This window comes from Ambystoma mexicanum, chromosome 2p (genome assembly GCF_040938575.1).
Source record: "Ambystoma mexicanum isolate Mex_15411 chromosome 2p, UKY_AmexF1_1, whole genome shotgun sequence".
NCBI lineage: Eukaryota > Metazoa > Chordata > Amphibia > Caudata > Ambystomatidae > Ambystoma > Ambystoma mexicanum.
In genome coordinates, this window is record NC_090923.1 from 694,335,490 (window position 1) to 694,479,668 (window position 144,179).

The following is a 144,179-nucleotide window of genomic DNA, read 5'->3' on the forward strand; positions in this document are numbered from 1 at the left end:
GAATGCTTCTGTATGAAACTTTTCTGGTCTGTGAAACATGTACTAAGTTGCTAATAATGCATTGGTTAGTATATATTTCTAGTAATACACACTACACGTAAATAGACTACCATGCATATAAATATGGGGCTTATACAAGGAGAGAAAAGTAACCAAACAAGAGGCAGTATCATTAGCAACTGTATAGAATGTACATGATAGTATTGATGCACAAAAATGATTGCTGTGTTGCAGGCCTGATTCTTCCCCTATATATGTACATTATAAGATGCAAACAATTTCTAAGAAAAGGAGTGTAAGAACATGTGAGAATATCAATATCTATAAATGTAATACCTTTTGAAAGCTAAGTTTGTGACTGTCAGTAAATAAAGCCACCTTGCCTAGATATGGCACTGAAGAAAAACAAAGGGCCTATACACGTCCTCTCACCTCTAGCCCAATGTCCGTGTTCTTTAAGGCCGACTAATCAACACAAGAAAAGGGAGGAACAGGCATGATAACATGCTCAACCTACCGCACCACAGCAATGCTGTGGCCATTATCTGCAGAGGCAGTCAGCGACAGGGTCGAATTGGGAGGAAGGTGTCTTAAATGAGTGTTGCTTTAAAAAGTGTTCCTTGCTCGCATGATAAACCTGTCAATCTCATTTTATACTGGTATGTCTGAAGCCGAATAAGATTGCGTTACTGTCATCTCCTGGGGCCTTTGTAGGTGGACATCACCCTCGGTAAAGATACCATGGATCACATGATTTATGTGGTGTTTTTGTGATCATGTTAGGCTGAGCTTGACACATGATGGCATCAATTACACGTGAGGTTGCACATTTGGTACCTTATACAATGCATAAAAGGCATTGAAATGCGTTACAGGGGCATTTGTGGCTGCACTTCATGTATGATGGTAGCAATCCGACATGTATGAGGCATTAGCTGACAATGAGTGGCATTACTGGACACTTGACAATACACTTAGTGCATAATAGTGGCAACTGGATATAGAAAGCTATTACTAATATATCATGAATGTACGTAGGCTGTAATGCTATACATTTTTCATTCAGTTTCATGGCAGCACCTGGGAGGGATGGGCATTACATGGCACATGATTACTAAATCTAACATGTTCAGCTATAATTGGTATAATGGCCTATGTTGGTTCTACTGGGTCTACCCCTGACATAGCAAGACACCCTTCATTGCATATCAAGGAGGCAGCCTAATAAAAATGTGGTTGTTATTAAAAAAAAAGTCTTACGTCTGCTTTAGTACAGGTTTGGTATTTAAATGTAAGCTTATATTATTTTTTGTTAACATTCATCAGTTCAGGTCATGTCACCTCATATGAGACCATTGTGGTCAGAGGTCGAATGGCATCACTTCCGGTAATGTCATCAGTGTGTCATGCCACTTTAGCTACCCTGGCCATTTTGGGCAGTCGACTTCCCTCTGCAGTCTCTATGCCACAGCCAAACAACACAGAGAAAATGAAAGCAAAGCCGAACTACTGGATGCAGTCAGGGGCTCAATGAACTGCAAGTGGTACAGGGACGCAGACAGAGGCTGGAAAATCATCTGCTGCCAAGCAACCTCGGACATCATGGAGAGAGGTGAGTTGCGTCTTAAGGTCCTTCCAAAAGTGTAAGATGGAGGGGGTCAGCCTTAATTTTATTAGCAACATGATCCAGAAAAAAGGGTGAATAACAGGAAATGGCCTGTTTTCTGTTTTTGTTTCCTCTTGCAGTTCTTTGCTTCCAACTTGGTGATGTTATTGCTACAGGTGGTGTGCCTGCCTCTGGTGATGGTGATTTGTTTGGCTAAGTAAAGTGGTGTTTTGGTTGTCACTGCTTTCTAGGTTTTTCAGGCAGTTTTGAATATCATGCGTGCTTGAAAGGTATCAATGTGATCGCTGCACATTGGGAAATTGCAAATCTGAAAAGATCGAATCGCAAAGTCCCATTGTGCAGTGATCACGTAGATCAATTTTCACCATCCTGCACCCGCCTACTACCGCCCCACTTACCTTTCTCGGTGGCACACACAGCAATGTGCCGCCTACACTCCTGTATTCCTGCAGCATCAGTTCGCTCCCACTAATGTGGGTCGGAGCTGATGCAGCAGGTTCCCGTTTTCTTTTTTCTTTTTTATCCCCCGCTTCCAATGGCATGATATGATATGATGTGGCATTTATAATGTGCATGTACACACATGTTTCTAGCCATGACAAGACAAGGAGGAGGAAACAAAGGGAGCACAGAATAATCATTTTACTAGGCCTTGTGTCATTCAGATTGAGCATATGCGGGGAAGAGGAAAGGCCAGAAGTGCCAGGGGGAGGGAAAGTGGGAAGTGCAGTTAACTCACAAGTGCAGCCAGCAGGTGGCTCATAAGTGCAGAGAGAAGGGATTGTAGGGTTGCAGATCCAGACCGTGTAAGCAGAGGATAGATCGAGGAAAATGAGAACAGAAGGGAGATTAGAGTCAAGAAAGGATAGCAAGTCTTCACGGGTGTTCGGGAGAGCAGTTTCCGTGCTTCTGGCAGCTCTGAAGCCAGACTGATGGTCATAGAGGCTACCAACAGATTCAGTATGAAGATTAAGCTGGGAGATGGTCAGCTTTTCCAAGATTTTGCCCAGGAAAGGAGTGATGGAGACTGGCGATAGTTAGCTGGAGAGGAACGATCGGCCAAGGGCTTCTTTAGAAGGGGGTGCACAAGAGAGTGCTTCAGGGGTGAGGGGAAAGTTCCAGTGGCAAAGGAGTGATTGCACAAATCGGCCAAGGCTGGAGCAAGGGTGTCAAAGTGCTCCTTTATTGTTCTGGATGAGCAGGGGAGAACCTGCTTTGACAAGACTTTCTAGAAACAATGTCAGGGCTGAACAGGGGAAAGAAGGAGAAAGGAGAAGGAGAGATGCCCTCAGATGGGCCAGGAGTGGTAGAGGAAGAGGAAGAGGAGTTAGAGGAAGAGAGGGTGGACAGGATTTCCTGAGTTTTAGTAGTGAAATGAGAGGCCAAGGCCACACAGTGGGCCTGGGAGGGAATAGGAGAGGAATAGAGACTGCAGTAGGTTTTACCAGTTTCTTGCAGATTTTGAAAAGTTCATCAAAGTTGTTAGATGCCGGAGAGATGCAGGCTTAGATGTAGGCGTTATTCTTAGAGAGGACAGAGAGTCTGTACTGCCTTTGGAGCAGTAGGCCAGTTTGTCAGGGAGTCTGCATTTAAGGGCGGTGGGGTCAGAATCATACCAAGAGTTTCACTTGGATTTGTGCTTCAAGCGGATTCTCATGACAGGGGCAAGGACATCCAGAGTGTTAGAGATAGAGAGATGAAGGTTAGAGAGCTCTGTGTCAGGGTGTGATTCAGTCAAAGATGCAGGGGGAGGAGAGAAAGTAGTGGTGAAAGCCACAACAAACACACGCTTCATGGGCCAGATGACCGAGAAGGTAGTTGGCAGTACTGGAGTCGGTTTGACCTGCGGGGTAAAGAGAGAGGTGGGAAGAAAGGAGAAAGTGATCAGTCCAAGAGAGAAGAGTAGTGAGAGGTTTAGAGAAGGGGAGGTCTGAGGAGATCAAAACATCCAGGGTGTGCCCTGCAGAGTGAGTTGGGCCAGAGGGAAGAATAGAGAGAGAGAGAGAGAGAGAGCCTTGCAGAGGTTGCAAAAGAGTCCTGAAGAAGGGCTGGGAGCATCCAGGTGGATGTACAAGTCTCTGAGGAGGAGAAGTTGAGAGGTAGATGCAAGAAGAGGTCAGCCCACGTAGATAGGAAGAGGGCAACCTGGCCAGGGCCCTGTAGATGGTGGCCACAGTGAGAGAAAGGCCAGGAGAGATAGAGTGCCTGCAGACCGGGCCTTCAAAAGGAGGAGTAGTGCTGCATTGGAATGATAGAAGCAGGGATCCACTCTGGGTAAAATAGGGCTACACCCCCACCGAAACAATTGGTTCTGGGTTTGGAGAGGATCTTGTAGCCATCGGGATGGAGAGTGTCAAAACACGTGACAGAGCTGGCCATGAACCACGTCTAGGTGAGACTGAGTACATCCAAATCAAGTTCTTTCAGGAGAGGAGAGATGTCAGACGAGTGTTTGACAGTTCCATGTCATTTCATCGCAGGATGTTTTTTCACAGGGTTTTTTACAGCAACATTTTTTTACAAATGAGCCCATATAATTTTTTAGGTTGCCACATTTGAAGGACTTCCGGGGAGGGGTACAGGCCAGAGGTACATCCTGCAGAAGTGCTGCAGCTGCCTGAGGATGGGTAGAGGAGGAAGCAACAGAAGGCAGGGTAGTCAGAGAGGGAGAAGAGAGTGCCAGAGGGGTTTCAGAGGGGGGAGGCAAAAGGGTGGCCCGAGAAGCAGCACAGGATGCCAAAGAGTGGCAGAGGAAGGAGGTGGCAGAAGAGCCAGAGAAGCTGTGGCATGGAAGCGGGGGCCACCCCCAAAGGCCATAATGCCAAACAAGGAGAGCGGTAGACACCCCTGCAACCTCTGCTCCCCATGTTCGGCATTAAGGGACTTGATTTCTTTTCACAAGCAGAACGCGCAGTAATTTCACATTTGGATTTTCTATGGTATATTGGGGGAATATCCTTGAAAGCATAGTTCGTGCAGCTCCATGAAGATGGGGGTAATGTGGTTGAATTGGGATGGTCTTGAGATGAGGCGTGCTTCACATATATAGGCAGGGTTAACTGCAGCAGTAGCTGGTAGAAGCAGCCACTGAAGTCGCCATCATTGTCATACTCTCACAGGTGGCATGATATGATATGATAGTTTATTAATATAGCACCTATACACAATGTGTTTCAAAGCGCATCAAGGCAAGGGAGGGAACAAGGGAAAAAACAATGACATTCTTACAGGCCATGAACAGTAAGGATGTGAAATTAACTATCGTATTCGGCCTGACGACATTTCAGATAGTGCAAGAGCTAAAACATAGATAGGGAAGGGAGTGGGAGAGTGGGAAGGAAATGGAAACAGACAGGCGACTACCCTACTAGGCCTGACGACATTTCTGGTAGAGCTGGAAAAAAAAAAGAGGTGAGGGAAAGGGGTGCAGAAAGGTAGGAGAGGAACAAAACAAGCGACTATCATATTAGGCCTGACAACATTTCAGATAGTGCTGGAGGGTGCAACATTCTGGCACTAGTCAGTTGTTTCCTCCATATCATATTAGGATTTATAGATATGACTGATCTAATCCCATGGCAAGGCTGTGGATAAACCTGCAATAGTACCTGCTCCCCATGGTGTGCAGCCATGTATGTGCTTGGGTTGGAGTTCCCTTCAGATGTAGCCAGCATATTACCCTTTGCCACAACTTTATGGTCACTCCTGTCACCAGCAATCAGGGCTCCCACCCAGAGGCAGCATTAGTATCCTAGGATATGTTGGCAATCACTCTTCCTCGAGAACTTAGCAGCTTCAGCTCCCTGCCCCACCTATTCTTGTGCCTCAAAGTGAAACAGTTATAGAAGCAAAGTGTTAACTCACCGATTCACTGGACCGGTAGCCCTGGTCGATGAGTGGGGTGGAGTCGGCAGCATAAGAATGATAATGCACGAAGGGATCGGGTACCAGAGAATCTAGAACGAGTTAGTCCTTGCAACATATTTTATTTGCAAATAAAAACTATGCCCACAATCATTAAAATGCTAAATATACTAAATGAACCAACTTGAAAAGAGCAAAGTTTATATTCACTGTTCATGTGGCTCTAAAACCACAGAGGATTCAGGCTCTCTGAATTCTCAGAGCCTTCTCCAGGTGATGAATCCTGAAAGTTAGTCAGCAGAGAACACAAGAGCAAGCCCTCATGCTGGTAGGTATTTCATTAGCACCCTGGAAGGGGGCGCTGGCCAATCAGGATGCTTGGAACTCAGGATAGATAGTATGGTACAAGCCTGTGTTTCGAGCAGCCTGGGTGCTCAACCCCCTTAGCACCCATATTGTTACCTACACGAGTGCTAAGAGTGAGTAAACATAGAAATTAAAAGAAATAGTTTCCCTACTCCATTTCATTATTATGATGTCACGGTCATCAACAGTGAAACCCGAGTTGGGGTAAAAACAGCGCCGCGGCATGCAGCAAGGTAAGGTTTTAAAAAAAAAAATATATATATATATATTTATATCAAGCAATTAGCACCTACGTAGAAAACTACACACGGCTTCTATCGGGCACTTAACTTGGGCGGTGGGCCGTTACAGACAGGGTCGGCCCACTGCCTTGGGCCATATCACCTCAGTAGAGTCTGTCCGAAGATGTATGATGCCCTGTGCAACAGAAGACCCACTGGGACCCGTTAATTTGCACGTGCGGACAGCCCTGTAAGGTAAGGCAGTCTTTGATCGTACAAGACATCATGGGGAGTGAAATCATATGTAGTGGATTACGAAGCATGTCCTTGATAGCAACGGACATTAGTAAAATGACTCGACATAAATTACAAGATGACAGGACATTTAAAGATGACATATTGGTGCGTTAGCAATGACAAACATAACAATGCCCACTCTGGTCCATAATCTTCTATATATGACCAATACAATCCAAATGATTACACCATTAAAAATCTAACTGTTATAATCTCAGTGAGATGAGTACAGACCTTCTGGTAAATTTTGAATCCTGGTTGGCCCAGCCTTGTATTCCTCCATTGTTGATAAAGTGAGTAGTAAGTATCAGTGTTTGGTAGTAATGAGTCCTTCTGTAGTCCTGTCCCTTGTTGGAGGAATGGTAGGGATATTTAAATGACCTCTCTTTGACTTAATGAACAATTTCATTTTCAGTCCTATAGCCCCTGACATTTAGAAATACATATGACTGTTTAAAATGTATTGGGTTTGGGGCAAGTCTATTCCGGATTTTTTGATTAAGGAAATATGTGCATACAATTTGATGTTAACTTTTGTACTTGTGTTCTTAAAAGGTTTCTTTTGGACCTTTGTGCTTTCTAAAATATTGTTGAATCATTGTATGCACTTTAATCTTGTAAATATGTGGGCACGGATTTATTGTATGAATGAAAAGGAATAGTACCTTGTTAATTTTCTCACTGAGCCCATTTTTCGGCATACATTTTGTCTTTCTCGAGTTTTCTATGGGCTATTAAGCTTTTCTTTTGTATAAAGCAGGCCTTTCAACTGAAACATTACCCTTCACCGTGCCTATCAATGAAACATTCACATGCAACAAAACAGTGCAGGGGATTTAGAGATGTGTTAAATATCCAGACCATTAATGTGCTGGAGGAATAGAGATGGGAATACTTTCTTTTCAGCACCCTCCTTATTCTCCTAGTCACAGCTGTGGAGGTGAACGTGGTCCTGTGAGCACTCAGCCAGAATGTCAGGGGCAGGGGAGGTGGAGGTGCTCAAGCTCAATTAGGGAAGGTGTTGCAAGCCCGGGTGTGTTCGAGAGAAACACCTTTAATAGTGCAACCTTTGCCCAAATATAGCACACAGCATAGCACCTGGAATGGTGCTTCACACTGTCAACAATGGACTCGTCCCGCATACGTGGCAGCATACTTTACCAGTAACTGGCGCCATCCCCACTATGCACAAGGGAGGTTTTCTGCCCCTAGTTCATTTAAAGCACACAATCTTGCACTGCACCTGGAATGGTGCTTCACACTGTCAGAAATGCGGATATGATATGATATGGCAATTATAACGTGCCTATACACAAGTCTTTCAAGGCGCAACGTGGCAGGGAGGGGGGACAAAGGGAAGACAGACAGCGATCTTACTAGGCCAGGTGTCATTCAGATCGTGCAAGTGTATGGGAAGAGGGGAAGGGAAAGTGCAAGGGGCAAGGGAGAGGGGAAAGTGCAGTAGAGGGGTAGTAGAATAATAAGATAAATAATAAAGGGCCAGCTGGTGGCAAGTGCAAGGTAAGTGCAGACAAGTGCTGGGAGGGGGGCTGTAGGGATACAGAGAGAGTCCCGCAGTGCAGTGGTTGCCAGGGAGGCAGTGCAAGGGGCAAGTGGCTGGGCCAGGGATCGAGATCAGTGAGAGTGGCCCAGTGCAGATTCAGTGCAGTTTCAATCAGAAATTTAGCAGGGGAGAGGGGGCGAGAAAGCAGAAGCAAACAGGAAGGTTTTGAGGTGCTTCCGGAACCGGAGATGGTTCTCCTCAACTTTCAGGGCGGCAGGAAGGCTGTTCCAGAGGGAGGCCCCTGCCGCGGAGAGAGATCCACCCCCAACTCGTTGCTTCGAGAAGCGGCTGACCCTTAGGGAGTTGGAGGCAGATGAGCGAAGAGCTTGAGAAGGAAGATATTTAGGAAGAGAGAGTTGAAGGTATTTCGGCCTCAGGCCCCAGAGGCCTTGTGGACAATGCAGAGGGTTTTGAACTTAATCCTTGCAGCCACTGGGAGCCAGTGCAGAGATTTCAGTCCTGGAGAGATACATCACGCATGCACGTGGCAGCATCCCTCAACCCAATAACTGGCGCCAACCCCACTACGCACAAGGGAGGTTTTCTGTCACTAGTTCATTTGAAGCACCCATTCTTGCACAGCACCCGGAATGGTGCTTCACACTGTCAGAAATGGGGACATCCCACATGCACGTGGCAGCATCCCTCAACCCAGTAACTGGCACCAATCCCAATAGGCCCAAGAGAAGTCTTCTGTCGCTAGTTCCTTGGAAGCTTTTTAGTAAGTAAGTAAACAGAACAAACATCCACATGATCCCTGATACTTCACCTTGCAGTGGATACCATCCAAAGGAGTCTGGAAAAAAACGTTCCAACAGAGAGACTCTGCAGTCTGCACTGCCACTGTCACCAAAAGGATTGCCTCATGTGACAACAGACAGTGAAATATGTATTCTGGAGTCGAAAAACCCAAAGGAAAAGACGCCCGTTGCACATTAAACAACAGACATGAGAGGCATAAAGAAAGCATATAGGACCTAACACGAGCATGAAGAATGGAGGACAGAAAGGGCGGGAAATTGCATGACAGTGTACCAAAGGCCTGGAAGGCACCAAGAGGCAACAAAGCTGCAAATCGGAGGCATGCAAGGCATGGTTATCCTAAAGGCAGTTTAGGTTTAAAAAGGATTGGAAGGCATATAAGGTATAACAACATACATTATATATAATAATTGAATGGAAGTTATGCGGTAGGAAAGGAAAAAAAGGCATTAAAGATTGTAATGGTTTAACATAACTAAAGGCTTCAAATTTGGCAAGTGCAATAAGTGACTCATCTTTAAATCGGAGGCCCGAGTGGCATAGCTCCTCAGCACCATGATGACATCACCAGCTGGGGAGCACGTGTAAGTGGATCTAGGTCACCTGGCCTAAGCCCCGACCACCTGGTGCCTTCCTGGTTGCCGCTCTTTTTCACCACTTAGCAAGCCCCACCCACCTGGTGCCTTCTGCTTGCTGCTCTTTTCACTACTTGAGCCCTACAGCCTCTTTTCCTTTGCAGCAAGGGGAGCACGTGTAAGTGGATCTAGGTCACCTGGCCTAAGCCCCGCCCACCTGGTGCCTTCCTGGTTGCCGCACTTTTTCCCCACTTAGCAACCCCCGCCCACCTGGTGCCTTCCTGCTTGCTACTCTTTTCCCTACTTAAGGAGCCCTCCAGCCTCTTTTCCTTTACAGCTGGGTAGCAGGTGTAAGTGGATGTAGGTCACTTGGCCTAAGCCCCGCCAACCTGGTGCCTTCTTGGTTGCCGCTCTTTTTCCCCACTTAGCAAGCCCCGCCCACCTGGTGCCTTCCTGCTTGCCGCTCTTTTCCCTACTTAAGGAACCCTCCAGCCTCTTTTCCTTTGCAGATGGGAAGCAGGTGTAAGAGGATCTAAGTCACCTGGCCTAAGCCCTGCCCACCTGGTGCCTTCCTGGTTGCAGCTTTTTTTCACCACTTAGCAAGTCCAGCCCACCTGGTGCCTTCCTGCTTGCTGCTCTTTTCACTACTTGAGCCCTCCAGTCTCTTTTCCTTTGCAGCTGGGGAGCAGGTGTAAGTGGATCTAGGTCACCTGGCCTAGGCCTCACCCACCTGGTGCCTCCCTGGTTGCCACTCTTCTTCACCACTTAGCATGCCCCACCCACCTGGTGCCTTCCTGCTTGCCGCTCTTTTTTACCACTTAGAAAGCCCCGCCCACCTGGTGCCTTCCTGCTTGCTGCTCTTTTCACTACTTGAGCCCTCCAGCCTCTTTTCCCTTGCAGCTGGGGAGCAGGTGTAAGTGGATCTAGGTCACCTGGCTTAAGCCCTGCCCACCTGGTGCCTACCTGGTTGCCACTCTTCTTCACCACTTACCAAGCCCCACCCACCTAGTGCCTTCCTGCTTGCCGCTCTTTTCCCTATTTAAGTAACCCTCCAGCCTCTTTTCCTTTGCAGCTGGGAAGCAGGTGTAAGTGGATCTAAGTCACCTGGCCTAAGCCCTGCCCACCTGGTGCCTTCCTGGTTGCCGCTCTTTTTCACCACTTAGCAAGTCCCGCCCACCTGGTGCCTTCCTGCTTGCTGCTCTTTTCCCTTCTTAAGGAGCCCTCCAGCCTCCTTTCCTTTCCAGCTGGGGAGCAGGTGTAAGTGGATCTAGGTCACCTGGTCTAAGCCCCGCCCACTAGGTGCCTTTCATGTTGCCGCTCTTTTTTACGACTTAGCAAGCCCCACCCACCTGGTGCCTTCCTGCTTGCCGCTCTTTTCCCTACTTAGAGAGCCCTCCAGCCTCTTTCCCTTTGCAGAAGGGGAGCAGGTGTAAGTGGATCTAGGTCACCTAGCCTAAGCCCCGCCCACCTGGTGCCTTCCTGGTTGCCGCTCTTTTTCACCATTAGCAAGCCCCGCCCACCTGGTGCCTTCCTGCTTGCTGCTCTTTTCCCTACTTAATGAGCCTTCCAGCCTCTTTTCTTTTGCAGCTGGGGAGCAAGTGTAAGTGGATCTAGGTCACCTGGCCTAAGCTCCGTCCACCTGGTGCCTTCCTGGTTGCCGCTTTTTTTCACCACTTAGCAAGCCCCGCCCACCTGGTGCCTTCCTGCTTGCCGCTCTTTTCCCTATTTAAGGAGCCCTCCAGCCTCTTTTCCTTTGCAGCTGAGGAGAGGTGTAAGTGGCTCTAGGCCACCTGGCCAAAGCCCCGCCCGCCTGGTGCCTTCCTGGTTGCTGCTCTTTTTCACCACTTAGCAAGTCCCACCCACCTGGTGCCTTGCTGCTTGCTGCTCTTTTCACTACTTGAGCCCTCCAGCCTCTTTTCCTTTGCAGCTGGGGAGGAGGTGTAAGTGGATCTAGGTCACCTGGCCTAAGCCCCACCCACCTGGTGCCTTCATGGTTGCCACTCTTCTTCACCACTTAGCAAGCCCCACCCACCTGGTGCCGTCCTGCTTGCCGCTCTTTTTTACCACTTAGCAAGCCCCGCCCACTTGATGCCTTCCTGCTTGCCGCTCTTTTCCCTACTTAATGAGCCTTCCAGTCTCTTTCCCTTTGCAGCTGGGGAGCAGGTGTAAGTGGATCTAGGTCACCTAGCCTAAGCCCCGCCCACCTGGTGTCTTCCTGGTTGCCACTCTTTTTCAACAATTAGCAAGCCCCGTCCACCTGGTGCCTTCCTGCCTGCTGCTCTTTTCCCTACCTAATAAGCCTTCCAGCCTCTTTTCTTTTGTAGTTGGGGAGCAACTGTAAGTGGATCTAGGTCACCTGGCTTAAGCTCTGTCCACCTGGTGCCTTCCTGGTTGCCGCTCTTTTTCATCACTTAGCAAGCCCCGCCCACCTGGTGCCTTCCTGCTTGTCGCTCTTTTCCCTATTTAAGGAGCCCTCCAGCCTCTTCTCCTTTGCAGCTGGGGAGAGGTGTAAGTGGATCTAGGCCACCTGGCCAAAGCCCCGCCCACCTGGTGCCTTCCTGGTTGCTGCTCTTTTTCACCACTTAGCAAGTCCCACCCACCTGGTGCCTTCCTGCTTGCCGCTCTTTTCCCTACTTAAGGAGCCCTCCAGCTTATTTTCCTTTGCAGCTGGGGAGCAGGTGTAAGTGGATTTAGGTCGCCTGGCCTATGCCCTGCCCACCTGGTGCCTTCCTGGTTGCCACTCTTTTTCCACCACTTAGCAAGCCCCACCCACCTGGTGCCTTCCTGCTTGCCATTCTTTTCACTACTTAAGGAGCCCTCCAGCCTATTTTCCTTTCCAGCTGGGGAGCAGGTCTAAGTGGATCTAGGTCACCTGGCCTAAGCACCACCCACCTTCTTAACCCTGCCTCTTCCTTCCTTCTCTTAAATCTTAGAGAAGTGTGTCTCTCGCCCGGGCGCCTAAAGCGAAGGGCAGTCAAAGAAAAGGGCAATTCCTGTTTGGATCTGTTCGGACCAGGAGGATCCAGGGTCCGACCCCCTGCTAAAACAGCAGTTAAGCATGCACCAACATGTGTTTACACCCTCTGTCCCCACAGATCATCCCCACCCTCTCTGGTCACCCCGTGTTGTTCCCCTTCCCCCCTTCCCGCACACAGGAGTCTGTCCTGATACATTCTGGTTTCACCATCACAGTCTTGTGGCAAATGCTGGATTTTACTTTTATGGACTTCATTGATTCACGGTGCATAACACTTTCTCAACTCTCATGCTGGACTTCCTTTGCATCTTGTATTTAGGGTGACCCTGAATCATGCTGTTCCCATCTTCATTGTGTATCCTGGCTTGCAACATTATGTGTTACTACTGACTTCTGCAATTGTATTCACTCTCTCCTCTTTCTTCTCCACTCTATTTGACAGCTTACTCTCTGTTCTCTCCTCGCCTCCCCTCTCCCTTTTCCTATCTCCTCCCCTCCTCCCCTTACCTAGCAAGCCCCACCCACCTGGTGCCTTCCTGTTTGCTGCTCTTTTCCTTACTTAAGGAGCCGTCCAGCCTCTTTTCCTTTGCAGCTGGGAAGTAGGTGTAAGTGGATTTAGGTCACCTGGACAAAGCCCCGCCCACTTGGTGCCTTCCTGGTTGCCGCTCTTTTTTACCACTAAGCAAGCCCCACCCACGTGGTGCATTCCTGCTTGCCGCTCTTTTACATACTTAAGGAGCCCTCCAGCCTCTTTCCCTTTGCAGCTGGGGAGCAGGTGTAAGTGGATCTAGGTCACCTAGTGTAAGCCCCGCCCACCTGGTGCCTTCCTGGTTGCCTCTCTTTTTCACCACTTAGCAAGCCCTGCCCACCTGGTGCCTTCCTGCTTGCCGCTCTTTTCCCTACTTAATGATCCTTCCAGCCTCTTTTCCTTTGCAGCTGGGGAGCAGGTGTAAGTGGATCTAGGTCACCTGGTCAAAGCCCCACCCACCTGGTGCCTTCCTGCTTGCCACTCTTTTCCCTACTAAAGGAGCCCTCCAGCTTATTTTCCTTTGCAGCTGGGAAGCAGGTGTAAGTGGATTTAGGTCACCTGGCCTAATCCCCACCCACCTGGTGCCTTCCTGGTTGCCACTCTTTTTCACCACTTAGCAAGCCCCGGCCACCTGGAGCCTTCCTGCTTGCCACTCTTTTCCTTACTTAAGGAGCCCTCCAGCCTCTTTTCCTTTCCAGCTGGGGAGCAGGCGTAAGTGGATCTAGGTCTCCTGGTCCAAGCCCCGCCCACCTGCTGCCTTCCTGGTTGCCACTCTTTTTCACCACTTAGCAAGCCCCGCCTACCTGATGCCTTCCTGCTTGCTGCTCTTTTCCCTAATTAGGGAGCCCTCCAGCCTCTTTCTCGTTGCAGCTGGGGAGCAGGTGTAAGTGGATCTTGGTCACCTAGCCTAAGCCCCGTCCACCTGGTGCCTTCCAGGTTGCTGCTCTTTTTCACCACTTAGCAAGCCCCGCCCACCTGGTGCCTTCATGCTTGCCGCTCTTTTCCCTACTTAATGAGCCTTCCAGCCTCTTTTATTTTGCAGCTGGGGTGCAAGTGTAAGTGGATCTAGGTCACCTGGTCTAAGCTCCGTCCACCTGGTGCCTTCCTGGTTGCCGCTCTTTTTCACCACTTTGCAAGCCCCGCCCACCTGGTGCCTTCCTGCTTGCCGCTCTTTTCCCTACTTAAGGAGCCCTCCAGCCTATTTTCCTTTGCAGCTGGGGAGCAGGTGTAAGTGGATCTAGGCCACCTGGCCAAAGCCCGGCCCACCTGGTGCCTTCCTGGTTGCCTCTCTTTTTCACCACTTAGCAAGCCCTGCCCACCTGGTGCCTTCCTGCTTGCCGCTCTATTCCCTACTTAATGAGCCTTCCAGCCTCTTTTCCTTTGCTCCTGGGGAGCAGGTGCAAGTGGATCTAGGTCACCTGGTCAAAGCCCCACCCACCTGGTGCCTTCCTGTTAGCCGCTCTTTTTCACCACTTTGCAAGCCCCACCCACCTGGTTCCTTCCTGCTTGCCGCTCTTTTCCCTACTTAAGGAGCCCTCCAGCTTATTTTCCTTTGCAGCTGGGGAGCAGGTGTAAGTGGATTTAGGTCACCTGGCCTAATCCCCACCCACCTGGTGCCTTCCTGGTTGCCACTCTTTTTCACCACTTAGCAAGCCCCGCCCACCTGGTGCCTTCCTGCTTGCCACTCTTTTCCTTACTTAAGGAGCCCTCCAGCCTCTTTTCCTTTCGAGCTGGGGAGCAGGCGTAAGTGGATCTAGGTCTCCTGGTCCAAGCCCCGCCCACCTGGTGCCTTCCTGTTAGCCGCTCTTTTTCACCACTTAGCAAGCCCCACCCACCTGGTTCCTTCCTGCTTGCCACTCTTTTCCCTACTTAAGGAGCCCTCCAGCTTATTTTCCTTTGCAGCTAGGGAGCAGGTGTAAGTGGATTTAGGTCACCTGGCCTAATCCCCACCCACCTGGTGCCTTCCTGGTTGCCATTCTTTTTCACCACTTAGCAAGCCCCGCCTACCTGGTGCCTTCCTGCTTGCTGCTCTTTTCCCTAATTAGGGAGCCCTCCAGCCTCTTTCTCTTTGCAGCTGGGGAGCAGGTGTAAGTGGATCTTGGTCACCTAGCCTAAGCCCCGCCCACCTGGTGCCTTCCAGGTTGCTGCTCTTTTTCACCACTTAGCAAGCCCCGCCCACCTGGTGCCTTCCTGCTTCCGCTCTTTTCCCTACTTAATGAGCCTTCCAGACTCTTTTCTTTTGCAGCTGGGGAGCAAGTGTAAGTGGATCTAGGTCACCTGGTCTAAGCTCTGTCCACCTGGTGCCTTCCTGGTTGCCACTCTTTTTCACCACTTAGCAAGCCCCGCCCACCTGGTGCCTTCCTGCTTGCCGCTCTTTTCCCTACTTAAGGAGCTGTCCAGCCTCTTTTCCTTTGCAGCTGGGGAGTAGGTGTAAGTGGATTTAGGTCACCTGGCCTAAGCCCCGCCCACCTGGTGCCTTCCTGGTTGCCACTCCTTTTCACCACTTAGCAAGCCCCACCCACCTGGTGCCTTCCTGCTTGCCTCTCTTTTCCCTACTTAACAAGCCCTCCAGCCTCTTTTCCTTTGCAGCTGGGGAGCAGGTGTAAGTGGATCTAGGTCACCTGGCCTAAGGCCCGCCCACCTGGTGCCTTCCTGCTTGATGCTCTTTTTCCTACTTTAGGAGCCCTCCAGCCGCTTTTCCTTTGCAGCTGGGGAGCAGGTGTAAGTGGATCTAGGTCACCTGGCCAAAGCCCCGCCCACCTAATGCATTCCTGGTTGCCGCTCTTTTTTTCCACTTAGCAAGCCCCACCCACCTGGTGCCTTCCTGCCGCTCTTTTCCCTACTTAAGGAGCCCTCCAGCCTCTTTTCCTTTGCAGCTGGGGAGTAGGTGTAAGTGGATCTAGGTCACCTGGCCTAAGCACCACCCACCTTCTTAGCCCTGCCTCTTCCTTCCTGCTCTTAACTCTTAGATCAAGGGCGTCTCTTGCCTGTGCTTCCAAAGCATAGGGCAGTCAAAGAAAAGGGCAATTCCTGTTTGGACCTGTTCAGACCAGGAGGATACAGGTTACGACCCCCTGCTAAGAGAGCAAGTAAGCATGCACCAACATGTGCTTACACCCTCTGTCCTCACAGGCCACCCCCACCCTCTCTGGTCACCCTGTGTTGTTCCCTTGTGCCCCCCCTTCCCGCACACAGGAGTCTGTCCTGATACGTTCTGGTTTCACCATCACAGTCTTGTGGCCAATGCTGGATTTTACTTTTATGGACTTCATTGATTCACGGTAAATCGCCCTTTCTCAACTCTCATGCTGGACTTCCTTTGCATCTTGTACTCATGCTGGTCCTGAATCATGCTGTTCCCATCTTCATTGTGTATCCATGCTTGCAAAATTCTGAGTTACTACTGACTTCTGAAATTGTATTTGCCCCCCCTCTTGCTTCTCCACTCTTTTTGACTGCTTACCCTGTTCTCTCCTCCACTCTCCCTTTTCCTATCTCCTCCCCTCATCCCCTTACTTCTTCTATGCACTTACTCTATCAGAATTGTCCCTGGACCTAGTATGATAGAAACCTCCTCTGTCGCTCCCCCATCCCCTTACTGACCCCCCCCCCCCCTCCAGCACTATCTGAAACGTTATCTGGCCTAGTACGAAAGTTGCTTGTTTTGTTCCTCCCCTCCCTTTCTGCACCCCTCTCCCTGACCTTTTCTTTTTTTCTGGCTCTACCAGAAATGTCGTCAGGCATAGTACGGTAGTCGCCTTTCTATTTCCTTCCCACTCTCCCCCTCCCTTTCTTATCTATGTCTTAGCTCTTGCACTATCTGAAATGTCATCAGTCCGAGTATGATAGTAAATTTCACATCCTTACTGTTCATGGCCTGTAAGAATGTAATTGTATTTTACCTTGTTCCCTCACTTGCCTTGAAGCGCTTTGAAACACATTGTATATAGGCCCTATATAATTAAAATATCATATCATATCATATCATAATTTAATACATCATCAATGACTTCACTGGAAATGGGTCTAGCCACATACCAAGCACAGTGGCTACTTTGGGTGCCTTGGTGGGTCACAGGACATAGTAAATAATGAATTTTTTTTATTTTATTTTTTCCTGCTGGCTGCTGTATCATTTCCTTTTTGTCACTGGTTTATTTGGGACAGGGTGCCAAAATATATCTGTTCCGAAGGCGCCCACAAAACCTTAAGAGGGTCTTGTCCTAAGTGACATGGGGCTTCTGCCTGCTTGTGTAACTTACTGGTGATGTCTCAGCCATTTATGATATGATATGAAATGTATAACGCACCCATACACAAGTGTTTCAAGGTGCTACGAGGCAAGGGAGGGGAAACAAAGGGAGGACAAATACAACAAACTTAATAGGCCTAGTGACATTGATATCGCTCTTTGCACAGGAGAGGGAAGGGGAAATGTTCCAGGGGAAGGGGAGGAAAGGTAAGTGCAGGACACAGGATGAAAAACAAGTAGTGCGGCCAACAGGTGGCAGTGCAAGGGTAAAGTGCAGACATCAAGTGCAGGTATATTCGAGCATTGCCCGAGTGCTTGTAATGAAAAGACTATATAGATCGGTTTTCTGTTTGCACACCCTCCTGGTACAGACACACATCACTTACCTTTATCCAATATTCAAAAGTTTGTAACAGTAACACTCAACAATCATCACAAACAGTAATAGTAAGAAATACAACTAAAAAGTTAATACAAATAAGGTGGCCAGAATGCATTCCCTGTCTGTAAGAACCTCACGATGATTACCAGTAAACTTGGAAGTTCAATAATTAATTGCGATTGGGTGGTTTGCTTCACAGCCAGCTCATACCATGGATAATGAACCGTTCTCCCGCGCAACCACATGCGATGCATTGGGACATAAGATCAGAAGTATGAGTTAACTGATAACAGGAACTTGTCACATATGGAGTGGAAGGGGTCAGGGCAATCAGTCCCAGCCCTATCTCTGTGTGTATCATTGTATATGGTAGACCTTATAATAAAGTCATTCTGACATGCTTCAAAAGTAGGAGACATAATATGGCCCTGATTCACAGAGCGGTTTGCCATTATAAAACACTTCAGTGAATTAGGCCCTATAGAGTTTTTCCAGCACAGGGCTGCACGTCGCTTCACCAGTACAAAGCCTAGTGAAATGAACCCAGATGTGGACACGCGCAGTCATTTCCGAAACAGAGGCATTACTCTCAGGAAACGCACTTATGGGGTCAGTTCCACCTCCCACTCCGCAAATAATCTACTAATCGACATCATAACACTTTTATAGTTTCAGAAGCACACACCATGTGCTGGCAAGAAGCGCTGCGATTGTTGCAGCGTGCCCACTGGTAAGAACATTCAGAAACTCATTGCAAGAGGCTACCCCGACATTGGTGTCGCTCTTGGAAGCCTTGTCCTCAGAGAAGCGCCCCGTTTATGTGTGCCGCGGCCGCGCATTAAGAGCCAGTGCACATTGTGACAGAATGCATAATACATATGCAATATTATGACCTCGATGAGATTTCATCTCGCAGCTCTGCAGCTGCACGAAGAGGAACGAACGCGCCACCGCCTTCCCTGCAAAATAGTGCCATATTTCAAACACATTATACACGCTGCCCCATATCTTTTATTTATGGGCCCAATATATTGGATCAAGTGTCCCGCATTAGATGTGAAATATGCCTTCCCACGTGGGCCTTATTTCATGAAATCACTAATATATTCTACACAATATGGCAATGTCTTTTGATAATAATTTAAAAGGGGGGACTCCGGCAGCACTCACCAGCCAGAGGGCCAGCAACCCACAGATTCTGCTCTGCTTATGTGAGGTATTTACACGTCTGCAGACTAACGGCAGGGGAAGGCAGGCCTTGCAGAAGAGGCCATGGCTGGGTGAAGTGGCACTCTGAGGTTCCAGCGACTGCCAGGACTTATGTGGCCAAACAAAGTGGGTACCATACCCGCTGCGGGTCCAGGAGGCATCATGCGGGACATCAGAGGGAGAATGACCCAGGGGAATGTAGAGAGCTCTGGAGGTCAGTGGTCTCTGAAAAGCCAAGGGTGACTGGGGAACACAGTTGACCTAAAGTCAGGACAGAGGTGCACCGATCTGATTGGCTTACTGGAGCTCTCCAAACAACCCTGTACCCATGAAAGTGGTTGGAATGTCAGGAAAGAGAGTAATTTCACTACAGGCCAGTTTCCCAGTGTAGGGGAAGTGTCAAATATAGCATACACCAACATGTATTTTTTTTTCTGAAACGGGGGGCATTTAGAGTGGTGAGAATTCCTAGGGAGATAAGGTTCAAAGCCTTTTGATAACACTGGACAAAACCTTGTTGTGAGAGACTGCATATTTTATTTTTTTCTTCTTTTTAAACTAGTGTATTCTATTAAATACAATGATAATTTGATAATTCCCCCACAGCCCAGGAGGGCACCCTGCATCTAAAAGTCTGTAGAAGAGTTAAACAGAGACAGAGAGAGAAAAATAAAAAATAAAAAAGGTCCCGTTCCCACACCAGCCTTCTACTTCATCCAAACGGGGATAACACTTAAATCTTCATGAAGCACCTTGCTAAGGAGATTACAGTGAATTCGTTTGAATGTTATAAATAAAAAAAAAATACTTATCTTATCCAGCGTCACATCAATCGAATCGTAACTAGCTTGATCTGGATCAAATCTTAGGAAATGCCCCCAAATGCTATCAAAAGGCTGCGTATTTTCATGGGAGGTCAATGTCAGCATCGGATTTGGCAGTGGGAAGTGGACATGTAGCCAGATATTACTTCACACACCTATCAGCATGCCAGTGATCACTGTGTGGCTCGTTTTGTGTACGTACGAATTGGTAGCAGCTGACCACACTGAGGTCACTGCCTGTTACCGAGCGAAGTGGCAACATTTATACCCTGCACAGCCTGATCTAAGCCATTATTGCCATTAGCATGCAAGAAAAATGACCGTGGTCTTAATTGTGTTGTTCTTGGTAAACCTGTATGTACAGAAATGTCAAACCTGGTTAAAATACATACAAAAATAAATATATATGGGCACTATGCTCAAGGAAGTTTTAAAATGATGCCTTTTTCTATTTTCATTATGACCTGGAAGAAGACACGGGGGCCGTCTTGTGGCCTCGCCTCAATTTCCACGGGGGTCCTTGCTACATCACTGTTTACACGCGCAGTCCTCTAGCGCAGTGGTGTTTTTGGTCGTTCGCTTGTGTTTGCGCGATCACAGCGCATGCTATGACATAATTGGAGGTTGCCATGGCACCTCCTGGATGCCCGGCAAACTCATTCTCCCGGTCATGTGACCAGCACAATGTCATGTGACCTATTGACCTGGAAGTGGCTATAAAAGGCCCAAACAGCAGTTTTTCATTGCGTCTCAGCTGTTCCTGTGAGTGGTTTTCAGTGTTTGTGTTCTCTTGATTCCAATGTGTGCGGCTTTTGACCTTAGCTCTGTCTATTGTATTGCATTTTGGATATTCCTTGATTTTTAGCTGCCTGTGTATTCTTTCTTTCTGGTTTTTGACTCTGGATTGATTTTTTCCTCTTGGATTGTTACTAGACTTCCCTCGTGTTGTGGCAACCTGGACTCCCTTCTGTCTTCAAGGGAACTTTGGACTTTGGATTTTTCTATCTGGATTACTTTCCTGGAACTTGCTGCTGGAACATTTAACTGTACTTTGCCATCCTGTGCTTTTCATCTCCTGGAGGGAGGTTTTTCCTGCTCCTGTTTTTTTTCCCTCCCTTCCTTCGTTCAACCCCTGGTGCCCAGTTAGGTAAGTTATTTACATGTCTTCATACTCGTTTTTTTTATGAATTATTCTGTCCTAACATTGTCCTATCCGTTCAAGCTGTCTGGGAATCCGGTGCTGCAGTTACAGTCCATCTGTGGCCCCAATAACTGGTCAGCCAGTTTCCTTGACTTCCCTGACTTTTTCTTGGGTACCAAGGTATTTAGTCCACTCGGGAGTCCACACCTTGACAAAGTTTTCTAGGCCATCAGCAATCTTGGAATGCAGGCTCTAACCAACTGTAAAAGGCTACAATCAAACGTTTCTTTGTGATTACAACACACTGGGAACTGAGCTAGGTAACATTGACAAACTGTCTCAAAAGAAGCCCCAGGTGTGCCTTCCATTTTGCCATTGTACAGGCTCTAATATGCTGCCAGACTCTGTAGTGTGCTAGGTGATCTTCACCCTCATTTTAGGCCCTCACCTTCAACTTGGGTAAACTAACCTGAGGTGATGGTAGCCCGCGGAACAATAAAGCAAGCTGGTGAAGACTCTTGGCCTGATTCATGGATTATTTGCACCGAAAAAACACAAGATGTGCGCCATTCTGCCGGCAAATCCCTGTTTAACAAATGGGGATTTGTGGGCAGAATGGCACACACATCCCGTTTGCTTTGGCACAAATAATCAATGAATCAGGCTGTTTAACGCTTCAAAGGATTGTACTTCTGCTGCCCTTGATGATAAATTTGGCCTATGGTGAGAACACAGATCAGTATGATACCACATCTATTCCGACATACTTAGAATTGTTTTAAAAAGCTATCAAAACATGGCTCTTTGACTACTAACAGCACATTGCTGCATCACACTCATACTGTCAGGACCATTTCAATGACACTCTACACGATTAATGCATTCAAAGAGTGACTCATTAATTCAACTGCCCACCACTTGCCCATGTCATCAAGTTTCAATCTCTGATTTTACCCAAGAAATGTACTTAATTTTTATGCTATGCTTACCTTCAAAATCCCTTTTGTACTGAATCCAATACAATTGTATATTGTTTTGAATCATTTTCATTTTACAGGAATTCACTTCTTCTACACATTTATTGTTCCCTGTCTTTCAATAAACCTTTTCCTTGCTATACAACAGCGGGACATCCATTGCACCATGCTCTTGTATTTCAGGGTAACAAATGTGGCGACAAAATATGTCTAATTATTCATGTTTGAACAAAAATATAAATATTTGTTTCTAGAGCTTTTAATTACTAACATTGTCTTATTTAATCTGATCACCCTTTTAGGTTCAAGCTTCTAAGCGTCGGACCCAAATGTCATCCTAAAATAACACCTTCTTCTGCATTCAAGTCTACAACCTGGTATTTCAATCATGCATGCATAATCTTAGATTTCTCACTTGGCTTCATTATATTATACCGTCATCCCAATGGTGGGGTTCTAAAATCAGTAAATATTGATAATTTACCTTAACATTCAGGAGCTAACTATTATAGTCACATTCCAATTCAATCATGTTTAACAGGAAAAGGTAATTATTCCTTTAAAAGATAATCTACCTTTAAAGTTAGGAAGGCCTATGGCAATCTCACAATTTAAGGACATCAATATTATTTGTTTGCAATGCATCCTGTCTCTTTTCCCCCTTTAATCTACTACCTGTGCCATCATTATAATGCAAACATGTACCTCTGCTCAGACAGCCTACAGGCAATACTATCCTCTGCTCTTTGGTGGCACAGGGCAAGTTCAAAGGTCACATGTGCATTCCTGACAACTGCTGGAACACAAAGTCCATGCAGGCAGTGGTGGGCTTTTAACTATCTGCATCCCTGATCTAAATCATAATCAGTGTATTCCTTAGCCAATCCGCTGGCACATGCATCTTTAAGTCCTCTGCTAGGAAGTTGAATACAGAAGGTATATAAGACAGGGGAGAATTTTGTTCACTAACCATCCTCAAGAAACAACAGTGGTCCCTTATTTTGGACCAAGGATTCTAAAGTAACCTCACTGGAACCAGGCCCCTGACACTGGTGGTGAAGTATTTACTGTTGGTGCAACCCAAGAATGAAAGAGTGGGAGTGCAGACTACTCATCTTGACCTGTAGTCCCTGAGTTGGTACTCCCAGCAACCACCAAATCAAGGAAGTGACCCCAGGCACTCCCTGCTTCTACACAATGCTTTGATGCTGGTTGTGGCACATTTGAGCCTTCCACCGATCTCATTCCGCTAAGTCTTCTAGCATCCACTACTCAACGCCACCACCTTTTTTCACTAGCTTCTCCAACCACTAATCTGACACTGCTGCAGTAGCCAAAGGCCATTTTAAGCGAGCTGAGCCTGCTCACTGACAAGGACCAGTTGTTGCATCTCAACCGCCATAGCCACTGAGATGTCTAGTGCGCCAACCATCACCTGCCATCTTCAGTGTCTTCAGTGTCTTCAGCATACAAGCCATCAGTGCTGCAGAAGAGCACTGCATCTTTTGAACCAGCATCACCTCTTATCACCTTAGAATGGACCTGGCAGCAAAAGCATCCAGACTCTTGGCCTGTCTCAACGCTGTGAGGGTACAGCAAAGAGGCCTTGTCCCCAGTCTACATTTAGGGTTACAGTGACTTTTAAGCATCACTTATCCACCTTATTCTAAAAGGAATGCATGTTTATTATTATGCACAATTCTCCTTTATTTAATAATGTTCTTATTATGAATCTGGGACTCCCAGTTCAATAGATTTTATACCCCATAGCTTCCCTCCCCTTTCGGGATAAGATACACAAAGGGTTGCAAGTAGGTCTATTTATTAACAACACAGAAAGAATGGCATCACATTAAAGATAAACAAATTGTTTCAAAGGCCTATGATGTGAAATAATCTACACACTAACCACTTCATTTTTCAATACTAAAGGTATGGTAAGAGAGACTTAGGAACACACACTTCACCATATGTATCAATGCATTTAATTCACCCTGAGCACACAGGCACCTTAGATTAAGTGCATGAGAGTCCAGGAGGATTCTTTCATTTTTGCAAAACAACAAATATCCCTGCCTATGCAACTCTTGTTACTTCCCCTTTATTCAAAACACCAACCCCCTTACTCGATAGACAGGTCAGAGTTTCAACTCAATTATAGCAAACTATTGGACCTGCGGGTATGTTAATGGCTTATAGAAAATAAAATGTATGTTGGCAAAATTCCCTTCAGTGATGTTTCTTTTGAATTAGCATGTAAAATGTATGTTTCTCCTGTTCAACGTGCACCTTGGACAACTGAAAGAAATGGACATTGAATAATCACGACCCCCTTTCTCTTTAGCAACTCTGCATTAATAACAATATTTTGCTTGCTGGTATAGCCAGGAATTATTTAATGATATTCTTTTTCTACGTATGCACCCAGTAAGATGACCTTTTCAACCCCCATTAATAGTACTTCTGTGCTAGACATCATGACCAGAGAAAAGATGAACCTCACTATATCTACACCATGGGACCTAATCTATACAATATACATTTTCCAGAAGCACATACACTTCTGAAATGTCTCTTAACTTCTCGAGATGCACAATCACTCTACGTATTCCTAGCCCTCAATATTAACAAAAAACAGGGCCATGATTTATTCTAATTCTCTTTTTAGTTTCTCTCCCCTCAGGATGTCTTCCCTTTTAGATGATACTCACATCAGGATTTCTTTTGGCTGAATCAGACACAGTTGGACACTCTCTCAAGGACTGTTTGAATTCTCCTCCTCCGGGAACGTCTGGGCATCAGCCAGTAAGGTAGGATGAGCTTTTCTCCACAGCCTGTCACTTCCACTTAAGAAGGCCTGGGACTTTAACTCCTGTTAGGCCTCAATTATAGTCTCTGCTTATAATCCATTAATGGGTCCAAAAGCAGAACAATGGAGTTTAACTTCTATATCTCTAGGTCACTTCCGCCACTTGTAATTGCATGCATAATATATCTCTGAGGCTGTTTGCTAAAACATGGTATTGCTGCTTATGTTATTTTATCTGGGATCTCTTGGCTACAATTCCAGACCTACTGCAGTGCTAGGCACACTAACCTTTGTAACGTGAAAGAATAACACACACAATGACAAGTTACACACATGGATTTTATAACAGCGCTCTTTGGCTTTTATCTGAATTTCTTAAAAATAGGATAGAGTCCAAATGTGGCTTATCAAAATGCAGTTGGAAAGTCTTAGTACAGAATAAAACATCTGCATGCAAGAGAATAAAGTCATGCACCACTTAGATTCAGCTTTTGCAATCACAGGAAAGAAATAACAAGACAAATACATGTAATTTCACATTTTACAGTGGAGAGAAAACATTCTATATTTTTAAGATTATTCAGCATTATTTGCAATTTACGGTTTGTGGATACATGATACATATTATAAATATATTCACTGTCATCTCAAGCGAGGAAAACACACTTTGATGCCCCTCTGCATGTGTTTGCTCCCACATCAGCATTTGGCAGGAGAACCACAGTTGGCTTTTGCAGTCCCTTGGAAAACCCTTAACACCTTACAAAAAACAAACTTTGCATTAGAAACATAAATGCATTGCAAACAGATTAGCACCTCCCAACTCTGAATAGTGCTTGTCTAATTACCTATTTTATTTATCTTTATTGTTTTTACTAATACTCACCGAGCTCAGAGAGAGAAAATTCAGCTTGCATAGGAAATGCCTTTGGTCAGAACTACTGTCTTTCTCCCACAAAGCTGACAATTTGGGCTTGTGCAGAGCAGACTTGCCCTTCCTTCCTCCAGAATCAGGCTGCAATCCCTCAGCAGACAAACAAAAAGTCCCCAAATCCCTTGAATGTTCTCCTTCTCCCACAAACCTCCTTGATGTGCCCTCTTTCTGTCGGCATCCACCCCTTTTTTTGCTCTACCTCTTCCTTTTGTGGCATTTTTTCTTCTGTCCCACTTTGCTAATACCTCCATAAAGAAAGTATATGCTTTCACAGCTATATGTACCTCCCACTGTGATATCACCCATCCACCAAACACCTCCACTAGTTTGGCCAGGCCCCTGTGAGTTTCCAGAACCCTTTTGCTTCTTGACAATCGCCTTTGTACAGCGTTGATTTTCCAGGCCCACAGGCATGTAGCATTTTCAATGAAGCATTTTCCAAAATGGCTTCCTCTGTTTCCTGCACAAAGAGTTTTTACAAAATGCATTCTGCTGTCTGCCACATACACTGCAGTTCAGCTTCAACTTTTAAATTTTCTGCATGTCTTTCTCAACCCTTCACAGTGTAAATGACACCTTTTCACCCATAGCCTGCAGTTTGGCCTTCTGATACTAATAGTTTAGTCTGTTAAGGTTATTGGTAAATGGATTAATAATTAGTCAGATTAAATGTTAATCAATACACAACCATACCATGCTATACTATGCTACATCACAACTCCTTTTCTTGGTTTGTATGGTTTTCATCAGTGTCTCACATCTGCGCCAAGCCGCACTAAGCTACACCCCTAGTCTGCAACGACAGCATGATTTGTGGACTGGCATGCACCTTCTATAGGAGTATAGGGTACAGCTAAAACTCTTGCCTGGTTGAAAATAACACTAATTATTCCTAGTCTCTCAGTGTCTTTCCATGAGTATGTGCCCACTTTGTGGGTTTTATCTTTTATAGAACAGAAAACCCCACCTTGTTGAGATGTGTATACTTTTCCCAATCTAACTGGTCAATGTATGTGATTGGACAATGTCCCAAGGTGAAATTATGGTAGACATACCCCTCCACAGTCATTGGGTATGTTAATAAAGAGGGCAGTCTGAAGGGAGTAACTTGTAAACCCAGTTGCTTTCCCATTTAATGTGATGCCATCTCAGGGATTGCTTGCGTGGAATATTGCCAGATTTAAAATTTGTAATTTCCACACTTATGACCACTTTAATAATAGACTCATCATATTTCTCTCGCTGACAAAAATACATTGGTGCTCATTTTATCATTATAGCACACATTATTTCTGAGTTATAGATTTATCTTTTAAAATCACATCTACGTTATATTCAAAATATTTTCCCACCGGGCTCGTCCCTACGGATGATAGAATATATGATGCACTAGCTTGCTCCCTTTCTTTGCAACAAAATGCACATGCACCTAATTTGCATATTAAAACTAAATTTGAAAAACACTTTTGTTTCTGATCCATCCAATAGAGGACATTCAGCTGAATGTGTTGACACATAAATGAGTTCTCTAAGAGGTTTAGTTCCAGAGATACAGGCAATATAATCAATTCAATGTGTATTTAAAGGGCATTTTTCTTCATACAAAAATATGGCATTACAATTACATTTCTTCTGCTTAGATACAAAAACTATAAACACGGTCATTTTCTATTGAGTGAGGGCTGGAAATCTGCTCTTGTTGATTCAGGCCTGGCTCATATGGTGTTTATGGCTCATGGCCTGGCTGATGGAAAGAGCCTTTGTAACTTGCATATCAATGGTTTTATGGTGTTACTTATGTCTCCTCCTGATAAGTTTCCAGACGTGCAGACCTGCAAAGTGTTACATTATTTTGTTCAGCACTCTCCATGATTGAAAATTTCCCGATCTGCCCAAAATAGACGTGGCAGAACCACAGTGCCATATTTTGAATATTTGCCCATGTTCTTCTGGCAAAACACAGTTGGGCTACTCATTCTGGGCAAGTTCTGAATTACCAACATGGCCGCTGCCTAAGGCATGCACCGGAGTGCCTGCCCTGCCTCACCATCCTCTGCAGTGATTGGTCTTCCCTCCTTTCATCTTCAACCAATCACTGGAGCCGGCAGGCGAACACTGGCCCCCTCAAAGGCCCACACCAAGGCCCCTGTCTGGCTCTGTCCAGAACTGGAGGGAGCCCCTATCCATGCTGTCATGCCAGCAACTTTTCTCAGTCTACCTGCTCAACAAACAAACATTCAGCCACCCCTGCATTTGGAGACCTTGAAAAATCTGCTCCTACATTGCACCAGTAAGCACCCTAGTTTGTCCTGTCCTGGACTACAACACTCTACCTGGTTGCTTGCTGGGCCTTCTCCTCTAGCCTAACTGAAACTGTAACTTCCTTCCCACTTGATATGTGTACCCACCTTATATTCACATATTACAAGGTTTCCCTGCATCTTATTGCCTTACTTAAAAATGTTCTTTAATTTTGCTTTCCAATCTGTGCATCCTCCATTTTGTGCTGTATATAGTGCTTTTTGGTCATTTCGAATTTAGGCATGCTTTCCAATCCGTGCATCCTCCATTTTGTGCTGTATATGGTGCTTTTTCATGATTTCAAATGTAGGTGTGCTTTTCAATCTGTGCATTCAATCTGTGATTGTCTTCCATTGCACATCCCCTCCTACTGTGCTTACCTGGCTGTTAGGCCACTTGGTGAGCTCTCTGGCACTGTGCAGCTCCCATGCCTATCTCTTTCTCTCCTCCACTACTTCCATGGCACTCTCTATTTCCCCTATCTATGCTGTCTGCTATTCTATCACCTATGCTTTTTCCCTCACAAAATTTGGAAGAAAAAAGCTGAAAAACCCTCCCAAACTCCAATCCAGGCCTACCTATTTCTGACACCTATTTCAATACTACTTCCATGCAGACTATTAGGGACATTCCATTCTCTGTCCCCTCCCCTGATCTATGGACACCCCATCTGGTCTCTACTATTTCCCCTTTCTCCTCATCACCCATTAATGGTTGCACTAGGTGGGAAGTACTCCTGGCATACTTCTCATATTCTAGGTGTATCATCAGTGTCTACCACAATGGCACTATCATGGACCATGGTTCTCAACCTACTCTTCCCTTTTTGACTGGTGCTTGCCTTCTCTCATAAATGTCCTCCCTTCTACTGCCACTCCTTTTTCCCCTCCTCTCAGCTCTCCACCACCTCCGATGGGAGTACCACCCCCATATACACCCCCGGAAAACCACCAAAAGTTATAACCAGCTTCACCTAGCTATTCTGAATGCTCACTCTGCTGTCAATCATTCCTCTGGCATCTGTCTCCTTCTTGAAGACTTTGACCTAGACGTCCTTGCTCTTACCAAAGTGTGGTTCAATGCCAGTCCTGTCACTGCTCTTGACACTCTCAATCCTGAGGGCTACAAAATTCCCTCCAAACCCAGACCCAACAGGCCTGGAGGTAGAGTGGCCCTGATCTTCCCCGAGTGGGTCCCTGCCTCCATCATACCTACTCAATTATTCTCCTCTTTTGAATGCCTCGTCTGCAATCTTGGTGTCCCATCTACTCTCCCTCACACACTTGTCACTAACTACAGGCCTCCTGGCCCTATTTCTTTCTTCCTCTCTGAATGGGCTGACCTTGCCTCCTGCCTCTCAACCTCTTTGCCCAAATTCCTCCACCTTGGTGACATCCACCTCGACTCCCTTGAATCCTCCACCTCTCAGTTCCATGTCCTCTGTGACCCTCTCTCTCTCTTTCTATTCTCCCTTTCTCCCTTCTGGCACAAACCACTCTGCTGGTCAGACCCTGGACACCCTCATTTCTGGCGATATCCCTATCTCTAATCTGGTCACCACCCTCCTCTCTTGGTCTGACCACTCTATCCTCTCATGCCACCTGCTACCCCTGGGCCCTCTATCCGAGCCACACCCAGCATGTCCAGACTCCTTCACCGCCATCCGACCAATGAAGTAAGTTTCAGTCTCTGCTTTTGCCTCCACCTTCACCCCAATCACCCCTGACTTCCCTCTGACTCTGTACTTGCCAACCTGCACCTCTCCATCTCTGACACCGTTGAAATCCTTGCCCCTGTCATGAGGATCCACCTAAAATCTGCCTCCAAGACCAACAGCTAGTACGACTCTGATCTAACATCTCTGAAATGCAAGTGCAGAATTGCTGAACAGAAGTGGCAAACCTTGGACTTACCCTCTGACAAACTGGCCTGCCGCCTGCTCCAAAGGTATTATCGCTTGCGTATCTGCTCCAAAAAGTGGGCCCACATCCAGGCCTGCACCTCAGGAGCCACTAAAACCGCAGCACATTTTTCAAAATCGGCAAGGAACTCGCCAATCCAGCTGCAGTCTCCACCTCTTGCCTCCCTTCCCAGGCTCTTTGCACCACTTTGACCTCCCATTTAACATGAAAAAAAACTCCCATCCCTATTCCCGTGCCTCACCCCCTGCCTCACTTGGCTCCTCTCCTTCCACCCCCCCTCACTTTCCTCCCTCCTTCCCATAGCACCAGATGAGGTCTCTAAACTGCTCCACTCCTTGAAAGTCTCCTCCAAACAAGTGCTCCCCTGATTCTCCAGATCCATTAAGGACAACATCTCCTTTCTTGCCCATGCTCTTGCTGACTTCCGCAACCAATCCATCGCCAATGGCTCTTTCCCTCTTTCACTCAAGCACTCCCTTGCGCACCCACTCTTAAAAAAGCCATCTGATGACTCCTCCTTCCCTGCTAACTAGTGCCCTATCTCGACTACCCCTTCCTTGGCAAACTCTTGGAGAAGCTTGTCCTCCACCAACTGACCCTCCACACTTACCTTGTTGATTGCCTTCATGACCATCAATCTGGATTCCGGGCATCCAGAGGCATGGAAACTGCTCTACTGAACACCCGTGAAACCATGCTTGCTAACCTCGACTTCAACTCTCTCACAATCCTCACTCTCCTTGATTTCTCCTCTCCCTTTGACACAGTCAACCATTCCATCCTCATAAATCGACTCTGTGATACCCTCAGCATCACTGACCGGGCACTGGATTGGCTGACCTCTTTTTCACTAACTGCCCTTCCCAGCTGCAACTGGGCCCTTTCTCCGCCACCACGCCCCTCTTGCTCACCTGATCTCCTCCTTCTCCCCTCATTTCCAGGGTTATGCCAGTGACATACAGCTCTCCTTCAAACTTCCCTCTAATTCCTCCACTTCCTCCTCTCTGATCCCTGACTGTCTGTCTGCCATTCAGGCATGGAGTTCAGATAATGATCTCTGTCATAATACCAGTAAGATGGAGATCCTTCTTATCACAGCACTAGAGAAGAGGTCAGTTCTGGGAAATGGGCCATATCATGGACAGGTGCATGACGTTGCTGTGGTGTCTGGTCTTGGGAAACATTTATATTGGGAACTGCTGTCCCAGCAGGTCTTCATCTCTGGTCTTTGTGTTGTTGCTTTTTTGAATGGATAATGTGGGATTTCCTCCCTTGGGATACTCTTGAGCTAACTGTGATCTTAAATCAGGTCTAGTTGGGTTTCTACTGTGCTCGCTTACTTGAGGATCAGTTCCTGGTGGAGGGAACACACCCGTGACACTGGGTTAAACACACATTAAGATAGGAAACCTTCCACTTGCAGAGAGCTCTAAGGCCAGCTCACAGCCCATCCTTTCAGACTGAGGGCTAGTCCAAAGAAGACTAGCCCTTGTTATCAGACTCAGCCACTCTCCATGGTTTACAAAGCTGTATTACTTGTACAGAAGGGGATCCCCTCCGTTTCTCAATGGTCAATACCATGCTTCAGCCACCCATAGGCAAATATTTCTTATCCAGATTTCTACAATTTTATATTTTTTAAATGGTTATGTACATTTGAAGATTTTAAACATACCACATATGCACTCGAATCCTCTTCCCAAAATCACTATACATATTAATCTCAACTTAAATAACCACCCCACTTATTTACCTGAACATCCTTGGAAAATGGTTTTTTCCAAGGGTTACAGGTATAAACTATGAAAGGACTGCCATGTCCACCAAACAGTTTATGGTCATTTTCCCCCACACACAGTCCACCTGCAGGAACATGCTTCTGGGATTGGGAAGCAAACGCAAGCATGATTTAGTTCCTCAGCATTGCCTCTTACCACGTTCCCTGAGCAAAAGCTGTAATTCCCCCTTGGCCTTGGCAAACAACAGAAAAACATGTTCAGCTTTCAATTATTTAAATGTTGGAAGTTTCCTACTTCTCATTAATCCCTGGCAGCTTCCTTAAACCACATTGATTCTGCCGTAGAAGGCTACAATGTGCACCAATTAAGAAAAACACAAACACGAAGAAAGAAAAAAGGAAAGTACACTAAGAAAAGGGAAATTGCTCGACCCAGACTTAAAAATAGTAACATATAAACAGATAAGCAAAACAGTAACAGCAAAAAATACATGGTGCACTACATTAAAGTTTGCAATACGTATTTCCAAAAATGTATACTTCTTTCTTGGAGTGTATCTGTAAATCAATTCGAAATTATAGCCAAACGCATTTTTCATAACTGCCATTCAATGCCCCAGAATTACTGCAGGGTAACACGTGGGGTGACAACAGTGTTAAATATTATTTTTGAAATCCACAAGAATATATTCTGACAAACCAAGCCCAGTTAGTACCTCTTCCTCCTTTCATTTGCTTTCAAAGATCTTTCTCATGTGGTCTTTCTTAAGGCTCTTCAATAAGCCCCCCGTTGTCCATCCTGTATATTAATATACTGGCATAGTTAATTCACATGGCAATGATAGTCATGTTCATGTACACAGACAATACTAAATTGATTTTTCTCTGAGTAAATGCTGAGTTCTTGTTAGGCAGAATTGCATGCAGTACCCTCTTGGACCACCACATACAATTAGGACTACAGGTGTAAGTCAAACCAATCTTTGGTATAAGTCTGTACCACACAGTTGTTGGTAGCGAGCTGAGCAGCCAGGCTTATCTCAAGAGTGAATGTGAGCAGTACGAGACGTTACACAGAAGTCTTTCTATCACGGTGGTTCAAGTAGAAACTTATACTCAAGCTTTCTTGGTAAAACACTTATTAATTTATTACACAATCATTTAGAAAACATTACACTAGAAAAGGGAACCTTAATATTATAAACCAATACACTTCAATATGAATCTCCAAGACTTTTAGACAGTTGGAGCTCCCCTGAAATAGGAGTCAAATGGCAGTTTAGATACTTAGAAATGAGCAAAAGGGACAAGGTAAGTAGAATAGATTACATATACTTATTCGACAATGCAAATAGTTTCAGTTCACCAGAAGAGTTCAATTCAAGTCAACACGGCTAGGCTAAATTCAATAGGCTAGTGTTCTGAATAGGAAAGTGCAGTTCTGGTATTGAATGATAACGTCTTTGCGAAAGTTCTCAGAAGTAGTTTAGATGAAAAAGAATAATTTGTTTAGGCCTGCAAGTTTGGAAAGTTACACAAACTTTCACCGCAAGAGTGGTGTTCTCTCAATCGGGTTGGCACAGTACCTTAGCATGAAGAAACAAATGCAGCTGAAGTTGTTGGTTTCTGGCAGTTACTGCAGATCTCACTCTTCCTGAGCCTCCGTAATGGAGACAAGAGGGAGGACGTCGGGGGGGACGTCAGGGGATGTGGGAGGACTCTTGGACGGCACAGGATCGTAAAAAAAGTAAACAAGATGGAGTCACTTCAGTTCCAGTAGCTGTAGATTAAAGCACACAAGCTGGTGTCCCTCTCCGTGGTTAATCCTAACCAGCTTTGAGAATGGTATCCAGGTGGCTTACAAGTTGATTGGTCCCACCAACTCAAAGGAAGAAGTCGTCCTTGAAGGGGCTTTTCTGTCGAGATGAACTTCGGTCCTGCAGCAGGGCTTCACCAGGCAAACCAACGGTCCAGTTGCAGCAGCCGTCCTCTTCCAGCTCGTCTTCGGTTCTTTCGTTGCAGTGGTCAACTTTGCCCTGCAGTCCAAGAGATTCACGTTTTAAACAGTTTTCTCCCTTTCATTCCAGCTTAGCTGTCACTCACCTAGCAGGGTGGCTGTCCGTGCCGGACAGTCAGCCAGCCAATCATGCCAGAGTGCATTTGGGTCTCTGAGGAGACTAAGCACAGGGAGTCTCGGGCACCTTCCTCACTTCCCTCACTTCCTGCCCACCCCAGACACTCAGACACCAGAGGCGGTCTTCAGTCCTGAAGCCTGGCAAAGGCATATCAACTAAGGGACCAGACCTGGTTTGTTGCGCAGAGACAAACACTAGAAGGACTTTTCCAAAAAGAAATGGCGAAAAAAGAAGACCGGTACCTGTTTAAACAAAGAGGCTTAAGGTGCCATTTTGAAAAACAAGGCTCCCGTGATTGTTAGCTACCGGTTGTCGCGGTCGGGAAAATTCATGGTAGTTTGCTGTAAAACCACTGCCACCAGCCTTTTCAATAGGAAAGGGTAGCATCTGACTTTTACATGAGTAGTTAGACACAGGGGATACTATGTAACCCCTCCAGCACTACATTGGAAGATGGTGTGTGCTGGGTCTATACATTTGGAAAGGCTAGTAAAGTCAATTTCACTTTACATTTCCCGGGAAACAGTAGTTTATCCCAAAAATGGTATTTAAACCTTTGGGAAATCGAAAGAGACATATCTGTGTCACTGCAGTGAGGGTGCTGTGTGACACACATGAAAAGATGGCTATGGAGTTATCTTAAAACCCCATCACCAAAAGAAATAAACACAGAAAACAAACAGAATTAAAAAATACAGAGTCCCAAAGTTCAACAAAAGAGCTTGGGATCTCTAAGGCAGGGAGCAATTAGCAAATTTTGTGAATTCTCCCTAACAGTTCTCCGCATTTGAAAAGCTACATGGAGCAGTGTGGCCAGTCGAAGGACCCAAACTGCTTGTCCTTAAATGTTCAGAAAACAGAAATATTAATTTGTTCTAGTAAGGCTCCTCACCCCTAACCATTAAGCCCTCAATATACTCTGTCACCAAAAAAGGAGATCAGTTATGGAATGACAATTAGTACCCAGTGAGGGTCAATGAGATTGTAAAATGCAAGCTCATTGGCCCGAGAAGGCTCTGAGCTCCGCGCGGTCCGGAGTTCCCCCTGTGTCTGGCCACCATGGAAATGGAGAAGGGACTATGTTTAATCCCTTCTCCCTGTTCCATGGCGGCCATGTATTTGTTGACTTATTTTTTTCAATGTACTTCAATGGCCGCCATGTAAGGGGAGAAAGTGCTACACATAATCCCTTCTCCCCTTCTATGGTGGCCATTTTCTTTGTTTACTATGGCTGCTACGGAAAGAGAAATAGGACTATGTTTTCTGTCTGTGGAGGCCGTTTTAAAAAACTTTTTAAACTCTTTTTTTCGGATGTGAATCGCAACACGTCTCGCAGCCGTGAAAAAAATACATTAGTACCCTGGTCTAATGGGCCGTGGTACTAATGACAATATGCCCCTCGACTGCAGGCCATTACAGCATAAGGTTATGACCCCGCTTTGGCCTGTAACTATGGGCCCCGGCGGCATTACCTTATGCGGTAATGGCTGCAGTCGAGAGGAATATTGTCTAATTATTGGACCTCTTCGTTGGTTAATGCCCTATGCCATCCAAGACAGTGTGCTATCAAGGCATTTGTTTGAATACACATCTCTCTATGGCCACATAGATCAGCTAACTTACCAGCAGCTGCTTTCTTGAATTGAAAAGCATTAATAGGGCTCTGGACATCTTTGATTTCCTGCAAAGATCCAATTGAGGAATGCGTTTGTGGCCAGCCGCTTAGTCCATCTCAGTCTTCCTAAAAAATCATCAGTAAAGCTCTAATGCTTTAAGAATGCAGAGGGTCAGGATCCTCCTCCGATTGAATGGTTGTCACCACAAATCCCAAATTCAGGTATTAACAGTGGTTTGTCCATTTTTTGTGCAGTTGGAAACACTATGGAACGCTTTGCCACTCCGACTTCGACTACTTGAAGACCATCTTGATTCTAGGAAAAAAGCTGAAAACATTTCTCCTTCCTAGATAATGACATTCGGTCTTCGTGAACAAGCCTTGCAGCAGTGTGATGTTGAAGAATTCGGCACCTCGATGCCCCTTTGGTGGCGAGATGCTGTATACATTGAAACTTAATTTGACATTGCATTGCATTTAATTACTTCATGGGAAGTGCATCTGATTTACCACAGGTGGCAATTTTGCTGCAGAAATTCAATGGTTGTTCGATGTTAAATGGGGATTTACTTCACCTCTGACACCGGTATTTGGCTTTACCTGAAACCCTTGATAAAGTGTCAATACGACAATGACTACCATTTGAACGCCACATTTTCCTATATTGCCAAATTCGCATTTTTTTTTCAACCCACAACATTTTCAAATTACACACATATTGTTGCAACCCGGATGTTCACACCATACAAATTCCCTTTTAGATAAAAAACAAATACAAAAAAAACATTGTTCCATAGTACAGCTGCTGCCCATTGATCAAACTTCCGTTTTCTTTACCAGGGCACCCACACATTAACAAGAGAGAAAGCACAGCTAACATTCCTGGATGTGTTTTCTTTATTCTCATGCCTTTTCTTGATCTGGCTGAGCTGGGCCTGTCATTCATTTATCATAATATGCCTGCTTGTGTCTGGGATCTGGGAGCGCATGCCACCCTGACGGGCCCTTGAAGGGCATGTCATCTTGAAATGTTAAAAATAAATGCAACTTTATGTCTCTCCTTGTTTAAGGGATAGACGTAGCAGGTTTAACAGCTGCGGTACCAGTTACCGAAACATTCACACAAGAGTCAGAAATCACGGTTCAAGGCACTGCTATTTCTACCTGTACCTATTCCACAGAGGCGTATCTTGAACATTTCTATCTGCATGCATGTAAAAGTGCATCCTGTTTCTGAATGGAATGCGCTTCTGAAAAATAAAAAAAAATGCCCATTCAGCCCTGTAGTTTGTGTGCTTGTTTTGGGAGGTGGACATGAAAATGTGTGCAGCTATAATCGTATATTCAGGTGTTCTCTGTGAATCGGATGCAACATATTTTGATGCAAGTGAAGGATGTGTAACAGAACAGTCTCTTCATGTGCATCCGAACATGTTTTGTGAATCGGTTCATGATTTTTGATTTGAGCACATGTTGGTGCCCCAAAGCACCACCATATGTTGCAAAGCCATTGCTACAGAGAAAAGAGAGAGAACAAGGGTGTTGGAAAGCAGGTATCAGATTGGTATGGCTACCTGCACTGCTTGTGGCATCAAATTCCTTACGAACTCTATTGTTTGTGCTTCACAGCCATATATGCCGATTACAGCTTGTTTTACAAAATGTGGGCCAATCAGGAGTTCAAATCATGTAATGACAGTTGTGCTGCACAGTGATCACACTGGCTTCATTTTCTGCTGCTCTGACTGTGGAGCTTTCTGTCTTCTCAGATTCGACCTCACACAGCCAACTGCTGTTCTCTATCCCACATGGATTTGGCCACGTGCATTTCCTGGGGTCTCCCTTGGATCCAGCTTGCGCCTCTAACCCTCCTCCCCACTCCTTCCCTGCACTCTATATGTTGGCACTTCAGTCTATAATCTTCTCCCCCAGATCCGTCTTTATGCAGGTCTAGTCCCTCACTGAATTGAGAAGCCAGTGCCTGCTTGTTAGATGGCATCTCTCTGCTCTCCCTGTGCCCTGATCTAGCTACCCACCATGTTTCAATGACAGGCAGCACCTGCTCTATATTTTGACCCCATACCCCATAACACACAGCATTCCTCTCCCCTTGTGGGGCATAGCCTAGGTACCTACGATGGATCTTGGTACCTGTGACGATCCATGGCAGCCCATGCCGTCAGAGAAGGAGGCAGAAACAGATATCCAACAGAACGTACCAATGCTGATATGCTGAAGGCTTTAACGTAGCTGTGGTTAAGGATTCAATGTCACTGGACTGTAGTTGTACTTTAGCCGGCTGTGAAGCTATTGCATTGTTAGTTGTTTGATATGATATCAATGTCCCAGGACTGTTCATGATCATTATTAAGGATGTCAGACAGAGATATATATATATATACTCATGGAATTTTTTGCACGGTTCAACGTGACTTTGCAATGCCGACACAAATCCTGATTCACGGAACAGTGCAACGTGTATTTTTGCAAATGAACGAGTTAGAAAACCATATTCCAACTAAAATACAGATGTGCACACCCTAATGCTTCACTCATATTTAAATTAACTACTACTCATTCACAACCTCCAACACAGCTAACCGTACAGCTTTCGAATGCTTTACTGATAGCCTCCCGTACAGCCTCTACCATAGCTATGCTGACAACCTCTAACGTAACTTATTGACGGTTTATTCTAAAGCCTTGCTCTTTAAAGATAGCTTTACATACCAGGGCTATTTATAGAACATGCATTCACACCAGTGGATCATTCTGGCTCTGATAACAGGTGTGTGTTTCCCAATTGAATGGTACTCATTTTATCATCCTCAAAAGGATGAAAGACTGAGTGTACCTGCCAGGATTGCAGCCTTTTAGAATGAGGTTAAGCGCAGATCCCTGGAGTGTTTGAATTCGACCACTGAACTATGGACTTATCATCCATGCAGCAAAGGCATGTTTTCTGAACTAGAATGTAAGCAAAGTACATCCCGGGTAGCTCTAATTGTCAACAATGCAGCTCCCTTCATTTAATAGTATGGACTATTGAGTGCACCATATTACAAAATGTTTCCAGGAAAAAAGGAGCATTTTCAACGGGTAAACAAACTTGTACACACACACACACACACACACGCTTTTAACTTTCTAGGCATGTGCAAAGTAAGATATTGTATTGCTCCCATTCTATACTTGGCCATCACACGAAAAAGGAATCAGGGATCTCCCAATATACACACTATGTGGGTCCATTTTATCCAATTCAAGAAGCACTTACACTTCTGAAATATTTCCCAGAATGTGCAGTCAATTGATATATATGATCAGTACCTTCCCAAGCGGGAGGGAATAGGATTTAATCTATACCCCTTTAGAGTATACTCCCCTCAGAAATATATTTCCCCTTGGCATATATGTATTAGTTCAATCCCCCTACCCCATTGGTAACAGGTGGGCATCAGTCAGCAAGATGGGTCGACTTCGCTCTACAGCCTGGTTCTCTCCTTCTGTGTTGCACCTGTCTGTTTCCTTTTTCCACTGTGGATTGCCTGGAGTAAAATTCTGCGTGGGCCTCTTTTACAGTGGTCTGCCTGTAATCCAAAATAGATCCCAGGGTAAACAGACAATTATATTCTCCTTCCTGTGGTTATCAATTCATTGTTCTAGCTACTTCTTCCAATCAGTCTGTCAGTTAGTACATCCAAGACAGTTAGTATATGCCTCTTCACAATCAATTTGCTTGGAGTTGCATAGATCAGAAACCAATTCACTCCCTTTATAGGTTTACATCATGTCTCTATTTCAACTGGTCTGTCTATGTGTCTGGATGGTGTTTTAAAAGTGACATCACACTAAACCATCCCCCTAATACTCATTGGGAATATTAAGGCAGCGGGCAGTCTAAAGGGAGTACATTCTAAACCCAGTTTCCCTCCCATTTGATGGGATGTCATCTTGGATATTATTTCATTAAGCAAATGCAATTTCTTAGTGAGTTAATAAATGATGCTAGTTTCATCTTGGCATGACATGTGATGTGTGTGCAACATATATTTGCTTTTCATTCTCTGATATTTTCTTAATGTAATACAGATTGCTTTTTTCTTCCATGTAACTAAACCAATTCATTTTTGGGACTTGTCTTTGACTATGGACCAATACACATTTTTTTTGTAGATGGGCTGTTTACATCACTACATTTCCTTGCATCTGTTTTTGTTTTCTTTTCAAATGCTCTATGCAGATGGGAGGTCATATATTTGTTTTTAAGTGTAGAATCTTTATTTGCATTATATGGTCTCTTCCTGCCACCAACAAACACTTACTTTGGAGCCAGCAGGGGAATGGCATGCATTGACTTACTGGGGACCTGGCAAAATATGAATGTGCATATTCAGCACACGTGTAGCAGAAAAGGCCTTGACTAAACAATAAAACAGGAGATGGTGTCTCAACAGGAAAAACTGTATTTTTTAACAGTGTAAAGAGTCACTGAAGGCTGTCATATCATAAACACCCAGTGGGGTGTCCTAATAGTTTCTCCCTACAGAGCAGGGTGCTAGCTCTCTGCTCTGTAGGGAGCAACTATTAGGACACCCCGATAGGTGTTTATGATACACATCCAACCCAGGGGGATCCTATCTCAGCAGTAATAGAATGAAACAGCCTTCGGTGACTCTTTCCACCGTTAAAAAATACAGTTTTTCCTGTAGGGACATCTTTTCCTGTTTTTTGTCTGTTCTATATCCCAGTCCCAGACAGAGTAGGAATTTACCCTCTGGTCTATAAAAGCCCTTGACTAAAGTCACCCACAATAATCAATACATGTTTGTTTACGCCTGCCATCAAACATTCTTTAGCCCACAGTTCAGACTGTCACGATTCAAGTTTCATCCTGTAAAGTTTTGCCAGAGTTCAAATCTGGCAATATCTTTACCATCTGCACCACTGATAATAAAGCCATGAGATTGATGGCACAGAGACTGTGTGCTGACACCTGGGAAACTGAGATATGTCATAGGGAGAAGTGAGGGCAGGTTCATGGGGTATCATCCTATCATTTTGTGAATATGGCTTTGTTCTGTTAACAAGATTATGGCTTGTAATAACTTAAGTTGTCTATTTCATTGGTTATAGCACACACAACAACTTGCATAAATCTGTAACTCACACCATAGTACCAATTTAATATCATTAATTTAAAACATTTGTAAAGCTTTGAAAAACCTTCCACTGACAGCTGATTTTAGGGTGAAAGGCTGCAGTATAAAGGATATGTACATGAAAGTGATCTACAGCCTACGAATACCACATCCAGCCTACACACATCGTTGGAGAAGTATTTCATGCAGATGTGCCTTTAGCATGGTCTGTGAGTTGTAGAACCAGGACATGCCACACTAGAGGTGTAACAACACACCCAGCCCCTGCTACCAACATTCCCTTCCTCATAGCCCTGGTCTATGCTGGGTTCACTGCAAGCTAAGTCCATGCATTTGTGAAGCAGAGGCACAGTCCTCTTCCTGGATCTGTGCATTTCGCAGTGTCCTTTTCTAGTCCTGCCGATACCCCTAGAGTTTTCAAACCTGCTCTGAGGTCAGCTCACGTGCCTTTAGCAGTCCATTCTTCCTGAACATGTTCCTCAAGCACTAGTTCCCCCAGAGGGAGCGTTTAGCTCAAGGTGTTGTGTCTGTTTCTTTCCAAGGTTGAAGCTGGTAAATTTACGTGCATTTTTAGGAACTTAATCTGCCCCCTTCCCGGCTCCCACCACTGGCCAGGAATGCAAAGGAATTCTTAGAAAACAAGCTCTGAGTCTGCACCTTACTTACGTATGACTGCTAGTTGTGTTCTGCACAGTATTTTCAGGTAGAAACACATCTAAATTTTGTGGAGATTTGGATGCCCATAGTTTGTGTCTATGTCTTGATTCCTATGTAAAATCCCTCCAGTGGGGTTGTGGGGGGGTGGGGTGGAGGAGACATCTGTATAGGTTCCATTTCCCTGTCTCCACCCTACAGTATACATCTTCTCCTCTGAATATGCTAACTCTATGTCCTTTTGGATCTGCAAACAGGTTAGAAGGTGCGTGGATTGCTGATCATCTTATTGGGGTCCTCTCGATGGCTTACACAGTCACCAGTCAAAAACACAGATTCCAGGTTCTGGCCGTATTCTGGCATTGTTCGGAGCTTTTGTGGGGGTGATTATGGGAGCTAAATATTGGGCTTATCAAATTTAGGACGTGCATTGTTACAACTCCCTGGTGCCTGAATTCTGGGACCATCGCAATGATTAAGGGCTGCATCCAAGCTGTAAGAGATGGGTAAATTATTTTAGCACATGCCTTCTATCTACTTTGGCAAATAATGGATTTTTCACTCACATTTTGTTTTTTGTTTTGTTTTTTTTGTTTTTGCGATCTCAGTGAAGTGTGTGATATTGATTAAACAAAAAATCATTAAATCAAAATATAACCATTTTGGTTAAGGTGCAGTCTCTGGCCTGGCAATGGAATGCCTTATTTCCTGACTTCCAGCTTAAACCAGTCCCACTTTTTAACGCAGGCCCCTGGCCATGAACAGATGCATTGGTGAGAGATGTGCACAGCATGGTTATTACAGAAACATACTTCCCTGCCCTGTGATTGGGGGAATGTTTCATCATGGGGAAAGCTCTGTTCAAACACAGGTGTCGCTTTCCAGGCCAAAGACTTGGTTACCTCCCTCAAGAACGTAACACACCTTGGAAATAACTAGCAAGATGTTCTGTGTAAAAACCTAACTGTGGTTTACTATTCACCGTTGCATGACCTATGTAAATATAATTGCTGAAAAAGATTGCCCTGCTCTTATGTGCATGCAATAACAATTCTAGGACCATGTACAAATAACTTGAATAGTGTGTCTGAAAATTGTCTTTCTTTCTGTTTCGTTCGATCTTTAATATGTTTGCCAAATTTGAAGGCAAGTGTTGTTCATAAAAATTACTAAGGGAAACTGAACCCTTATCTCCTCTTGTGCTTTGACCTTAGTTAAATAAATAAGCTAAATGTCAACCTTGAGATCCTTCTTTTTGTATTTACACCTCGGCTAATCATGAATATACAATGTCTTTGATATTCAACATGTCGATTGAGATAATCTTTGCAGAAAATTATATTGCAAATTGAAATATATGTGGCAGGACGCCACCATTTTGTTTCAAAAGCTTTCCAGGGCATTGACACATTTCCAAACGTCTCTTATCTTCAGTCAGTTCGAGATAATTCACTGTGCTTCAAGAGGAGCCATACCTGACCTTTCTGTGGAGGGAGTGTAGAAATGTTACTTGAGATAGGTTAGTGGGTTAAAATACCTGCCACTGAGATGAGTGCGGGACAAAGTACATGTCCAAACTGCCTATAGTCCGATGGGTTATGTGTTGGGGAGGGGAGCACAATCTGGGACTGTCATAGATTTTGGTGAAACCTGGTGACAGGAATATCTTATGCCTAATGCATAGAAGCTGTGGTGCACCACCACCAACAGGAGAGGTGAGATTTCTGCATTGAGCTTATGGAGGGAGGAGCATGACTTTGGTTTGGATAATGTGGCTGTAAATAAAACCTAACAAAGTCGTGTGGAAACCAATAATCAATGGACAGGCTACTATTTGCATGGAATTAAACATAAATTACAGCGTCAGACAATAACGCACACCAATAACCATCGCCTAGGTGGAATTGGAATGAATTCTTTGTGTCTCTATCTTAGCACAGATAACCAAAATCCCACATGCCAACACATGGGCACAGTGAATACCATTTACAATGGGTTATCTGGAAATTCTAGCAAGATAAAATGAGGGCCTGTATCTCTTATATAGATTAACGTAATCACCATGAGTAGTCATTATAAGGTGCCAAATATATCACCCGCTGTCTCTATGCAGTGCCAGGCACCCTTCTCAAGCCTTCAAAGCACCCTTCTTTAGAGAGGAACTACTCTTTTTGTCATAAAAGTATCAATTCCCAGGGCATCCTCCTTCACTTTGTGCATCCTAATTATCGTCTGCAGCCCTTAATGCTTGCCCAAGAGATGGACCATATCCTATTTGGACCCCAGTATCCGCAATCCTACTTAAGAAAATCTCCACCTCCACTTTGGAACTTTAAGTGTTCTGGGGCTGCTGTGTTTTGGTATATTGTTCTGGTGCTGTATAAACACGCAATTTAATGCAATTACATCCTATTGCTGATCACCCTGTCTCTGGAATAGGTTACCAATGTGGATAAGACTGACTCCCTCCATCCTACAGTTTATGCAGGATCCTAAGTCCCTACTCTTTTGATATAATCGCAACACACACTAATAATTCTACTCCAACCTTCTTCTCCCCTTGAAAACCCTGTATTTTCAGTGCTCCTCCTATATAGTCTAGTACCTGTTCACCCTTTCCAAATATTCTGGCTGCATCCCATATGTATAGCAGTCCAATGCTTCCCAGAGAGGTTTGTGCTCTATACATCCCAAATATACGTACATGCATACTGACCACAGACAGTAAGGTTCTCAAATGGATGGGTAGAGCACTGGTATTGGTACATTCCTGCCAGATGAACCCGTATTCCTTCTTGAGTAGCCCAATGACATGGTTGAAATCCTCGGATATGGTGTTATCGAAATATAAATATCATTATTCCGTTTTAGGTTTTTGTTTAGCATGAATGGTAATCATACACAAGACAGGAGCTCTAACAGACATCCGTATACAGCTGCAGCTGTTTGCACTATGAAAACTGAAAACTGTTTACTTTACTGGGTAGACCTTGGCACCGTTATGTGGTACAGACAGGCTTTTGACAGAGAGACGTGGGACACAGGCAGGTTTGGCAATTGCACATGGAGAAGTTCAAGTTGATCTGCATCAGAGAAGGCAGCAGAGAGCTCTTAAAGTAATGTCCGATTTGGGACGCCTTCAGAAAAGAACTGTCACATGCCGGTTGGAATTGACAAGTGTAAGATCTATTGGAAATGGACTAGCACAAGTTTGTTCCCTGAAGTGAGAGAATGCATCTTCCCAGGAGTTGTGTCAATTCTCAAGTCCAAATAAAGTAATTCTGGTAAAATAAAAACGTGTAGTCAGCATCAACATGTTTACATTAATTGTGTGTACTCTGTTTCTTCCACAGTGTGGGGGGTACATTTCAAACCAAAAACACATTTTCAAAAAAGTGTGTGGCTTGTGCTTAAAGTGAGTGTAAAGTTGTGTGTGTGTCTAGTGTTTGTGTGTGTTTGTGTGTGTCTGCACCTGCACATTCACACATGTGTACCTCTCATGGATAAAACACCATGGAGAAAAAGCATCCCGTGGCAATACATCTCCACTTGCACCCTTCATTAGGGTTCATGGAAGAAGCCTGTGAAATGACGCAAGAAGAGGCTAAGGCAACTGAACTAGTGTGAAGGAGAGGCACAAATGGAAGAAGACATTCTGTTTATGCCCTGAATGCTCATGCAAAACCAATATCTTTTTATTTACATGTTATCCAATATTCTTATCATTTGAGGGCGTCTCCACGTTTGTCAACTCTTGCTGACCCTAGTGTTTTATTGAAGAAATGCTGTCAAGGGAGCCCAGTTACTCTAAAACTGTTCAATTAAGACACTTCCCTGAATATGATACAACTGTGGTGGACATTTTCATTCGACATTTGCAAATGGTTTTTACTAGATACAGTTGTTTTGTTTCAGTTTATTATGCGGTCACACTCAACTCAGGAAGTTACTTTCCCCAACAATTAATGTGGTGCACAATAAATCACTATGATTTTGATTCAGGTTCAGTTTGGTAAGGGCTCCAACCCGTCTTGCACCCAATCCCAACAAATACCCGGTGCCACAGAGGACTAGGAACCAGGCCGGGGTGTAGTAAGAATAAAGATGTATTAATTTATGTAAACCAAATTTGATAAATAGACTAACATTAGCCACCCATGATGTGGCAACACAAGAACAAAAATCACTTCTGTAATGGCACCAACACAGAGATAATACTGAGATATGCAGTCACAATTTTCTGCAGTTTTCTTTTCAAAGCACCCACCAATACAGGAAAAGAGCAATTTAAGAATTACAGTGATTGCTGATTTGGTTATACTACTTTTCTCCCAGACATTCCTGTACTCCAGACATCAATTAGGATTGGCCCATGTGAATTGAAGGTCAGTGGCAGAGAGTGGGCACACAATGGGAACAACGTGTTGGGATTCTGATAAAATTCACTTTTTGGAAAAAGGGATTCAAAGGGCAAAAACGTGTTTTTACTTATTACCACAAATGCAATGTGAGGGAAAGAAAAGAAATGGGAACATTTGTGTTGCCACACCTAAAAATACCAGACAGGGCTTTGTGGTTTGTGTCAAAGCACAATGGGAATAGAGGGTCAATTTTGTGTTTCCCCACCACACATGCAAAGGAAATACAAGACCTCACACATCTGATTTAAAATGAAGGGGACCAATGGGGAATTTTGTTTTGCACCCTGCACACTCAAGGGTTTTGGGATAAATTATTTTGGCAAATCTTTGTGTCTATACAGGCCCAAAACACACTGCAAAGAACTTGTTAGTTTTGAATGCTAACAAAACACATCCTGTGATTGTATAGGGGAATTCATTGATTTACTTTAATTAAATATGCTAAGGATCTACACAGACAAACAGGATATTTTGCTATGGGGAAATAACTTAAACATTGCTTGAAAATGCAGAGCCTACACAATCTATGGCTTTGCGATAGTTTTACTTACAGGCAAGGCCTAGGAATGGGCATCAGTTAACAGCAGGGCACTTCTGGGACAGCAAGGGTGTCAATCAAGGATAGTCTCATGTGGCTTCTCCAAGAAGTTCCAGTCAGCTTCTAGGTCTCCTGGTTCCTGTCTCCAAGACAAGATTTGGGGCCTCTATGCTTGGAGTTAAGCAGGTGGTTGCCTCACGGAATAAGTGAAAAAAAAGACTGTTCTAATTCAAACTGGTCTACTTATAGTGCAAATGACATCACAAACTTATCATGATTCCCACTAAAGGGATTGGTTGTTTTTCTCTACTCACCTCCCACTGGTGTGCAAATGGGACGAGGAGATGAGGGGTTTGAGTTAGGAAAGCTGTGGAAGGAGAAAGCTTTGTCATCCCAAACTGACGTGTGGCCTCTGGCTTTTTTAACTCTAAAGTCTATGAACATGGCAAGTACCCTAATTTTTCAAATCTTTACATGTAAGAATATACTTTTAAGACCTACGTCAGGTGATGCTAGTCTGAAGTTGGCACGCCCTTCCTATGCAGAGGTACAGTTTTTCTTCATTTACTGAAGAGCCGTATCAGTCAGAAATATACCACTTCTTAGTTCCCATGGTAATTCTGTCCTCTGCCCTCACACCAACTTTCAAATCTATTGGGACCAAGGCAAGACACATATAAAATTGTGATTAATAATTTTGGCTATGTTTATTACACCAACATCGTTTTGGCATGGTTCAAAGGGGGGTACTGTCACCTTTGATAAAAGTCTGGAATGACCATTGTGCCTCTTTTATGCAATAATATGTATTTTTCTATTAACTAAACTCCCTGTTTTTCTGCCTTTGTTCTCTTAAATTGCATGTGATCAACCAGAGGCTAAAACATGTTTATGTTCACCACTGCCTTCTTGGCCTTGTAGTGGCCCTGGCTGCAACACTAATGGGCATTTAATGGGAATTATGACCTAAAGGTCACTTCAGCTGAAAGAATATGCCTGGTCTTATCTATTTCCACTGTGGTTTAAACCTAAGCAGTGTATTTCTTTATATATGTTTAAGCAACAGCCCTGATTGATGGTTGGCAACCACACATCCCTTTCCAGGGCCAGCAGAGGAAATGTCTTGGAGGTTAAGTTTCATTTTAGGAGAAATTACTGGCTGCAATGGCTTTTAGACTCACACACAATGCATTTCACATTACATGTTATAAGGCACCTAGGCCTTATATCAGATGTAACGTACTTCTTTAATCTAAAAGTTGCAAAATACATGAGTTTCACTTCTGGATTGTCCATATTTATAGGGCAGTTGTATAAGAAAACCATGTTCAAACTCTGAAAGTCTGGTAGGAACTTTTCTCTGCATACTGTCATTTGGATGTGGAAAAACAGAAAGGAAGTTATTTTATTTCTTATAAATGCAAGAATATTGGTTTCAATTACAAATTTGGGATCACAATCTCATGTTGCATTAAGATACTGTACACACTGCTATCTGTCTCTTTAAGTAAACATGTATTTAGCTCACCCTGGATTTAGAAAACATCATTTTCAGCCACATTTCTTTCTTTTCCTTGCTGTAATGCACTGCACATATCTTTGCACGTTTGAGATTGAAGCCCACTTTTTTCCTTTGAGATTTAGGCCTGTGTTTGGTTCAATAGGTCTCATGTCTGAGATCATCATTGCTGTGCTGGCCTTATACTTCAATGGGATTTCCCACATCACTCTGGCCTCTTTATTTCTGGCATTCAGCCCACAGTAGTATATGAGGTTTTGACACAGAGCCAAGACAAACTAGAAAGGGGCTTCTAACGTAAAACAGCCATGAGCATCTCTTTGCAACACTATATTACAACATAAGAATTAGTGATGTGCTTGCATTTGCCTCCCTATAGTACATTTTATACAGAAATACCTGCAAGACTCATTTTAAATACTGTAATCAAAAAACATGTATTAAAACAGGAACAGAACTGCAGAGATCTTCACAACGGTTATGCCTATGTTACAAGTATAGGAGCAGCAAAGCAATTTATCGTTGAAAGATGCTTTCTTCTCACATGCACTTCTCTGAAACAAATTCAACTTTTGTAGGTGCATCACTCTGTAAGCACATGGTTACCATAGATTCCAAGAGGCGCCCCCATTGTTTTACCTCCTCATTTAGTTGGCCATACAGTTTTACCAAAGAATTTAAAACCTCATGTAATGCTTGCAGTGATGATTGTAAAGGGGTGCAGATTTGTCATCTGGCCTTATACTTAGAAAGCCATTTTCGGTCAGTAAGCGTGGTGCTTTTGGTTCCTGCTCGTAAGTCACCCTCCTTTGCTTTCTAAATCCATGGTAAGAGAAGCGTGATTATCCCCAAGACATTAATTCTCTGATGGAACGATTAGTATAGTTAATGCATCTTTTTTCATGGGTGGTGTCACAGGAGATGATTCTGTGTAAGAAGCCGAGACCACAGGCCCTTCCAATAACGCACTTTTGTCAGGCTTGCGAACGTTGACTTTTTCTTGTTTTCTCACAATTACTTTCACCTTCAAAAATCTATTTACCTTTGGAATCCAGTTCATTGTAGGATCCAGGTAACATGCGTTCTGAAGGTTTTGCAATGTACGCTTTTATTAAACTATTGTCGGCCTTTGTTTACTTATGTTGTTTGCTAGGGAGATTTTAAGCAATCATTTCAGAAGGCATGCCACCAATAAAAAGAAATATTTTTTTTGTTTATTGAGGACCAAAGGTGCCTACTCATCAGATAACACTTAGCGAGAAGAGGACAGTCTAAATTTCTTAAGACACCAGCTGGTCCTAAATAAAAGTAATAGCACAAAATCGTACACTTGCAATCACTAGAAATAGGAAAGGAAGAAAGAACAGTTTCTTGCATATCTGACGAAAGGTCGCTGGAGCAAAAGAAACAAGCATTGGCAATGCCAACAGTTTGGGCTTTTGTGTAGGTATGGAAAACGCATTTGTCAGGTGCTGGCATAGTGGTATTAACTGGCCATCAATGGTAGCACCTGCAAAATGATTTGTGTACCTGTGCATACACTAGCACTGCCCAGCAAATGCCTAATACATATGCACAAGCCAAAATTGCTGGCTTTGCCGATGCTTGTTTTTTACAGGACTTCTCTGAAGGACTTGCATAATGGTTATAAATCGAGTGGCTGAACACAGACCTGGTACAGATATTTTTAGTAAACATTACGCCAGCAACACATTTTATTGCTCCAATTAAGTTATTAACTTGCAGAAAAAACTGCTTTGAGAAAACACTGGCAGGCAATTTGAGTGCAAAGTTTGATGGTAAGGCTTAAATAAAGTGAGCTCAATGATTTCCCATGAGGAGGTGTTTTTGGCAGGGGGCGGTGTTTTGGGCATGGTGTGGTCAAGAACTGGGTGGGAATGGTCATAGGGATTAGCATGGCCATGGGTGGGCAATGAGTGGGTAAATAACCAAACAACGCCTACAAGCTTTGCCTCCCTCCTCGTCTGACATTTCTCCCTAACTGCACTCTCATGCTATAGATTTGGCTTGTAGGTGGCTCTGATCGCAGAGATAATCAGAACCTCCACACTGCTAATTTCTTCCAAGTACCTGGACCAACAGTAATCACAAGAATACCGCTGCTTCACTGTTGTGTGTGCTGCTGCACCGCAGCAGAGCATTTGAAGAAAAATAGGTCAGGCATTCTATCCCTCACCATGCATCAGTAGACAGTGCTAAGAAACCCCACTCTTTACCCTATCAATTACTACACGTTTTAGCCACACTCTTGTTCTCCCTTCTTTCACCCACCCCTCTCTTTCTCTTGCACCCTCTTTCCTCAACTTCTTACCACCCCTCATTACTTCACTCGTCACAGACCCTCTTAGCAATTTTTATATGAAAGGTAAAACCCATGGCATTGACAATGCATGTTTAGTTTTTATATTGCAATTCTAAAGGTGGTCACTGTTTTATGCACTCACAATTTTAACACTTAAATAGACTGAGGAGCACATGGATCATACCATTTTGGTGATGTTGGGAGTACAGATATTTTGTTTCCAAAATATCCATCTGTGTTTATAACAGTTGGACACAAATATGTATTTTCCTATCACGCAAACTGACCAGGATTACCACCCAAATATTATTGTGCATTGGATAGAAATGACTGGCATAAATTTGATTGTTTCACCGGGGCACCAAATGCAACAGATCTTTTGCAGACCAATACCCCGGGGAATCTCCTATTTTAGCAAATGGCGTAGCCTGGCATTTGGCTTCTCTATGAAATAAACGGGGCTCATATGTCAACTTGGCAATATGCAAGAGGTTACAGAAACATGTTTGATAGAACAACCATAATTAACTCTTAGAGAAATGTGAAAAACAGAGAATGTATAACATCCATGGCAATGTCATGTCATATTGTACTATGTTATGTCATGTTATGCTATTGGGATATGTGTCAAGCACCGATGACATTTGGTTGATCTGCAGCCACCCATGGGGATCTGAACTGAAAAAGGGGTCTGGTTAATGGAGTAGAGGGAAATTGCAAGTTGTGTTGTGCTTAACTATTGGGCCTGCTGAACGAGGACCCACTCGCATTGGGTGGGTGTGTTTCTTCGTAGGTGGGTCAGGATGAGTGCCCCTTAGACATCTTGGTTGCAGATGGGAGTCCTGTAAAGACTGGGAAGGGTTTTTGTGTTTTTGCCACTGCATGGGTTTACACATTGATTGGAGAGATGTAGGGCCCGATTCCTGGAATTTTCTGTGTGGTAAATAGGGACTTTATGCAACAAAGTGCGCAAAATTCCATTTCTCGATTCATGGAATCGACTGTGCAGGACCTTTTCGTACTGTGCAGGGAATTCACGCAGGCTTGGCACATCTTTGCAAGCAGCAGAGTGCCTTGCGCGGAAGACCGCAGAGAGTGTGGGCAAGTCCTGCGCATAGACTGGAGTAGGGGGTGGAACTTGCAAAATGGGGAAGAACAAGGAAAATGTTGGCGTTCCATGGGACGGCCCGGTTGTGACAATCGCACGGCCACAACTGGGCAGGTAAATCGTATCCATGGATCTGACCACACAACCTCCCATCAGGGTAATGACCATACAAAGCTCTTGATGTAACTGCCACCCGAAGGCAGGCGTACAGACAGTTGTGCATAGGAATAACTGTGCATGTTCAATTTATGGGTGCATGTGTGCGGTCAGGGTCCTGATAGAAGTTAGCTGTGCGCATAGGCAGTGTAGCGGGGTGCAGGAATGATTTACAGAGGTTCGCACACACATTTTCCAGAGTTTTGGTCATTTGAACGCGTGTTGTCGGGGTGACAGTAATATTTACGGGGAACCCTGCACAGTGTCTCCAAGGTGCAGACCGGGTTGCAGAGGACCCCACGCACTGTTTCAAGGGTGCATGTTTTTGCACCTCCAAAGCATGCAACGCTAGCTGTATCTGGCTCTTTTTGCTTTGCGTGTGGGCGTTTCAGGTGTGTTCTGGCCACAAATTGCGTGTACGCTCACTTTGCATGAATACGCAGAGCGTGCAGAATAACGTCTGCACGCAGCCTTGTGCAGAGGCATGCTCGGTGTGCTGCCTTTGCAGAATCTATGAGCACTTTTCCATGAATCGGGCAGAAAGAGTTGTGACAATACTGGTGAGGGGCTTGTCTAGCAAGTTGTGTTGGTGAGTCAACATGCATGTGTGTGCTGTGTGAGAGTGGAGGGAAAAAATAAGGTTGTTAGTTGGTTATGTGATTTGTGCATTTTTTGAGAGAGTTAAATGGACGTGTTTGTGTTTCTCGTTTGGTCTTGGTTATAGGGACTTTTGAGAGAGGGGTTGTGCCTATATTAGTTTGGCTTTTGGTCATGTTCCAAAGCATATATACTAATTAATTTGAATTTTAATGGGCTATGCTTGAGGGGTGTGCTGGTTCAAATGCACTTTGAATCAGTTCCAGGTGAGCATGCCTGTATATTTGTTTCTGTTTTTTGGTTTGTTGCTTGTTTTCCTCTGGTGCTATTTTCTTGTTGGGTGTGTCTTGGGTTTTACAATGGCAGTTATGCTGGAAGGTTGCACGTGTATGGTAAGTTGTCAAAGGATGGTTGGAGTCTGTGGGTCTATGCTTTTTTTTTTCTTCTTTTTCGGGAGTTTATTTTGTTCATTCAAGCAGGGCCTTTTGATGAGTGGTTGTCAGGTCGTCCGTGGGGATGTTTTATGGCTCTGCTGTAATTCTTTGTCTCACTCTATTGTTGCAGGTTGCTTGCTTTCTGGGTTGCAGGTTGCTTTTTTTCTTGGTTCTGTAGGGTCTATTAGTCCAAGGTTTTCAGAGACATTCATTTTGAGTTTTCTTGCACCATTTGCTCTTGTTGTTTTTACATTCCTATTTCAATTACCAAGATTCCCTGGGTTAGCGGTGGTGATGCCAGTGCTACAATAGTTTGGCATGCTAGCCCAATGCAGTTGGGTTTCTCTGATTAGGGTTTGTTTAATATTTGAACATTGTGTTCATTGTGATGTGTTGTTAGTTGAAAATGGGTGCTAAGTCGTGAAATGTTGTGGGTGTGTATTGAATTCTATTGGCCTCTCACTCGGTTGTGAGTTTTTCTCTATTCCGGTGTATAGGAAAGCCAGGTTGTTAACAATTTTCTAAGCGTCTAAACATTAAGTGGTCTTCTGTTGCCCCTAGTTCTTTGGGGATGGAGTTCTATAGTTTTGATGTGAGGGTGGAGAAAGGTCTGCCTCCAAGTTTTCTTTTCCTCATAGTCCCAGGATTACATGTGTTATTACAGGATTTAAGGGGCCTCCATGGTTGGAAGAGGGTGATTTCTGAATGAAGGAATTATGCTCCTTGACCCCATAGTGCTATGTGTGTGATGCAGAGTACTATGAATTATGTTTTCCACCAGTAACCAGTGGGGGCTTCTCACACCTGGGATGATGTGTTCACTCCTGTTTAGTATCAGTGAAACTCTTGCCACCATGTTTTGGATGCATTGTCATTTCTCAGTAAAGTAGACAGAGATAGCTAGGAATAGACTGTTTGTGTAGTCCATTTCTCACAATATCAGGGAAATTATTGGGATGCTCCTATATAGAAAATAAAGAAACAGCAACATCCATATTATTTAATGTAGGCTGTATAAGCATCTCCACACTATTGCGTTGACTTGTTGTTCTAGTCTGAGCACACTGTCAATCAGAATTCCAAGTTTTTTTTTCACTGTTCCCTGTTGGTGTTCATCTTTCATTCCCATTTCTACTGGCCAGGGTAGTGGTGCTTGCAGTCCATAGTTGATATGTGGGGCTACTATGATTTGCATTTTGGTTTAATTTAGTTCTAGGTTGTTTTAGGTCATCCAGATGTTTATCTCATTGAGTCAGCTAGCGGGGGACTTATCTAAGTCAGTGTTCATTGTCATCTTGAAGGTTATATAAGTTCCGCTTGCATTTGCATAGTTGTAATATTTTAGCCCATGCTTTTAACTATTTTCAAGAAGTGGGCCAAGTTTATATAAAGAAAAGTGGTGATAAACTTGAACTTGTGTGAATGCAGCATTGGATGATTCTCCTTGAGATGAAAGGATGAAGATAGGCTGTTTAGGTACTGTCTGTGAGGAAGGATGTTATGCATTGTAGTGCAATGTTGTGAATGCCTGGTTCTTGCAGTCTCTTCTTTAAGGTTGTTTGACCAATGGTATTGAGAGCTGCCGGAGTATTCAGCAGAATAAAGGCTGAGTTGATGTTATTGTTAGTTATTTTTATGTCATCTTAGATGGAAAGAAGCGCCAATTCTCTTCTTCTCATTGGGATGAATCCTTTTCTGCTCATCTGCTCTGTCTGCAGCATTCTTCAAAAGAGGTTTCATGTATACAGCTATAAAAACATTTAGACTATTCCTGTTCCCAACGACTGGTTCATCAATGTATGGGAATAGTAATCTGGGGTTTGTTTGTTCAGTCAGGATTTTTAAATGTGGTATGGATTGTTGGGTGATCTAACGTTATTTCTCAATTGCACTAGTTTGCAAAAGCTTTCTTCAGAAATTAGTCAAACATTATTGAGTTCTGTTGGGGCTGTAAGGTTTTCTGTATCGAGAATGTTGTTTGTTGTATCTGAGGTAGCTGCATTGATGCCTGGCTGGATGCTGCTCATATTGGTTCTGAAATAGTATGAGATCTGTTGCAGAAGGTTTCAAGAATATAGGGTGTTTTTGCCTGAGGTGTGGTATTTCAATTTCTAAATTTATTTTATTGTATTTATTGTGCATTTGTTAGGCACTTATACAACATTTAAATTGTGTTTCAAAGCGCCCACATGGCAACACGGAGGGGACATGGGATTGAACACAATATATACACTGGACGATAAAGATGAACCTTCAGCACCTTGTGAGTATTCAGAATGTGCAAGTGCAGAGAGGGAGGAGGGGAAGAGTCAGTAGGGGTAAGTGCTGGAGTGCCCATCAGCACCAGAAGTGCCAATAATAGTAGGTGCAAGGTAGCGTAGAGCTGCAGTGCTGACTTACAAGGCATAGGCCAGTGGGTGCTGAGGCAAGTGCTGTGTGTAGGCGGAGGCTGAGGCGATTGGGTGTGGGAAGGCCAGGGCTCTGAGGATACATAAGGGTCCTGGTCACCAATCACACCAACTGTGAGATTAGCAGAGGAGGGAAGGAGGGATGGAGGAAGTGAAAAGGAAAGTCTTGAGGAGATTCTGCAATTTGAGGAGGTCCGGCTCAAAATGAAGAGGAAGAGGTAGGCTGTTCCATAAGAGGAGCCAGCTGATGCAAGAGAGAGACCTTTGGCCTTCTGCTTAACTAAACACTTCACACACAGAGAGTTGAAACCAGAGGAATGTAGAGGTCTAGAGGGAGAACATTTAGCAATAGCAAGTTGCAGCCGGAGACAGGCTTGTGGATGATGCAGAGGCATTTGAATTTAATCTGTGCAGCAACCAGAAGCCAGTGAAGAGTTCTCAGGGCAGGCGAGATGCGGCCCCTGGGCTTCAGGCTAAGGATATGTCTTGCTGTCCTATTCTGGATTAGCTGGAGAGGTCTTAGAGAGGAAAAGGTTAGATTCAAGAGACTGCTATTACAGTAGCCAAGCCTAGAGAGAACAAGGACTCAGTAAAATCACATTTATGGGGGAAAGTGAGGAAAGGGAGAATTCCTTTGAGAAGCAAGAGTTGAAAGTGGGACCTCTTGGCAATGTCCTGAATATAAGCGAGGAAGGAGAGAGAGGAGTCGAAGATGACTTCAAGGTTTCTGGCTTCAGATGAAGGAGACTGGGGAGAGCCCATAAAGGATGGCCAGAGTGAGGGGAAGAAAAAGGGAATAGGTGTCGTAATAGGAAGGATCTCTGTCTTGCTGGATTGTTGGAAGTGCACCAGGACTGGATGGCAGATAGGCAGTCCGGGATGATGGAAGAAGTAAGAGAGTTAGTGGTGAGTTTGAAGAAAGGTTGTGTGTCAGCTGCCTAACACTGGAAGATAAGGTGGAAATGAGAAGTGCCAATGGACCAAGGTATGTGTTAAAGAGCCACAGGGTTGGAGCCCAGGGAGACACCACAAGTGGAGAAAGAGATAGGGGAGGAGAAGGTACCCAGTATAACCTGGGATGGGCAGTCAGTTAGGAAGGAGGTCAGTCAGTCCAGTGCCCGCTCCGAGATACCCAAGGTTTCAGGGAGCCATTTTATGGACATGGCATGGTTGACTGTGTCAAAGGAAGAGCAGAGATTGGGTAGAATTAGGACAGCTGGAGAGCTAGAGTCCAGAGATGTGAGCAGTTCTTCACAGGTGTTCAGAAGAGCAGTTTCTGTGCCTCTGGATGCTCGGAATACAGATTGATGATCGTGGAGACCGCCAACAAGTTCAGTATGAGAAGTACGTTGGGGGAAGGCCAGTTTCTCCATGGGTTTCCCAAGGAAGGGGTTGATTTGAACATTTTGTTAATCAGGGTTGGCTGTTTTTCTTATTTTTTCAATATACTGAAATGTGTTGACTTTTCACATGGCTACTTTTAATAGATGCATTTACTGTTTATATTTGAGCTTATTGGCCTGGATGTAGTGTCTTCTCCAGTTTTTCTCCAATGTTGGATTGATCTTCCTAAGTACTCTTGGTAGCAGGGTAGCAGGGTAAACCATCTTGCTTCTATGTTTTTATGATGGGAAGTACAGCTTCAGCAGAGTGAGCGTATACAGGCTTTTGGTGAGAGTATATAGGATTGTTTAGTTCTTTTGCAATGGTACAGGGCAGTTGTTGGGTCAATTGAGGAATATTGAGTTTGGTGTTTTTCAGTTTATTTTGGATATGGTTGCTAGGTTTGTAAAAGGGACTGTGTGTGGTCCCTTCAAATATTGGGTAGCGGGTATTAGGGGAGGTGGAGGATAGACCTTCCATGTAGAAGATTACATTGAGGTTATATCTGGCTAGATTTGTGGCTTCAATGACAATTTGTTTGAAATAAAGGTTTGCTGGGAAATCACTGAGTGAATTAGCCGCTATTTCACTCTCTTGTTGAAACTAGATGTTAAAAATTCATAGTTTGATTTATACTTCGATTGGTAGACTGGTTATTAAGGCCCCTCATTAATGGAAAAGTGTGTGGAGATTGTGCAAAGCCTGCGCGAGCGTCCCCGCAGAAGGGAATCTGCGCGCTCTGCATATTCATGGAATTGTTCATGCAAAGTAGGCATATCCGCAAGTCACGATTGGAACGCCCCTGACACGCCCCAACGCAGAGCCAAAACAGCCACATTCACCTACCTTTGTGGCCTCCGTGGGCGCGAACACACGCACCCTCTGAAAAATGCATGGTGTCCCCCTGGAACTGCAACCGTCACCACGAGAACATGCATACCTTTTCCAGTAACTCATGTCATATTTCGGTCAAACGGTGTGCGAACTCCCGTAAACTGTCCGTGCAGCCCGCTATGCTGTGTACATGCACCCTTAAGTCCGATAAGAACACCTTCTGCATGCACAAACCCCTACATATGACATGCAAACACACTTCTGTGCTGGAAATCCTATGCAAAAGTGTCTTTATGCCTGCTTTCGGGTGGTGGAAAAAACAAGGGCTTTGCGTGGCCATTTTGCAGATGACATGTTGTGTGGACACACCCATGAATACACTTTGTCATTCGCATTTATGGCCGTGCAAGACTGCCTGCGGCCCGTCCCTCATAACACCCACTTTTTCCCTTGTTCTTCCTCATTTTGCATGTTCCGACCCCTACTCCTGTCCCTAAGCAGACCACTCCCACACCTTGCATGGAGTCTCACGCAATGCACTTGGGCGATCGCAGAGCTGTGCCGAGCCTGTGCAAAGTCTGCGCAAAGTACAAAAAAGTGCTGTGCAGACGATTTCATGAATTTGACAAGCAGGGTTTTGCATGCAGTTTGGCGCGCAAAGTCCCAATTTACTCTGCAATATATTCCATGAATCAGGCCCAGAGTCTGAAAATGTCCCAATTTGGGATTGTACGTGGGTTGTCTCTATATGACATAATACGTTAACTCAAATCCTACATTTGAAGTTTATGAGTAGGGATTAGGCATGCACAGTCTTTGATGTTGGTTGATGAAAGTGATGAGACGATTAGGTGTTTTTTGGGGGTAATGGCTAAATGCCCTCTCCTTCTTCCTTCTCTATTTACGTTTATGATATTAAAATTGCCTGGCAGAGTTTTGTGTGCCACTTCTTTGTAATCATCAGAATGGTATGTTTCTGTGTAGAAAAGTAGGTGGAGTACAGCTTTAGAAATGCATCTGTTTTATACAACAAAGTGAAATGTCCAGTGCATTGAAGGAAAACACGCTAGGAATTAAGAAGGCGACAAAATCGAGAAAGAGAAGCATGTTTTTGCATCGCAATAGAGTTGATGAACTGCTACTTTTTTATGGAAAAGGAGATAACATACAAAAGCTTAAGGCGCCAGGTTATACGGCTGCAGAGCGCTAGTAACACTTGCAGCTTCAGTTTCGAGAATTACACCTTGCTCCCCAGTATGATGTTCACGATGTCAAAACGGCCCGCCAGAATGGCCTGCCACATTGCACGTAATCAGCAACTGAATGGGAGGCAGCTGGTAAAAACTGAGAGCAGCTCCAAGAGCCCATCCCAGCCAACTCTGCACATGTTTGCAAAATGTTGTTTATTTTACAACAATGATAGCGACTGGGAGAAAACAAACCACTTGTTCCTGTTTCAATGTATCCCTCTTAATTGTTCTCGAATGTTAACTGGTATGCAAGTACCCTGTAGGTTTCAGCGACTGGCCACTAAAACAATAAAAAATAATCAAATGCACACTACAATGCTTGCCCAGTTTACAGTATGAGGCCTGTGAAAAAACGCCCCATTCACTCTTGACAACTCTGACAAGATCCAAGTATTGTACGGCATCCAACCATAGGGAAACCTACAAATACAAATGAAAACATATGTAAAATAATAAAGTGAGCAAAGGAAACGATTTACAAAACACAGTCAGAACATGGACTTTTTTCTGCTATTCTATGTTCACTGGGAGATGTCAAATGGTTGGAGGGAGATAAATAAATAACCCCATACTGTCATCCCTTCCTTCTCCCATGCTGTCATTCCTTAATTCCCCTATGCTACCACCCCTTCCTTCCCCGCCACGCCGTCATTTTTTTACTCCCTCAGAATGTTGTCCCTTCCATCCCCCTTGTTGTTGTTCCTTCCTTCATCGCCATACTGCCCGAACTTCGTTACGCCACACTCTCATTCTTTGCTTACAACCATGTACACATCAATTTCTTCCCTCTATGTTGTGATCCTATCCTGACGTTTCTTCCCCACACACTGTCATTCCTTTCTCCCCAACCTGTCATCTCTTGTTTCATCCTATGATGTCATCCCTTCGTACCAACATGCTGTCATCCCTTCCTACTCTCCACACTATCATTGCTTCCTCACCTGTGTTATCCCTTCTTCCTCCATGTTGTCATGCTGTCCTACTCTCCACAATATCATTGTTTCCTCCCCAGTGTCAGCGCTTCTCCATCCATGCTGTCATCCCTTCCTCCCCCCACACTGCCTCGTCCTCCTTCTCCACATGATGGTAGCCCTTCTTTTCTTGCCATTCTATCAACCCTTCTGTCCTGCTCTGCCATCCCTTTCTAGCCTCCACACTATCTTCCATTCCTCCTCAGTCTCATCCCTTCTTCCCCTATCCTGCCAGCCTTTCCTAACTGACATGATCTCATCCCTCCCTTTTCTTCTCACTGTCATTCTTTCCTCTCCCCACACTGCATTCCCTTCATTCTACACATGCTGCCACCCCTGTTTTCCTCCAAAAACTGCCATCCATTCCTTTCTACCCTATATGGTCATCCCTGCTTCCTCCAATGCTGTTATCTCTTTCCTCCCATTATGCAGTCATCCCTTCCTATCTGATATACTGTCATCACTTCTCCCTCTCAGTCTGTCATCTTATCATTTACAACATCATGTAATACCTTAATTACCCAATGCTATGATTCCTTCCTTCCCCATGCAGCCATCCATGCATTCATCCTCATGCTGTTATCCCTTCCTTGCTCCACGTGCTGCCTGCATTAACCTTCACATCTCTTCTGCCCCACTAGGTTTGTATTCCTTCATTCACTCGATGCTGTCATCTCGTCTTGCCCTTTCTTGCTGATATGCTGTCATCCCTTACCTCTCCACACACTGCAATCCCTTTGTTCCTTTGATACTGACACTGTCATCCATTCATCCCCCACACTGTCTTCCCTTCATTTAATTAAGGCTGACATCCCATCTGTTCGCCAACCTGTCATCCCTTCTCCCCTCCTGCAATATGTTAATTTCTGCCATACTGTTATACCTTCCTCTCCAATGCTGCCATCCCTTTCTTTACCCACAATCTTATTTCATGCTCTCAACCTTTTCTTACAGACTTATTTCATACCCTTCTTCCCTGCACATTGTCATCGCTTCCTGCCCATCATTTCCCATATGATGTCATTACACCATTCCCTCACAGTCATCCATTCCTTCCTCCTCATGCTACCATCCCTCCCTTCTCCACACTCTGCTAGCCCTTTCTTCTCCGCAAGCTGTCATCCCTTCCTTCCAACTCATCTGTCAGCCGTTCCTTCCTACCCGCAGTGTATGAATGCGTGCATGCCCAGCTTCCCTCTGGGTGCTGCTCAGAACAATTTTAGCAGCTCACACAGACAATTCCCACCTATTAGAAAATATTTCATAAGGCACAAGCCGCAGCAGGTGCTTTCTCTCAAAATAAAGCTAAATTATACTAACTAGTCTTAATATGTAGTGTAGCCTATTTTCATTGCCCAACTATGCAAGGTTGACCTTAAAAACCTCAACACCCTAAACATAGAATATACCAACAAGAGTTTAAAGATGAATATGAAAAAGTGGTTCCATGAACAGAAGATATAGCTCAGGTATGCCTGGACACATATGATCAAATTATCTTCCTTCTCACCTATGACTACTATACTTGATATTTAATGACTTGAACTTCCACCCAAGCCACATTCAGGCATTACATAATACCTTGACTCTGCCTAGCTTATCTATTCAAAATAGTACCTGCATCCACTTGTTATCATATGAATGACATTCAAACACATTAACTTCTGTCACTCATGGTGCCTTAGCAAAAGTGTCACCCCGACTGTGTAACCCAACTGTCGGCAACAAATATACACTGAATGTAAGTAAGCAGGCTAGTTGGATGTGTAATCTCATCCCAGGCTTCCTATTGTATTCATGTATTTATTTATTGTATTTGTAGGGTAGCACCCAGACCCAGAGGAATCTCAGCACTAAAAAGACAGTGGGCCTCATTACGACCCAGGCGGTAAGTTACCGCCTGGGCCGTGACTTTACCACCATGGCGTAAATTATGTTTACGCCATGGTGGTTGGCGGACTTACCGCCCCATTCCGACCTTGGCGGGGCGGTAAGTCCCCAATCCCCATTTACCCTTCCCCATTCCCATTTTCGCCCCATAGGGCATAATGGGAGTGGGGAAGGCGTTAATTACGCCACCGTAAATTACGGTGGCGTAATTAACTCCATGGTCCCTTAGCGCCATGGATTTTAACGTGTTAAATCCGCCATGGCGCTAAGGGACCTCGTACTCAGGCGGTAAGGGTCGGCGCTGTTTACGGCGCCGTAAACCCCTTACCGCCTGAGTTGTAATGAGGGCCAGTATATCGTGTGTTAAAGAAGATTAGGAACAGTAAGGTTACCTTTCATCAAAGATAGTCATATTCAGGCATAGTAGGCTGTGAGAGTCACACATATTTGTTAAATAGTAACGTTTTTACTTTCTTACGATACAGTGTGTAGGTAAGTTTATTTTGGATGTGCTGAGGGAGTGCATTTCAGAGTGTGGGAGCGATGGTGGTAAAGCAGTAGCCTCTGGCTCTTTGTTTGGCAAATCGAGGTATGTGCAGGGCAGATGTGGTGGTGGAACAGAGATTGCATGTGTGGTATGTGTCTTGGTGCTACGGTTCTTGAGGTGGGGGGCAGTGTTGTGTAGGCAGCAGTAGGTGAGGGTGAGGAGTTTGAAGTTGATGCAAGCTTGATGGGGAGCAAGTGAGACTCCCGTCTGATTTGTGAGATGTGGTCGGAGCGTTTCATTCCCCAGACAGCTCTAAGAGCATTATTTGAAGCCATTGGAGTGTATTGATGTTTTTGGTAGAGGTCCCTGCTAAAATGGTGTTGCAATAGTCCAGTTTGCCTATGATGGCTCTAGCTAGGGTGAGGCAGATGTCAGGAGTAAGGAATCTTCTGTAGAGGTTTATTAATTTGATGGAATAGGCTGCTGAGGAGGTCATTGATTTGACATGTTTGTGCATGTTGAGTTCAGCGTCCAGGTAAACGCCTAGTGTTTTGGCATGGGCAGAGACCAGAATGGTGTTGCTGTTGATGCAAAAGGAAGAGAAGGCAGGACTGAGGTATTTGAGGCAGTGCAGGAACCCAAGATCAGGAGCTCCGTTTTTTCGTCATTCAGGCAAAGATGATGAGATGCCATCCACATCTGTATGATACTGAGGATGCGGTTAATGTTGGTGTAGTCTAGATTGTCGTTTCCTGTGATTGTGAGGAGGACTTGCGTTAAGGCTAACCAAAAGAGGTGATGGCTGGAAGGTTTAGAATACACCTTAACCTCTGGCATTGCTCTGGGCAACCCTCCAGACCATCACTCTTCACCTGCTAAGCCATTACAAAAGGGAAAAGACCATATGCAATCAGGCTTGATCCCACCCCAAACGGGTAGTCCAGCCCAAACTGCTAGGCCACTTCCCTTCTGCACAAGAGCACAAGCATCCCCATACATGTTTTAGCCTTGTTGGGCATCATCAGTGAGGAGTAGCTTGGGCCTCTAGACCCAGCAGGCATTGGACCCACGTCTGTGCATACCCGTCCCACTCGGGGTGACAATAGCAAACCAAAAGAGGAGATGGCTGGATGGCTTAGAATAAATCTTAACCTCTGGCATTGCTCTTGCATTGATCTGGGCAACCCTAAGGCTGTCAAGGTGGTCAAAGAGGGGTTTGGTATACATGTTATAGAGGGTAGGGGAGAGGAGAGGCAGGATCCTTGTGTGATACCGTAGGACACAGGTATGGGGTTAGCTGATTCAGATCCTGTGAAGATCCTAGTGGACCAGCCAGATAGGAAGAATTGGATCCATAAGGTGGCTTCTGGGGCAAGGTGGAAAGTTGCAATGAGGTGCTTGCATAGGATTTTATGATCTACCAAGTTGAAGGCTGTAGAGAGGTCTAATAGGAGGAGAATTGCATGCTTGCCATTATCCCTAATCTGCTCAAGCTGGATCGTGAGGTCAAGGAAGGCATATTCTGTGCTGTGTTTGGTTGTGGTTTTCAAGGTGTAATTGGAATCGTCTGTAGGCAGTGCAGTCCAGGATTTTGAGGAGAAAAGGCACTGTGGTGATAGGGCAGTAATTAGTGGGGATGGTGTGATCTAAGGTGGGCTTCTTCAGGAGGGGTGTGACCCATCCTTCTTTGATGGCAGTTGGAATTGGGTTGGATTTAAATGAAGCATTCATGAAGTTGGCTATAGTAGGAGCCAAGGGTTCAGCACACATTTTGACAACATTAGCTGCAAAATTGTTGGATGGGGGGCCGGGTTCTCGAGCTCTCTAAGAATTTTGAGGAGCAGTTTGGTATTTGAGCTAGCGTCAGAGATTCTAGTATTGAAGTTATTGGCTTTGGTAGCAATGATAGCTGTTTTATAGTGTCAGCTGAACACTGGAATGCTGTTTTGATGGTGGGTGTATGGGGTTTTTCTCCAGAGATGTTTGAAGGCACTTTTCTTTATCCTGAGAGAGGCTAGATCATCAGTGTACCAGTTTTGGGGGTTCCTTTTTTATGAGAGGGGGTTTTAAGGGGGAATGTTTGTTCAGTGCAGTGAGCAATGAGGAGATGTAGGATGCTAGTAGGACGTTTGGGGTGGAACTGTCTGGGGCTGACTTGAGTGCGGCTAGGATGGTAGGGGTCAGAAGCTCGGCTGTGAGCTTGTGGGCATGTATGGCAGTGATGGGAAGGAGTACTCTGATAGTAGGTGTGTTTTTGGTGGTGGAGGTAAAGGAGAACAAGACCAGGGAGAGATCTGACCATGGGAGGGGGAGAACAGAGGATATCTGGAGGGTGCTGTTGGAAGGGAGAATGCAGTCAAGTGTTCTGTCTTTTATCATGGGTAGGTGAGAGAATCAATTGAATGAAGTTAATTTCTTCAAGGGTGGCTGTTAAGAAATCACCTAAGAGGATGTAATATGATATGATTCACAGTGCGACGAGGTAGTGGTGGGGAACAAGGGAGGACAAAAACAAGTATCTTAATAGGCCCAGTGACATTGAGAATGTGCAAGTGCAGGGGAGAAGGGAAGGGGAAAATTGCAATGAGGAGGGGAGGCATGGAAAGTGTAGAACATGTGATCAAAACATCAACAAAAACAAAGACAACAAATAGTGCTGCCAGCATGTGGTAAGTGAGTGAATAAGGTGCAACTGGTGTCAGATAAGTGCAAGAAAGGGACTGTATGGTTGCAGATACAGGTCCAAGTGCAACGGGTGCCAGGAGGCATTGCAAGTGTGCGGCAGGGTAGGCAGGGATCTGAGCCCAGAATCAGAGGGTAGCCAGGTGCCGAGTACCAAAGCAGAGAGAGATCAGCAGTGGAGAGAAAGAGCAAAGGCAGAGGCAGAGAGGAAGGTCTTGAGGTGTTTCGGGAACAGAAGATGGTTCTCCTCAAGTTTCATAGAGGCAGGGAGGCTGTTCCAGAGGGAGGCCATAGCCGAGGAAAGAAATCTACCCCAACTCTTTGCTTGGAGAAGCGGCTGACCCTGATGGAGTTGGAGGTGGAGGAGCAAAGAGCTTGAGTGGGAAGGTATTTACAAAGGTAGGGTTGAAGGTATTGTGGACCCAGGCCCCAGAAGGCCTTGGGGATAATGCAAAGGGTCTTGAAATTAATCCTTCCAGCCACTGGGAGCCAATTAAGAGATTTCAGGGCTGGAGGGATATGATCCTAGGGCTTGAGGCAAAGGACTCTGGATGAGTTGCAAAGGGCGGAGAGATAAGGCAAGAAGATTTAGAAAGAGGCTGTTGCAGTAGTCCAGCCTAGAAAAAAACAGAGATCTAGGGAAAGTGAGCTTCTGGGAGAAGGAGAGGAAAGGGAGAATATGTCTGAGGAGGTGCAGTTGGAGATGTGTGCAGAAAAAGAAAGCGTGGAATCGAAGATGACCCCAAGTTTCTTAGCTTCACAGGTGGGAGCAGGGAGAGACCCAAGGGAGGCTGGCCAGAGAGTTAAAGGAAAGGAATCAATTTAGTATTGGGCTTGAGGATCAATTTAGTATTGGGCTTGAGGAGCGGGGTGATGAGGAAGGGGATGTTGGTATCAGGATTGCCGGTGTGGGATTGTTGGCGCTAGAGGAGGTGTAGGTTGATGGTGGTCTGTGGGAGGATTCCAATTTGGCCAGTAGAATTTCATGACCTGGCAGGAAGCTCTGATGGGGAGGGTTTGTTTTGTTTGTTTGTTTATTTTATTTGTATAGCGCTCCAAACCCAGGGGTAGAAGGGCGCTTGAGAATATGGTTACAGCATTGAGAAGTATCTTTGTGTTACATACTTCGTACATACTTATAATATATACATATATATACAGTCATCAATAAACAGAGCACATACACTACGCACAATATACAATTTTCAGTATAAATACAGTACTTAAACCTGTTAACCACACAGGGGAATAAGGTCTGGTGTTAATGGGCTATTCTTTGTTTAGGAGCCAGCTGATGACCTGCTTCCTGAAGATCTGGAAGGATTCGATAGTTTTGATGTTGAGAGGTAGGGTGTTCCAGAGTTGGGGGGCAAGTACTGTGAAGCTTGCCACTCCAGCTCTTTTTAGGTGGAACCTGGGCACTGTCAAGCATAGAGTGTTGGCGGATCTGGTGGATCGGGTAGCAGGTTTCATGGTGAATTTATTAGCTAGATATGGTGGTGCTAGGTGATTGAGGGACTTGTACGTGAGGCAAATGGTTTTTAGGTCGATTTTTTGGCGTATGGATAGCCATTTGCAGGCTTTCCTAGTAGCGGAGATATGCTCTCGTCTAGGAATGTTGAGGGCTGCGCGCAGGGCGTTATTTTGTATTACCTGCAGCTTTTTGAGAACGGATTGGTTGGCACCTAGGTACAGGCTGTTGCGGTAATCCAGTTTGGATTGTATGAGGGCCCTTGCAAGGGTGAGGCAGCTGTTGGGTGATAGAAATGGTCTGCTGGCCCTAATGAGCTTGCCGGTGTAGGCAGCGGCTGAGGCGGTCATATTGGTGTGTTTGGTGCGGTTGGTGTTGGCATCTAGATAGAAGCCAAGGGTTTTTACGCTTTTGGCTATAGGGATGGAGTTGATTTGTGGATGAGGACAACTCCATCTCCTCAGCCATCTTGACGGTCAACTCGTAGGATGGAGTAGCCAGTGGGAATTGCAAGAGAAAGGAGGGGTCTGACTAGGGGGTTGTCCTTCCCACTATGGTTTGAAAGAATTGCATCACTGATTTAGGTGCAAGCTGGTTTTTAGACCCTTTTAGGTGCCCACATGGTTGGGGCAGCCATTGTTAGAAACAACAAACTTGTCGGTGAAAAACACATATTTCTTACTCATATGTAAAGTTTCAACACAGTTTTAATACAGAATATATTTTCTAGTGAAAATGTTGAAGTGATTCCAACAAAACATGAACCATTTGTGATTTCAAAAATATATTTTCTAGTGAAAATGTTAAAGTGATTACAGCAGAACATAAACCATTTGTAATTTCAACATGAAGTTTGCTGTTCAATACAATGTGCCAATGTATCAAGCCACGAAGGTAGAAATACAGTAAGAGGAGACATTAGGCATAGGTCTCAAGTGCCCGGCTGGTTTCTGACCTCATATTTAAGAGAAAGGAAGGGGCCAGCTGCTTCATGTAGCCAGGTTTCAGATAAGGCTCGTATGTTTAAATTGTTCGCTATTAAGAGGTTGTGGATGTCGGGTGCATGAGTGCAGATGGAGCACGCATTTATTAGTTCACACTAAAGGTGTTAGGAGGGGAGGGGTGCTGGGGGATGGTGAGCAAGCGGTGGTGGGAGGGGGTGTAAGGTGGGGGCTTTTGCTTTTCTTGGGGCAGTTGTGTTTGGCTTTATGGAGGGGGATGTGCGGATTCTGGAGCAAAGTCTGTGTAGGCGGGCTGAGCCTATGCAGGTAGTTTGGAGTACCTGTGAGGTAGTGTAGCTGGAGGAGAGTTTGGTATCAGATCAGGCGTGTTGGCATTGGGGATAAGAGAGAGGCCTGTCTAGGCTGATAGAGGAGACTGTGTTTGTGCTATTGTAGTTGGCTATTGTGTTTGTACAGACAGCTGTCTGGTCATTGATGGGTGAATTGGTGTGCTGCCTGAGTCTTGTGTTCCTTTCATTGGATCTTATGGTGGTAGATGGTGGAGGGTAGCAATCTGTCAAAGGGTGAAGACTAGTGTTCCTGGGTGCTAATGTACTGGCAGAGGGGGTGCAGTGGGCTATGTGAGCCATGTGGATTGGGATGTTCCTGTGGTGTGTGTAGGTGAAAACTAGAACTGCTATAGTTGGGTGATAGCTTATGGCTGAGTATGGTGAACTTGCTATAGTGCTGCGTGTGTGTGGTATTGCACCTAAGGCGTATGCTGCAGACTGAGAGCAGGGCTGATATTTGCTGGTGGTTCATTAACGTCTGTACTATGTAAGTTGTAGGTAAATGGTTATGTAAGGAAATGGAGGAGGTGGGTCTGGCTGCACTTTGAGGACAGGGTATCTCTTGCGCGAGCGTGAGATCACTTCTGGAGTGTGGTGGTTGGGAAGGAACGGTTGGGCACAGCGGCAAGGGAGCTAATCCGGCGCCTACAAAGTGTGAGTGTAAGGTGTGGGTAAGTGGCCTCCGAGGATCTGTGCTTGTGGTAGGGCAGTGACATTTTTTGTTAGAGGTGCACAGGTTGAAGGTGCTAACATGGGGTAGCATCAAGGTGCCCCGAAGGTGTCCCTAGTGTGATGAGCATTGGGATTTCCTTTGGTGGATGGTGCATGTTGAATGCATATGGGGGGTCTGGAGGCAGGTGTTAGGAAGATGCTGGGGTGGGGTAGTGGGATGAAGGAGTGGCAACAGACATGCCCATTTGTGCGGCATGCCATATGAATGGGAATTTCCAGGAATCTCCTTTCGTTTTCGTGCAGCATGTGTTGAGCACAATGGGTGGTGTGTTTGTGGGTAGGGACAGTTTGCAAATACAAGTTTAGTGCATGTTTGCGGGAGTCGGGAACAGCGACTAATGTGGATTGGGGAGACGTGTTGGGGGTGAGTGGGGGGGTCGTGATAGTGCATTTTGAGCAGGAAGGAGGCTGCGCGTCAACATCAATAAAGCAACCAGGGCATTTTTTTCCTGTGCACAGCATTGTTTCTGTTCGTCATGAGCGCATGCACAGGTTTGTGGGGATTGTAGTGAGGTGGGCAGAATTTGCTTGATGCTGTAAGAGTTTTTGAGCGAGGAACTGGTGGCTGTGCTGGTGAGTGGGAGGTAAGCGACGGCGTATCCCTGGTGAGCAGAGAGTGCAAGGTAGAAGTGCAGTCGGTGCTTGTGCTCTAGCTGGGGATAAGTGTTGTGGGGTCCTCACAGTGGCGTTCCAGGCGTACAGCTAAGTCAGGCAGAGCTGCGGGCAGGCCAGCTTCTGCATCTGTATTGCTGGCAACGGAGTTGGGGTCACTGGGCAACAGGAGTTTAAGGAAGGGCATGGGGGGAGGCAGGGGTATAGGAAAATAACAATAGAGACGTACGTGAGACGTTTTGTGTGATACATTACTGAAGAGCTTATGTGTCAAGTCAGGAATGTTAGTATTCTGATCGGGAGCAGGAGGAAGTGCGTATGAAACGGCAGAGGTGCAAGTAGGGTTAAGTTAATGGCATAAATACATGGAGTCTGTTACTGTAAAAGGTCATTTTGATGATCATGTATTTCTGGCATACATTTTTGCATAATACTATTGCTATTGTTTGCAGGTAAATGAACATCAATAACATCACTGGCATTGCTCTTGTATAATACAAACATCAGACAGGTATTATAGTCTATTTGGGTCTGTGCCCAGTTGTCAGAGTTGTGGGTGGACAGTACCTGTTGCAAAGCATGCCTAACTTGACGGTCAACGCGGCTGAGACCAGCGGAGACTGATTGGAAAGGCCTTGAGTGTAGGCCTTCAGTGGGGGCTGGTTTTGCTTGCCGGTGCAGGGGGTTGGCTCCTTAAATTGGGGACACCAGCCAATCAAAGTACTGCAGGTACAGCGAGGCCTGGCAGCCTGGTGTGCAATCAGGCACAGTGGTGGCCATCTTGGATGTTGCTGATGTAGCTCCGATTTTTGTTGTTGCTGCAGGACTGCTGGGGTTGTGTGTCTCCCTGTCAGGAAGCAGGGCCTGTCTCACATTGAGACCGGTGGAGACTGATTGAAAAGGCCTTCAGTGGGGGCCGGCTTAGCCAGCCGGTGCAAGGGGTTGGCTCCTTCAAGTGGGGACACCAACCAATCGTGGTGCTGCAGGCCCAGGGCAGCCTGGCAGCCTGGTGTGCACCGAGGCATGGTGGTGGCCATCTTGGATGTTGCTGCTGGAGGTCCGATTTCTGTTGTTGCTGCAGAGCTGCTGGGGTTGTGGGATCCCTGTTAGAAAGGGGGACCTGTCTCACATTGAGAGCAGCAGCGTACATATTTTTGAACATATGTCGCAGAAGCACGTTTAAGTGTCCCTGTTGCAAGTTACACATTCTAAAACTCAAATATTAAATTGCTCTCTAAGGATTTTGAGTAGGCAAATGTCATGCTCAGTGTCTACAACCACCCTTTAAGTGGAGACCAGCGTTGCAATACCATTTACTTGGCCTGCAAGGAATAATAGGTATGGACTAAACCTTGTGTTATTTGTATATAGTGTTAGGGCAACAGCTATTCAGATAACGAGAATGCTTTTCACACAATCTGTAGAGTTTCCAGGCTTAAGAGTTCCATGGGGCATATACCTAAACAAATTATATGGTAACTCACTGCTATACAAAAACAGTTTCACTGAGCTCATGCATAATCCTACCCAACAATCAAAGGGTGGTGTATGTTGCAATCTTCTATGCATTTCATAGTAATTGTGCATATGCAGATTCATCACATTGCTTTTTAAACTGCACATAATATCATGGTGAGGCTTTAAAGAAATGTGGGTGTGTGAATATCCCAATTATTGTTTATTTGCTATAATCCCACACTTTTCACATCAAGAGTATTGAAGGTTAACACAGGAGTTCGTGAGGGGCACAGGTGGAAGGGCACCAGAGAACACTAATTTGGGGTAAAGAATACATCAGCAACTTTCAAAAACCAAATCAGATGTTTGGGCAGTACAGTACAATGAAGGAAATGTGTTTGCTAAAGGACAGAACACTACACCTCCTGTGTCTGTCTATGCTCAACTGCTGAGGACTTTTCAACATAAGCATGTGTTTGCATTCATTGCCTCTAGCATCTCCATGCATCGTGTACAACTGATAACCGTCAATTTCAGAAGAGGGGTTAGTAGTTAAACAAAAAGTCACTTAATCCGTTGTACCTTTGAGAATTGCTGCTATCGACATAAAAGGCATATATATGTGCTTTTCTTCAACCGCAATATGGTTCTTGCTGATTTTTGTCTAGGCAATGGTGAGGAAGAGTGAGCAAATCTATAAGCTGTATTAGTACACGGCGAGGGCGCAATCAGAATGAAACAACCATTCTGATTGGCCCTCGCCAAGGCATTACGCGGCCGGGAATCCCTCCGCCAGGATTCCATGGCCATTGTACCCGATGGGGGGGGCATGGCAGCCCCTCAGCCAGTGAGGAGGCTCAAAGTGGGGCCATCCCCACTCCGAACATCCACACGGCTGGCGTCTTCCATCGTCCCCCGCCGGGGACGCAGGTCGTTTTTTTTTTTTTTTTTTTTGTTTTCCCTCCCTCCCTTCAACCCTCCCAACCCCACTTACTTCTTCTCTTTCTTTTTTCAGGAAGCGGACGCGCTGGAAAAACTTCTGTTCCCAGCACTTCTGCTCCTGATGGCCGCTATGGAAAGGGAAAATGGACTCCATTTTCGCTTTCCCTGCGGCCATTTTCCTGGTCATTTAAAATGCTTTTAGTTCCACAGTCAAGCAGATCTCGCTTCGCTCGGGCCTATAACTATGGGCCTCAGGGCATTACCTGAGTCGGTAATGCCCCCGCCACTCGGGTCATATTGCTTAATTATGTGTCCTGTCATTTGACGTCCTATGCCGGGGTTACAAGCGGGCCTCAGATATGATTTTCTCCCTACTTGGAAACAACTTATTTTTCAGAGATTAAGAAAGTAATTAGCTTAGCCAGTAGAGATATTTCGTGCTTATTAAAATATGATATTTCCCTAAAATTCCTCTTGAGATTGGACATTAATTTTATGTGACTTGCTCCAAGGACACTTTCTGTTGGTCACTGATTTGAACAATATCAATGGAACTTCATGGTTAGAAGCAGGGGATAAGCTGCTAAATGTTCATGGTTTCCCATTTTTGTTGGACAGATTTTCCTGTTTTTAGGGAGTAAACATGGATGGTATGTATTCCTCTTAGCTGTAAGGGTGGTTTTGAGTAAATGTTACAACTCGTAGGGTCACGTAATGTGGATAGTAAGCAAAGGCCCAGCAATTTTGATCATCATATTATGTGGTGCTGTTATTTTGATGCAATTATTGTCCTTATGCAAATTATGAGAGGCAAATTCTTGTCCGTATGAAAATTATGAGAGACATATTCTTCTAACTCTTGAATTACTTCATTAAAGTGGCACATGAACTCCTATTGGCATGTTTTCTGACACATTCCTTTTTAGTTGTCAGTATTCGATTTGCAAAAATGGTATCACATTCGAATTATTTGACAGCCATACCAGTGATAATTGATGTTTGTATGAGTGTATTTTTCCAATGACATTTAACACTTTCTGTATTGTCTCTGAGCTCTGTCGACAAATGAATAGCCACGACTAAAGTGATTGATTATCCTGATCACACAAAGCTTTTTTGTTCATGTTTTTTCATGTGTGGGAGTACTTTTGGCAGGTAGTACTGTGGCGTTTCTTGAAGTCTCGGACTGACACGCTCTCCCTATAATCACATATAAAATATGTTTTTTATTTGCCCCACATGTTTGGAAAAAGAATTGTAAGATGCTCCTTTTACAGTGATCTGTAAAGGACTGAAGTGGTGGAGAAGAGGAACATGGAAAAGAATGTGCACACAAAAGTTAACCATTTCCTCACTTATGGAAAAATAATTAGAGGGAACGTTGACCCACGCTGTCCCCATTTCGGGTTGTTTATGCTTTCATTCCTCCTTCACGTAATCTTCCCTCCCTTCGCAGCCCTACCTACACAGCAATTACTTTAAACGTTCTGCAGACGTCTGCAAGTTTCAAGACTTAAACCTTTAGGAATAGATAGAGAAAACCACTTAGAGGGGTGTACAAATGTATTTTTAGCTGTGTCTTTTACCAATGAATTGTGTATTCAAATATTAGCTTGAACTCATTTAAGAACTAAGCATTTTTGTTTTCTGGGCATTCAGAGCCTAAGTATGTCCCCCATTCATATCTTTCAATGTGAAACTATTGGCTTTTCCAAAGCTTGTTCCACGAGTACTAGGTTCTTTGTAGCTCCAATACTGGTTTAAGTGTTGTCAAAGCATTACAGCTCGCAAGGACCATCATTGAGTTACTATGCCGACTAGAGGTGGAATTTGTTTCAACTTCAAATGTCTTTAATGTGCACTGTTTTTTCCTCCAGAGACCTTCAAATACAGGAAGAGCTTATCTGTAAGCACAGTGTCCTCCTTAATTATTGCCTGTGCTTGAAGGGAAGCGTTACTCTTGCTCACGCCGCAGGTTCATTTCAGAGGTACATCGTATACCTTGCCATTAATCATGGAAGCCGGGCTCCCGAAGACTTCATTAATCTCTGAGGTCCATGCTGGTTGGGGAGCAGGCAGCTAGGTAACTCTCCCCAGGGGGCAGGTGGCAGATGGATGGGGAGGTGAGAGAGCGGGGCGACCTGCGTGTTTCTCAATTAGGATAATAGGCCTGAGCTCACTGACAATGTCACTGGTTCATCTGTAACAAAGTGTGAAAAATCAAGGGGCATTAGTGCAACATCCTCATTCTGATGTGAGCAGATTGAATCACAGGGAAAACGCCTGTTTCTTTTCTGCCAACTGCCCAATCTGATGCATGGTGGCATGGGAGTTTCCCATGCAGGATTCCCACATCCATGCAAGCATTCTTTAGTGTGAGGGGGATCCACCATACATTCCCCGTACAATGTGTCCAAATGATTATACATATTTAGTTTGAAAATACAATTAAGAAAATTACACGTTGAAAATACCATATTTTGTAAACTTTGCATAGCTGTGCCATCCGAACGGAAAACTCACTTCCCATCTTTCGCAGGAAACTGAAAACCTTGTTCCTTGCTAAATAACTAGCAAACTTCAGGAAGCCATGTAAGTATACTGCCTAGCTATTGTATATATTTCCTCTGTAATTTATGTACTGCTTGTAACTACGGTTTCCTTTGCAACTAAGATGTCTGTAACAAGCGCCACAGTGCTTCTGGGCTGATGTGCGCTCAACAAATTTGAATAAATAAATAAATAAATAAATCCAAAAATGTAAGTTTGAAAATATGTTTTTGTTGGTTCATTTTGTTTACTCCCTACTTCCCGACTGGAACCTTCTGTGCCACCCCCCCTCCTAACCTCTAATCCATGTTCCCTATGCTGTAGCCTTGTATTTTATTTTAACATTCTAAGAATTGACCGCCCTTTGAAAGCCTCGTTTTGCCAGGTGTTTCGGGTGCACCTTCCCCAACCCCCTGTTTTTCAAAACGATGTGCCTTTTTAAAGAAATGTTCTCTTTTTTCATTTTCATTTTCTTTTTACAACTTTATTTATTATTACACATGATGGTTCTAATATACACTGACACTATATTCTCTGGTGGGCATACACTTGGTTATATTCACACAGCGTACAAGCTGACATCCCCAGGTACGACCCTCCCCCGCCTCCCTCACTTTTCTGTCACAGATATGATCGGAAACATCCCATATGTCTCTGTCGATTCCCAGGTGCCTGTAGTGCGACAGACAGTTCCTAGTATTGTTTGCCCGCACAACATCATGTAGCCAGTCCAATGGTGATGCCTTCTGTGTCCATCGCATAAGAATAGATCTCTTGGCAAGTAGGAGCCCCAAATTGACAAACTTGCAGTTTAATTAACATACGTTAGAGTCAATGACAGGGGCTGCACGGCTACCCCGTCAAATGTGTGGCATACCTCCTTCCAGTGCACAGTCAGTGCAGGGCAGTCCCACAGCATATGTAGTAGGTGGGCATCCGTGTCTCTGCATCTGGGGCAATTACGTTCTGCAGTGGGGAACAGTTTTGTTAGCCCTGTCGGTTTGTAATATGTTGTGTTGAGGACCTTGAATTGTATCGATCTGTATCTGCAGTTCAGTGATACCTGTTTCGTGAGTCTACAAATCTGTGTCCAGTGTGCCTCCAAGAAGGACATTCCTAGGGCCCACTCTACTGTCTATTGTCTGCAGGGTTTTGGCTGTTTGGGCTATTTTATGCAGTGCTGATATGGATTTCCTCCCAGCTTGCTGTGACATAATGTATGTGAGGCACGGGTGCGATTCAAGTTCCAGTGGGAACACCAGCCATCTGGATACAACAGCACTCCGGATCCGGTGTTATTGGAAACACTGTAATGGTGTATCCTTGATGTGTCCCTTGATCTTTGCCCGTGACAAACAAGTTACAGAGTCTCAGTATAGCTCCAGCACTCCAGTGAGCCAGACAATGGGCCTCATTACACGGTAGGCGGTAAACCATGGCGCTATGGTTCATGCTGGTAATGTACCGGTACCGCCTTGGAGGAAAGGGGAATTACTGCCCTATTTCAAGGTTGGGAAGGCAGTAATTCCTCCTTCCTCCATTGCCCTTCCCCTTTCCCATTTTTGCCCCATAGGGCATAATGGGAATGGGGAAGGCGCTAATTACGGTACCGCAAATTGCGGTACTGTAATTAGCACCAAGGTCCCTTTGCGGGTTCGTTTTTTAACGCCTGCTAAAAGCAGGCGTTAATGTACCAACCCGCAAAGGGACCTCGTAGTAAGGCGGTAATGGTTTACCGGTACCGGTAAAGTACCGGAACCGGTAAACCCTTACCGCCTACCGTGTAATGAGGCCCAATGTGTTCGGCGGTGCCTGTTGCCTGCAAGTAGGTGCGACTGTGGTCCGGGGGGCACCAGCAGTTTCTCCCATCACACATGTGGGGGTACTGGATCTTGACCCTGCCAGTATGTTTTGAAGTGTGTTAATGCCGTTAATATAATTTGAAATCCGGGGTTAAAAGCCCACCGGTCTCGTATGGCTGTGTAAGGTGTTGCCACTTCGCCCTCAGCCGTCCGCTCCACACAAACGAGGAGCAAATCCTGGCTAGATCAGTAAAGAAGTTCCTCCCTGGCCACATTGGAATATTATGAAAGAGGTACAAGAATTTTGGGAGGACTATCATCGTCACTAATTCCACGTGGCCAGCTTGTGATATGGGGAGATCTTGCCACCTTTCTAGTTTAATAGCTAGTTTTGTCATATAGCCATCGTAATTTAGTGTGTTGGTCAGCAGCAAGGTGTGTGCCATCTGTAGCCCCAGGTATATGATGCTCTGATGCATCGAGCGTAGGCCAAAGGTGTCCACGGGCTTCTGTGTACTATCTGTCAAAGGGAATATCTCAGATTTGCCACTATTTAGTTGTAGACCAGAGTGCCTACTGAACTCCACTACGGCATTCAATACACGATATAAGTGACCATCGTGGTCTCTAATGTACAACATATGTCATCAGCATAAAGGATGATTAACTCCGGCCTACCTCCTATTTGAATACCGGCATTACCAAATCGGGCCCTTATTAGATTGGCTAATGGTTAAATAATTAATGCAAAGAGTAGGGGCGAAAGTGGATATCCATGCCTGGTGACCCCCTTCAGATGAAGTACGGGGGACAGCACCCCATTCGTGAATACTCTTGCATATGGATGTGTGTACTACAGCTGTATCCATTTTATACAACTGTGTCTGAACACATAGGCAGTACTTCAAAGAGGAATGTCCAAGAGACTGTGTCAAATGCCTTTTGCATATCTAAGGCCAATGCAACTGCTTTGTTGTCTTGTAGTGCCAGTGCAAGGATGTTGTACAATCTACATACATTTAGTGCTTTTGATCTGTAAGGTATAAAGCCGGCCTGGTCTTCATGTCCCATGTGTGGCATCGGAGGTGTTAATCACATTGTATTAATTATGGATAGTGGCCTATATGACCCACGTTCATTGTCAGCCTTATTGGGTTTAAGTAGAAGAAAGATGATCGCCTTGCAAATAGATCCGAGTAGCGACCCTGTCACCAGCGCCTCCGACCAGACCTGCATTAGGCAGGGAGCTAGTGCTTCCACATATTCTTTATAGCATTCAGCACAGAGCCCATCTGATCCTGGTGCTTTCCCATTAGGGAGTTATTGGATGGCTTTCCTAATCTCTGCTGTATTCAAGCGTCAATCTGGCTTCATCCGATAGGAGTGTCGTAGGTATCTTCCCATGGTTTTCATCTATTGCTAAGGTTGTTGTCTCCCCTTTCGGGGAATATAATGCAAAATAGAAGTCATAAAACACCATATGGTTTATAGTGATGATTTCGAAAAAAAAAAGCTGTGACAGCCTATATTTAACATGCAAAGTGCATTTCTTCCTAAACCAATCCATCGACAATAGTCATGGACTGGTTTCAATTGAAATGCACTTTTACATTTTAAATGTAGCATTTCAATGCTTTTTTTGTTGTAACTTTGAAACGTTAGATGGAGCTGTCTAGTGCTGTAATTTCAGTACTGGACAGCTCCATGTAACGTTTCAAAGTTTTTGTGTACATTGGCATTTCAATGCTTTTTTTGTAACTATGAAATGTTACATGGGGCTGTCCAGTGCTGTAATTTCAGCACTGGACAGCTCCATGTAACGTTTCAAGGTTTTAGTGTATATTGGGGATGTTCCCCCAAGCCCCCCAAACCACCACGCCACCATCCAACCCCCCCAACCCTAACCCAAGCCCCAACCCTAACCCTAACCCCTGTCGACTGCACTTTCACATTTTTTTCAAAGAAATTGTCATTCGAAAGAATGGCATTTTGACAAAATAAATTGAAAGTTTGCCAATCGAAACTTTTACGTTTGTTAAAATGACAGGATTCCCACTATATTTATGTTTTTGTCTAGGTTTGCCACAGAGACATCTGCTCGCACCATACTTGATATATAGAGGGTGTCCCTATCTGACTGTGCGTGCTAACAGGTTGCCTGGCCTGTTCACCTCACCGTAAAGAATGACTGCAGTGAGTCTATGTAAATATTTTTGTTACCTATTCTCAAGGGCCACTTAAATATCTTGTCTTGTCGCATGGGGAGTCAGCAGCTGCTTCAGATGCGTCAACTCTGATTTGCATTGTTTCAGTTTCCTTCTAATGTCACGCAGCACCCCAAATACAGTTGAGATGGCTATACCCCTGATGTAGGCTTTAAATGCCTGCCACAGTTTTGCTTGCTGTGGTACCGAACCCTCATTGATGTCAAAGTACTGTGTAAAATGTTATTTCATGTTTGTCAGAAATACTTGGTCCTCTACAGCAGCCGGTTTAAATTGCCATTGCGCTTTCGTCCTAGTTTTTGGATAATTGCATAGTTTAAAGGATTGGTGAGTGCTCCGACAATGTTCGAGGTAGTATCTGGCACCCTAAAACCTTGTTCAGTAGTGCACGAGTGACAAACCACATATCTATGCATCAATGCATGTCGCGCACTGACAAGTAGAAGGTGTAACCGCGGTTTGTTGTATTTAATACTTACCTCACATCTTCAAGCCCCAGATCCTCGACCTCTGAAAGAATAGAGTTAGCTGCATTTCATAGGGTTCTGGTCATTGTGGAAGTGCAATCTAATTGTAAATCTAGTATTGTGTTGAAGTCCCCCCCACATATCACCGAAGCTGTTGGGAATTTCACACACCTACTAAATACATCACTATAGAATTTGGGGTTGTCTATATTAGGGCCATACACATTGAGCAACAACACTTCATGACCACACAATTTACCATGTATGAACATAAACCGGCTATGCACATCACTTGCAGCTTCATGGCACTGAAATGGGAGGGAACAATGTATAAATATCATCACTCCACACGCTCTGAATGAATACGATGTATAATATCTATGATCCCCCACCCCGGAGCCAAGCAACTGGCCTGCTGGCTAAGCATATGGGTTTTCTGTAAATACAGGATCTTTGCACCTACTCTATTTGCACACGCGATAATCTTATGAGCCTTTATTGGAGAGCCCAGGCATCTGACATTCCAGCTGCATAGTTTAAAGGACAACCCATTCTCTCCATTATGCGTCATCCCATATCTATCGACATAACACTAGATACCAAAATGTCCACCTGTTTGCTTTCATACCTCATCTCCATCACCATGTGTAGTTTATAACTTTTTCTCCCAATATTCCACCCCATCCCCACTCCCCACCTCCCTCATAGCCCCTAAACACTGACAATGCACGTCCCTCCCACCAAACCTGCCAACAAAACTATCCCACATACTAATAGCACTCGCATCGGGGGCGGCAGTTACCGCATCGAGTGGGAAACAGGTCAGGTGCCATGTTCAGACATTGCTTGATTGGTGCGTGGCAATGACCATTAGTAGTTTCCATTAGCTCATTATAGCCGGATCCAGGCAGGCAGACGGTAGTGTTCAATCTATCAGGTCTGTGGAGCACCCAGTCTTGATGGCAGTGGAATGTCTGCCCTTATCAACACAGCTGTCTCCTCTGGAAGTGTTACGAAATATGTTTTGTTGTTGTGGTGAATGCAGAGCTTTGCTGGAAGGAGCATGGTGTATAAAGAGTTGTGTTCCTTGAGCAGCTTTTTGACTCCTACAAAAATGTGCCTCTTTTGCTAGACCACAACTGTATAGTCTGGAAAATGCGCACAACATTTGAGCCCAACTTAAGTTCCTGTTTCTTGCAGGCGGTGTGTAGTGCCAAGACCCTGTTGCGGTAGTTCATCAAGAGGGTGTTTATTGGTCTCAGGGAATCATCTGGTTTAGGCTTCGCTGACAATGCTCTATGTGCCCACTTGATCATGAACAGCGGAGACCACCCACGGTCCTCAGCAGCTATCACAACAGATTCTTCACTGCCTTCTCCATATTTCCGTCAAGTGTGTCTTCCGGAATCCCAACAATGTGCACATTATTTCTACGTGATCTTGACTCTAAATCTTTGCATTTGGCTTTGATGTGTTTCATATCCTTGGACAGCACCATCACCGTACCATACAGCGATGCCACTGTGTCCTTGGTGCTGCCAATGTGATTTTCAGCCTCAGTTATGTGTTGGGTTTCCTTTTCCAGTTGGGCGTGAATCGATTTAACATTAGCTATTATGCCATCCAGCTTGTCATTTATTGAGGCATAGCCCCATTGCATAGAGTCCATCACTCGCTGTAGATCAATGGGTGCCAAGGCCTACGGTTCTCTGGCCAGTGTTAATTCACTGGGCGCCCGGTCAGTCATTTCCAGAGATTTTGGGTTGGGCTTGGTGAACCATTTGATTGTGCCTCACGTCTTGTTCCCTGAGCCCTTTGTCATGGCTTTGTCCCTCTGTATTTGTGCCCCTCACTTATATTGCTGATTAAGCACCTTTAGGATCTTGTGTCAGCAGAGAGTCCAGAATACCCCATCTCCCTACCCCCAATACAGGCAGTATAGGTTGCCTTCCAGTGGCAGGAGTGCAAGAGTGCTATGACACAGGTGGGGGGCTATCAGGTTGAGTAGTGTTAGTTCTAAAATATTTCACACTGTGAGGAGTAGAGTGTGCTGTCACAACAGTAGTGCCTGCGTGCTAACTGCAGTAAACCGATACAATGGTGGCTGGTATATGGAGTGCAGGTCTGTTATGGCTCAGTCAGGAGAGATTTGGGGTCCTGTAATGATGATGATAGGCTATTCCAGTCCTGCATGTTAGGGGGTAAGTTCCGTTGCCCTCAGAGGAGTCGCAGGATCAAGAAGTGTTAGTACCCACTTAGTCGAGATCCGCCTGTTGGAGCATGGGATGTATTGCTTGTGTGTTAGTGGTGTTGCACTTACTTAGTTTAACCACCGGTGTCCCCATGTCTTCTAGGGTGAGCTTGCCTTCCTAAAAGCAAGGCATTACTGCAGGAGAGGTCCGGCCGGAGATATTGACAGCCCTCCGCGTACGTTTCTCCGGCTCAGTAGATGTGGGACGGCACACCTCTCCCCAGCACCTCAACATGGTGCCTGGGTGGGGCTCTAAAGTAGGCCTTCTCACCTTCTCACAGCCACTGTGCAGGCCAGACCAGGGTGTCGTTTGACCAGGACCACTGCACCAATTCTTTTTGGGAGCATCACCGAGTGGTCTCCAAGCTCTGGTCTACCAAGGCCTCAGATTATAAAGTAAGTGTTAGGGAGAATTCTCAAGTATGGCTAATTTCCCTTATCTAGTGAGTCCCTAAGCAGCGTTGCTGGATTTCTAGGATTTATTTTTTCACCTGGTAAGAGTGTGAGCCGTTTTCCCTCTCTTACATGTGTTTTGCTGTGTGTGTTTAACATTATTGTGTTCATGGACTGTGGAGCCTCATCTACTCCAGAGGCATCATCTTTTTACTATGTGTTACACGGCACCCTCAGTGCAGCGACACAGGGTGGTCGTTCAGACTTCCCAACTCAGGCTCCATTTTCTGGGGCTAACTATTGTCCCCCAGAACATGTAAAGTTGCCATTAACTTTACTAGCCTCTTATAAATCCACAGATCCAGTACAAACCATCTTACATGGAGTACTGGAAAGGGTTACTACATATCCAATCCCTTTTTTGTCTGTCTCTCTTGGAGCATTGTTTTGCTCCCTTTCCACTGAGACTTGGCTGGTGGCAGTGGTAACTACCCTATTTTTCCTACTGTGGTTATCTTATATAGCCATGGTATTGTTTTAGGCTATCTTGGTAGCCTCGAACTTAAACCCACTTGACCATATTGTTTTTAATATTGTTCCGGGTGGGTTTAGTTGCCATTTCTTTTTGGAAAAGTCTATCTAGTGTTCGTCTCTACGCGCCAAACCAGGTTTGGTTCCTTTGTTCACCATCCTTTCGCGGGCTTCTGCACAGAAGCCCTCCTTTACGTGCCTGAAAGTCTGGGTAGGCAGGATGTGAGGGAGGGGTTTTGGGACCCCTGCCATGTGTTCCCTTGGTAACCCAAGTCACACTCCTGTTTGATTGACTGGGTGACTGTACCCGCCAGGACAGCCACCCTGCTTTGTGATTGACAGCCTGGCTGTGTGAATGGAGGAAAACTGCATAAAAAGCAGGTCTCTGGGTCTGGTAGAGCAGAGTCGCCACTGGAACGAGAGAACCAAAGAGGAGCTGACAGAAGAGGACCCCTACAATGACTGAACTGCCGGTGAAGCCCTGCTGCAGGTCTGAATCTTCAGACTCCAACGACAGAAAGGATCTTCCAAGAATCTTCTTCCCTTGAGCTGATGGGACCAACCAGTTCACCCAAACTCCAAGCCATGACCACCTCAAATTCGCTGTACAGAACTACAGTAGGCTGGATAGCCAGGAAGGTCAGACCCTGCTTGGGTTTTAAGGAGCACACCTTTTATTTGTTGCTTTGCTCTGCTGCTGGTTTCTTCCCTGGGTAGTGCAGGGCACTCCAGTCTTCCTACTTTGTGTCAGTCTGACAGTCGCTTCAGGAAAAATGAGCCTGCCGGAACTACCAAGAACGCCCGCCGCAGCTACAGCTTCTTCTCCATTTAAGGTACTGTTCCACATCTGGTTGTTCGTTTCGTGGAAGGGTGTGGAACCTTTTTGCCAATCCGAGGGCTTATCCTTCTCCTCTCTTTAAGCTAACTTTTCTGCCGACCAACTTCATTCGGAACACTTGGCAAAGACTTAACCGCGAAATACCCTGAACTGTGTGATCTTGAGCAAAAGACTTTTGTCCTATTGATTTTGGCCCTAAGCCTATTTGACTTGATGCCATCACTGTAGTTCCTCTTTCTAGATTGCCTGCTTACTTACCTGTTGGTACTGCTCCCTTTCTACCTAATTTTGTCTTTCCCTCCCCTTTAAATTAACAGAGTGCCATTTTGCTCCCACTTCATTTTTGAGCTTATCTTGTATGGAAACTATTGGGAGTGGTGTGGTGTATTAAGAGTGTGATATTTTGAACTGCTTTACTTTAGTGAAATGGTATACAACTGAAGAGTAAATAAATGTATATGCTTTTACTTGGAAACCTTGAGTAAGTGTTTGTTTGAATCATAGTAACTGCTGTCCTTTGTGTAACTATTTGATACTGCTCACTTGCTCGTGAGATAAGTCCGGCTGCTCAGTCATTGCTACCACGTTACTGTGTAGTACAGGTTTGTACTAAAGGTGAATTTGTGCTGCCACTTGTAGTCCTAATTGTGTGTAGTGTTCCCAAAGGGTACTGTATATAGTTCTGCCTAACACTGGTGTACAGGAGTGAGGATCAAGCATAGTAATTACACTTAGAGTGCTGCTATTACCTTGGATTAACTAACCACAACGCTAACATCACTAAAAAGCAACATTAATCATGTCTGATATGGAAAGCTACAGTCAGGAGACCCTCCTTAGTTACACTGTGGATTATTTAAAACATCTCTGTAGAGAAAGGAACCTCTCTGCCAAAGGCAAAAAGTCTGAATTCGGTTGAAAAGGTGTTAAAAAAACTAAGTCTGGGGACTGGGTCTGAAATGCCTAGCTCTACAGCAAATGTGGAAATAATGATGATTATAATGTGTCTATTATTGATGAGTTAGAGGAAGCAGATGTGTCTCCTAATGTAGACCTCACTGCTCCCTTACCTGCTCAGCAACCTCAACCTTTGTCCACTAGGAACCCATCAGGTCCTACACTCAGTCCTGAATGCATTGCTCTAGAAAAGATGAGGGTTGAACTGGAATTCAAACGTTTAAATGCTCAAACTGAACAAAAGTACCATGAACTTAAGCTCAGAGAAATGGAGTTGGATCATGAACTAGAAATGAAAAGACTGTCTCTTGAAAATGCTTCTCTCGAAGAGTCTTCCAGGTCTTCCAGTCCTAAGAGACCCTGTATGCCTAAAGAAATTGTGGGTATGTATGAGGTTAAGCTTGATGTGTTGGATTGGTTGGCAATGTTTAAATATAATTCAAGGTCTCACAGGGAATCAGTTGCTTCCCTGGCTCTTCTCTAGGCTACCCTCTGTTGCATCTGAAGTTGTAATGGAGTTGGGGGAGGTGGATAGGATGGATTATGAGTGTGTGAAGCTAGCTTTAATTGCTAGATTTAGGAAGACCCCTTCCCAGAACCTTAAGAGGTTTAGGACCCCCTCAAAAAGCATGATGGTACCCCTTGGGCTACCTGGGTATGTGAATGTTTGAAAAACGTAGAAGGTTGGGTTAAGGGTTACATTGTGAACACTTATGAAGTTATGAGAAATCTTGTTATGTTGGAGTCAATTTATGATGCCTGCTCTCCTGAGCTCAGACAGCACTTGGCTGATTCTAAGGAGATAGATCCAAAGAAGTTAGCTAAGGCTGCTGACTTGTGGGTTGCCAACAGGGCTACTAACAAGGATTCTGGAGCAACTCAGAAGAAGGATGAGGGGAAGCAGCCAAAGAAAGATAACAAGGAAAATTCTAATACCTCCAATCCAAAAGAGGGCCACACACAGCAACATAAGGGTAAACCACATCAGGCTAGTGCACCATCTGGACCCAAACCAGGTGGAGTCAGAACAAACCCCAATTCATCAAGACATTTGGAAATGTTATGCTTGTGGGTCAACTGACCATTTGAAAGGGGATCCCAAATGTAAGGGTAAACATTCAGGGGTCCACACTGTCTCCTTAGCCTTCTCCCCAGAGGAAGAAGTACCTATAGCCGGTGAAAACTTTCACCTACTGGCTGATGAACCCATGAGAGGCTCAGCTAGTGTTTCTGTATTGTCCCTGGGCTTGTGTGAACAACAGAATTTAGATGTCTATAATTCCATCCCAGATAATACTAAAGATTATTATAATGATAGTGTTCTTGTGAATGGCCAGGAAACCCCTGCCATCAGAACACTCGAGCCAGCTTAACTGTGGTGGATGAATCATTTTTCAAGGTGGAGGATGTTGCTAAGGCACCCAAACACCTCATCAAGTTAGCTGGAGGCCCTGTCAAATGCTTCCCTAGTTACCAGCTCTCATCCAGTGTAATGATATGACTGTCAAAATGCATGTTAGTGTGCAGAGTGAAGTGCCTGGGAGAGGCCTGGTGGGTAATGACCTGAAAACTCTTGGAGTTGTCTCAAGCACCCCCAGGCCTCCCAGTAAAAGGAGATAGGGAGCACACAAGGCCTGCAAGGGAGAGGACCTTGAGAGGCTCTCCAGAGGAGGTGATAGAGGAAACTATCACTCCCACTCCACAGGAGTTGCTCACTGCCATTTCTAAGAAGAATGAGGCAAAAGGGAAATCCAAGACCTCAAGGAAAAAGTCAGACAGCACCCCTGTGCTGCCAACAAGGACATCCCCAAGATTGTCCAACATCATACCTATGTGACTCCTCAACCTGCTGAGGCAGAGTGTGAGGTGCAACCTTGTGTGGTTGAGCCAGTTTCTGAAGAATCAGATCTGGAATAAGACACTTTCTTAGTTGGAGATCTTGACCCTGTTGACCATACTGAGCTGCAGTCTTTACTGGCAGAAGGTGGACCCAACAGGGCTGACTTCAGCAGAGGACAGAGAGAGTGTCCTACTCTTGAAGGTCTGCGACAACAGGCTGCTAACCAACTTGATGGGCAAGAAGTTGGAGAGCACAGGTTATGCTGGGAAGATGGCCTCTTCTACAGTGAACCGACTGAGTCTATCCCTGGGGACTGCAAAAGAATTGTGGTGCCCCTTGCCAACAGACTCCAGTTCCTACAGGTAGCCCAGGAGATACCTTTGGCTGGTCACTTGAGCTTCGAGAAGACCAAGGAAAGGCTCTCCCTCTAATTCTAGTGGCCTAAGATAGGTGCAGAAGTTGACAAATTCTGTAGGAGCTGTCACACTTGCCAAACCTCTGGCAAGAGTGGAGCCAAGAATGTGGCACCTCTGGCACCTCTCCCAGTGGTGGAAGTTCCTTTTGAGATGGTGGGCATTGACATTGTTGGTCCCCTTGACCCTCCCACAACTTCAGGGAACAGGTTTATCCTGGTTGTAGTAGACCATGCTACAATATGGGTTTCCTTAGGAAGTGATATCTGACAGGGGATCCAATTTTATGTTCCACTACATGCAAACCATGTGGAGAAACGGTGGTGTCACTTACAAGTTCTCTACAGCCTGACATCCACAGACAAATGGACTGGTAGAGAGGTTTAATCGTACGATGAAGAGCATGATAGGTGCTTTAGAGGAACCCCTTAGAAGAAAGCTGGATCTTCTACTGCCATGCCTTCTCTTTGCTTATAGAGAAGTCCCCCAGGAGGGAGTTGGTTACAGTCCCTTTGAGCTTCTCTATGGCCATCCAGTCTGAGGTCCTTTGGCCCTGATTAAGGAGCAGTTGGAGAGTGCTCCTTCCCCCAAGCCAGTCAAAGTGACTGGCTATGTGATAGGTCTCCAGAGGAGAATGTCACATATGAAGGCAGAAGCTAGTGATAACTTGAAAGCAGGTCAGGTTCTGGTCAAACATTGGCATAACCAGAAGGCCAGCATGGTTGAGTTTACTCAAGACCTGTTTGTATTAGTTATGGTGCCAACAAGGCAGAGGGCCTTGCAGGACAAATGGATAGGACCCTTCAAGGTTGTGGGCAAACTTGGAGAGGTGAACTATTTGGTGGATTTAGGCAGACCTAAGGAGGCTCACAGAGTCTTTTACACCAACCGATTGAAGGCATATGTCTCGAGACCAGAAGTGGGCGCTTTGTTTCTAGCTTCAGCTCAAGAGGAGGAGGAGAGTGATTGTCTACCTGACCTCCTCAGAGGCCAACCTTTGGATGAGAAAATAGAAGGATTTAATCTCTCTTCTCAGCTGACTTCTGAACAAAAGGAGGAGTGCAAAGCTCTGTTGAATCAGTTTGCCTCAATGTTTTCACTTTCACCATGCTTGACTCCTTGAGGCCAGATATTCTCACTGGTGACTGTTTACCTGTAAAAAGGAGAGGTTACAGAATGTCAGAACATGTGAGATCCCACTTCAAAGGAGAGGTCAAAAAGATGCTTGATCTCGGGGTTACATAGTCCTCTACAAGTCCATGGTCTATTCCAGTTGTTCTAGTATCAAAGGCAGGATCCAAGGAGTTGAGATCCTGTGTGGACTATAGAGCTCTAAATGCAGTCACTAAGACTGATGCCCATCCTTTGCCAAGGACAGATGAGCTGGTGGATAGACTTGGTTCAGCCAAGTACCTCAGTACATTTGACCTAACGTCAGGCTATTGGCAAATAGACCTGACAAACTATGCCAAGGAGAAAACTGCATTCTCAACCCCGGCAGGCCTCTACCAATTTAAGGTTATGCCTTTTGGATTAAAGAATGAACCTGCTACATTCCAAAGGATGATCAATCAAGTTCTGAATGGGATGGAGGACTTCTGCATGGCATACTTGGATGACATTTCAGTGTACAGCTCTACATGGAAAGAGCATATTGATCACTTAGGATATGTTTTGAAGGCTCTTGAGCAGGCCCATCTGACCATAAAGGGAAGTAAATGTCAAATTGGTCAGAGCAAAGTGGTCTACCTTGGTCATGAGGTAGGAGGAGGTGAAATAAGACCATTTCCCAGCAAAGTACAAGCTATGCAGAACCGGGCCACCCCTACTACTCAAACCCAAGTGAGAGCTTTCCTAGGTCTCACTGGGTACTACAGGAATTTCATAGAGAACTATGGGACCATAGCGTCTCCCTTACATGTGATCTCCTCTCCAAAATTCCCTAAAAAGGTTAGATGGACTGAGGAGTGCACTCAAGCCTTTGAAAACCTGAAGAAAGCCCTTTGTCAAGCTCCATTCCTAAGAGCTCCTGATTATCACCAAAACGTCATTGTGCTGTGCAGACAGATGCATCCAATACAGGTATAGGTGCAGCCCTTAGTCAACTGGATGCGAAAGGTAGGGAGCACCCCATTTGCTTCATCAGTTGGAAACGGAAGGAACCAGAAACAAGGTGGGCAACTATAGAGCGTGAATGTTTTGCCATTATGTGGTCTTTGAAGAAGGTTAGACCATACTTGTATGGATCTACTTTTGTGATTCAAACTGATCACCAACCCTTGAGATGGTTAATGCAAATGAAAGGGGAGAATCCAAAACTTCTGAGATGGTCAATCTGCCTGCAATGGTTTGATTTCACCATTGAGCACAGAGCAGGATGTCACCACCTAAATGCTGATGGTCTCTCTTTTGATGTTTTTTATTTAACAGACTAGATGTAGAGATTCATCCAGGAATGGATTAAATCCTCCTGTCCCTTAGTCTGGGGGGTAGGGAGGGAGTGTTAGGGAGAATTCCCAAGTATGGCTAATTTTCCTTACCTAGTGAGTCCCTCAGCAGCTTTGCTGGATTTCTAGGATTTATTTTTTCACCTGGTAAGAGTGTGAGCTTTTTTCCCACTCTTACATGTGTTTAGCTGTGTGTGTTTAACATTTTTGTGTTCATGGACTGTCAAGCCTCACCGACTCCACAGGCAGCATCTTTTTACTATGTGTTACATTGCACCCTCAGTGCGGTGACATAGGGTTGTGTTTTAGACTTCCCAACTCAGACTCCATTTTCTGGGGCTGACTACAGTCCCCCAGAACATGTAAAGTTTCCATTAACTTTAACTTTACTAGTCTCTTTTAAATCCACAGATCCAGTACAAACCATCTTACATGGAGTACTGGAAAAGGTTACTACTTATACCTTTTTGTCTGTCTCTCTTGGAGCATTGTTTTGCTCCCTTTCCATTAAGACTTGGCTGGTGGCAAGTGGTAACTACCCTATTTTTCCTACCGCGGTTATCTTAAATAACCATGGTATTGTTTTAGGCTATCTTGGTAGCCTCAAACTTAAACCCGCTTGACCATGTTGTTTTTAATATTGTTCCGGCTGGGTTTAGTTGCTATTTCTTTTTGGAAAAGTCTTTCTAGTGTTCGTCTCTACGCGCCAAACCAGGTTTGGTTCCTTTGTTCACTGTCTTTTTGCGGGCTTCTGCACAGAAACCCTCCTTTAGGTGCCTGAAAGTCTGGGTAGGCAGAATGTGAGGGAGGGGTTTTAGGACCCCTGCCATGGGTTCCCTTGGTAACCCAAGTCACACTCCTGCTTGATTGGCTGGGTGACTGTCCCCGCCAGGACAGCCACCCTTCTGTGTGATTGACAGCCAGGCTACGTGAATGGGGGAAACTTGCATAAAAAGCAGGTCTCTGGGTCTGGAAGAGCAGAGTCGCCACTGGAACGAGAGAACCGAAGAGGAGCTGACAGAAGAGGACCCCTACAAACACTGAACCGCGCGGTGAAGCCCTACTGCAGGTCCGAAACTTCAGACTCCAATGACAGAGAGGATCTTCCAAGAATCTTCTTCCCTTGAGCTGGTGGGGCCAACCAGTTCACCCAAACTCCAAGCCTGGTCAAATTCGCTGTACAGAGCTACAGTGGCCCGGATAGCCAAGACGGTCTGACTTTGCTTGGGTTTTGAAGGAGCTACCTTTCATTGGCTGTTTTGCTCTGCTGCTGGTTTCTTCCCTGGTTAGTGCAGGACCCTCTGGTGTTCCTACTTCGTGTCAGTCCGATAGTCGCTTCAGGAACCGTTAGCATGCTGGAACTACCAGTAACGTCCACTGCAGCTACAGCTACTTCTCCATTGAAGGTACTGTTCAACATCCGGTTTTTTGTTTCGTCCAGCCACGGTGGAAGGGTGTGAAACTTTTCGCCAATCCGAGGGCTTGCCCTTCTCCTCTCTTTAAGCTAACTTTTCTGCCGACCAACTTCGTTCTGAACTCTTGACAAAGACTTAACCACAAACTACCCTGAACTGTGTGATCTTGAGCAAAACACTTTTGTCCTATTGACTTTGGCCCTAAGCCTATTTGACTTGAATCCATCAATGTAGTTCCTCTTTCTAGATATCCCTGCTTATTTATGTGTTGGTACTGCTCCCTTTCTGCCTAATTTTGTCTTTCCCTCCCATTTTAATGAACAGAGTGCCATTTTTCTCCCACTTCATTTGGTGAGTTTAACTTGTCTGGAAATTATTGGGAGTGGTGTGGTGTATTAAGAGTGTGATTTTTTTGAACTGCTTTACTTTAGTGAAATGTTATACAACTGAAGAGTAAATAATGTATATGCTTTTACTTGGAAACCTTGAGCCAGTGTTTGTTTGAATCACAGTAACTGCTGTCCTTTGTGTAACTATTTGATACTCCTCTCTTGCTCTTGAGATAAGTCTGGCTGCTCAGCCATTGCTACCACTTCACTGTGTAGTACAGGCTTTTACCAAAGGTGAATGTGTGCTGCCACTTGAAGTCCTAATTGTGTGTAGTGTTCCCAAAGGGTACTGCATATAATTCTGCCTAACAGTAATTAATCCACACAATCTGCATCAAAGTGGGGACCAGTCCCCTTTTGGCACAGAGCTCAAACACGGTCCGCCATCTAGGATCATTGTTCAACAGGACCCCCCCCAGAGAAATGTTCTCTTTCAACAATAAAATGTCTGTGCACCACTCTGTCTCCCGTTGCACACAAATGTCTCTTTTTTTTAACTTTCAACATTTTGTTTCGGATTTAACATGACAAACCATTGATTTCCTCAAGTGATGCCAGGCTTTCTTCCTACACCAGGAGAGAATTGCTGAAGTATGTGATAATCCCTCGCTAGTGGCAGCTCCCATTTTCACAGTGGCTGCCATCATTTTAGATCCACACCATGGACAAGTGCATGCATGTGGTGGAGGGTGGGGTCTCCCATACGGATCCCGGGTTTCTTTACTTCTCACTGCATGCATACAGGGATGCAGTGATTCATCTTTGCCATGTGTCGAAAGACATCAAAATAATGAGGTGTCGTTTTGCAAGGAGTAATTCAGGAAATGGAAGCATAACAGTGCCTTTACTCTTTCTTTTTCTGCTCCATCTCATTGGTGTGCCGTTCCAAGAGGTATGAGGCCAGTGAAGTGGGCTTTGATTTCATCCTCTGTCTTGGAAGAGTACCCAGTATTACACCTGCAAAGGCATACAATCAAAGTATTTCTATGGACCTAAAGCCCAAGCAAATATCATATGTATTCCTTAAAAATGCTACCTGCAAAGCACAATTTGCCTGGCGAAGTTATATGTATCACAAGTGAAGAGTAGAGGCGATTCCACCTTCATTTACTCTTCGCAATTACACTCCCCGTTGTAAGTGATGAAAACTGCCTGCAGGGAGCCAGCAACACGTTTTCGGAACACCTCTCTACAATGTCATTGAATGTCTATATTTGCCTCTGTAACTAATGTTATAACATGCAGTAAGTGAATATTCTGTAACAGCGCCACGAAGCCTCCGGGCTGCTGGGCGCTTTATAAATCCAAATAAATAAAATAAATAAATAAAATGAACTTCTGAGAGAGAGAGTTTCACTGTTGTTAAGGAATTAGGGCTGAAACCTATTCTCTGTCACAAACCTAGAGAATATGTGTTATTGACATTAGATTACAGTTTGATTAGAAGGCTATTTGCCTAACAGGTATACCACTCTAGAAAGGGTTCAGAAAGTGTTTGGGGATTGCAAATGACTAGGCATAGTCTCTAGTCAAATTTTCATGAGAAGGGATTTGGAGAAAAAAATAAATTCTCTTCCCTTCTTTCAGTTCGCATTCATTAGTTCAGTGCACCCCGAAACAGGTTTGTTGTAGGCCAAACCCAAAACCCTGAAAGGCATGCTTCTTTCGCTCGTAACCTTTAAAGATTCCTTTCCCCTCAGGTAACGTCTTTTCATCTATTTCAGCCAGCTTTTATCTCGTACTGGGCACAGATACCTCGATTGGTATTTGTTCATTATTAACTATAGTTATTGTGTTTTTTTTCTTTCTTATGTAAACAGAAGTTCTGGGTCCTACTCAGTGTGAGCCATTTAGCTCCCTGGGGCACTTAGAGTGGAGATTGTGCCCTACCTCTAAAGGGTTAACAGATGGTTACCACATGTTTTGACACACTGCTGTGGTGCCATCATCACTAAGTGTGGAGCAGTGGTGGAGGGGCTGACAGGCATGTATTTCTTGCTTCAACTTTTTCATGACATCAAGAGCATCCTCTCAGAGATGTAAACACTTTAATGTTCCTTGGGATCATGTTTCCTGTTCTCCTCTCAGATCCCGCCATGTTACCTAAGATCTGGAGGCACTGATAGACGTGGCTGCATCCTGAGAAATGTTATCTAAACGTGACACAGACCCTAACATATTTCGGAGGGACCTGTCTTATTTTTGTGAGCAGGAAAAAAACACTGTAAGTATGCTGGCTCGAGTAGCACCTACTCAGGAGTCTGTGTCAATAGAAAAGTTAAGCAAGTATATTCAACAATCTTGTTAGGAAGGATTTGGATTTCTCTGCACTTCCTTCTAAGTCTTTGTTGTTCCCTTTTGATTCTGGGATTCTTAGTTTTTTCTTTCCCATGTGAAATTTAGGAAAACTGCAAGTCCCCGAATTGTAAGCAAAAATGGTACTGGATATCCTTCTCATGCATAGCCTTGATAAGCTTGAGAACTCTACCCTATAATATTTGCAGACCTGGAAATCCAAAACGTTATTATTTGTGCCAACTGGAGCCTGGGAGGTATAAATTCAATGTCCTTAACTGTGGAGTGGGTTACATCTCAGTTTCACTGTATAACAAAGTGTGTGATCCTAGGCAAATAATGTAATATCTGATAACCTAGAGAACAGAGCTTAGCAGTGGCATCATGTATTTCTTCCCATATTGCTAGCAGTCACCAATGTTGTGCGGGCCATCCAGAGTACTGTCCCACCATGGAATGATTGAAACGCTTTGCTTTGCCTTGTTATGCTACGTTTTAAGTCATGATTGGCACACAGTGTATCATTGTTGCTGTTTCTAGACAATCCTGCTACTGTAAAACACATGTTGTTGATGCCCGTACCCATGCCCACAATATGTCATCCTTGTTATTTGAACTCATGTTTGTAATACTTGTGCCCTCTGTATACCAGGCTTGTCCCATTGTTGTCCATTGTGCTTCCGCCGTAATGCATGATTCTTGCAGGGAAAGGCAGCACTTCTGTTCACTGTTCTATTCTTTTCCTCTGGTATAATGCCTCCTTCATAATGGGTGATGGGCAGCAGGTTGCCACCCCATCATATATTGCCTGCTTGGGTTGTTATAGGATTTGTGCATATTTCAATTCCTCTAAGTAAAACAGTGTTATTTTAGCCCTGTGATGTACACTTTTCTTGCATATGCATTTAAAGTGTGCCACCCAGAGACAGTAAGTGTACTCTGTTTTTTAGTAGTTGTGTGGGATAGTGCGAGCCCCGCTCCCCAGCCACACCAATGGTCCTCTCTCTCCCCTTCACACTCTCCTTCCTTTGGCTCGTCCAATTGCATTGCGTCATTGGTTCCATGATGCGATGCATTCTGACACTACACATCCCCTTTCTTTCACCACAATGCTTCCACTGCTTCCACTAATTGGCATTTTCGTCCAGGTAACGGGGACTACGATAACTCCATCCGCATCTTGATGTGGACGGCAAACTATCTGATGTGTCTGACAGGGAGGATTTTCCAATCCTTTGAACAGTCCACCTCTCACCAACCTCACCGCCCACATCTCCAATCCTTTTCCCAATCTCATCAACCCGTCTTCATTCCATCACCCTTTCCATATTCCACACCCTACCATATTTCCTCCTCACTGCATGCTTGAACACCTCAATCACTTCAATTGGTTTAGACCATCGACAAACATCACCACATGACGCAACTGGCAACTTGATTCTGACCCACCCTCCCACCTGGGAAACATTTCATCTCCTGGATTGCCTGTTGTTGTGGGCAGCTTTGTTCCTCAATTGACAATTTCTAATCCTCTCTTCCACACCACTCAACTTCACCTACAGTCCAGACACATCTCCCATCCAGCCCACAAAGAGTCTAGTTGTACCCTTTCTCCCTCTACTTTGTTCGAATGGAGAAATGCCTATGGCACAGTGTGGGGTAAACATATGTGCAACAATCATCCTCCTCACCACTTTTTTCCTTTCCTTTCCATGGGACCATGCCCACCTGATGGCTTCCTTAATTATTCTATGATATCTCTCCACAATTCCATTTTCTGTGGATTATATATATCAAATGTCTTATGTACAATGGCTCTCTTTTCAAAACACATTTCAATTTCTTGTGATTTAACTTGTGAACCATTATCAGTGAGAACTACAACTGGGTATCCCTCATGCTCACACAATTCTCTGAAAACTCAGTAATACTTGTTGTGGTGTCATGAGGTGTCATCTTGACCTCTGACTATCTTGTCAAAAAATCCACCACCACTCTGCAGTATGCATGACCTTCATCACTCCACACCGGTCCAAGCACATCAATCGCCAATTTCCCACACAGTCTTGGTGGTATTTCCATTGAAGCCATGGGACACCTCTCTCACATACACACCTTGTCACTATTAGCACAAAGGATGCAATTCCATACTTTTTTCTATATCTGTGCCCCTTTCTCCTCATCACCATTTCCAGTTTCTGCACTGTTAGTCATACGTAACAGGCAGTCAGCAGCATCATTTCTTACTCCTTGAATATATAGAATTCTGAAGTCAAACACAACCTGGCCACCCACCTATTTATTCTGCCTTATACCTTATCTAATCCTTTAGTTGAATAAATCTCGACCAACGGTTTGTAGTCAGTGTGTAGCTCAAATTTGGTGCCCCGTACGTTACTCCTGAATTTTTCAGTGGCCCATTTCACCACCAAAGCATCTTTTTCAGTGGTTGCATAAGCTTGCTCTGGCTCTTTCAAAAGGTGTGCTGCACATGTTATCACATATGTGTTCCTGTTTTCAATTTGAAAGAGTACAGCACTTAATCCCACATTACTGGCATCTGTGGAAATTACAAACTTCTGTCCCCTCCTATAAATGTGTAATGCAGGAAAGTGCACATTTTAAATGAGTAAATTAGTTTGTGTGATAGGCAAAGCCTTTAATGAATTCAGAATAATATTCAGCCATTCCTAAAAATGTTCTCACTTGATCTTTACAGTTGGGCATGGCCATGTTCTCTATTGGGTTGACTAATTCTTTCTTTGGTAAATACCATCCTTGGAAATCATGTGACCCAAATGTTCAATTTCTTTCAAATTCATTTTTGACATTTCCTTGCTAAGCGTCATTCCTACTTTACACAGTTTATTGATTACTTTTGCTAGTCTTCTATAATGCTCTTCTTTGTCATTGGTGTAAATCCTGGAAAAAGATCATACCTTTTCCTCCATCAAATATTCTGTATATAACTTTTTGAAAATCAGAGGTGGCTGAAATGAGGCCAAATGGCATCCTACGACATTGAAATAATCCCTCTGGCATGATAAATGCTGTAAAATGATGAGACTCTTTGTGCAGCTTAATCTGATGGTTTGCTGAGGTATGGTTGAGCGTCAAAAAGTATTTAGCAGGGCCCATTGTAGATATTAACTCTTGAATATTGAGCAGAGGGTGCTTTTCAAGTATGACACATTTGCTTATTTGATGGGGGTCCACACATACCTTACCTGAAGTTTTCCACACTAATACCAGGCTTGACACCCATTCCTAGGCATCAATGCTTTCTATAGTACCTTGTTTCTCTAATTTTTTGAGTTAATCTTTTACTTCCCCATTGCGGTATGATGCGTAGCTTGTGTACAACAGGTTTGCATCCATCCTTCAATAAAATGCTGTGCGTGAACCCCTTTAGGAATCCAACCCCTTCTTTGAACACCTCATATTCAGTTATGCTCTTCCCGTCTACACTGTAATTTGTGCTTCACACTAAGGTGGTGTAGTGCTCACAACGTTTTAGTCAACTTTTCCAGGGTATGGATGGCTCACCAGCCTCCAGAAGAAAAATAGTAGGCGGAGGAACACTGTGCATGACCATGGGCCTCATTACGTCCCAGGCGGTAAGGGGTTTACGGCGGCGTAAACAGCGCCGACCCTTACCGCCTGATTCCGAGGTCCCTTAGCGCCATGGAGGATTTAACACCTGCTTTTAGCAGGTGTTAAAATCCATGGCGCTCAGGGACCTTGTTGTTAATTACGGCACCGTAAATTATGGTGCCATAATTAGCTCCTAGATCCCTTTGCGGGTTGGTTTTTTAACGCCTGCTAAAAGCTAAAAGCAGGCGTAAAGTGCAATCCGCAAAGGGACCTCGTAATCAGGCGTTAAGGGTTTAACGGCGCTGACACCTTTTATGGCGCCGTTAACCCCTTAATGCCTGGGTTGTAATGAGGCCCTATATCACGTGGGACGTGTGCGTTTCTTGAATGTTTGCCAACTTTTTTTTCTCCTTTATTGGCAGCATACAACAGTTTTTCTTCGTTGCCCGTTGCTGTGTGGCCAATCAAGGGCACACCACTCTTTTTGCTTTGCTACATCCCGCTCACCTGGATTACGTTCCAGCAGTCATCATTTCCTATCCACACACCAATCTATTTAGGGAAGCAGGGCTTTTTTGCCGCTCATCACCACTTAATGTATGCGCCCCGAAGACGGTAAGTGTATTTTATTTCTTGTATTTAATATGCATAGTAGTTGTGTGGGATAGTGTGTGCCCCACTCTTCAGTCACACTGACGGACCTCACTCTTCCCCCTTGCGTTCTCTTTCCTCGGGCTCGTCCACTTGCATCGCGTCATGGGTTCCATAACACGATGCAGCCCAACACTGCAGCATTCCATTTGTAATGAGATTAATTGTTCACATGCATTCCACCATGATCCCTTTTCATTTTTAATTTACTTTGGCTAATTATATGACCTGCTAAAGGAGGAGCATGTTGCAATGTTACCATTTGCATGAATTGGAGATGTGTGAAACTGGCAGTGGACTTTATTTTTTGAATTGACAAAGCAGATGTTTTGTATTTTGCATTTTTTAAAAACTGTAATAACAGATTGATTGAAATCCGCCACAGACTGCTTTTTCACATGTAGTCCCAAAAGACACATCCAAACTGCTGTTTCAAGCTACACACCCGATTGCAGAGAACTGGTGGATAGCATGTGCACCCGTTTTCTTACTAAGTATCCTGTTCTGTATAATACCTTCATATATGCAAGACAACTTAAATGTTCTAATAAAAAAATGAAAATAAGATGTTTTCGAATTTCTAAATATAACAGTGAATCCATATGTTTTCCTTTTCCGTATGAAGAGTAAAAAAAAACACCTTGCTACAAATTCCCATGCTCATGAACATCACCGCCACAGTAACTCTCACCAGTGGCTCCTGCCAATTGGCTCCCAACTACAAGTAGCTCTTGCTAATGTACAGGTTGGCGACCCCTGGTCTAGACCATTACCTTTTGTATCACTGTTCCCTGTATTTGCATCACCCAAGAGGCAGGCGTTCAATAAATCAATTTCTTATAGTTCTCATTCGACAAAGAGAATATTTTAACATTCTATTAAGTGTAGAAATCCATATTTATCTTAAGCAAATCTTACAAACAGCACAGGTCAAACAAAAATAGATTTTTGTGTATTCCAACAGCCTTTGGCTTATACAATACATAACAAATGGGTATTCCAGCAGTTAACCGCCCGTTTATTCAACACACAAAGCTTAAGACTGGATCATTTTATTCTGTAACTTTCTACAAATATTTAGTAAAGAACATATATAAAGCAATGAATGCATCTTGTGGCCATTGTTGACTAACAATATTAAACAAAGTTACTTTCCTATCATCAAAACTTAATTATGTCCGTCTTCACGTATTCATTTTTTATTGTAAAAAGCAAATGTCCTTTATCACAAGAGAGTGTATAAGTAAATGCAAAGTTTTTTTTTTTTGTTTTTTTTTTTAGCAAACAGCATTTCAGATATATTCATGAAAAACAAAGTATGGACACATATTACCACACATTTAGATAAACTAAGGGGATAAAAACAATGTTTTCAACTCTCAACCATTATCTCCTCCATATGAGATGGAAAACCAGTCCTTTGCAATTTCAAAGATAGGTCTCTTGAAAGTATAACAACATTACATTAAACACATAAAACAAATAAAAAAATATGTAAAAGAAACTGTTCAGATGTATCGAGTTCCGCAGTATAACAGGTGGTAATTCCAACAGAGGGAATAAATGGTGGAATTAGCATCAGCCTGATGCTAACAATATTTCCACCTGGAGGAATTACTAACAAAACATTCTACCAAGTGGTAATTCCACATTTATTTGGCAGAAATACTATTACTGCATGCTTCCCATGGTGAAATTACAAAATAGGAATACAACCAAAACTTAGTGGAATTATCGCTCGGCAGAAATAGCATCATTAAGCAAGACGGGAAATCCACTTTAAATTGAGCCTTTACAACTACAAACCAATTTTGGGAGAGTGACACAGAATGTCAGGAGGCAAATCTAAAGGCAAAGTGCCAGAAATCTGAGGTTACAAAGCCATAATTACCAGAGGTAGCACTCACTGTGCTGGCAGAGTAGGCCGTTGCTCCTGCAGATGCACACTTTGCGGCAAATAAGAGGTAATCCACCCACCAGAGGCAAATGCCATTTGGAGACACACATGTGATAATATGGTGGCCATGGGACATATTAGTCAATCTGTCACCAGGGAGAAGGGCAAAATGAGGTATGGGCGGTCCCAGCAACACATGACTTCTCTGATTTTGTGGTGCTGGTGTCATTGTCTGATGCAGCTTTGCATTCCAAGGAAGTCAATTGAAAGTTGCAGGTTGTGTATGCCGTGCCTCCAACTTTCTCTTCTAAAACATCTTCCTTTTCGAGCTCTCCACTCATCAACCTCCAACTCTCTGAGAGTCAGACGCTTCTCCAAGCAGAGAGTTGGGGGCAGATCTATCTACTCGGCTGGTGCCTCGCTCTGGAACAGCCTCTCTGCCTCTCTCAAACTTGAGCAAAACCACCTCCGGTTCCAGAACCAACTCAAGACCTTCCTTTTCACTTCTGCTTTCTCTCTTCCTCTCCCCTGTTGATGCACCTGACTGCTTCGTGGACTGGTCACCTGGTCACCCTCTGAACTCAAGCCCAGGATCCTGCATGTCCAGTTGCCCTCCCCAGCACTTAAGGCTCTGCATCTGCAACCATACAGTCCCTTTTCTCTACACGTATGAGCCACCCGCTGGCTGACCTAGTGAGTTAACTGCACTTCCCTCTTCCCTTCCCTTTGGCACTTCTCCCATTCCCTCTTCCTCACACATGTGTGATCTAAATGACACAAAGCCTAGTAAAATCATTATTTTGTCCTCCCTTTGTTTCCCCCTCTTAGGTCATGTCTGCTTGCTTGGTAGCGTGTTTGGGGAAGGTCCTTTTATACCCTTTTGGTAATTTCTCACGTCGTTCATTTGCATCACTTGAATGCTTATACCTCCATATTATTGGTGGGGGTACCTGCACTGTGTATCTGGAGGAATCAGGACATGTTTTGATGTAATTTCAGTGGTATTTCAGATGACGACTCTGATGCTGAAAATGCATTGGAGGGTCAGGGCCTCCCTGTCCTTGTCCTGTACTCCTTTTATCATGTGTGTTCTGTGTTATTTTCTGCACAGTAGTCCATGTGGGAATACTGGTAGTGCAGCTCTTCCTCTTTTTAGTTTGGTGAACAGACCCTTGGGATACCCTTATGGCACCCATGGGTGGGGGGTACAACCCTGTATCCCTGGTGTATGTTTTTGGGGCACCTCTGTGAGAGCAGAGTATGGGCTGGTGGCAGCTCAATGCTGAATTTGACAGGTGCTCTGAGTATCCCCCATTTTTGGATACACAGACCCTGCCATTAGAATCAGTTGATTCCTGATAGGTGACAAGATGGACCCTGTGGCCTCTTGCGTTCTATTGCCTGTTACCTTGTTTTTCCAAAGTCCTTGGAAGCCATGACTCTGTCCCTTCGCCTGACTGGCTGTTGGGTGAAAGTTTCATATATGGTATTCTGGGGAAGTCCAGGCCAGACTGACTGGAGCCTTCCCAATGACTGCATGGTGTGGGTACGCCCTTGGGGTGGGACCTGGGTGAATGTGACCAATATACATTTCAGGTTATGGGTGTCTGGTTTCTAGTGCGTCACACAATGAATGAGACAGCCCTGCCCAAAACTGCTATAAATGCAGTGTGGAGTGCTGAATGGCTGGGTGTTTGTCCCAATCCTATTCCTTTTTGTAGTATCCGGATGGAGAAGAATGGCCTGAATGCACGGTGACTCTGATTGGCTGCCTGCTAAATGCCCTTCTGAATGATTGACTGCCTGAGCCTGGTTCAGAAGTGTGAATGAGAGACAGAACAGTATATCTGAGGACCTCTCACTGACTAGAATCGTTCAGAAGCTGAAGTCGAAACGTGATGCTTAGCACGAAGCCTAGCCGCAAGAATAAGAATTGCTGCTCCTTTCCATCATCGCAATCTGAAAGCTGTCATGCCTTCAAGGAGTAATCCAAGAGGGGACCTGGCTTGGAGACCTCTTCACGAGCTATTAGGGAACATTGTGCACTAGCTAACCTTGACCAAGGCTCCCTGGAAGTGAGTCCTTGAAAGGCTGCTGACCAGAGACGGGGACTGCCGAGGAATCTGAAGCGAAGCACGCAGACATTGAAGTCCATCGCCGTATATGACCCTCATCATCGATCAGAGCTGCAATGTTCCATTGCCTAAGAACACTTTGAATCAAGGACTCCCTTGCTCATCACCGTTGACCGATTTGTCCCCCTGGAGAAAGTCAATGTCGCCGACGAACCGAGGAGAATCTGCCAATGGGTTTCCCGCCACCCAAGTCCTCAATGACGCCGATGAAGATCTGAAAGCCAGATGTGGTCGAGTCCCGATCACCAACGCCAAATACTGACAACCCAATGCCCTTGCTCTGCCTGCATTCTTCATTGACTCTTTGTGGCAACAAACTATCATCGACGAGGTGCACTACATGCCTCATCTTCGCAGAACGTCCCTGTCCGAGCATCGAAAAACAAAGCCGCTGCCTCAACAACATTGTTCACCCTTTTCTTCAAGGGATCTCGATGATCTGTGGCTCCTACCTTAATGGGAGCTCACTCAAGAAGGATCCATCGATGACCAGGTACATTGGGGTAATCGAACATTTTTAGACGGGAACAAGACTCTGCTAAACATTATATGGACTGGGCTTGTCTATATACTTAATTACAGGTTGCCAAAGTGGTTGGATCCTCACACAGAACTGTGTGCTTTGTAGGAACCCAGTATTCTGCCAATTGTTTAACCAACTTCCTATGTCTATTGTTGATACCTTTTGCTATTGATTTGTATGCCATTTGAAACATGATAAAGAACTGTGTTATCACTAACATAGTGTGTGGACATTCCTTTGTGGGGCTTGAGGACTACACTGCCCTTAAGAACCAGCCTGCATCATCTCCTGAGAGCTAAGCATTGATTGCTCATCCATTGCTACCATATAGAGAAAATTGGCTGGGCTGCTATGTACTTCTACTGTGCCATACAGAGGGCAGGAGTACAGATAACCCCCCTCCAGTCTTTACACCGGTGGCAGTGGTGGGATGATTATGGTTTTAAGAATCATTGTGTAACCTTGCCACTTACAAAATATCCACACTTTGTGAATTTGAGGTTTAGTTGTGTACTAGATAACTACATTACAAGCAATTGAATCTATTGCAAATGGTAAACTGACTAGGATGAGGTCAGAGGCTCTCCAGAGTGCTTGTGAAGCCAGGGAGTTATACTTTGAAGGTAAGTCTAGGGCTGAGCTGATAACTGCCCTGGTGGACTACCAAATGGATTGTGAAGCTCTTGATGGAGGGAGGCGGGGGGATGCAACCATTGATGACCCTGCCCCTCGGGTTGTTATTGAATCTGTTTCTGGGGAGTGCCACCACTCCCGCTGCCTCTTTTCAGAAATCCAGCAATGTTTCTTCAGGGAATCCCTTGGAACTTGAATTATTGAGGATGAAATTGGACTTTGAATATAAAAAGTTGGAAACTGAAGCTGTACTTAAGAAAGAGATGTTGGCACTGTTAAGACGGATTTCTGAACTCTGTCCTGGCGGCGCAGAAGTTCAGAAGGCCAACCTAATTACTTGGAACAGGGTAACCTCTGGACAAGCCAGACCAATCAGGGTAGCGATCGCGGCGGTCAAGACTAGGTCTCAAGAGGGGTGAGGGTGACTGAAAGCCGCAATGAGCACACAAAGCAAGGACACTTACAAACTACTCCAAACAGGTGTTATATTAAAAATATATACACATTTATTCCAAGGCCTTTGCAACAATGACCGTGGCGAGAAATCACAATAAAACTCTAGTAAACCAACACATACCAAACCAATACAATATACATACAAATACAAACGAGTCTAAAGCGTTAGATGCACGAAATGTGTAGTCCACCTAGAAGGGGAGGAAAACAGGCAGTGCGAAATAATGATTAGACCCAGTCCACCTTCAGAGGCACCTAACTAAAAGGAAGTCCAAGCCCTACGAAGAGTGGAGCATTGTGCTCAAAAGTACCTGCACACGCTGGTGCCAACGGGCAAAAAGGGGAGTCTCTTCGAGGGAATCAGGCAGTTCAGTTTGGTGCACAAATGAAGAAGAACAGAGTTCCGCGACTCAAGCGCAGCCTCCACTGTGGGCAGAAGCAGAGCACGAGTACGGAAAGGCGTGCTGTTTTGACACAGCGGGGAAAAGCTATGGGCTCCTGCAGGAGGGCGACCAGTTCCTAGCTGTGCTACTCACCGTTCCCCGATGCAAGCAGACCCAGGCTTCTCCGCGTCAGTTTCAGGCTGGCAGGTTCAGGGGAGCAGGGGACGTCTCGTCGTCGTGTAGATTCTGCAGCAGCAGAGTTGAGTTAAAGATGTCCCAAAAGAAGTGAACCCGCACAGTTTGTTACCACAGAAGGGCAACGGAGCGGCCGTGTGTATCTCAGCCAAATGTACACTACTCACTTCAGACCTGGGAATGCCAAGTGTACGAATCGTGTGAGAGTGACAAGGACTAGAAATACTAAACAACCTGGCGGCGGTTACAGAGCAAGACTCCTGGGTAGGCTGGTCAGTCTGCTGGATGGCCCAGAGACACTTCCGAAGGCTTACGTGCAGGAGATGGTGAAGATGCCGAGAATAGCTGTCCCCGCTATTCCAAGGGTCGAAGTACCAGTACAGGTCTTCTGGTTCGATCAGAGGTAGAAAGGGTTTCACAAAGCGACAGCAGTGCAGAGGAGCAGTCCTTCAGCGGGTCACCAGCGATTCCTCGGTTCAAACTCGTGGTTGCAGGATACTTGGCTCCTGTATTCCTTTGTTCATGAGAACTCAGGAGATCGACATGGTAGTGGCGTTTCCAGCCCCCTCTTATCCACGGTTCCCTTCGCACCAAAACGGAGGGGACCCAATGGGAGATCCGCTCATCAAACACTCACACCATACGTGGACCTATCACGGACCACGGTGGTTCCAGGCATTCACACCACCCTAGACTCTCTGGCACCCAGGATGTGTATTGGGACCAGACATCCCAGCCCACATCCTGGAGGCACACACAAGGCCTGTAGAAGCCTGCGAAAGCATCTGTGTTTTGTGGGAAAGTACATGCCCTAATAAGGAAGGCCCTCCGTCGGCTCGACCTGGGGAAGGTGAAGGGGGCAAGACTGTCAGCAGACAGGACAAAGGAGCCTCGTGGTCTGGCCATTTTGGGAGCCAGGCCACCATTTTGGGCTAAGTGCGAGAAACGTGTTTAAAACGCCAAAAGGAGCTCAAAACACAAGAAACGATCGCTGCCACCATTCCCATCCGTGATTCACTTGCACCGATCAGTTACAATCCAAAAAGAGTACCTAGGGCCTGTAGAAGGCTAGAGACCCAAGAGAGCAATAACTTAGCTTACAGTGCCTTCTTGTGTCATGTTGCACGAAGAAACTACGGAAAACAGCGTTTCCCGGTACTGACTGTCTTAAGGGCATGTCAGTTTCCCCGTAAGAATGGAGCGAAAGCCCAGAGGAGTGCGGCAGAAGGCTGCACTTCTCTGGCAAAGTCTAGATCATGGTGAAAACAACAGCAAAAAGTTTAGGGGTTGCCACATGGAAGGAAAATTACCCACAATTAAGAAATCTTTCCTAACACTCTCCCCTACCAGACTATGGACAGGGGGAACTAATCCACCCCTGGATAAGTCTCTTGTTCAGGTCGGTTAAACATTCTGGACAACCCATCAGCATTGCTATGTTGGACACCTGGCCTATGCTCAATAGTGAAGTCGAAGCCTTGTAGACTTATGGACCACCTAAGCAACTTTGGATTCTCTCCCTTCATGTTCATTAGCCACTTTAAGGGCTTATGGTCAGTTTGCACAGTGAAGTGGGTCCCATAGAGGTAGGGTCTCAGCTTCCGTAGGGCCCACACAAAAGAGGAACATTCTTTCTCCACTGTGGACCATCTGAGCTCTCTGTCCTTAAGATGGCGACTAATAAAACCAATAGGTTGTTCCTTACCCTTCTCATCTACTTGCGATAGTACAGCTCCTATCCCAGTGTCAGAGGTGTCCGTCTGCACAATAAAAGGTCTTTGATAATCAGGGGCCCTGAGGACAGGGGCCTGGCACAAGGAGTCTGTTAAGCCGTTGAAGGCCTTCTCACACTCGTCGGTCCAAGTTACCTTCTTGGGTTTCTTCGGAGTGGTGAGGGCAATCAGAGGGGCAGCTATGGTGCCATAGTCTGCCACGAAGTTGCGGAAATACCCCGTGAGTCCTAAGAAGGCTCTCACTTGGGTCTGTGTAGTGGGGGTAGGCCAGTCTTGTACTGCTTGTACTTTACTGGGAAGAGGCTGTATCCTCCCTCCAACTACTTCATGTCCAAGGTAAACCACTGAACCTTGTCCAATCTGGCATTTACTAGCCTTTATGGTCAAGTGTGCTTTCTGAAGAGCCTGGAGCACAATCCCGAGGTGTTTCACATGGTCTTCCCAGGTGGCACTGAAAACTGCTATATCGTCCAGATATGCAAGACAGAATTCGTCCAACCCATTCAACACATGATTCACAAGCCTCTGGAAAGTGGCAGGCGCATTTTTCAACCCGAACAGCATTACCCTGAATTGGTAAAGGCCGTCTGGAGTAGAAAACGCTGTCTTCTCCTTGGCATGTTCTGCTAAAGCTATTTGGCAATAGCCAGCAGTGAGGTCAAACGTGCTGAGGTACTTGGAGGCACCCAAAGTATCCACCAGCTCATCTGTCCGAGGCAAGGGGTGTGCATCTGTCTTGGTGACAGCATTCAGAGCCCTGTAATCCACGCAGAACCTCAATTCAGAAGTGCCTGCCTTTGGAACCAAAACCACAGGGCTGGACCAAGGACTACTAGAGGGTTCAATCACCCCAAGGTCTAACATCTTGTTGACCTCGGTCTTAATATAAGACCGTACTTTGTCTGACATCCTGTATCCCCTACTTTTGGTAGGTACACTGTCTCCTGTGTGTATGTTATGTTTGCACCAAGGTGTCAAACCAGGCGACTGTGAAAACAGGGGGGAAAACTGCCTAATCAAACTTTTCACCTGAGCCTGCTGATCAGAAGTCAGTTGAGGGGCCACTCGGACACCATCAAAGCAGCTATCTGAAGGACCGCTTTGGAACAGGTCGGGGAGAGGTTCAGACTCCTCTTCCTCAACATCTGAAGCCAGTAGCAGTGCTGCGATTTCGACTCTTGGGACGAAAGCCTTCAGCCTATTTACGTGAAACACTTTTGGAGCCTGTCCAGGCCTTCCAAGGTCCACTAAATAGTTAACCTCACCCAGGGGCTCCACCACTGTGTAAGGGCCTGATCATTTGTCCTGTAAAGCTCGAGGCCTTATGGGATTCATGATCAGGACTTGCTGACCAGGTGTAAAGTTGATGAGGGAAGCTTTCTGGTCGTAGCAATGTTTCACCAGCGCTTGCCCTGCCTTCAATTTATCACTAGCCAAGCCCATCAGAAGTACCATCCTGAGCGTTTTCTGAGCCCCAGCACATAATCTACTACGTTGGTAGTAACGGGGGAGTGGGCATCTCCCATCCCTCTTTGACTATGGCTAAGGGTCCCCGTACAGGATGACCGAACAGAAGTTTGAAGGGGCTGAAGCCAACACCCTCCTGTGGTACCTCTCTGTAGGCAAACAATAAGCATGGTAAAAGAAGATCCCATTTTCTTCTCTGAGGTTCTTCCAGAGCCCCAATCATGCTCTTTAACGTTCTGTTGAAATGTTCCACCAGACCATTGGTCTGGGGGTGGTATGCAGAAGAGAACTTGTAGGTGACCCCACATTCTTTCCACATAGCCTGCATATACTTCGACATAAAGTTGCTGCCACGATCCGACACAACTTCTTTAGGGAAGCCAACCCTAGTAAATGTGCCAAGTAACGCTTTTGCAACTGACTTGGCAGTTACAGTTTTCAATGGGATGGCCTCAGGATATTTGGTTGCATGGTCGACCATCACCAGGATAAACCTATTGCCTGAGGATGTTTGTGGGTCAAGGGGACCAACAATGTCGATCCCTACCCTTTCTAATGGTATTCCCACAACTGGGAGTGGTACCAATGGAGCTTGGATTGTCGAGCCAACCTTACCAGATAACTGGCAGGAGGCACAACTCCTGCAGTGACTTTCTACTTGCACACCCATCTTGGGCCAGTAGAAGTGCATGGATAACCTTTGCTTGGTCTTCTTAATACCAAGGTGACCAGCAAGGGGCACTTCATGCGCCAACTGCAGGAGGAAGGGTCTTACAGCAAGGGGAACCACCAACCTCCTATGGTCTCCTTCTGTAGACTCTGTGGGCTCACTATACAGGAGTCCACCTTCCCAATAAATCCGATGCGTCCCAGGAGGTTCACCCTCAAGCTGGGAGCAGGCCTGTCTCCTAAGGCCTTTCAGAGATGGGTACTCACGTTGGCCTTTACTGAATTCTTCCCTATCAGGACCACCTTCTACTAACAAGTCTTGTAGTTCAGGATGGTCGTTGGGGTCAAATACTTCAGGCATCGCCACCTCCTCATCAGGCCCGGGCGATTGACCAACTTCCTCCACCGCAGTGGTAGACGAGCTCGGGGGAATATTCTCTTTCCCTCGACTTGACTTGTTTACTCCTTTCGCCTTGGGTTTCCCCTTCGGCTGGGGTGGCGTTTTGGTCTTGGCCAATGCTGCCCGTGCTTGAGACCATGGCCCTCATTACAACTGAGGTGCTAAGTGCACCAACTTTACCACCATGGTGTAAACTACGTTTACACCATGGTGGATGGCGGATTTACCGCCCCATTACAAGGTGAGTGGGGCGGTAAATCCCCATTTCCCATTTTCCCTTCCCCATTCCCATTTTTGCCCCATAGGGCATAATGGGAGTGGGGAAGGCGCTAATTACGGCACCGTAATTTACGGTGCCGTAATTAGCACCAAGGTGCCTTAGCACCATGGAACTTAACGCCTGCAAAAAGCAGGCGTTAAGGTGGGAATCAGGCGTTAAGGGTTAACGGTGGCGTTAACCCTTAACGCCTGAGTTGTAATGAGGGCCCCATGTGTAGGGTCTGTCGGCAGTGTCTCCTACAAGCCCTAAAGCTCTGAGATCATTGCCTAACAAAACCTTTCCTGGGACGTTTCTCTGAATGCTCACTGGAATCCTGACTGCTGTACCATTTAAAGTAAGATTTACAGGTATTACTGGGAACATGCGGAGTGGGCCGTCAGCCAACTTAGTGGGCATCAGAGTAGCTCTGGCAACGTCCTCTGAGTCTACCAAGGTAGAATCCACTACAGTTCGACTGCACCCACTATCCCTAAGAGCTGGAGTATCTACTCCATTGATCAGCACACTGTCTTTAAAGTAGTGCTTGGTATTATCTGGAATCCTAGCATAAGCCTCTGCGACTTTAGGCTCCCAGGAACCCAGGGAAACTAAAACTACCTCAGCTTCTATCCCAATGGGGAATGAGTCTGAGGAGAAGGATGCTCCTGTAATCTCTTCTTCCTCGTAGGAGGAGAAGGCCAGATTAGCGGAGTGGACCCCCAAAGGTTTAACCTTACACCCGGGATCCCCCTTCACGTGGTCAGTTGCTCCACAAGCAAAACAAGATCCATTGGGTCTGCTTACATAGGGAGGCTTATTGTAACCAGAGTTCTGTTTCGGAGGCTGACCTCCACTACCCTGTGAGTTCTCTTGTGTCTTACCCTTATTTTTCTTTTTGTGGCCCTTTTGAGAAGAAGATTTATCAGATTCTCCACCCTCCTTATCTTTGGACTTTTTCCCTTCCTCCTGCTTACCAGGATGAGTTTTGTCCTTATGGGACACTCGATGTGACAATCATAAGTCTGCTGCAATGGCCAGCTTCTTAGGATCTATCTCCTTCGAATCGGCCAAATGCTGCTTAAGCTCCGGGGAAGAAGATGCAAAAATGTGTCCCAGCATGACAAGATTCATCATGCCTTCAAAGGTAGAAACCTTATAACCTTCGACCCAGCCAGTCGTGTTTTTTAAGGATTCGGTGACATAAGATACCCAAGTACCACCTTCTTTTTTCTTGTACTCTCGGAATCGTTTTAAATATTGGGCAGGAGTCTTTCCAAACTTTAAAATGAGAGTTTGCTTTAACATTGCGAAATCAGCTCGCTCAGCCTTCGACATTTCCATAATGGCACTACAGCCAGAATGGGGCAGTCTGCTGAGTAACCAGGCAATCTTATCAGCATTGTCAACTTCTTGAACTTCACATGCATACTCAAACGTATTCAGCCAGTCCATAATGTCATTCCTTTCCTCGTACACACTGAGCAGATCTTTTGGAAACCGTGGATGAGAGGAGGCCCCAGACCCATGTCCAGGACCTTTGGACCCATTTGCAACCTGAAGCTTGGCCAGTTCCAACTGGTGATCCCTGTCTTTCTGTTTTTCTACCTGTTCGATTTGTAGTTTGGCCATGCTGAACTCAAGCTTCTTCTGCCTAAATCGCAGCTCTTGCTTCTTGAATTCAAGCATGGCCTCTTCAACAGCACTGGCAGAGGAAACATTAGACATCTCATTCTCCCTTTCCTCGTGGTCGTGGTGGATCAGTGCAGCGGCAGAACCGTCGGTTCTACCAGTGAGAGCAGCCCCACCTCCTTCCGCACTGTCCTCAGAAGTTATAGCGTCAAGCTGCGCTTCTTGCCACGCCACGATTCTTTGGATCATATCCAATTTGGTGCCTTGAGAGGAAACACCTCTCTCCGCACACATCTTTTTCAATGTTTCGGATTTGGAAGCATTTAAAATTAACAAGGTATTTGTTTCCATACTGTTAGATAGGACTATGGCCTTTTTAAAGTTATACTACGACAATTCACTACGTGTCCTGGTAGGAATAACTTGATATGCCTTAGTTCATGCGCAACACTGGATACCTTCAGTCGTATCCCACCGCTGCCACCAATTTGTTAAGACGGATTTCTGAACTCTGTCCTGGCGACGCAGAAGTTCAGAAGGCCAACCTAATTACTTGGAACAGGGTAACCTCTGGACAAGCCAGACCAATCAGGGTAGCGATCGCGGCGGTCAAGACTAGGTCTCAAGAGGGGTGAGGTTGACTGAAAGTTCGCAATGAGCACACAAAGCAAGGACACTTACAAACTACTCCAAACAAGTGTTATATTAAAAATATAAAACATATATTCCAAGGCCTTTGCAACAATGACCGTAGCGAGAAATCACAATAAAACTCTAGTAAACCAACACATATCAAACCAATACAATATATATACAAATACAAACGAGTCTAAAGCGTTAGATGCACGAAATGTGTAGTCCACCTAGAAGGGGAGGAAAACAGGCAGTGCGAAATAATGATTAGACCCAGTCCGCTTTCAGAGGCACCTAACTAAAAGGAAGTCCAAGCCCTACGAAGAGTGGAGCCTTGTGCTCAAAAGTACCTGCACACACTGGTGCCAACGGGCAAAAAGGGGAGTCTCTTCGAGGGAATCAGGCAGGTCAGTTTGGTGCACAAATGAAGAAGAACAGAGTTCCGCGACTCAAGCGCAGCCTCCACTGTGGGCAGAAGCACAGCGCGAGTACGGAAAGGCGTGCTGTTTTGACACAGCGGGGAAAAGCTACGGGCTCCTGCAGGAGGGCGACCAGTTCCTAGCTGTGCTACTCACCCGTCCCCGATGCAAGCAGACCCAGGCTTCCCCGTGTCAGTTTCAGTGCTGGCAGGTTCAGGGGAGCAGGGGACGTCTCGTCGTCGTGTAGATTCTGCAGCAGCAGAGTTGAGTTAAAGACGTCCCCTGCTCCCCTGAATAGGGATATTGAACTCAAAGACAAGGACACTGAATGCCAGAGAATCCAGCTAGAGAAAGCTAGAGTGGAGTTTTCAGCCAAACCAGTTGAGAGTGTCAGGTCCCCTGCCACCAAGTTTATTAAAGACTTGGTTGCTGTCTATGTGGAGGGTTATGATATCCTCCAATGGATTGAAGTGTTTGAAATGACTTGTGGAATCCATGATGTTGATACAAGAGATCAGGCTATGTGTTTGTTAAGTAGAGTGCCTCAGATTGGTTATGACTGTATTCTCAAACTGAGTGTGAAAGAAAGGGGTCAGCATGAGTGCATGAAATCTACTTTGATTGCCACGTTTGGCAAGCCACGTACCCAATACCATAAAATGCTCATGGAATATAAGAAAGGAGAGAATGTGTCTTGGATTTACTGTGTGAGTGCTGCACAAATGAACATGATGGGGAGGATTGATGGTTACAAGTTGAAAACTTTTGTTGAATTGTCCCACCTTTTGTTTTTTTAGCATTTCTCAGAAGCCTGTTCACCTGAGCTGCGTCAGTATGTTGCTGACCAGAACATTTTAGATCCCTTTAAGCTGGCCAGGCTGGCTGACAAGTGGGTCTCCCACAGTGTGTCCCCTAAGGAACCCAGTGGGAAGGACAAGGACCAAGAAAAGGGGGCCTCTCAGAAGTCTGAGGAGTCCTAAAAGCAGTCACAGTTTGGTAAATCTAAACCTTTCTCTCCTAAGATCGAATAATCCTTTGTGGGCGTAAGACTAGTGGTCCTTCTGCTGCAAAGCAGCTTCCCAGTGGCACCAGTACTGTACCTCGCATGCCTGGAACTTGTAGGGAGTGTGGGGCTCTAGACCACAAGAAGGGTGATCCCAAGTGTAAAGGTAAGGTACTTGGAGTCCAGGGTATCAGCCTGACCTACCCTTGCTTCATGCCTGAGGTGGAGGACACTGTGCTCCCCTCCTCAACAGGAATCACCTTTGGTGCTCCTGTAGAGATTTCCCTATTATCCCTTTGGTCTAGATATGCCAGTAAAGGAAAAAAGAGGGAGCCACACATGTGATGTCATCAGTGATGTTATCAATGACATTTGTGATGTCATCTTTGATGTACAGGGTGTTAGTCTTAGCAGTGCACGGTGGCAGCGTGAGTTATGGTTGCTTAGCTTACCATAAATTCGAATTTCAGGAGGTTTTCGGTTTTACTTCGAACCATAACGTCCCTTTAACAAAGTTTTTTTAACTGATTTTCATAGGTTTTTAGTAGCGCAACTTAACCATAACGTGCATTTAACAAAGTTTTTCACTGAATTTCATAGGTTTTTAGTAGCACAACTTAACCATAACGTCCCTTTAACAAAGTTATTTTTCACTGAATATAAATAAATGATGGAAATGTGACAAATGTTTACTAAGACTCCCTTACCTTACATTTATATAACATAGAATATACTAAATCCCCTGCCCCACTAGTAATTCCGATGTCTGCGTACCGTCGCTTGTCCACAGGCGCACGCTCTCACCATCAGCACTATCCAAAAACTTAGAGGGTATCTTCCATTATTGTATCATACAATACAAACACACAAACATAATCAAAAAGAACCACATAAATACATTACATTTAATAATAAATAAGAAGTGAAAACTGTATATGTAAGACACCTACCATCCACTGAAGTCGCATTTCCAATATAATGGAATATACCAAAACAAAATAAATATGCCTCCAACTGAATTACCTCACAGAAACTGCACAGCAAGAAGCAAGAGCATACTTACACACCAGTAACAGCAAAAGTTTGCAAAAAAATAAGTACACTACATTTATTTCATATACTTATACATTTTCTGTATTATGTACACTAAAACTAATATATATATTTTTTTTCAACACAGAAATTTCCAGTACTTTGGAATGGCTGGAAGAGAATTTCCCATGAGATGAAATGAGTGAAGAGAGTGATAATAATGGTAGACACAACATTCCTCTATATAAGCCAATTAATAACCATTACGTTATATGTACTTAACACATTTTTTCACATTTTTTTAACAGACCAGACAACCAATAAAACTAATATACCAAAAGAGATAATAGAAGATCCTCTCAAACAAATGGAACTGTAAATGGATTTATTACTACAACACTTCAATCAACTAAAAGTGGGCCTCACTACACGGATGGCGGTAAGGGATTACCAGCACCGGTCCGCCCTACTACGAGGTCCCTTTGCTGGTCCCTACCTGAACGGCTGGTTTTACCAGCCGTTAAGGACGGGACCCGCAAAGGGACCTTGGAGGCAACTACGGTACCACAATTTGCGGTACCGTAATTGCTGCCTTCCCCATTCCCATTGAGCCCTCTGGGGGCTCAAATGGGAATGGGGAAGGGCCAATGGTGAATGGGGAATTACGACCCAGCCAACCTTGGAGTGGAGCGGTAATTCCGCCATTCACCATGGCAGGATCGGTAAATTACCGACGGCAACCATGGCGCTAGTAGCGCCATGGTTACCGCGTTCCGTGTAATGAGGCCCAGTGTGTATTGTGGACCACATTAGGGAAAACATTAAATATCACTGTCCCACATATACCTGTCCCCTCTCCATGTCCAGGCCAACTATCCCCAAACCCTCCCCACCAAGAAAACGGTACGATGAAACTTCCATCCCTTCCTCCCCTCCCATACATCATGTCCAAACCCCTAATTCCCCTGTAATTGTTTCAGGTTCTGCTTCCCCTTCTCTTTCCTAATTTTTCAACTGTTAAACAATAATAACATTTTAAATGTGTTCTTAGTATATGCCCGTGTCTTCTTTTTTTTTTTTATAGGCGGTCAAGGTGTCCGCGGACAGCGCGGCTGTACCGAGTGTTCTCACCTAACCAACATGGGGGTGTCCCAAGGACACAGTACCTGTTTGTACTGTTCGTAATTAAAATGGAGGTGTCCTTAGAACACACATGATGTCCACCTGTCCGCAATTAACCAAAATGTGGGTGTCCTAAGGACAATATACCTGTTCGTACTGTTCGTTATTGAAATGCTGATGTCCTCAGAACACACAAGATGTCCACTTGTCCGCATTTAACCCAAATGAGGGTGTCCTAAGGACAACATACCCGTTTGTACTGTTCTCAATTAAAATGGAGATGTCCTTAGAACACACATTAATGTAATGTAATGTCTGCAACCAGAATGAATATATCCATAGAAAACATATCCCGTCCGCCTGTCCGCAAAGTTTTGACGCACATTTATTTTATTCGAGGAGGTCAACATTGTTTGTAGAACACCCGCGCACATGCGTATCACACACTTGGGTCCTACGAACATTGCGCCTCTCCACAACTGTCTGCCACACGTGCGTCGCACTTTTAATTAGTTTGGGGACCCGAACACTGTCTGTCGAAACCCACGCGCATGCGCAGAACCATCACTGTGCATTTGGAGTCCTGCGGACAGCCGTCCCGTTGCCGAACATGTCCGCAATGTCATCATGTAACTGCACCCACGCTGAGCGTGTGTCCTTATTTGCAGACACTGTCCAAGCCCACAAACATTTAAAAACTGTTTTTTGATTAATCCAAGGTATTTTACAGTAATATTTCACCATTGCACATGTCCCAGACAATGTCCCTGCCAATCTATATAATTTTTGGAACTTTTTGAGACTGTTCTTGGTGTTCAAAGTCTTCGGGGACGGCGCGTGTGTCTGCGAACCGTGCCCAGCACCCTTATAAAAGGCCACACCCCAGAGCTGATCCTCATTCTGCTTTTGGATTTCCAAGATTTACAACAGGGCAATTGTGTAGGTTGCTATTCTTGGTTCCTCGTTCCTAGTACCTGGTTATTAACTTTCCAGATGGCATCCCAAATTGCTTCAGCTGCTACTGCCTCGGCATCAGCACCCCCACCCCTTCCACCACCACCATGTCCCCAAGGGCCTGCAAAGGGGAACAGGCGTGAGGATACAGAGGTGAAGGATGAAGAAGATGAAGAGGATGAGGTATTGGAAGTCCCTACTACTAGCACTCATCGTGAGTCTTGGGTGTGGTGTTTTTTTACCACCGCTGATGGAAATTCAAAAGCTCAAGCGAACAAGTTGATCTGCACTCAGTACCACATGGTGCTGAGTCGTGGCAAGGCTGGTTTGTATAGCTTTGGTACCACATCATTGAAGCGGCACGTAAAGTCATTCCATGATGGGGCTATTTGTAAGGTTGTACCTTGCAATAAACGTAGTAGGTTCAGTTCCTCTGCAGCATCTTCCGTTCCCCGCATGTCACCACAAAAGACACTCCTGTGGGACAGTGCATCCCTCCAGCTGCCTCACAGGCCATTCATGATGCTGTTGACCCTTACCTTTCAAGGGTCACTATATTGTGCATGTACTGTGATGCAGTACTCTGCAGGGGGCAGAACTTTCAGACTGCTTTCGAGACTACGGTTAAGGAGCATTAGAAGGTATGCAACCTACCTGAATAAGGCCCACCCTACATCTTCCTCTCTCCACTTGCCCTTTCTTATCCCCGTGGTTGGTGTCCCTTCCTTACCCTCCTTTCTCCTCCTTTCCTTGTTTGTTGTGTTTAAAAAAACAAAAACAAAAATGAAACAACAAAAATTAAAACAAAGGCTCTTTTCAGAGCCACATTTCACAGTTTTAAAACAGAAGTGACAAATAAATAGTGCAGGGCCCTGTGCATATTTTGGAAGTCTGTGGATATTTAAAAACTGTCCAGTGCTGCCCTTTCACAACTTTTCTCTGGGAGGAAGTGGTGGCTCTGAAAAGAGCCTTTTGTGTTTTTTTTTTTATTTTCGAAAAACTTCAAATGGTCAACAGCTACTGCAAAATGGATTGCTCTAATTCCAAAAAAGGTTGCAATGCATTTTGTATATTTCGCAGAAAAATCTGATTGCCAGCATAAGTAAGATGTACACCATCTGTGCAAAAAATGTGTGTGCTACAAAACATAATGTTTTCATTCTGAAAAGAGGACATACCAACATCTCTCAAATACGCACAAACATCCTTGTTAACATTGTGCCTTGCTTTCTCCATTTGTGGACCAAATGAAATAGAATACAGCCACATTTGTCTCTGTGCAATAGGGGAAAAAAGTACTCTGGAGTTTGGATACATGTCCATGACTTTCCCAAGTCCTTCTTTCATTGCAAATTGCAAAGAGATTACAGACACATGTCCTAAACTGTTCCCTCCACTATTAATAATAATAATTTCTGGATGACGCTGTGAGCCAAAGAAGCACATAGAGATACCAAATCCACCCACTTCATTCCACGCACTCTATGCCAGTGCACTTCCACATGAGGGAATCCAATATGTGCAGAAACTCCACAGTGATCTGCATGCACCTCCAACCAATTTATCCATGAATCTCCCAAAATTCAAACAATCTGCTTACTGAAACACATAGCCATAGCTATCTGCTCTTCTATCAGGAAAATGACCTACTGACAAACTTTCTCCTTACACAACACACCCTGTAAACCTTATTGACCAATCCCTTCTCTGCTCAGTCTCATTTGCATGCCTCGCAACCCCAAAATCCCTGTATGTAATAGGCGCTGCCCGCGAACAACCACCCTGTCCGCGGACAAATTGAAAAATCTGAGGGGGATAAAAATTTAAATAGTGTGCCCCATTTCCCCTTTGAGGTTGGCTATGAAAAGAGCCTTTTTTTTTGCTTTTATTTGCAAATGCTTCAGAAACACCTTTTAATTTCTATTTTCTTCTTTTTTTTTTCTTATTTTCCTCCAAATGTCTTCACATTAACATCTCTAAAGCAACCCTTACGTTCCAAAACAACATGGCATTTCACATAAAAGATAGAGAAATGCCATCTTCCTTAAAGTAATCAACATTACCAGACTCAATGTTGTCATTGTTGCAAAACAACATGCCTGATGTAGTCATAAAACCAAACATGCCTCGGTTGACTAAACACCTCGCAACATTTTGCTGTGGACAAAAAAACAGAACTATTGTCCCATATTGCCCTAGGTGTTAACCCAGACAAAATAACTTTGGCATTTGGAAGGACTTTCATGATTGCCTGAACCAAATTTTGCAGATCTTGCACGAAAGTAGGACCACTAACATGGCCCAAATGCACAGCACCACAGTATAGAGCAACTACATGTGGACTATGAAACCTAGCCACAGCCTGTCAAACTACTAGAATTGCCTGCAAATTCAAATCAGGCACATAGCTCCACCACACATCCACTCCTTTTGTGTGAAAATGGTTAGCCACATTCCTAAATTTTGCATACTGCTCCAAACCATTCACAAACATATCTCCAACCACCAACACCCTGACTTCCTGCACATCCGCCATCTTCTCTACACACAGCCTCTCTCAATATGAAGCATAACCTCAACACCTGATTAACTAATCCTCAAAATACACTCCCACTTCATGCTCAGAAACCCCAGATGTAGCATGTCCTGTCTGCGAACAGCCGCTCTGTCTGCAAAGTGCGTAAGTAACACTGAGGGCAGACCTTTTACCATTTCCACTGCACTCTCTGCACCATTTCCTCATTGGCTACTATTAAGCAGTCACACAATCATCCAACATTCACATCCAAGAACTCTACATCTAACTTTGCTCTTTAGATGTGCTATTGATCACTCTCAGTACAATTCGGCTGGCACTGCAAAGGACCTACAGCAACAACTACTATAAAACTTCCCAAGATTTCCATTTTCAGATTCAAGCACATCCACATGCAAGAACACAGAATACAGGTGTGAATATTTTCTACACAGTACGTGTACACCTCTTCTAGAAATACAATACATCCCAGGAGAATAGCTCAGCGGCAACGTGTGTGCCTTGAAAGCAAGACAACACAAAGCAATGCAGATTCGATCCCCGGGTCCGTGCTTAGAAACCTCTGGGTGTTTAAGCGCATTATAAATACGTAACTAAGAGAAAATAATTACGCAACTAAAAAATATACAACTGCTGTATCAGAGCCTCGATGCCCAGGGGCTTTGAAGGTGCTTTAAAAATATAAAACAAAATAAATAAAAATATGAACAGAGTAAATGCCACTGACACTGTATAAACTGTAAAATGAACTTACTGTCATTTCTCCTATCTGCTATGATGAAGTGTCACGTGCAAAGCTTTCAGCTCTCCACATTTTTTGTTTACACACACACATATCTATAAAAATATAGTTTGATATTATAAGATGTGAAAAATAACAGTATGATTATGAAAAAGACTCTCTAGTGTGTTATAAAATTACACGCAGCCAAGATGAGTACATACATCTTCATTCAAGCACACACACAGACAATATCATTAGAAAGGCTCCCGGATCAAACAACACCAGTGCCTCTATATCAAATCCTTCTGCTTTATTACCCACACCTTCACAAAGGCATACATTGAATGCTTTTATGTACAATCTCTGCCATTTATCCTATAAAAATCACACAAAATGCATATGATTATTTCTTCTATCTCTTAACATCCATTGACATTACATTAAAAAAACAAGTATGCTCTATACGTTTGCTATTATACTCATTCGAAAAACATATTCAAATAACAGATTCTAAATAAAATATACAGGATGCACCTAGGCAAAGAAAAGTGCAAAACAAAGTCTACATTAACAAAAGTGCTATAAACACACATATGCACTAACTTCTTTCTTTTACACTTTCAGTGAACACCAGTCTCCTGAAAAGCAGCAGCGTCTGAAGTACGAACAAGGACTTAGAAGAAACCTACTCTTTCATACAAAAAAGTAAGTACACAACCAACATAATGTTCTAACTGTTACTCAAACACACTAGCATTTTAGTGTTGTAGAAGAAACACATATATTAACCCTTTACCATTAGATATAGTATTAGTGTTTCCCCTTACCAGCTACATACTTTATATTGTCATCTGAAGCCCAGTATAGTAACACACACATACACGAATAGCCTTCCCAACTTGATGTACCTGCCCATTGAGCAATCACACACCTCCACAATCATATTTACCTTCATACTCAGACACTCATGCGCAAAGCATGCATGCACTGCACAACAGCCCAACCCACGCTTTCTTTTTTTTCTCCAACAGACCCAAAGAATGCCTTCCAAAAAGCAACTCCGTAGAAAGCAACGCAGAAGAACAAATTAAAATAAAAGTGTCTAAAATAAGCATCCTTCTCTAGCAGATTTTGTACAAAAAGTTCAAACAAAACAGCTAATAAAGTCATTAAGCAAAACAAAACAAGCTTCCAGTAAAGAAACTTCCCCTCCTCTATCAAAATGTAAAACCAAACAGAAAGTGATTAACAAGACTTCAACTACCACTACTGCTAACACTGGACCTATAAATCCTGATGTAGTGGCAAATAAGCATAGCAAAAAAAATGTTTTACAAATAATGTTTCGCCACAGAGTCCTTCAGAACCTTTTAAAAACAGGAGAGAAATCATGAACAACGCTTAAAACCTTCCATAGAAAATTAATAATAGAAGCTCTTGTAGACAGTGCAAACCTTCTCGAATTTATTTATTTTAGTTTTAAACAGAATGAAACCACTAACAAAACTAACTACTAAACTACAAAAAAGACTTCTTAATAAATGGAATATCACCAAAAGTAGCTTCTTAAACATATGTGGTTGTGAATGGAGTCACACCACGAGCACAGAACCATATTTTAATGAAGAAGCATATAAACAAAAGCAAACACACCCAATTGCCATACATAGCAGTGGACAAGGGTATGAACAACTTAATAACACCATTACGGAACAAGAAACTCTGCTCACAAAAATATCCCCAGATAAACTCAGTATCACCTCCCCAATATACTGAAACAAAACGTCCAGTCTACAAATGGCCGTGCACATCAATGTGTAACATTGCCAAAAAATGTTTCAAATCTTTACGCCAGTTCTACAATCAGTATGTAAAAAGCAAAGACAAATTCAAAATGAAACTACTACAAAATATGGATGCCTGTCCAGTGTGCAAATACACAGGACTACAAGGACATTCATCAGCCTGCATTTCAGGACTTCTTTGCAAAAGCACCTTTCATCATATCAAAATGATATCAACACATCATTCAGCTATAAGAAATCTAGTCCAAAAACTCTGCTATGCTAAAAGTCCTGCTTTAGCACTAGCCTACTTAAATAACAATCTTCTACATGGTACAGCCAAACAACTACTCGAAAAAATAGACCATATCCAGAGAAAATATTTTTGAATTGAAAGCCACTTACAAAATGAAATAAATGTACAACAAACTAGCAGCTACTGTACAAATAGCAACCTTCTATTAAACACATACAAAAAAGAAATACTAAAGTTTAAAAGTACCTCAGCTGAAGTACCAAACCATGTGTGCATGTGTTGCCACAGAAATTCTTATAAAAGTACCACAAAAACTATAGACATAATGTACAAAATAGAAGACAATGAAGATTCAAAATGGTTCCAACTAGCTCTCTACCTTATAGCAGAAAACAATTACGACATTACTGACCCTCTTAATACTTTGCAATTACTGCACTGCAAAACTTGATAACAACCAAACGCCTTCATGTGCTAGAACAAACAACTTGGAATTATTCCCACTACCAAAACCCCTGCAACAACTAAATTTATATGAGAGCATCATAATTCAAACAGTGCACCCATTTCAAGCAATAATACACCTCCAAACAAAAACAGCTAAATTACCTCCCTCTGAATTAGTCAAAGCAAATCATGGCAAATTAGTTTATTTACCATTAGATCTCACAGAAAATGTACAGACTCTAGGAGTGCAAAGGCCAATAGATCAATCTTTAATTGTCTTAGTAAATCGCATACCTACAAAAGACAAACAAAATTGGCAACAACTTGTGGACTTACGTAAAGTTAGACAAGCCCTGCAATATCTAAAACACAACAATGAATACTACAAAGAAATTAATATTGAAGTAAACCTGAAAGAAGCCATTGAAATAATTCAGGAGTCACCAGAAACTGGTCAATTTGCACTTCCAAATCCTACTACAGAATCCAATATTTTAGACCATTATACAATTCATCCATTACACTCTAATGACAATATAGATGATCCACTTGAAACGTACCAAATGCGACAAGCCAAAGGATCTCCAATCAGCATATGGGAAAAAAGTATAGAAGCACAGGCCTTTCCTCTACTCTTTCCTACTGGAAAAGGAGGAAGGTATGATGATATACCCACACAGACAACAGCATCAGACTATCCTTCTCTACGAATGTATTCTGATGACCCCAGATTCAGACAAAACGTGGAATACATTTTACGCCTTCCCTTTGAAAGTGAACTAGCAACTCTATGCTACGGAGTTGCACACACATTAAAATCAGGTACCCATTTTCAAAATATGTCAGCTATGCAATTATTACAAAAAGTGCAAGAAAAAGATGAGGTTTTACAGTCAGGTATTACAAATCTTTTAGCAAACATGCGTGGTACAATAGAATACTGGTTCTGACGTCACAGAGATGTACGCTGTATGATAAGAAACCTTGGCCCACCCACTTGGTTTGTAACATTAAGTTGTGCAGAATATGCATGGCAAGATTTACACGATTTCCTACGCATAGCAAACAAAAATAAATCAAACATAGATATAAAAACACCAGGAGAACTCTGCTCTCTAGATCCTGTAAATGTATCAAGATATTTCCATCATCGCTTCATTTCAATGCTACACTTTATTTGTAATAAGACTGTTTTTCCCCTCTGAGAAGTTCAACACTTCTTTCAGGGAAAAGAATACCAAGCCAGAGGAGCACCACACATCCACATGCTATTTTGGATTAAAGATGCTCCTAAATTTGGTCAGGATGGTGATGCCACTGTTTGGCAGTTCATCCAAAAATATGTCACTTGTGGAATCCCTTCACAAACAACACATATTGACCTTCATGCACAAATTGTACAATTTCAAAGACACAAATGTGGGAAATATTGCTGTTGCGAATATAAAAAAAAGGGAAATGCCACACCAAATGCTGCTTTGGTTTCCCTAGACCAGTTTCAGCAACAGGTCAAGTAAACAACTTCATGGCTTCAGTCAGACATAGTGTCAAAGGTAAATCACCTAAGAACACATGTTACATAAAAAGAACAGAAGAATTAAAATACATCAATGATTACAATGCAATCATTGCCCTCCTATGGAATGCAAACATAGATCTGCAGTACATTGCAGAAAATTCCACTGCAGTTGCATGATATGTCACAGCCTACTTAACCAAAGCAGAGAAAACAGAGCTTCAGGACCTCTGGAATGACATATCATCTGACAAAACACTATCACAGAAATTGTACAACGTAGGCATAAAAATGTTCTCTCATAGAGAATGAGGCTGCTATGAAGCTGCAGACCATTTAACCGGCACTGCCTTGTATGGACAATCTGACAATATAGTATGGCTAAATCTTGGTCCTGCTAAATCTAGAAAAAGAGTTCTCGAATTATATGATTTCATAGAAACCATAGCCAAAAAATGATCCCAACAGCCAACAGCCAAGAAATTTTGTAAAAAGATTTACTAGACACAGGAGTACCACTTTGGAAACCATGTGTCTCTACCACGTAGCCCAAAACTTCACATAGAAAAATAATGTTAAATCAGATGAAAAGAAAGGTAGATACAGAGTGGTAAATTGTGAAGGCAGCTTAGTGAAACTTACCAAATGCAGCTTAATTAATCATATCAAATTGTCATTAAAAACTCCTCAACATAAAAAACTGTATAACATGTCCCTGCTACAACTTTTTAAACCATGGAGAAAAGAAGAAGAGTGACTGGATACCTATGACTCCTATGAAGACACTTGCAAAGCAAATGAAAGCACTATAACAGACGCAAACTTTACATAGTAACAAACAATGTTGCACAATGAACAGCAACACGAAGAAGAGCTCCAGGCCCAACTACAAGTGGACACTCCCGACAGTAGTCAACCTTCTGTAACAGGAAGCCAAGAACCACTTGGACAGCCACTAATATCAAATGAGGCAGAATTAGCTATGACAGAAGTAGAAAACTCCATGTGTCAGTATGAACAATCTACAGAAGACTTTGCTGTACTGAAATAACAACTGAACAATGAGCAGCGTAGCATTTTCCAAGAAATAACAAAACAAATTGAACATGGTTTGGAACATGAACATAAAAACTGTACCTGCCAAGACTACAAACTTATACTGCTATACGTGAGTGGTGAAGCTGGTTCAAGCAAAACATTCTTAATCAAAATTATCAGCAAGTTCCTTCATCAATTGTCAAACAACAAACTGTCAGCTGTTGTAACTGCCCCCCACAGGTTAAAGTGAGTGCAACATAGGCGATGTCACTTTACACCAATTACTACTCCTTCCAGTAGAATACCAAAACAAATTAGACTCTTACAAACTTTCCACAGAAGCTGCAATGGAACTATGCAGAGTTTTCAAACACATGACAATGCTGCTAATAGATGAGGTGAGCATGGTCTCCAACCTAATGTTTGTTTTGATTCACCTCAGATTTCAAGAGGTCCTCAAAACAACTACAAACAGCTCTTTGGAGTAAAACGTATTATTGTTTTTGGAGATCTTCTTCAATTGACACCACTGAAAGTTGAACCTATTTTTAAAACCTATGGGCACAATTTGTGCCATAAAACCCTTGGCAGCATAGGAAATGTCAACCTTTGGCAACATTTCAAATACAGAGAATTAACTGAAAACATGTAGCAGTCTGCAGACCTCACATACGCCAACATTTTAAAAAGTATTAGAGTTGGTGTACTATCTCAAGAAACACAATCAATATTAAAATGCAACCAATAATTCTAATTTGTTCCACAGATAATTTGTTCCATGTACGTCCACAGATAATCTGAATGTACATGGTATGACACTACCCAGGTGTAAAACAAACAACAACAAGACTAAATACCCTAGAAAACTCACCTGGTTTGGAGAAAATATTAAAATTGTCTTTAAACTGTAGAGCAATGCTTAAACATAACCTTGATGTGGAGCAAGGACTAGTTAATGGAGCACTTGGTACAGTTGTTGGCTTTCAAACATACCCACGTGACAACAATATTCAATTTGTCAATATTCTCTTTGACAAATTATCAGAAGTTAAAAGGATAGGATGCTCAACAGCACGCTTCCTTCTTTTCAAAGACACGTATGTACGCAGAGAACAATTTTCACTAACTATCATATTCAGTGACCATTCACAAATCACAAGGTCCTACCGTAGATAAAGCATTAATAGATATTGTTAGCACACTCTTTAAAGAAGGCATGAGCTACGTAGCACTATCACGCTTAAGTACACTTCACGGGCTATTTCTAAACAACTTTGATGCAAGTAAAGTAAATGCTGATATTCCTTGCATTCTAGAATACAATAGGATGTGTTCACTCCACATCCCCATCTGCCAACCTATCCTCTCCCACAACAAGCAAAACGTTGTAAAAGAAAACTACTTCAAACTGAAACGATACAGGATATCACAACAATTCCTCCAAAGAAAAAAAAAGGAACTAATATTTCATAAAGTACCACAATCAAACAAGAATCTAGTGGTCATAGTAACTAAACTACTTCTTCAAAGAAGCAACACACACTCCAAATAAATGACGTACACACAGAACTACCAGGTCCATTCAAATTTTCAAATGTAACTGCTGTAAATTGCTACGCAAATGTAGCAATAAATATTCTATTCCAATTGCTACCAATTATTGGGAACATTTACTTACACAGTAGAGACCAATTGTGTTTGCAAAAGTTAGTCCTTCATAGAAATGCAACCAACAATCCTGACAACACTTACAGTGTTCATGGAATAAGACAAGAATTGGACTACTGTGCTGGAATTGTCAATTTCACTATAAACTCACAAGAAGATCCACAAGAATGTCTAATTCATTTACTACAAGTACTGGGAAACAGAAACATACATATGAAGGAAATCTTTCAGATTTCATACATGTGGAAACATGCATGCAGTCTCTGCAACCATGTGGCATTGGAACAAATCCCCAAGGAATGCTTTGTGTATGTATCCATACCTAACTTTGAATCCATTCCATTTCAGCAACTTGTACAAAATGCAAACCATGGCAGATTATGTACTACCTGTAATTCAGATAATTGCTCCACCTTACAAATACAGACACATAGTAAATACACAATAGTAATGCTTTTACCTTACAATGCAGATGGTACCAAAAACAACTGTAAGCTGACTGGATTCACACATGGTCAAGAAAACCTTCACAACAATAGGTATAATCTACCACGCAGGAGCCACAACCAATGCAGGTCACCACACTGCATATATAAAAAAGAATTGTGGATGGTGTGATTGTAATTATAGTACCATTACTCTAAAGCAGAGATTGCCAGCAAATCTTGTAAATGCTTACTTAATATTCTTAAAACCAAAATTTTATACGTAATCTGTGTATGAATATAAGCAAAACTTCAGATTCAAAACTGTGCACAGTTAGAGTACACCAACATGTATCTAACAGCCCCAAGATTCTGCAACAAGCAAACACATAAATAAATATCACTAAAATGTAACAAGAAATACACAGTTAGAATATGCCAACAGGTATCTAACTGCCCCAAGATTCTGCAACAAACAAACACATAAATAAATACCACTAAAATCAAACAAGGAATATACAGTTAAAATACGCCAACAGGTATCTAACTGCCCCAAAAATCTTCAACAAGAAACAGATAAACAAATACTACTAAAATCAAACAATAAATATACAGTTAGAATACGCCAACAGGTACTTAACTGCCACCAAAAATCTGCAACAAGCCAACAGATAAATTAGAAAGAAACACGAAATAAACAGTAAAACAATGAAAGAAATATATTGTACCACAACATAGACGTTTTTTTATTTTTTTTAATCCAGCATGGATTTGTTTCCCCACAGACCCAATGATAAAGAAACTGAGCAAATTGCACAGTACAGTGGTTTGACTACAGTACTTGTAAAGTACCAAATATGAGGGTCAAAAAAATACAGAAATGTCTTTTATGCAATGCAATATCTCATTATGAACTACCTGCTCTAACATATGATCTTTTCTTTTATCACATAGATCGAACAAGTATGTCTCGTCCAGTTACCTATGTCATGAAAAAACTGCATACAACACAAAAAACTCAACCAGTAAGTATCTAATAAATAAACTCAGAAATGCTGCACACTTTGTTACAAATGCTACAATCTTAACTGAATAATCTAGCCAAAACTTCACATACAAACTCTTCAAATGAAACAGTACACACCTATACTACCAAACATTTTGACTGTGGTATGTGGGCTGCTTATAGATCATTAATAATAATCAATGCTGTATTAACAGCTCAAAACCAACATCATACTAAAATCAATGAGCTAGTAGTGCATTCATTATGTCTGCGGACAGCCGCTACGACTGCAGGCATGGCAAACACATCAAGGGCACCTTTCACCTAAACAAATACAGTATTTGGCCCATCTCTTACTCCTCAACCCTCCCCAATCCCTCTTGAACACGAACACACTCCCCAAAATTGCATTTTGCCTCTGTTCGCTGCAGCACTGTCGGTGAATCCAAGATGACGGGCGCATCGAAACAATGTGACGCGCCTCATGCCTCAACCCAGCCAATCAGCGAACACAATGCATATCCGCGGACATGACATAAGCCGATTATCCAATTGGTGTCCTGTTCGTGGAGCGAACAGGGAAGTGTGTCCGCAGAGCAGACATAGATATCACTTATTTCTGTGCCTTACATTTCGGCTATTTTAAAAAAAATACTGGATGGATTTACACCAAATTAACAAAAGCACGCTTACGGGAGTAAGCTGCCGCTCCTGCCGCACATTTGGTGGAAATCCGTCCAGCGGTTTGAGCTGTAGGCATGCACAAAGTTTTTTCTCATTATATCTATGGGAAAAAAAGAAATTATGGGACCCCCTATAACTTTGCCCCCCCTGAACCAAACCTTACTAAAATTTGCAGATGAATTCAGAGTGGGCCATATATTTTCTTTTCCAAAGTTTGGTGAGGATTCGTCCAGGGGGAGCAAAGTTATAAGCCACCCAAAAAGTGCTCTTCCTATGGGATTAGCAACATAACCATAACTACACAGCCACTAGTGTGGCTGTGTAATAAAGAATTATGTTATCACTAACATGATGTGTGAAATTCCTTTGTTGGGGCTTGGGGACTACACTGTACTTAAGAACCTGCGTGCATCACCTCCTGAGAGCTAAGCCTTAATTGCTTGTCCGTTGCTACCCTATAGAGAACCTTGGTTGGGGTGCTCTGTGCATCTATTATGCTATATAGAGATGAGTAGTACAGATACCCCCCCTCCAGTCTTTACAGTAATGTTATTAGTATTATTATGGTATTTATTGAGCATGGACCTAGCTTTGGGAAGTAAGGGAGTTTGGATCTAACAACTGGGGAGGGAATGCAGTTCTGAGCAATGGATCTACAATTAACTAAGGGAGGAAACAGTGGCAAACAGATCACCCAGTGTCAGCTATGTTGGGAAGTCGATGGTATATGGACTTAGGTGTTAGGGAGGAGCAGTTTTTTGACGAGGAGGGTCTTGAGTTCCTTCCTGAATTGTAGAAACAAGGGGGCACTTGTACACAATATTCTGGAGTTAACACTATCTTTTTGGGGACTCGAGCCTCCTTCCTACCTCACCACAGACTGCCTGTGAGCTGGGCACAACATTCACTGCTGTGCACCCATTGTATATTTGTGACATTGTTGGTTGATGCATTTCACAGCTACATCACCTACAGTCTAGTCCAACCTTCAGCCATTCTCGATCCACTGCTAGAAGAGCCAACAACAGCACGTCCCTTGATTTAGGACCTGGCTGCCAATCAAAACCAGATCCACTGCTGAGTGTCAAAGATGGCTTTATAATTACCATAAAGCTGATCTAAAAACACTGCTTTAAAAAGTGTGAGCTGGACGTATTTATTGTTGGTGCATAATTGTATGTGTGCAGCTGCCTTTATGCTAAAGAACTGTTTGAGAAGCACTGATTTCTGTGCCATTGAAACCACTGCAGCATTACAAACATAAATGCAACAGTTTCTGGGATTTATAGTTGCCTTTGGTGCCCTAATGTCCATTAATTAAATGTTGGTAAATAATATGCTGATGTCTGGGTGTTGTTGCAGGTAGCGCTTTGCACTGCAACCGCTGACGTCAAGTGAACTCGATTGCTTCAGTGGCAGTTTACACAGCCAAACTGCTTCATGCCAGCAGGCCCTTCCTATCCACACCTAACCACCTAGCAATTGCAAGAGCTATCACAGCATCCAAGCTCAACTACTGCAATATGCCGTATTTACCAGCACTTCTGAACGCAACCTGAACAAACTCCAGATGATTCAGAACAATGCACTCTGAGTGGCCATTGGTCTCTCCAAATCAGACCATATATCCAAAGCCAGGAGAGATGCAAACTGATTGACCATCCGGAAAAGGATTAGTTCAAAACATTGTCCTTGTTCCACCCATGTCTCTCCAACACCGCTCGACTTACCTCTCATCATGCGTGGAGAAATACGCCCCTGCCCGACCTCTTAGATCGTCGAACTCTCACGTCCTGAAGCCCCCCAAATTCAATCGCCTCTCAGTAGAGGGCAAGAGCTTTCCGGTCGTGGCTGCCAAACTCTGGAATAATCTACCACCAGCACTCAGAAAATCACAGGCCTACTGGACCTTCCGCAGAAACCTAAAGGCTGTTCAACTAATCCCACTACTTAATCACCCCACCCCCAAACCCTCTTTTCTTTTTACCTTAATGTAACTAGCACCTAGATATCCAAGGGGTGTGTGTGCTGTAACAAATGTGAAAATAAATAAATTAATGCAATGCCAACCATGCTGATGAAACACTAAAGACATGTGTGATAAAACCATTACAGCATAATGAGATTGTCTTGGTGTCATAAATATTCTTTACATACTTGTTGCTTTACTGTACATGATTCTAACATTATTCTGTTATTCAGGTTTAGGGGGATCAGGGTTACCCCGTTTGTTTAGCGATCTGCACCTTTCTTTCCCCAGAATGGCTTAATTCATCCTTTCCTCCTTACCTACCCTCCTGTCAACTCCTAAAGCTATTTGCAAGTCCACAAACCCATGCAGAGAGGAGTCGTTGCAAGCTAAGTAAGAGGTGTTGCAAGGAGCCAGACAGGTACACGTTAGTTTGTATTTAATTTGCCATTATTAGGCCCGAATTCGGTTTTATAGTATCTGCAAAAGGTTGGCTCCAATTGAAAGCTTTACAGTTTTACAAATACTTTTTGTTCATTCTGCAAAAAGAAAGACAGATGAAGTATAATCTCCATACCATTAAATGGTAAAATCTCAATTCTTAACAAGTGTGAGGATAGCTACATTTTCTAAATGTGTGCATCATGAAGATTGGCCCTGCACAGATACATTCTAGGTTTGATTTCTATCTGTCAAGTACACACACTTATCAACTGCAGTGATTACATAAATATGCGTATAAGCTATTGTCTCTACTGATAAGGATACTCTGTACATAAGATGTTTATTTTGGATATTTTATAGGGAATTGTCTAAATTAAATCTAATTTTTCATAATTATTTAATTACAGGATTTTAACGAATGTACTATGTTTCCTTTTTAATATGTGTAAGGTTTGTTTCAAACTAATACACATATACAAAATTAAAATAAAATGTTTGTGTTCTACCACTGGTGGAAAGTTTGTTCAACGCTCTGCCTTGTGTAACTTGCAGGTATAGTACCATCGGCTACAAATTGTGCAGGCACTGATTTGATAGTTCACTGTGCCTTGCACCTTCACCTTTCCATTCCTGTTGCCTGGCATTGGTGTTCCCATATAGATGCGTTATATTAGTTTGAAGTCATTGCTTTAAATCTTGCATTTGTATTGATTTCCCAGGAGCACAGTTTTCATAGTTTTTTTCTCAAGCATTACTTTATGCACGATTTTTTAGATGCAATTACAGTGATATGCAATATTTACTATTTATACTAAATGACGAGAATTGACAATTTCACCGGACTTGATACTTATGTTGATTTTGACCACATACCACACTCGTCGATAGACCTCAGGTCAGCCTTTTGGGCAGACGGTGCTTCCTCTGAGGAGTTTCAGACTGCAAGAAATGTGTAGTCATTGAGAATCTGAAAAGTTGCGGCTTTGCTTTGAATGTGATCCAGTCGCTTCGGGCTCTCCCAACCAATCCAATAGCTACAGATATTTTGTACACCCTACATGGACTATGGGGTGCTAGAAAATACCGCTCAATGTTTATGGTCATGTTCTATTCAACCCAACAAGTAACTGAGAGAGTACATTCACAGGATATGAACGACATTGCAACTGCACCACGAGAAGGGCAGTAGGTTTCACAGCTTAAACCTGGTGGAGCTCCAGCAAGTCATGTGGAGTGTGAGATCTGCACCTCTAATGCTATTCTACCACAGGCACACTTCAGAGTGCACAACCTGATTCCCGATCCTTCCAAAAGCTCATGAGGGAGGTAGACATCACAGTTCTATGGTCATTCCAATCAACTCATTACCCTATGTATAACCCAGAGTTATCAGGTGGAGGTGCTGTGCCAAGTGATCCAAGCCATGCATCGCCAAAAGGTCGCCAGAAGGTCCAGTCTGCCATACCAAGTCCACAAGTGCATGAAGAGACTATCCACCCCCATTGCAAGAGTGTGAACACAGCCTAACAGCCCAGGAGAACCTGCAAGAACACCTGGCACAGAGAACCACTCCAGCCTTGGTAATTCAATAACTGGTATGGCCAGGAAGGGCACAATTGTGTAGGTGGATGATCTGGAACCATGTGAAGACAGAAGAACATTTAATGTTCTCAGATCACAAACAAACGTAATGGCAGCAAACACTACTGAGGTACAGGAAGTGAAGCACCTAAAACCCCATTGATACACAAATGTAGAACAAACACGGAAGATCCCAAGTCTTCCTTGCCAGAGGAGCCTGGGGTTGCAACCAAAAATATTAGTGGATGAGCCCAAGGCCACCCAGATTGACTTGTCACAGCAAGGTGAAGATCATCTGTAGCTGTGCAACCACTTAGCACAATACTGAAAGAAGAGATCCTGGGGAATACATGATAGGCTTGTTCAACCACTAACCATGGTGAAGGTTACCTTGCCATTAAACAGGCACACACATTCTTGGAGAACAGCATCCATGTCAATGTTATCTATGAAGATGTGAAAACGTCTACGAGAAACACCTGCTACAATTACCAATGAATCACTAACTGGGCTGAACCTCCTTAGCATAGAAGATACCATTTGACGATATCTGAGTTACATCCCAGACATATTACAGATTCAACAGAAGGTAGCAGCAGTCAACCCTTCCAATGAAACCAGGACTCTGATCTGCAAGATGCACAGAAGGAATCCTGAGACACCCATTGTGATTGCACCACTTTGTAGTGCACACCACACACCACCTGACTTGGGCAGCGTAACATCCCAAACAGAGCACTTTTATAGTTCAAGGAAAATGTATTGCAGTTGAGGTCATCAGCCAAGATGTCTGCTGATTGAGGCATCAAAGCGAGAGTCCTTTTCCTGCTGACAACTGGTATAGTGGACCCTTGGGATGGGTGATGGCTATGACATAAAGAACTTCAAGCCTGCAATCACCAATGTTACTAACAAACAATCACCCTACCAGGATGCACCATTATCATCCAGTTTCATCTTAATGCTTCTATATCACATATCATCATGCAATGGGTTTGGACCCAAAGGACCTCAACTTTGGAAAACAATGCTCTCCCAGAGGTTCTAAATATGCTGTGTGAACAACCATCCCACCAAACACATGGTGTGGAACATCATATGTGAATGAATGTTGAGACCCCCATTGCATAAAAGGGCCAACAGATTGGCCCCTGGAGAAGTGGATGTTTTACAATGTCAAATGATTTAAATTCTTCATGATGGCATCAGCCAGGAGTCATGGGTCCCTAATGCTTCTTCCAGTGGCACAGCCAGGAAAAAGAATAGAGACATCAGGAAGTGTGTCGGCTACTGTTGCTTTAGCAACTGCACGATTCCTGACCAATACACCACCCTGGGTGTAAGAGGCCACGAATTACCTGACAGAGAGTAACTGGTTATCAGGCCTGGATCTCCAAAGTTGTATGCAATTAGGTTTCATATGCCTACTGAGGTTTTGTGTGTTCATCCAAATGTCCTGGTTCTCCAGCAATATTTCAGCAGCTCATTGAAAATATGGTTTACGATATGAACCTTCTCAAAGTACTTGTCTGCCGCCCAAACCGAATGACATTAGTGTGGTCAGAGGGACATTGGAGGAAGAAAACAGGAAGCTTTTGACGATTCTTGAGACCTGCCAGACAAACGTTTGAAAATGATCATGGGTAAAAGCCTGTTCTGCAGCATGAATATTAAATATGTGTGGACATCATTTCTCTGGACAAGATTCAAGTTGACCCAGTAAAGGTAAGTGCTATTCTCAACATGCAAAGTACCCATTCCTTGAGCAAACTGTGGCGTTTCCTCTGATTCTCTAAATTCAACTGACATTTTGTCCCTGCGTTAGTCAACATCAGCTGACTGCTTGTGGACTCATGAAGAGATATCAAATCCATGTATAAGGGCATGAAGAACGCCAGTGGCTCCGAGGACCCATTGTATCTGTTCTTTTTTTCTTTTTTCTTTTTTCTTTTTTTCTCTTCTATCGCATTTCAGGCATATTGAACTGCATTAAAGCGCAGATGTTTCTAAGATGTCGGCCACACCAGTATCCAATAGTACTCATACCAAGCAGAAGAAAGCTGAGAGACCTCTCAGAGGAAACGCACTTCCATCAACAAAACAAGTGTGTTTTTAGTGCCTTCCGAAGAGTGACAAATGACGTCAAGCTTCGAGTTTTTAATGGTAGTGAGTTCCATAACCTAGGTCCATATGTCAAGAAGCATCTGTTACTTCTGTAGATAAACCGATATGGCAGAGCCACTAGTGAATATTTTTTAGACGATCAAAAGGAGCGATTAAGCTGGTAATGTACCATCATTCTATACAGGTACATTTGTGCCGGGCTGTTTTGGCATTTAAACACCAAGCGGATGATATTAAAATCAATCCTCAGCTTGACTGGGAGCTAATGAAGTGTCCTTTGCATTGCTGAAATAGACAGTGTTTGGGGTGCCTTGAAAATAAGACAAACTGCTGCATTTTGAGCCCTCTGGATGTGGTTAATTTGTCAAGCAGGAATTCGGGTAAGAGAGTCATTCCCATAATCCAACCTAGAGTTCACGAGAGTGCCTACCATGATAGTGTGATCTGTCAGTGATATAAATCGGAGGGCATGTCATAGTAGACATAAATAATGGAAGGTGGATTGTACTTTGTCTCCACTTGTTGGCCACAAACTATATTCGACTGCATGGGCATTTTAGCTTCTTGACCTTAGATGCAAAGGTCATTAGTATGCCAAAAATGAATGGCAGAGGTGGTCTACAAGTGGGCTCACGCAGAAGATGTTTGGGCCCAAATAAAATGAGCCCAGTTGTATTTGTTTTCAATTGAAGCTTGTCGGTTGTCATCACCTGACCCACTTCCTCAATACATTGGAAAACATTGTGCGGGGACTTAGCTGTCTTACTCACTTTCAAATATATCTGAGTGTGATCCATGTATGAGTTCTATCCCAAATTGTATTTACTGAGAATTTCCATGAGTGGCTGGAAATCGATATTGACTAGCAAGGGAGACAATGAGGAGCTCTCGGGGACACCACATTCCACTGCAATGTCATCTTAAATTAAATTTGCAATATTTATATGGTGGTAGTGGTTGGATAGAAATTATCCAAACCATTCCAACACCTGGTCCAAAACTCCAATGACATCGACCAATCTAGACAGTTGAATATTCAGGTCCACTGTATGTTTAAAGGCTGCCGAAAGGTCGAACATCACCAGCAGAGTTAGATCCCCGTCATCAGCATTTTTTAAGATGTCACCCCACACTGCAACCAGGGAAGTTTCTATTTCGTGGCAGGGATGAAACCACATTGAAATGTGTCAAGCAATGACCCCTTTCCTACATGCTACTGGAGCTTTAAAGTAACGATTTCTGCCAGAATGTTGGCTGACCATGTTAGTCCATCCATTGGATGATTTAGGGATGGCTTATTTAACAATGGAGAGACTGCAGATATGTTTAGATCAGACAGAACTAACTAATAGCGCCATGGTTACCTCTAACCTCGTAATGAGGCCCGCAGTGTATCAAACATATAGTATGTGGGCCTCAGGTTCTGTAGTAATGTAGTAATAAAATCAGGGATTACTGGGCTGAAATCAAATGGCATATCCACCATGTTAAGATACTCCAGGAAAGTCCAAGATTAACCAGAGGATATGAGTCAGTCAAAACCAGACTTAGGGCCTCATTACGGGTTTGGAGGTAGCCATGGTGCTATTAGCGTCATGGCTGCCTCCAAACTCGGGTTCGGGTCCGGGTTCCTTGAATGAGGAGTTACCGGGTCATTCCAACCTTGGAGGACCCGGTAATTCCTCATTCAAAAAACCCATCCCCATTCCCATTCGAGCCCCCATGGGAATGTGGATGGAGTTATTAGCTCAATGGTCCCCTTGCGGGACCCGCAAAGGATGTCTGGTCTGACCAGACATTCTGAGCGGGTCCCATAAGGGAACCTCATAATAGGGCGGAATGGGTTTACCGCCACCGGCACCATTACTGGCGCCGTTAAACCCATTCCACTCACCTCGTAATGAGGCCCTTGATAAGGAAGTAGGTAAAGTGCAAGGTAAAACCCAGCTTTATTATCATCAAAATAAAGCAGGGACAACATCCAAGCATGGCATTATTGACGCTTTCGCTGGTTACATAAAAACAATGCTTTATATGCTCAACATATGTCATAACTGACATATTGTAACCCTAGTTACCAAAAGGTATGGGGAACAGGCATTGGTTAATGGTGGTGATTACATATACATTCTATAGGGGTTACATTTCTAATTGGGTTACGCTTACCTGATGGCTGCTCATGAGACCACCTCTAAACTGATAAAGGTAAAAAGTCATCATTTCTGAATCAATTAATTGGCTTGCCCCTTACTTTATGCGCAGCATAAAATTGGGGATTTTCATTGATTGGCTTCTTAATTACCAATCTTGGACGGGAGTAGGGGGAGCGGGGTCTATGGACTTCCTACCTTTCAAGTAAAAAATATGCTATCCCTCATTTCTAGGCCATGAACCAGGATAATCTCTTTGTATTTGGCCTTGTATGGTGTATTGTGTCTGGGGATATGTGATAGGAGTAAGCCAGGTGTCCTATCTGTGTTCATTGCTAATGAATAAACCATGTTCTTCAATTATGGGTCAAGTGACTCTGGCCTCCTCACTGGTTCTAACAAATCTAACCACTCTATCTCTTTCCCTATCCCCATGCTTATAGAGGGGCTTGAGTGGCCTCCTCCTCTCCGCTTTCCTCTATCTCCTCATCTTCTAGCAAAGTATCATCACTGTCATCACCTGCATCGTCTTCTCTATCATTAAAATCAAGGGACTCGTCCTATATGTTAAACTTATCACCTCTTCCAATATATTCTTTCCCTCATCTTGCAGAGGCCCTCCTCTACTCCCCTTTATGCTGCTGGTGACATCCCTCCTGATCCTGTACAGATTGCCAATCCTCTTTTGTGTAGCCCCTTCCTCCTCTTCATCTCGGAGAGTATGCTTTTTAATAATCTCATCAACTTCCTTCAGCGGCTTTCCCTACTCTGTCTGCCACTAATTTTTATGTTTTATTTTTATTTTTGGATTTGTAAAGCTCACTACAGCCCATAGGCATCGAGGCACTGTTTCATGATGATGTCTTAGCTACAGCAAAAAAGGCCTTGGTCATGGTTACAGAGAGTGAGGGCCTAATGATGCAAAGTCGTACATGAAAATAGGTGATTGTGAATACATACATCAAGATTAGCTTACTACATACATCAAGATTATCCTAGGGGAACACTTGCCACACAGTTCACTTATTCAATGTGGTCTCCCTTGCTCTTTACGCAGGTGTTAGACCGCAGGGTTCACCGACCACAGGTCATGCAACCGGTGCTCTGGGCTTTAGCTGTGCCTTCTTGATAAAGTTCATTAGCCAAAATAAGATTCTCTTTCAACATTAACTTTCTTTATAAATTACTGTTTCTTCATATTTTCTTTACTGGGTTTCTGTGGTTCTCTTTGGTCATGCCCCTGCCTGGAAATCTTCAGAGTATATCTTTCTTTATGGTGGGCTCCCTGCGGCCCTCCTGGATCACTCTCATGCCTGGGGGCCACCCGATGCTTAATGAATGTTTTGCTGGATCTCTGTGGTATTCCTGGGTCACTCACCTGCTTGGAAAGCTTCCTGTTATACTTCTTTATGGTTAGGTCTCTGCAACTCTCTTGGATCACTCTCCCACCTGGTGGCCACCCCAATGCTTAATTATTCTTTATAGTTTTTCTTGGGGATTTTGGGTACACGTCATCTCTTCGCATGGCTCCCCTTTTCTCTCAAGGTCTTCCTTCTTGACACAGGGGCTGTTTGCTTTAAAGTACATTTCACATGGAGACTTTTGAAAACAATCCTTCCTTTCTTTGGAGGAACATAAACACTCTGATACAATGTGTACTTTAAAACTGGATAGAATAGAAGTTTTTCCTCTAGCTCTTGCAATCAAAGTCACACAGGTTGTTCCAGCCTCTCACACTCACCGGCCCTCCCCTTTGCAGACTTTCCTTTCTATTGCGCTTGCCGCAAACTTCATGAAATGCCTCTAGGGGTTCTTTTTCTACCCCCCAGGCTCTCCAGCACTATCACAGTGCCCCTGGAGTGCAAGCATTCCTCTTTGTGGGTAGAAGAATGGCCCCTCAGCTGGCCTCCTTCCTCTGCCTTGCCTCAGCTCGTGAGCCACACCTGCAAGGATCAACAGCCTTCCTAGTCCCCAGGGTGTGGGTGCTTTCCAGGCTGCAGCACTGCACACAACTGCTCCCGTTAGAGTCTCGCCTCCTTTCAGCTCCTCTTCTGCCTCACAACCACATCTGCTTCTGTCACTTCCAGGACTGCTACTGCTGTTGCTGCTTTCTCCCTCCTTTTTATAGACCTGTGACTGGTTAATGGTTTGCAGTTGGGCGTACTTAGTTTCACTTGCCTGACCTTGCCTGCCCTTGTTTTTGGGAAATCTCCATTGAGTATGCTGGTGTGCCTCTGTTTGCATCTTCTTCATCCCAGTACCATAATAGTGTTTTCCATAGGCAGTATGCATTACTCTGGGCACCTCTTTTTCTTTACGTACTTTGGGAGACCTCAAGGAAAACAACGGGATATGACCTTTTCTCGGTCACCTGAGTGAGGGTCCTATGGAATTTGACTGGTAGACTGCTCTCAGAATTCTCAAAGTACACACAGGCTACAACTGTCTGATTCAATCTGGTCCTCTTTGAAACAATTGTACATGTGGCAACCTTTTTCTGTCATTATTGATGTGTCCTGAATTTTTTCATAAAAATCCGTCTTTGTCAAGATGTTGATTAATTATTTTCTGTCATAATTGACAAGATTAGTCAATGTCATGATTGAGTTGTAGATCTGTTGAACATCTTCCTTTTTTACGTGTTTCTGTAGACAGCCCTGACAGCTCAGGACAGGCTAAAAAGAATTGTGCTAGAGCCTGCTTCTTTTGAGGAATATTAACCACACCACCAAGTACTTTCATTGCCCTGTTTTGATGTTCTAGAGCTTCATCGGAAGCTAAAGCACAAAAGGGTACATTTGTCTCACTTATTACCCAATTGCCTTTCTGACTCTCACTCCACCAGTCCGGGTGTTTGCTTTTAAGAAGTTTCATTTCTGCTACCATGCTATCATACGTGTGTAGTTTATCAAATCAAGTGGTGAAATAGTACTTAATAAACTCTTCTACTGATGCAAGGTGTAAATCCAAGTTTGGAGTTCGGACAGATCTGATATATAAAAGCATTGTGTCCACCATATGAATGTACTGAAGAGCAAATTATTCTTTAGCCTCAAATGCTTCCATTTGGGCCATTGCATTCATGTTTGGCAGAACTGTCACAACATAATTATGGACTGAATTTGTTTCTTGGGAATCATCCACGTGTAAACTTTTAAGTAACTTCTTAAGCCCAGGTTCCATCCTTTCCTTGATTTCAACATGCTCTTAGGTGAATTCATAGAATGCATTTGAAAAGAGCAAGCCTTAGTACCATATGTGCTTCAACTGCTCTCCTTACTCACTTCATTCACATCATAAAGTACAGTTAAGATGGCCTCAATGTCTGTACCATCCAAGAAAGAACCAATACCTTAAAACATCAACATTATTATATGCAGGTCACCTGGCTAAGCATTCAGTTCTTCGATAAGTTTATTTTAGCTATAGCTAATTTTAAAACAGGTGTGTAAAGACCAAGATCCAATGCTACAACTGTTTTTGATTCTGGGGTGACAACAGATATTATTTTCTTCAACTTCTTCATGAATGGGAGCTGTGTTTGTAAGGTTGTTGGGCTGACATCTGTGAGTGGGAGTACACAGCCTCTAGTTTCTATACTTGAAAGATCACTTGTAATGGAATTGTAAGCTGACCAAGTCGGAACTGTAGTGAAAGGTTCTGACTCTGTCTCACATTCATCAGTCTCATTTTCTTCAGTGAGATTACAATGTGTATCCAGCAACTCTTCATTGAAACATTCTTGAAAATCACTCTATGGAAAGACGTCCGTGATCAGGTACTCATTCTTATTGGAATCTAAAATAACCATATTCCTCTCTAATTTTAATCAGTAAATTGACTGCTTACAGGATTCTGTAAGAGGATTCAATTCAGCACTACAGCTAAGTTAACGCCTAGTCTAGAATACTGAATGAAAACCCTTATTGATATATCTTTAGGTCCAGTTCATGCGTTCTGGATGACGACCCCTATATAACACCCCTCTCTTGGAATCCCCCTGACCCCACTGAGCCAAGAAGTAGTTCTGTTTTGCAAGTTTAATTTGATTTGATAATTTAAAATATATATATATCACACTTTATAATAAGTTAATAATTGAATAGCACACTTAATCTGATATGATAAAGATCAACAACGGAGAATCTGGCACTAGCACACTTCTTTATAATTACTAAGGAGTTGAGATGAAATGGATAAGGTAGCACACTGGTAAATAGGTACAGAAGTATAATGTGGTAGAAAATGCTTTATAGGGTTCAAGGAAATGCAAGGTTGAATGAATGAAATGCAGTATAGAAAATACTCAATATGATTTCAACAAAACAATGTAATCACTTTTTTCTGGCTATTCACTCCCCCCCTCTTTATGCAATGCAAGGGAATGGGAGGAAAGCACGCAGTTCTCAGAAATGCAATCAATGTAATCAGTTCAATCCCCCCCAAGCTTAGACAACAGAAGTTTAAAACACAGATAGGAGTTTTGAAAACACAGGCCCAAATGCTTTGATATGTGCTAGCAATGGATGAGAAATATGCTGGAAATGCTTTTTAATTCCCTTTCAGAGGTTCAGGGTGAGTGGTATCTAGTTAATATTAGTCCAGGCTCACACTAGCAATGGGGCAGGGATAGTTAGCAGGTTAAACGAATTTCTGGCAAATGGAAGGCAAGCAGCAGCAGTTTTTACATGTGAAGAAATTTGCAAATCGCGGTAAAATTCGCGGATGCGTGTTCCGCGATTGCGGTAAAACTATAAGGGGTAGGAATGCGATTCTAGGTGCGATTCAAAGCTAAGATTCTAAGCTTTCAAATAAAAGTTATTGCAAGTCTCTAGCACAAACGGTTGCGGAGATATGAGTGATTTTGTGAAGGTCGTTTTTCAGATTTGAAATTTTAAAGTTCAAAAAGACAAGTGCAGCTTGCGACTAGAAAATGACAAGTGACAGCTTTACAAATGACAGGTGACAGTTAGGAGGCAGTTCTACTTAGATTAAATAGATTGAATTATATTATTTTAACTAAGAGATTGGTTCTGCACAGTTTTCTAGGTACTCACACTATATTCTTGAGTGAAATGGGCCTCGCCATGGATCTGGTCAGGGTTTTGGACTGGGCTCGGGTCTCTCTCTGGGCACAGCACTGCTTTCTCTCTGGGTACAGCACTGCTTTCTCCCTCTGGTCTGGTCTCTAGTTCTGGATAGATTGAAGTCTCTAGTTTGGCTCTCTGTAGGTTTGATGGAGGTAAAGTCTGGATCTCTGGATGTTGTATGGTCCGGCAGAGCGCGTTGCAGCAAATGGAATTGAAGGTCCCTATCTGTCCTGTCTGTCTGCTTTTATGTGTTTAGAATGTGGGTGTGTTCTAGCATCACTGACCCTACCTCTCTCTCAGCTTCTAATTGGTCAAACTTCCATTTATCATTTGATTGGGGAATGAACTGTGAGTCAGAGGGATGTCATTTTATGGCTTGCAGATAGGACACTCCTCTGTCAGATTGCACACATTCTATATTTGATAATAAAAGACATATTTCACAGTTACACAGTTGCTTGAAATTACATATACATGGTGTGGCTGAATTTAGCCATGTCTCTGTCCAAATCTGCTCTTTCTAGGAGCTTGCATTCAGAGATGGCACATAATGGACTTTTTAACTGATTTTTCAATTTCTGACATGGACCCAACTTTACATACATGTGCGCAGGGAGTAGGGACATTAACTGATGAAGTTTCAGATTTTTAACATGCACACATTTAGAGTAATATCCACTTTTCCGCTAAAACCCCCCTGAACATGCCACCGGGTCGAAAAACCTCTTAAAATGTGGGCAGAAAAATCACAAGAATTATGGTATCATTTATAAAATTTTCACATGTCCGCTCTATGAGTTATTCATCTTTTTAAAGTTATGTTCTGGCTCCAAAGGGGTGTGGTTTACCCTCAGCACAAGGTTGAATTTCTGTTTTTTTCCAGTTCTGCCAAGCCAGCTTGCTCTCACAGGCAGTGCCCCTCCCCTTTCCTCAGGAGGAAGCCACTTTTTACGACCCTTTACGACTCCTGCCAATAAAACCTTTGCCTGAGCCAGGACAGGGCTTTGTTCACTTTCCTGCAGAGCACAGGTAATTCAATTATCAGATAGATGGCATATCCTTAGTGTGAGCAGCAAAAGGGCAGCTAGGCCTGGGAACACAGCTGTGACTCAAGTTTCACTCCTGATGGGGGTAGTTGCCAGGCAGAATTCAGTTCCTTAAGCCAGGTTTCAGATAAAATGTCACTTTTTGTTCCCCAGTTCCTGCATTCAAATAAAACTAAACATTTTTACATATGCAGCTAGAATGCTGATTCTAAGTGCAAAACTATGACATTTCAACAGTTACAAAGGCATGTGACACCAAACATAGGTCACTCATTTAATCTAAACATTTTCGATTTTAGTGTCTTTAAATCCAGTGCAACTTAAACTGCTGACTCCATAGCTCAGCCAGTTTTGTTATAAGCATTGTTCTGGGCTCTTCATTTCCCAGATTTTGTAGGCACACAAAACTCCATTCTACCAAATGTCTGCTGGTGTTCAGTGAATATTTTGCACATATTGCAATGTTTGAAATAGGCACTTTGGCTTGCCTTCAGAGAAACACAGGGTGGTTTTAAACTGCCGGCTTTTGGGTAGTGGTGAGTACTGGTACTGCACCCATTTTTGGGATTTAAGAAAATGAATTCCCAACAGTTATGGGTTTGCTTTTGGCAATCAGCATTGCCATTCCCAATGGTTTCAGACTACTGTGTGGGTAGTCCAATGGTGGTTTTAGGCAGTGTCCTTCTGTGCCCATAACATCGGCAAAAATGAGTGGCAGCCTATTCTTCATGCATTTCCCTGTGCATTTTCTGGGAAGCTCTGGCCATCATGATGTTTTCCATGTCAGTACTGCACAGTTTTGAGGTACGGCTCGGATGCATGGGTAAATACATCCCACAAGCCCCCCTCTTGCGATGGCCATTCTATTTCACGAATGGGACTCGCAAGACCTGGGATGTTTCCTCATCTTCTTCCAATAGATGGCACAGTTCATCATCTTCTTCTCCATCCGGTACTGATCGATCGGTTCTCCTCGCCAGTCCTGATGGGAGTATTGGGCGGTCCACTGGGCCCATTGGATCTTCGTTCCCGGTCTCCGGATCGTCCTCCTTGGCCAGTCTCAAGGTCTTCTTTCTCCTAGGACGACAAAGGAAGAGCGGCAATACCTACTCATAGACTTTTTCCACCACTGTTGAGATAGTGGGGCAGCATATGCATTTCATCATAATGAAACATTACATTCTTATTTTTAAAAAAAACAGTATAACTAAGAGACAGTTTCATGCAAATCACAATATTTTAGAGACTAGATGTGGTATGTTTTATGGTTGGAACTGAATTAATCTGAGACAGTACCCGCTAGGATTCCAGAGGATTCCTCCAGTTGTTGCAGAGTGTGCCTGGGATGGCAACACTTCAACTGGTTTATGTGTGCCCACTTGTCTTCCCCCTCTGCCGAACCGCCTTTGGGGATGCAGATCTTGTAGGCCACAGGGGAGATCTTATCGACGTTCTCAAAGGGTCCTTTCCATGTAGGCAAAAATTTGCGCTGCTTGGCCTGGTTCCTTTGGAAGTTGTATAGATAGACCCGGTCTCCCACCTGATATTCCTTCCTGGAAGTTTTCAGGTCATAATGGGTCTTCATGCTATCAGCCGATCTTTCTAGATTCCGCTGAGCATAAGCAAAAGCATGTTGGAGGTGTTTCCTTAAATTCTCTACATACTCATGAGTAGTGGAGGCATTTATCAGTGTCTGCTCTTGGGTCCTGTAGAGCAAATGCTGAGGAAGCACCATCTTGCGCCCAGTCATCAACTCAAATGGTGACATTTTGGTTGCAGATGAAGGGGTAGATCTGATGGCCATTAGGACCAGAGGTAATCGGATATCCCAACTTGGCCCAGAATCTGCCACAAACTTTTTTAAGATGCTCACAATTGTCCGGTTGTAGCGTTTCACTGCTCCAGAAGAAGCTGGTCTATAAGCAATATGCAGCTTTCTCTTGACCCCCAGTATCTCCCACATCTTTGTCATCACTTCACTGGTGAAGTGGCTACCTCTGTCTGACTCAATCCTTTGAGGTAGACCAAAACGGGAAAAGATGTGGTTAATCATCAAGGCAGCTGCGGTTTCTGCTTTGCAATTTGGGGCTGGGAGACATTCCACCCACTTGGTAAACAAGCATGTCACAGTCAACATGTACTTATTCCCCCTAGCAGAGCGAATCACGGGGCCTACAAAGTCGATTTGTAAATCTGACCATGGCAGTGTCATCCCCCTCTTTTGGAGAGGCGCACGGTGCGTGAGGGATGATGGCTGAAATTGTGCACACACAAGACACCCCTTCAAGTATTGGTCGAGGTCCTGCCCCATGTGTGGCCAGTATGCAACCTCTCTTAAGATTTCCAGTGTTGTGTGAAACCCCCTATGACCGGCGGTGGCCGCATCATGGGCGTGACTTAACATCAGGCTTCGGAATGAGGTAGGAACCACCCACTGATCGTGGCCAGCTTTGGATTTCCTTACCAACAAACCGTCTTGGATCCGGAACATTTTTGGACATTTCATCAACACTCTTAGGTCCTCTTTCCCAATGTAATCGGTATCCGTCAGGGGAAAGTTCTCAGGGTCCTCAAGGTGCTTGTAAAATTTACCAATAATTGGATCCCCCTTCTGAGCGGTAATCAAATCAGCATCAGGGGTCTCCTTACTCCATTGTGCAATTGAAAGGTCGTTGTGAGCATTTGTCTGGGACCTAGTGATGGCAGTGACCTGGATTTCCCCCAACAGGGACTCAATCTCAATTAGATCCCCTTGGATGGCGCCGGTTTTGGCCAGCTGATCAGCTAAGTCATTTCCAGTTTTGTCTGGTCCCTCTACTTTGGAATGACCCTTAATCTTCTTCCAATAGATGGTCATCCCATTCGATGTGACCAGATCATCAATGTTTTGGATCAACTTCCCATGTTTCAAGGGTTTGTTGTTAGCACATAACATGCCTCTGGTTTTCCAATTAACCAGGTGCTCCACGAACCCGTTCCGTACATAATCCGAATCTGTGATTATGACCAGTTCATGGAGTTGATGCTGGACAGCAGTGAGGATGGCCTGATGCACAGCCATCAATTCTGCCACCTGACTACTTCGGGGACCAATTTTGTATCCAGCGGAGGGTTCTGGGGACTCATTCACCCATGCATTCCCTACGCCGGCCACCAGTTCTTTCTCCCCGTTGTTGTCAACATGGTAAGAGCATCCATCCACATAGACAGTGGGCATTCCCTCACACTTGTCTTCTTCAAAGACTTTGTGTGGGGAATCAAGGTATGCCTCCATGTTGTCCTTTATTTTTAGACTTTCGTCCTCGAGACAGTTTTCTCTGGCACAATCATGCAAGTCAGCCAGACCTTGCGCGAGGGGACTCTTCTTGTTTTGGCCATATCTGACCTCCACAGGAAAGCCTTGCATTGACAGAATCCAGGAAGTAATTCGGGAATTACTCACATTTCCGGCCCGGATTCTGTCACTTTGGAGATATTGCAGAGGCTGGTGTGGAGTCTCCACTATGATGTGTTCCCCCTGGATAAACGGGCGGTAATTCTTCAATGCCCACACCGTTGCCAGGAGTGCCTTCTCACAATCGTTGAATTTTTCCTCCACAGAGGATAAAGTTTTGCTCGCATAGGAGATTACTTTATTGACCTTGTCATGCTTTTGGTATAATACGGCCGTCAAGCACGTATTAGAGAACCCTGTCTCCAGGAAGAACTCCTTGTTTCTGACAGGGTAAGCTAGGCAAGGCGCTTGTGAGAGGCTTCTCTTGAGTTGTCTTACTGCCTCGGATTGTTCTGGACCCCATTCCCACTTGACCCCCCCCTTCAGGAGATGAATCAGGGGTCTGGTGATCTCTGCGTAGCCCTCAATGAACTTTCTGCTGTAATTAGTCAGTCCAAGGAGGCTCCTTAGTTCCCGCAGAGTTGTGGGGTCTTTCAGTTTCTGAAGTGCTTCCACTTTCTTTTCCTGGGGACAGAGACCCTGAGGAGTAATCTCATGCCCCAAGAAATTAACACGGGTTCTACACCACTGTGCTTTCTGAAAGGAAAGTTTTGCTCCGGCGGCCCTCAACTGTGTCAGAACATAACGGATCTCCGCTATGTGTTCCTCCACAGATGAACTTTTGATGAGGACATCATCTACATAAGCCAGGTTACCCCTCGCATCCAAGTCAGGCATGGCCTTGTGTAGAAAAATGTTGAATTCATTGCCGGAGTTGAGGTATCCGAAGGGAGTCCGGGTCCAGGTGTACTGCTGGCCCCCAAAGGTAAAAGCCAGCTTGTATTGGTCCTCCCTACTGACAGGCACAGTCCAGTATCCATTGGTCAGGTCTATTGCAGTGAATACCTGTGACCCCTGGATCTGGGCCAGCCCTTGGTCAATGTAGGGCAGAGGCCATCGGGAAGTATGGACCCGTTTGTTGAGCTCCCTAAGGTCGGCGCAGAGTCTCCACTGGCCGTTTGGCTTCAATATCCCCAGCACCGGATTATTGAAGGTGCTGTGGACTGGACGGATTATTCCCCGGGACTCAAGGTTCTTAATTATTTCAGTAAGGGACTCCATTGATGCCAGAGGCAAGCGATATTGCTTCACAAACACAGGAGTCATGCCAGGGTCCGTGGGGATTGTTGTTGTGTGGATGTCAGTGCGACCACAGTCATACGAGTCTACCGCAAAGAGATCTTGGAAATCCAAGAAAACTTGTTTCAACTTTTGCTTTTGTTCCAGAGTCACACAGGCATCAGCTAGGTTGAC